The 141,747-nt window shown below is 40.8% G+C and overlaps 5 protein-coding genes across 10 annotated transcripts; 3 read left to right on the top strand and 2 right to left on the bottom strand.

The window, feature by feature from the left end:
- Positions 1-20,921: 20,921 nt before the first annotated feature.
- On the top strand, positions 20,922-54,383 carry dlgap5.S (discs large homolog associated protein 5 S homeolog). 3 transcript variants are annotated; one of them, XM_018232268.2, is made up of 19 exons: positions 20,922-21,078; positions 26,621-26,893; positions 27,748-27,947; positions 28,032-28,121; positions 28,734-28,824; positions 29,107-29,184; positions 30,396-30,451; positions 32,649-32,899; positions 34,079-34,344; positions 35,376-35,502; positions 35,709-35,794; positions 37,388-37,548; positions 37,952-38,044; positions 39,931-40,147; positions 40,547-40,715; positions 48,538-48,595; positions 50,375-50,621; positions 50,724-50,782; positions 54,056-54,383. In XM_018232268.2, the coding sequence occupies exons 2-19, from the start codon at positions 26,653-26,655 to the stop codon at positions 54,131-54,133; spliced, it is 2,568 nt and encodes an 855-aa protein (XP_018087757.1). In that variant the 5' UTR covers positions 20,922-21,078; positions 26,621-26,652; the 3' UTR covers positions 54,134-54,383. The 3 variants fall into 3 exon arrangements, with proteins under 3 accessions (XP_018087757.1, XP_018087756.1, XP_018087758.1); XM_018232267.2 differs by lacking the exon at positions 20,922-21,078 and adding an exon at positions 21,154-21,184; XM_018232269.2 differs by lacking the exons at positions 20,922-21,078; positions 29,107-29,184 and adding an exon at positions 21,154-21,184.
- A 4,182-nt stretch (positions 54,384-58,565) lies between these two features.
- Positions 58,566-73,691, bottom strand: lgals3.S (lectin, galactoside-binding, soluble, 3 S homeolog). 3 transcript variants are annotated; one of them, XM_041575042.1, is made up of 7 exons: positions 73,375-73,691; positions 67,766-67,783; positions 65,401-65,629; positions 65,096-65,340; positions 62,601-62,689; positions 60,515-60,680; positions 58,566-58,903 (listed from the first exon to the last, which is right to left on the bottom strand). In XM_041575042.1, exons 2-7 carry the CDS (start codon positions 67,778-67,780, stop codon positions 58,748-58,750), a joined length of 900 nt encoding a protein of 299 aa, XP_041430976.1. In that variant the 5' UTR covers positions 67,781-67,783; positions 73,375-73,691; the 3' UTR covers positions 58,566-58,747. The 3 variants fall into 3 exon arrangements, with proteins under 3 accessions (XP_041430976.1, XP_041430977.1, XP_041430975.1); XM_041575043.1 differs by having other exon boundaries at positions 65,096-65,355; positions 65,416-65,629; XM_041575041.1 differs by having other exon boundaries at positions 65,096-65,629; positions 73,375-73,690.
- Positions 73,692-75,295: 1,604 nt separating this feature from the next.
- On the bottom strand, positions 75,296-85,806 carry pnn.S (pinin, desmosome associated protein S homeolog). Of its 2 annotated transcripts, XM_041574119.1 has the most exons (10): positions 85,558-85,806; positions 83,948-84,025; positions 81,082-81,150; positions 79,390-79,462; positions 79,208-79,302; positions 79,036-79,111; positions 78,708-78,863; positions 77,624-77,762; positions 76,524-77,122; positions 75,296-76,481 (listed from the first exon to the last, which is right to left on the bottom strand). In XM_041574119.1, exons 1-10 carry the CDS (start codon positions 85,668-85,670, stop codon positions 75,765-75,767), a joined length of 2,115 nt encoding a protein of 704 aa, XP_041430053.1. In that variant the 5' UTR covers positions 85,671-85,806; the 3' UTR covers positions 75,296-75,764.
- Positions 85,807-85,878: 72 nt separating this feature from the next.
- Positions 85,879-96,652, top strand: LOC108699743 (trafficking protein particle complex subunit 6B). Its single transcript, XM_018232265.2, has 6 exons — positions 85,879-86,027; positions 88,372-88,439; positions 89,738-89,855; positions 91,025-91,108; positions 93,477-93,570; positions 95,600-96,652. Exons 1-6 carry the CDS (start codon positions 85,938-85,940, stop codon positions 95,629-95,631), a joined length of 486 nt encoding a protein of 161 aa, XP_018087754.1. The 5' UTR covers positions 85,879-85,937; the 3' UTR covers positions 95,632-96,652.
- Positions 96,653-103,075: 6,423 nt separating this feature from the next.
- On the top strand, positions 103,076-140,225 carry LOC108699742 (EH domain-containing protein 4). Its single transcript, XM_018232264.2, has 6 exons — positions 103,076-104,264; positions 110,588-110,764; positions 117,174-117,271; positions 125,222-125,634; positions 137,347-137,511; positions 139,675-140,225. Exons 1-6 carry the CDS (start codon positions 104,041-104,043, stop codon positions 140,209-140,211), a joined length of 1,614 nt encoding a protein of 537 aa, XP_018087753.1. The 5' UTR covers positions 103,076-104,040; the 3' UTR covers positions 140,212-140,225.
- Positions 140,226-141,747: the final 1,522 nt, after the last annotated feature.

Raw genomic sequence — 141,747 nt, 5'->3', positions numbered from 1 at the left:
CATCTCCCGACCCGCCACTAACCATTCAGATCAAAGTCTTACCATTCCGATGAAATAAAGTAGTTAAAGAACAGATCAGCCAATGTTCTGCCCCTGACAGCAATTGTACGATCGTTATGTCTGACAAGGCTAGTGACAGTCTCCCTCTAAAAATCGTACAATCCGCAATACACGCAGAGATATTATCAGCAGGCGACAGAAATTTTTTAACCTGTCCGATCGACCAAACGACCGATCTCCGCCGGACGAAAAATGTCGGGACTCTCCACACACGGTCCGAAAACCGCACAAATCCACGATTCGTACGATCGGATCGTTGCGTCTATGGCCAGCTTAAGTGATGTAACTAGTGGGATGCAGACCCCAGGCCAAGATCTGCAAATTCTGGCAAGTGCTAGCGAGCCTGCTGTAAGATGCCATAGACCAGGGGTCCCCAACCTTTTCTTACCTGTGAGTTAAATGTGAATGTAAAAAAAATTGCAGAGCAACACAAACATGCAAAAAGTTCCTGGACATGCGCAGCCTATAGAACTGCGCAGCCTATAGAAGGCTTGGTTGGCAGTACACATTGTTTTTTCTGCATCTAAAACTAGGAAAAAACTTGGGAGCCTAGTAAAGGCCTGGGCCCACAAACATAGTTCTGGACCACCTGTTTTCCTCTTTCATTCTGATATACCTGCACTGGATCCCTGCCTACCATGTTTACATCTTGCATATGGGGAGTTGACTGGCCTGCCGTGTGGGTGGCAACAGAGCCGCAGGTCCCTAGTTACCCCACTCAGGCTATGGCCTTGAAACTGTATGGTTTCCTGCACTGAGTGGGGGCGGAGGGGTAGATCAAAAAGTGACTGTTGCACAAAATGCGTAATGCATATCATGACTGTAGGTGGTTAACTTGGTTCTTTCTTGGGACAAGTATTTCCAGGAACATAAAGTAAATACCAGGGTCCTTCTCTATAATAAAATTGACAACTGCTGTTTGTAGTGGGTATGGCAGTACATGTACCTTTTAGAGGCAGCTGTTTGCCACCACTACAGTTGTGCAGCCTGCTCACCTTCTCTACAACATATTGCCAACCCATTTATAACCTATTCTTTTGTGTGTTAGAAAAACACCCCTGTTTACACTGTTGCAAAGGGATAATGTCTGAAAAGCTGGCTTGTGATACCTGGAACTGTTTTGCAGATGAGAGGTCAGGTTGATAAAAATAGAGGTGTGTGCCATTTAAAGAGATGGTATTTCAAGCCACAGAAAGAAAAACATTTACCAACGCAGTGTGAACAACATTATATAATTATATTTCAGCACCAGAAAGTTTATTGACATCTGCAACATAGATTTCATGTGTATGATATGGCTCAGCTGTTCTTTATAACTATGCTGGGTTGCATTTGCGCTGGCAAATATATCATCTACACCAGTCAACTTCAGTCAACTTCTCTGGAATGCCTCCCAACATTTGAACTGGACAATTCAGGGAAATGTCCCTGACCAGTTATGCCCAGACATGCCCATGCAAACTCCATTCAGTTTCTGGTTAGACCTACCCCATCTGGGGTCTTTTTCTTGGTAAAGGTTAAGGCTACCAGGACAAACCATTAAATAATATTTTTAGTATTCTAAGGATAGAACAAACCCTAGAAATGCTGCAAACAAATGTAAATTTTGAGTAGGGGATGCAACAAATCCTCTATTTTGGGATTAAAATGAATATGTTTTTTTGGCTGCCTCCTCCTAAATTTTTGCATGCATGCACAAAACATACAATTTATGGGCGACCTACTATGTTATGCATACATTATAAATGGATTCTAAAAATAAATGTTGGTATATTTGTTTATTAAGCAATGCACAGCCCCTTTGTTTGATCAGGAGCCAGATGTCTGACGTCTTGCATATTGACACGTAAGGTGGCCATAGACGTAACAATTACCATCCTTCTTGGAAAAGATTTTTCCAAGAAAGATTGTTAGTTACAATACATACGTGTAGAGCTGAATCGTCAGATTTGTTCAAATCACTGGAAGACAGGACATGAAATATTTTTGAATGCATCTCTCCATGCACACCATATGAACCAAAAGCTTTGGCTGTTCATAAACTACAGCTCATATATTTTGGGCTGGGGATACTTTGAATTGTAGGTCAACAGCTAAGTGGGCCACATGATGAGCATACATGATGCAAATTGGTATTCGTATCTATTAGTTATTACATAGTCAAGTAATTTGAACATTTGTCCACACAAACAACATTTTGGTCAAAAGGGGCCAAAGCAAATTATTACCCGTAACCAATGGTTTCGATACTCTCCCCTAAACCTTGGCGTTCTTGTGTTCCTTAAAGCAATGCTACTCTTTCATAGGAAAAGATTTTGCAATTTTGTTCAAAACAGTCAAAATTTGCCAAGGTCTGGAAGCTATTAGTAAACATATAACTGCAGTAAATGATATAACGTAACTGATTGTTTCAGGGCTGCCAACTTGGAGAACAGGGGGTACTGCAGTCAGGGGCCTGGTAGAAAAAAAGGAGCCCCAAGAAACACCAAAGTGCACTATATATGTTGCAATGAGGCTGGGGCTGGCAGGGAGTCAGTGGGGTTCGGGCAAATCATGGGCAGGAATTTGTAATAAATAATGGTGCTTGGGTGTTACAGTTTATTGGGTGTTACGATGCATATGTGGGGCCCAGGAACAGATCCTACAAACTTAAGGTGGCCATACAGGGATGATCAAAACTGCAGTTTCAGCAGCTTATTGGCCTATTTATGGGACCCTCTAATGGACTTCTCAGACTGATATCTGGCCTAAACTCAGCCAAATATCAATCGGACTGTTGATGTGGTCCTCACTCCAATGGCCTATATTGTTGTCATTGTGATCAAATTGTTGGGCCAATGATTGCATCAGCCAAAATCAGCACAATATGCCAACCTCATGGTGGATATATATCGGGGAAATATCTGCTTGTTTGGTGACCTCACCAAATGAGCGAATCTTCATGTGTATGGCCAGCTTTAGTTAAAAGAGCCCCAAATCTGCTTGGCCTGGGTTGCAAGAGCTGGGCAACTTGGGACTTGTATCTCAAGAGTGGGTGGAATTTTAAATTGTGAGACTATCTGCAAGGAGCTAGTCTGTTGATGTGTTGTCTTTGTCTAAGTAAGCATGCTGTGGAACTTGGTTTTAACAAGTCGTCTAATGCTATTAGAGTACCGATAAATGTTTGCAAGTTTGCCCTGGGGGATACATATGTATAGAGATATGTGCGCAACACTTCAGCTGAAGTAATCTTCCAAACAAAACATGTTTATTGGACTGAACAAGAGAGAAGAAATAGGTGTGATAATGTGAAAGAGCAAGGGGCGAGGTCGTTGGATTCCTCTCATTTACGTAACAACAGTATCTGAATCAGAGTGATTGTTTTCTAAGCTCTACTTATAAGATTGCATTTGTAAGTAGAGCTACGTCTCATGAGCACAACATAGTATTTTGGGACAAACCTTTATAATGCACATACAAGGTATGTACCTCATATACTGACTCTGAAAGAGCAGTTTTACTTGGGGCCTGACTTATTATGTATTTTCAGTACTTAAACTTACTACATTGGCGCACTCAGCCATTTTCCACTGGTGCGAATATGCGGTTTGTACAACTTCAAAAATGTCATTGTCCGTTTATTAATAGAAATGTATACTCACTAATAAAATGTTATTGACAATTAGCAGCTGCTGCGAAAATAAGGATGACATCCCAAAAAATACATTCTTGGCAATACCGTAGGAAATAATTGAAGTTCATTAGGCCTAAACTAACAAGCAAAAGTCAATAATATATTGATTAAGATGTTTATAAAAAGGGTGATGTGAGCAAGGCCGGACTTACAAAGCAGGTGCCCCTAGGCCTGCTGCAGCTTGTCACCCCCATTCCCTCCCATTCATTCATGCACATTTTTAGCATCGGTTCCGGAGCACTGCAGCACCCGGCGACAAATCTCCTCTTCTTCGGGGTGACGAATCTCCCCGAACTGCCTTCTCTGCCGGCTAGAATGTAAATGGCCTGCGGGATGGCATTCGGAGCGCTTCGTTTTCCAAAGTCGCCTGAAGTTGCCTCACAAGGAAATTACGGGCAACTTCGGAAAACAAAACGCTCCAAGTGCCATCCCGCCGGCGATTTACATTCTAGCCGGTGGGGAGGCAGTTCGGGGAGTTCCCCCGAAGAAAAGGAGATTTGATGCCGGGCCACTAATCTCCCCGAATCGTAGCATGTCTCTGCCCTTAGAGGACTGCCAGGCAGGCCTGGACTGGCAATCTGTGGGTTCTGGCAAATGCCAGAGTGGCTGCTGTACGACTCCATAGAAAGTTACCATATAGTGGGCTGTTAGGGGGCTGTATGGGCTGGTAGGGGGCTGTTTGGGCCTCTTTGTACTTGGAACGACAGGGCCTATTTTGACTCCCAGTCCAGGCCTGCTGCCAGGTATTCAAAAACAGTTTAAAGGCCTTTTCTGGCCAGTCCGACTTATATAAATAATGAGGTTTCACTATTTATTTTTGTTTATGACTCAGACCTGGCATTGCTTGCAGAATGCTTATGTTCCATATTACATCATATGCTTATTATGCTGAGCTTCCCAGTGAAGGCAAGTAGCTTAACAAGTTCTGTCTTGCCCAAGACCCCTGTAACACACACACACAAGGTTCACCAATTACACAGAGGCCAGATATTCATCAGGCAGGAAGCAAAAGTAAAGTCACTCGACTTCTACATTTCTGTTCTAAAACGTTTCCCTGCCTTGGAGCAAGCATATGTTGTTATTTAATGTTTTGGGATGTGCCTTTGTGATTCAAAGAAGAGGGGCTGGTTATATTGCAGTTGGTATTCCTTGCTAAAGTGTCTAACAAATAAACCGTTCTATTTCATATTAGAAAAGTTGTTTTAATCATTTTACAATGTTCTTCTCAAACCTTGTTCTCAACGAGAGGCAGTGTGTGAAAATATTGAATCAGCTTGTGTATATTACCATCAGCAGAATAAGAACAGGACACAGATTGCAATGCAATTGAACATATAATAAACGTCACCTTATAGAGATGCATAAGGACCATAAAAAGACTGTGTAATGAACCTGTAGTCAAGTGCAAAGATCCAGTGTACAAAGCAGTGTAAAAACGACGGTAAATTTGCACCCGTTTTTACACTGCTTTTAATCATGAATATCTTCTCTGCCTGAACTTTTTCCACTGACTTTAATGGATTAACCTTATGGGTGAGCGGCATTAAAAAGAAATGGCATTAATAAGTTGTGATTGGGTGTAATATGCTTTACATTTTGAAATCATTGAATTACAAATTCAGTTGTTTTAACACCTTTTTTTAAATACGTCCTTACAGGGGCGTAACTACAGAGGAAGCAGACTAGTGATGTGCGGGTCGGGTAAAACCCAAACCCATCCTCCCTCCACCCGCGGTCGGCTTCCATTGATAGACCCGCCCCCTTGAAGATGTCACAAAGGGGGCGGAGTGAGCAGGCGCGCACGGAAGCCGGAAGTGTGAGGGGAGAGCAGGAAGAAGAGCTCAACCCGGACCCACCTGCCACCTGCAAATAAGGGTGCGAGGTCGGCTTGAACCCGCCCAGCCCGCACATCACTAAGGGCTTTCACACACGGACGTTTTTTCCTGCGTTCCCCTGCATTGCGCTGTCTTCCGTTCAGTCGCAGGTAAACGCAGGAGTAAACACACTCAATTATTGTGAAGGGGGCTGTACTCATACAGACGCATGTATGCGCCGAACACAGGTGAAATGCAACATGCTGCGTCCCACCTGCCTTTGGCACTTACATGCGTCAGAGTGCAGCGCTTACCTGCGATTGAACAGAAAACCCAGTTAAAAAACCAATGATGCCCAGGGTCCTCCCATTAAAATAAAAAAATAATTGGTGGTCAGGGCACACACCCCCATAAAAGTTAAAAAAAAAAAAGACCATTGGTGTTCAGTGGAAACATATGTGTAAAATTTGACAGGCAGTCTTCTTCCAGCAGCTTTTTCTGTTTTCCTTTGCAGCTCACAGTTTTGGCTCCCTTTTGGCTGCTCACAACTTCAGCTCTCATTTGGTGGTTCCGGGATTCCCCAGATTTATTTAGCTACTAATGGAGCGGCCCACCAGGCAAATGCCCAAATTAACAGATTGCCAGTCCGGGCCTGCCTGTACACGAATCACCGTATTGGGCCCAGATTCGCTTATATGGCGACCTCAGTAAATTGGCAGTGTATGGCTTTTGTGAACCTGATGTACTTTTACCAACAATTTAATGCCAAATTCAATTCTTGCTCCTGTTTCACTTTACTCTACATTCATGAAATCGTCAATATTTTTTTTTTTTGTCGCAGCAAATTTTTGCTGCAGTTTCGCAAAAACATTTGTGGGCGGCGAAATTTGCAGCGAATTCGTTCCTGGTGAATAAATTTGCCCATCACTACCGGTTATCCCATAAGGCGTCTGGTTACAACCAATTATCCCACAATAACTCAGTTAACCTAAGCTGCACTAAAAAGGTCACCAGTAGATGTCCCCAGTATGTCCCCAGATTTTGGTGATAAAAGTCGTAAGTACAAAAAATCCTCTACATGGTGCATAGAGAATAGGAGTGAAGTTAGAGACCGCCACAGTCCTCTAGAGTGAAATTCAGCCACTCTCCATTCATTTCTATGGGATTTTTACAGGCAGATTTTTCCAAGAGTGAACTTTCACCCATTGATAAATACGCTTTTAAAAATCCCATAGAAATGAATGGAGAGTGGTGGAATTTCACTCTAGAGGACTGTGGCGATCTCTAACTTCACTTTTTGATAAATATACCCCCATTTTTCTGCACACAGACAGACACAGAAAATAGTAGATGTGAGTGAAGCACAGGCTGCAGAAACGGAACTAGAGGGGGGTGGGCCCTGGCGCAGGACGCGCAGCCAGGCCCCCCGCCCCCCTCCGTACACCCGGAACTAGCCGCAAATATGCGGCGTGGCCGTGAATATGCGCCGTGCGGACTGCCGGGGGGCCCTGAGGGGGTGCGGGCCCTGGCCCGCTCGCACCCCCTGCTCCCCCGGTAGTTCCGCCCCTGACAGGCTGAGAAACAGCCCAATGTGTAAGTCGCTTACAGCAGAGACAAGTATTCTATTTTCTGGAGTTCTCTAAATCCACATTCCAGAAAAAAAGAAATAAGGCTCTAATCTCTGCATGTTTATGTTACTTTCCATGCACCCCCTGCAGTTTGAAAATAGAATTACATTCTAAGAAGGCGTTTTTCCCCCTGACACTGCAGTGAGATGATGTGAGATAACAGATGTTCTGTTTAGGGATGCACCGAATCCAGGATTAGGCCAGGATTCTGCCTTTCTCAGCAGGATTCGGCCGAATCCTTCTGCCCGGCTGAATCCGAATCCTAGTTTGTATATGCAAATTAGGGGCGGGGAGGGAAATCGCGTGACTTTTTGTCACAAAACAAGGAAGTAAAAAAATGTTTTCCCCTTCCCACCATAATTTGCATATGCAAATTAGGATTTGGTTTGGTATTCAGATGAATCTTTCAAGAAGGATTCGGGAGTTCCACCAAATCTAAAATAGTGGATTCGGTGCATCCCTAGTTCTGTTTGTAACTAGTTTAGTTTTAGGATAAATGGTGCTTCATCTATAATGTCTCCTTTTAGATTGTAAGCTTTTTTGGACACCACAGAGCGATCCTCTTCTTCACTTCTTCACTTGCGCAGTAACAAAGCAAAGCATCTGCTTTTTAGTTAGGGTCAGGGCATATAGGCAGATTCGGGAAGATTAGTCGCCCGGCCCTGTGATTTCTGATGGCGGCCCTGTATGGGACTCTGAACCTTCAGCATAGGCTGTCCATGCTATAAGTCCTGCCTTGAGTCTGTCGTCAGTTCAAATTGCTTGTACTGTACTGGGGCTCATTTATCAACACTGGGCAAATTTGCCCGTGGGCAGTTAACTATAGCAACCAATCAGTGATTAGCTTTTTGAAGCAAGCTGCAAGTAGGACAATGAATGCAGCAATCTGATTGGTTGCCATGGGTTACTGCCCATGGGCAAATTTGCCCAGTGTTGATAAATGACCCTCAATGAGTTTTTTAGCATATTGAGTTTTTTTGCATATTGGTAACAGCACTACACAATAAGAAGAATGAAGAAGTGAACATAGCATGGGCTTGTCCTCATTGTCATAATCAGTAAAAACTAGATCATATTGATGCTTTTCTCTCTCTTCAGGAAATTCAGTGCAGACTATTCTTGTACATGTATACGTGCCTGTATTGCCTGTATCTGGGTGCTTTGGACAAATATTTTGGGGATTTAAAAGGGTCGTTCACATTCCAAACACTTTTTTCATTTCAGTTGTTTTCAGATTGTTCCCCAGAAATTCAGACTTTTTTTCAATGATTTTCCATTATTTATTATTTACTTTTTTTCCAAAATCTAAGTGTAAAGTTGAATGTTCGTGTCTCTGGTGTTTGAGTCTGACAGCTCAGTAATTCAGGTGCAAATCTGGGGGGTTAGTTATCAAAGTCCGAATTCATCTCAATATTTTCTGCTACAAACTCCGATCTAATGGGCTTGGGTTTTTTACGCTTAATTATTATTACATTTTCCTGAAAATTTGCTTTGTGGGAAAAAAATCCCATTTTCACGAATTTCGCGATTTTTTCAAAATTTTCACCCGAAAAATTCGGGGCATTGCCCGAAACCCATCGCACATCAAAAAATCATTGGGACTTCTCCCACTGACTTATATGCAACCTCGACAGGTTTGAGAAGCCGGATTTTCAGATTCTGAATTTTCCATCCTCTGGGTTTAATAAATTCCGAAAAATTAGTGAATCAGATTTTATAAAAAAAAAAAAAAAAATCACAAATTGTTTGTGATTTTTGCATTTAGAGCTTAGTAAATAACCCCCCTTAGTTGATCCATTTCTCAGCAGCATTTCTGGAGTATTAGCAACTATTGCATCAATTCTAACAGCTGCCTGTAATGAACCCAGAGATTCTGCTCAGCAGGGACAAACATAAGAAATGTATCAATTTATTTATCAACAGTTTCCAGGGTCCGCGACCCCACCTGTCCCAGAGCTGGTTAAGAAGGTGAAAAAATACACTTTTCACTTCAATATTAGAAAAACCGTGACACATGGGGGCAAATTTACCTAGGGTAGAATATCGAGGGTTAATTAACCCTCGATATTCGACTGCCGAATTGAAATCCTTCGACTTCGACTTCCCCATAGGCTAACATTGGCCTCGGTAGGTTTTAGGTGGCGAACTAGGGGGGTCGAAGTTTTTTTTTAAAGAGACAGTACTTCGACTATCAAATGGTCAAATAGTCGAACGATTTTTAGTTCGAATCGTTTGATTCGAAGGTCGAAGTCGAAGTAGCCCATTCAATGGTCGAAGTAGCCAAAAAAAACCATTCGAAATTCAAACTATTTTTCCTCTATTCCTTCACTCGAACTAAGTTAATGGGCCCCATGGAAAATCGAAAGTAATTGGAAAAAGTCATTATTGCTGGTGATCTATCTGAAAACAACTAGTTGTTTCAAGGTGAACAACCCCTTTAAATCCTGGTGTGTCATAGCCAGCAAAGAAAAACAGTTTTGTTATTGACACTCACCGGTGCTCTTTAGAAATGTTAGTGATCTGTCTTGACTTGGCTTTTGATAACTAAACAGAAAACCACTGCACTTAAGCCATCCACTTGTTCGGGCAATTAAAACAGGTCTGTGCTGCATGATGTCATTTCGCATGATATTTCTGACATATGGGAATTTTCTTTTTTACATGTGAGAAGTATATACACCTAAAATGATGTCAGTTTTCAAATACTTAAAGCATTCATTTAGCAGAAGATAATTAAAGTTACAAGTAGCTTGCTACTAATAAGAGGGTGTGAACTATGCCAGCCAAATACCATCATTTATTCTAAATGATTTTTCTCATGCTCTGGCTTGTCAGTATAACCTGTGGCACAATTATCACCCTGCTGTAAAAAGCCATGACTGTTTTAGATTTTAGGATAACGAAAATTAGACATAAAATGCTGCCTTTGAACTAAATAGATATTATTTGTTGACAGTGAACTTACAGTAAGGTGCTCATTCATGAAAATAACAATGATCCCCTACAAATATGGATACCCAGCATGCACAGAGAGTGTAAAGAGACCCACAAAATGTTCCAATATGGTTTTTAACCCTACTGCTTAACAATCTGGCCAATTGCTAGCTGGGGAGCAATTTTGTGAGACCCTCCTTTGCAGGGTTTATGTAGTAAAAGGCACTAAGTTTGCCCAGGAGCAGTAACTCATAGCAACCAATCAGCAGGTAGCATTTACTAGTCACCTGTTTAAAAGCAAACATGTTATTGGTTGCTATGGGTTACTGCTCATGGGCAAACTTAGGGCCTTTTATTACATTTGGGGGATTGTATCCAAAACAAAAATGCAGATGCTTCTTCTCTGCACATGGACGAGGCAGCAGCAAAAATAAGGATAAAACAAAACAGCAGCTCCCTCTCACTTCTAATCATATCTGTGCATTTGGCCCACTGGTCCAAATAGAAAAATATTGATTGGGTCGGCAAACCTCACAATAACTCTTTATTAGGCTCTGATCAGTCAAATAACTTTAAAGTTAGTCTGTGTATACCATTATAAGGCTCAGAAAAGGTACCAGTATTTGGAAAATATCATCATTATTTCTCCTGGCCTATGTTTGTTGGGAATTTGCCAATGATCTTGTCCCAAATGGTGTCACTGGGATAAAGTACAACATACTGTATTTTGCTAAGAAGGAAGTTATTAGGTGTTAGGGATGCACTGAATCTGGATTCAGCTGAATCTGAGCTTTAGCAAGATTCGGTTTTGGCTGCACCCAAGAGCCTGGCTGAACTGAATCTGAACTAATTAAACTATCTAATAAATTATCTTATAGCTAACTAAATCATATCAACGCACACATGAAGAGCCCACACTTTTAGGCGTGCGCTATACATCTGCATCAGGTTTTTCCACTTGCCCCTCTGTGTTTCTGGCACTGCAGAAGGGTTCTGATTTGGTTCGATATTTGGCCAAAACTCTGGCTTCGGTTGAACCCAAAAACGGATGGTTCATTGCATCCCTATTAGGCATCCTAACATCCAACTAGGATCAAACTAATAAACGCTACTCAGTACAGCTCATTAAAGGGAACATGATGCATGATAGAAAATGGGAGGTGCCATAAATAAAGAACATAGGGGCAAATTCACTAACCTCCGAAAATTCAACAACGACGGCTTCACTCACATCGCAACACTTCGCCAGGCATAGATTCACCAAGACAACGCTACTTCACCAAGACAATGCTACTTCATCCAGGGTGCCGAACGCTGGTGAAGTTGCGCTAGCATTACTTCGGCAAGCAAAGTGAAGTTGCGCTAGCGTTGCCTAATTTGCATACAGCGGGTACTTAAAGTTCAATGAAACGTATACTGTATGTTGCAGCAAATACATTACATTACACAAGCCCAAGAAACCTTAATAAAAGAAAATAGAGTTGGTATATTGGAAGCCTGTTACCCCAAAAAAAATTTACGCTCTTTTGCAGCCTATACCCTGAAAAAAGGAAAAGACACCAGTGTTTTTTGGGACTTAGAAAAATGTTCAACTATTTTTTGAGGAACTCTACTCTATTGCACTTCGCCTGGTCTGAGGTAACGAAGGCAAGTCTGGCACAAGAGCTAACGTTCAGTAAAATCTGCATCTTAGTGAATTTGCATAGTTACGTCCATTCGCCAGAGCGCAAATTCGCCTGATGCTAGTAAAGTTACGCCAGTAGGCGAAGTTCTGAAATGATGTCATCCTGGCGATTTTTCGCCAGCTTTAGTCCCTTCGCCCTTTAGTGAATTTGCCCCATAGTTTTTAAGTTCACCACTGTAAATCTTATTAAAAACTGCATCTCACAAAAAGAACAAATTATCTCTACTAAGGCCTTTATGATATGTAAATACACAAGGGGGGTTGTGGGAGCACCCGCATTGCTAAGTAAAAATATATATAAGTATAAGGGAAGTGCTACTGACATATCCAAATGGGTCAGTGCACATTCCCTGGGCCCCTGTCTAAGTAATTCAGTAATTCAGTAGATATGCAAATGCATGTGTTAACAAAGACAGGGGTTTTTAGTTGCAAAGTTATGATCATAAAGTTGAAAAGCCACCATACCACGTCAAGGTAAACCCCATATGGCGGTCCCTAACTTGTTTACCTACCAGTCATAGTATTGAGGATCCTGTGTCTCTCTGCATAATAGCAATAGTAAAGTAAAAAGTAAATGTCTGCTGAACCTTGGTTTCTGGAGGGCTATATCCTCCCCCGCTGCTGAATTGCAGCTTTTAAGAGAGAGTGATTGCCCAAAACATATTTGACAAAAATGTATAAATATGGTGCAGTTAAAAGCATAGGGCCACTATTAATTAATAGGGGTGGGTATGGGGGGTGCTACAAGCCACAAGAAGCTTAGCCAAAGCTACAGGCTGTAAAAGCAAATACACAAGGGGGGTTGTGGGAGCACCCGCATTGCTAAGTAAAAATATATATAAGTTTATGATATGTACCCATTCACACTCAAGCTATGCATTTACACCTACATATGCAAAATGATGGATTCTGGTTGATGTTTACAAGCTGAATTGGGAGGGTGATGAAGCAAATAAGTAAGGCAGCTAGCCAGTGGCTGCTCTGGAACTGTGTATTATAAGTTGATTAATTGGTCTAATTAATAATAATTAGACCAAGATGTTCAAATGGAGAGTGTACATGTCTATTATTGTATAACTTTTTGGTGACATAGAATTTAGAACGCAGTTCCTTCACCTTTAAGGCTAGGAATATTTATTTACTAGAACACGCAATAAACATTTTTTTCGGGCAGGTTCATGCACATCTGCACTGCCTCCAATGCCTCACACCCGATAGTAGAATGCCAAAAAAAAAAAAAGGATGGGTGCAGGTATTAGCAAAATTCATTAATTAAAACAGATCAGTAGAAAAGCAATAAAACCAATTAAATTAAGACATGCTACTGTAAATGTGTCTGATTGGCTTACATTGTGGGGAGGCGGCTACATTACAAAATGGGTTTTGTTATGCCAGTTAATCTACCCCTTGGAAATATCTAAGGGGCAGATTTACATAGGGTCGAATATCGAGGGTTAATTAGCCCTTGATATTTGACTGCCGAATGTAAATCCTTCGACTTCGAATATCGAAGTCGAAGGGTTTACCGCAAATAGTTTGATCGAACGAAAAATCGTTCAATCAAATGATTAGATCCTTCGAAACGTTCGATTCGAAGGATTTTAATCCATTGATCGAATGATTTTTCTTCGACCAAAAAAATCATTCGAAATTCGAAGTTTTTTTTCTTCTATTCCTTCACTCGAAATTCGAAGTAAATTAGTGTTACAAAACCAAAACAAAAGTAACATCACAAGAAATGCAGTCCTAAAGCTGGCCATCCAAATGTATAGTCTTACGAATTAAAGTTTTGTACGATTTTCAGACCATGTGGATCTTCCCAACATTTTTCAGACCATGGTGATCGGCTAAGGATGATTTCTCAGCATGTATGTACTGTATATATCAATGGGTGACTGTCGCTACTATTTGTCAGACATAACTCATGCGATTGTTGTCACGGGCAGAACATCGTCTGATTTATTCTTTTACTACTTTATTAATCTGATTGGTTAGTGACAGGTTGGAAGATTGGGATGTCAGATTGTCCAATACAGGGCTAAAATCTGCATGTCTATGGCCAGCTTTACTGTGTTTACTAAACTTCACCTTCAGAGTCATTATAATGGGTTTTTATTTTTAAGCAAGTGTTAAACAGGTGCTTATAGAGGTTCACAGTAGAGGTTAATCATTGCATAACATCAGTATAACACAAACAGTAAAAGTATATCTATTCATTTGAGAACTGTTTCTAACAAAGTTAAATTGGGTAAAGATCTGGCCAGGCAAGTCCAACCAAGAATTGAATTGGTTTACAAGTGCTTCTGGAAGGTTTTCTCCCCAAATTGCATCCGAATGGCCTTCATACTAGACCCAGCTTTGAAGCTTAAGGTTGGTTAAGGTTGGTTACCTAGTGCAAAAGCTTTCACCTCACTGCTTCATCCTACACAGTAAAGGAACTTTTAAAGGGCATGCCAACCCTAAATAAGATAATGTTTTAAAAGAGAAACCTACTTCTAATTCTAATGAAGCCAAAAAGTGCTTAAGGTTTTCTCAGCAAGGCACCATTCTGCCGCAGCATAGCCATCATCTTAAAAAAATTGGCAAGCTATATGATTTCACTTTCCCACAATTCCACATTCTGCAGAAAGACCAAGGGGTATATTCAGTGGCGTAACTACCAGGGGTGCAAGGGTGTGTTCGCACCCGGGCCCACACCCCCATAGGGGAGAGGGCCAAACAGGAGGGCCCAGGTGCCCATGCTGTACCAGGGCCGGCCGGTGAGTTGTTACGACACTGTGTATATTTATTAAAGAGTAAAGTTAGAGATCCCCACAGTCCTCTAGAGTGAAATTCCTCCACTCTCCATTCATTTCTATTGGATTTTTAAAAGAGTATTTATCCATGGGTGAAAGTTCATCCTATGATAAATACGCCTTTCAAAATCCCACCCACTGTGGTGATCTCTAACTTCACTTTTTGATAAATATACCCCCAAGAGTGCGAGCCTACGCACTAAACCCCAAATCAAGAATTAAGCATGCGCATCAAAGAGTGTCACAATTCCTTAACTGCCTAGCGGTATCGGGCAAAACAGTATTTGTGTGACTTCACCACATTGAATATGGCGGCCTCAATTTGAGGAGGTGCTCATAAGTGTTCGGCATTTGACTTCCAATAAAGTAAGAGCTTATGTTTAAAAAAAACCATAGTGATTCAGATGGGCAAAGGGGGAACAACTAATTGGTGCAGTCATGTTTAGGGGGCTTGCCTTGTTAAGGTAGAACTACGCAGGCGTTTTGAATCCAATACCTTCTGTTCCGAAGCAACGTGAGGAAGTGCAGGCATCACGTCGGATGCGCCAAATCTAAGGTAAGTAATAGGAATGTCGGACGTTGTCGCAGCATGCACGACTGTCGGATGAAGATGTAACTTGCAGCGTTTGCGTCCGACAGTCGTGTCGTATGCATGCTGCGACAACGTCCAACATTCCTATTACTTACCTTATATTCAGCGCATACGGCTTCCTCGCGATGCATTGGAACGGAAGGTATCGGATTCAAAACGCCCGTGTAGTTCTACCCTTAAGTGTAATTCAGGCCTGCAGCCTGCCCTTAGGTGCAAGTACTTGTAGGGTGTCCAGGTGTCCTGCTATAGGCTAAAAAGTAGCGATCCTAGAGGGGGGCGGGCCCTGGTGCGTGACGCACAGCCGGGCTCCACCCCCCTCCGTACGGCCGCATTTGGCCGTTTTTGTCAGTGGCGCACGGATTGCCGGGGGGCCCTGAGGGGGTGCGGGCCCTGGCCCGCTCGCACCCCCTGCTCCCCCAGTAGTTCCGCCACTGAGGCTAAACAGGCTAGGCTATTGAGCTTTTGAGCACTCTGTCCTCTGCCACCTCAACCTGGATGTTAGAGGCAGATTTATCAATGGTCGAGGTAAATTTTTGAATTCTTATTTTGAGCTATTTTTTGTGTACTTCGATTAGGGAATAGTCCAAATTCGATTTGAATTTGAAAAAAATTAGAAAATTAGAATATTGAAAATGATCATGTACTGTCTCTTTCGACCATTCTCCATCTAAAACCTGCCGATTTGCTGTTTTAGCCTATGGGGGGGCCTCTTAGAACTTATTTGGAGTCAATTGGTGGACTTTGAAAAATCAACGTTTTTTTTGGGAAAAACTTTAATTCGAATTCGATCAAATACGCTATTACTTCGATTCCTATGATTCTAATTCGGCCGAATACGGACCTATTCGGCCAAAAAAAACTTTGACTGAATTTCGGTTGGTCTTTTTGAATTCGAAATTTGAAGTTTTTCAAATTTGAAATTCGACCCTTGATAAATATGCCCCTTAATTTGTCCTTATTTTGGGGGCCTGTGTATAAAGATTTATTACCTTAATTATTCTAAAATAGCAGGAACTGAAAGCCACAGTAACCACTGACATATTTTGTTGGCAACACAGTGTGATATTTGACAATTAAATAATTAGCCTAAATACGGTATATTTTTTACAACTTTTTATATATTTCAACTTTTCATAAAACATGTTTGTTTCAGGTTAGATTTTCAGATTAAAGACTGGATGGACATCCTACACTGGGGCCTGGCTGACAGTAGTTACAACACTGTATATAACATAATGTCATGTAATGTCGGTACTCACTGACACCCACTGTATTTAATGCCAGTACCTCTCACTGTATTTAAAGGAAAAATTCAATGTAAAAATAAAAACTGTGTAAATAAATAGGCTGTGCAAAATAAAAAATGTTTCTAATATAGTTAGTTAGCCAATCATGTAATGTATAAAGGCTGGAGTGACTGGATGTGTAACATAACTTCCTTTTATAGGCCCGCACCGACCAGCCCTGCCGATGACTTCACAAAAGGGGCGTGGCAAGCAGGTGTGCAGCTATAAAGACGGAAGTTGAAGTTGGCGCTAAGAGGACCCACCCGCTAAGAGGAGTGCGGGGTCGGCCGGAACCCGCCCGACCTGCGGGTATCGGGCCAACCCACACATCACTAATGTGCCCCCCCAGCCCATATTTTGACCACACCATTTTACAAAATGTGGCAGGTTATTAAAGTTTGAACACATTTCTGTGGTTTTTATGTGTTATTACAGCTTTGCTAATGAAGGTAAATTGCCCTTTAACTTGTGCAAGTTCTTATCTTATTTAAAACAGTTACAAAAGTATGTTAAAGGAGAAATCAACCTGTGGGGGGAGAATAACTCTGTACCCCCGACCCCAGGTAGACCTCCCCCCAGGCTAATTACCACCCCATGGTCTATTATTTGGTATTTTAATTGTTGTACCCCATGACCCGCAACAAGGAAATGGTTTGCAACTACTCCGCTCCTTAGCACTTCTTGTGGTCTGTCCAACATAGGATAGCCCACACAGGCACTTAATCACATACACTACGAAAGTACTCTCACATATATAATATCCATTAATTTTAATTGCTGTTCCTTTCCTAGGGTGATACAAAATCTCTCCCTTTAAGCAATTAGAGCAACAATTGCAGCCAAGACATGGGTATGTCCCATTCTTTCTTGGCCGCAACAGTCGCTCCTGAGTTTGTGTCCCTCCCACATCTGATCTTATGGCTATTGATCCTATGGTTTTCGGTTTTTTATATGAGACCAATGGGGTATTTTTGAATATATCAATATCTGGTAAGCCTTCCCTCAATAATGGCCAATGTTTCTTAATTGCTTTTTCTACGTGTGTACTTATAGTACTATATCGGGACACAAATGGAATTCTCTGTGTTTGGTTGTTTGGGGGTTTCTTTATATTGTGTTTTACATCAGCCCGTTGTTTTTCAATAACTCTATGGGGTATCCTCTTTCCTCAGACTTTGTTTGCATTTGATCTAGTCGAAATTCCAATGCACTGCCGTCGGACACAATTCTTTTAACTCGGCTAAATTGTGATTTAGGTACTGACTTTTTAATCTGTATGGGATGAAATGATCTATAATGTAATAAGGTATTTTTGTCAGTTGGTTTTATATATAGGTCCGAGGACAGTGCATTCTCCTTTCGACTAATAAGGGTATCTAAGAATGAAACCTGATTTACATCACTATGTAGGGTAAACTTTAGTTTGGTTCTGGTATGATTGATCTGGCGATGGAATTCCTCCAGGGTCCCCTGTGGCCCCGACCATATTATAAAAATATCGTCAATAAATCTATACCAGCTCAAACAATGTGTTTTGTATAAATCATTGGTATAAACAAAAGCCTCCTCAAATGCATTCATATAAATATTTGCATATGATGGGGCCACATTGGATTTTATAATATGGTCGGGGCCACAGGGGACCCTGGAGGAATTCCATCGCCAGATCAATCATACCAGAACCAAACTAAAGTTTACCCTACATAGTGATGTAAATCAGGTTTCATTTTTAGATACCCTTATTAGTCGAAAGGAGAATGCACTGTCCTCAGACCTATATATAAAACCAACTGACAAAAATACCTTATTACATTATAGATCATTTCATCCCATACAGATTAAAAAGTCAGTACCTAAATCACAATTTAGCCGAGTTAAAAGAATTGTGTCCGACGGCAGTGCATTGGAATTTCGACTAGATCAAATGCAAACAAAGTCTGAGGAAAGAGGATACCCCACAGAGTTATTGAAAAAACAACGGGCTGATGTAAAACACAATATAAAGAGACCCCCAAACAACCAAACACAGAGAATTCCATTTGTGTCCCGATATAGTACTATAAGTACACACGTAGAAAAAGCAATTAAGAAACATTGGCCATTATTGAGGGAAGGCTTACCAGATATTGATATATTCAAAAATACACCATTGGTCTCATATAAAAAATCAAAAACCATAGGATCAATGGCCATAAAATCAGATGTGGGAGGGACACAAACTCAGGAGCGACTGTTGCGGCCAAGAAAGAATGGGACATACCCATGTCTTGGCTGCAATTGTTGCTCTAATTGCTTAAAGGGAGAGATTTTGTATCACCCTAGGAAAGGAACAGCAATTAAAATTAATGGATATTATACATGTGAGAGTACTTTCGTAGTGTATGTGATTAAGTGCCCGTGTGGGCTATCCTATGTTGGACAGACCACAAGAAGTGCTAAGGAGCGGATAAGAGAACACAAGTCCGCCATAAATACTAAGAAAAGCGATCAAGCAGTTGCAAACCATTTCCTTGTTGCGGGTCATGGAGTACAACAATTAAAATACCAAATAATAGACCATGTTCCGAGAATGCGGAGAGGTGGTGATAGAGTTAAAATGTTACTGAAAAAAGAAGCGAGATGGATTAAAAGGTTGGAAACGTTGGCTCCCCATGGCCTCAACAGGGAATATGATTTAAGTAAAATCTATCGGTGAACCCCTCCCCGGTTTACCCGTCGGGAGGGGAAGCAGGAACTCTAATGCGGAGAGCGCAATCGCATTAGTAAAGCCGAATTTCCGGTTTAAAAACTGGAAATTCGGCTCTTAAAGGGACCAGGAGCAACTTTTTGCCGCCCCTGGAAACCTCTCCGGTGGGCCATCTGAGGCAAGTTTCTCAACTTGTCTCATTGGCAGCGCGCCCCTGCCCATACTCTATACTTACTCCTCGGCGCAGATTCTTCCAGCGAAGTTCTACGCTTCCATCTTCCGGCTCCTCTGTAAGCTCACTGAGAGATCTGTATTTTCTGCGCAGTTGGAGCAGTTTGCCAGTTTGTGACTACTGCGCATGTGCGGAATTACACAGAAATTGCCTCTCTATCAGTCAGCTTACCGAGGAGCCGGAAGATGGACGCGTAGAACTTCGCTGGAAGAATCTGCACTGAGGGGTAAGTATGGAGTATAGGGCATTTCCCCGGGTGGTAGTTTGCCTGGGGGGAGGAAAAAAAGAGGTGTACCTGTAGTGGGGGGGGTAGAGGGTTTTTTCCCCACAGGTTGATTTCTCCTTTAAAGGAAAACTATACCTCACAAACAATGTAGGTCTCTATAAAAAGATATTGCATAAAACAGCTCATATGTAAAACCTTGCTTCATGTAAATAAACCATTTTCATAATAATATACTTTTCTAGTAGTATGTGCCATTGGGTAATCCTAAATAGAAAATTGCCATTTTAAAAAATTAGGGCCGCCCCCTGGGATCGTAGGATTCACTGTACTCACAAAGATACCAACAAACCATACATGTTAGGTCACATGAGCCAATTAAGAGACAGAGTTGTGTCTTTTGCTTCCACACTTCTTCCTGTTACAGTTAGAGCTGCAGTATTTCTGGTCAGGTGATCTCTGAGACAGCACACAGACCATCACGAAATGGTGGCTCAAGGCAAGAGATGTAAAAGGGCAATATTTACTCAAATATATATTCCAGTTTGGTGCGATTCTTTAATATGCCACTTAATATGATATGAACTATCTGTTGCTTAAGTGTTCATTTTGGGGGTATAGTTTTCCTTTAAGTATGTATTCTGGGCTCTCTGCCAAGAGCCAATAAAGTTAGAAACGTTGTATCTTTTTCTGGCAGTTCAGTGCAGCAGATGAAAGAGAGACATATCACTACATATGAGGGACTGCAGGACTGTCCCACTCAAAATGGGACGGTTGGGAGGTATGAGTTGCCTATAGCAACCAATCAGTGATTAGCTTTTTAAAGCCAGCTGCAAGTAGAACAATGAATGCAGCAATCTGATTGGTTGCTGTCCAGTGTTGATAAATGAGCCCCAGTGTATATAATGTATATGATATATATGCACCCTCTCCTTGAGATACTTTAGGTGCCAGTACATTGTACTTGGGGTCCCAGTAGCCACTACCTCTCACTATAGTAAGAGCTTGTTGGTTCCACAGCCAAAACAAGGAACCTGAATAGACCCAGATAGTTTTGCTATAGGCTGTCCTGTGATTGAAACAAAACGGAAAAGCTTTGTTCAGCCCAAGAGCCATCCATTACATTCACGAAAAACAAGGAATGGCGCCCTTTATCCCTTAAAAAAAAGTGACAGCATTTCCTCACACACTCATTTAACGTTACTACGCGCCAGCCAATGAAATGGCGCCTAACTGATCACGTGATCAGTGCCTCCGGCGCGGAGAGTACATCCCACAAATCAACAATTGGCTGAGACGAAGTAGCCAATGGGACGCCGGAATGCGGCTCTGCCAGTCTTAGAACGATATCGCGTCCAATCGGCAGGGATTTCCGGTGATTTGAATTTGCGCGACCGGAGTGTAAAGGCGTAGGAATATCAGAAACGTCACAGAGTTTGGTGATCGGGGTTTGTTTTTTGTGGGTACAGAGGTGAGTTCGTTTCCGCGTATATTTATCTGGTGTGGTGGTGTCTGTATTTCTGTCAGCTTCTCGGAAAGCCGTAGGAATCTTGTATCCGGCATGGCGGGAGAGCAGTGTATGAGTAGCGCTTGTTGCCTTTATTGTGTCTGGGGAAATGAATGTAGAGCAGTGACTACACATATAGGTCATTTCATGAGGTGCCTTCCACTTGTTCTATAGACTGGGCCACTGGTCTCCTATTGGGGGTGACATGGGGAATATGTCCAGTATTTTACTCTAAACAATGAAAGCTTCTGCTTTGGGACTTTTGCAGTTACTTTGCTTAAAGGAGACCTATAGAATAAATGAGAAACCCCTTATTGTTGGGCAAGTCTAAGTAATTAGTAATATATGATGTTGTTACACAGGGTTTAACCAAACAAATCCCCCTCCTGTCCCACATGTTACATCCAACAGCGGATTTATTTGCATCGGATCTGGTCCTGCCCACGAATTGTAAAGTTTTGGAGAAAGTGGTTAAATTCCTTAGTGATGATTTGGCTCTGCCTCAAGTAGGGTTGTCACCTTTTCTGGAAAAAAATACTAGCCTTCCTATATATTTATCTTTATTCCCTATTAATAACATTGGGATCACTGACCTTCCTATATATTTATCTTTATTCCCTATTAATAACATTGGGATCACTGACCTTCCTATATATTTATCTTTATTCCCTATTAATAACATTGGGATCACTGACCTTCCTATATATTTATCTTTATTCCTATTAATAACATTGGGATCACTGACCTTCCTATATATTTATCTTTATTCCCTATTAATAACATTGGGATCACTGGCCTTCCTAAATATTTATCTTTATTCCCTATTAATAACATTGGGATCACTGACCTTCCTATACATTTATCTTTATTCCCTATTAATAACATTGGGATTACTGACCTTCCTATATATTTATCTTTATTCCCTATTAATAACATTGGGATCACTGACCTTCCTATATATTTATCTTTATTCCTATTAATAACATTGGGATCACTGACCTTCCTATATATTTATCTTTATTCCCTATTAATAACATTGGGATCACTGACCTTCCTATATATTTATCTTTATTCCCTATTAATAACATTGGGATCACTGACCTTCCTATATATTTATCTTTATTCCCTATTAATAACATTCGGATCACTGACCTTCCTATATATTTATCTTTATTCCCTATTAATAACATTGGGATCACTGACCTTCCTATATATTTATCTTTATTCCCTATTAATAACATTGGGATCACTGACCTTCCTATATATTTATCTTTATTCCCTATTAATAACATTGGGATCACTGACCTTCCTATATATTTATCTTTATTCCCTATTAATAACATTGGGATCACTGACCTTCCTATATATTTATCTTTATTCCCTATTAATAACATTGGGATCATATCACTGACCTTCCTATATATTTATCTTTATTCCCTATTAATAACATTGGGATCACTGACCTTCCTATATATTTATCTTTATTCCCTATTAATAACATTGGGATCACTGACCTTCCTATATATTTATCTTTATTCCCTATTAATAACACATAGTATTGTAAATGTATGGTTAATATCATTTCTATGCTAATGGTACATGGATTAATGATAAGTGCTGAAAAAGAATATTATCTTTAAAAATAGCCCTTTATTAGAGCTCCCTATAGATGTTCTCTGGTCCCTGTCTTGTCAGAGTTGCCAGGTTTAATTTTCAAAACCAGCCAAAGTCGGCTACAAAACCAGCCCAAAACTAGCCAAGAGGCACTTTAAAAGTTGCCCAAAATAGCACAATTTGTGCAGTGAAAAGTTTAAAAAAATAAATGAAACATATGTGAAAATACACCTTTTTCAAATTTTCACTGTTTCACAAATTTTTCCATGAAGTAAAATGGGAAAGATTTGCCTATCACCAGCGGCGTAACTACAGAGGGGGGGGCTCAGGAAATAAGGCCCTAATACAGGGGTGCCCAAAATTTAGATCAGAATCTACCAGTAGAACATTAGCTGATGATCAGTAGATCTCAAGACACTGTCAACAAACAGCTTGTCTGAATCACCCTCCTGTTTCATTCTTTTCACTCCGATATTTATTACGTTACGGTTACATAAGAAATAGGTGTTTGTTAAATGTAGCAATATAAATTCTCTCACAAATCAAAATAATCTTTAAGTAATATTTTCCATGGAACAGAATGCTAACAGTCATATTATGGATGTTGATCATAATGGGACAACATCACTCCTGCTTTAATACATATACAATTTCAATAAATATTGGTGAAACCGGTCAACCTCTAGACATTTTAGTGACTAGCAGATTTTTGCCCCAAAATTGTTTGAAATTGACTAAAGTCACCAAAAGATGCAGAGCCCAAAATCTGGTAGAAGAGAGAAAGGCTTGGGAAATGGCAAGACCAGGCCCGAAACGTTGCCTGTTACTGACCGTTTGTAATAAATTCTCACATTTTGCAAACGAGGTGCTGCAGTTTTTCTCTCTTCTGCTGTATATTTGGCCCATGGCAAGGGCCTGTACGCTGCTTTGAACTCTGACCGAAAGGAACTTATATGAGGTGGTTGAAGCACACACATCTGTATACTTGAGCCCAAAATCTGGTAACTCTTGACTTCTACACAAATCAGTCCTATTCGTGCTGGGTATTGTAGTATTGCATTAAACTTGGCAAATTGTTAAGCAAAAACTGCATTACCCAACATGCATTGGGAGACGTAGGCTCGGCACATTAGGGCAAGAAAAAACTTTGGCTGGTTTTCAAAGTACAAACCAGCCAAAGGCCCAAAAAGCAGCCCAAATCCGTACCTTGGCTAGTTTGTACTTTCAAAATCCGTCTGCTTTAAATTTGTAGCCCAATTTGGCTGGAAAACCGCAAACCTGGCAACTCTGTAATAGGGACATTTGGGGGTGCAGCATGTGACTTATGGTTAATAATTGCTATGGGGAGACCTTTACTGGCCACTTTGTATTGCTGACATTCCCTTTCGCCTCCATCTCTTACATTCCACATCCACCTCAAGCTGTTTTGTTTTTAAATCAGATTTGCACTGACATTGGCCCATGCTCATTTGATTCCTTTTGATGTTCTTCATAAAGCAGCTATGTCAGACTGGTTTTTAGGGGGATGCGCGTGGCCACTTGCTCATACTTTTATGCTTCATACTCAATTATTCAATATGAGGACTGCATTACTGTTCTGTATTTTTTTCTGATTAGTTCCCAGATGACATTACAGCATATCTGTGCCTTTAAGCTTATGTTGCACTCTAAAAGTGGCATGGAACCTATCACTGGGTGCTTTATGGACTGTGGCACTCCATAAAGCAAATTCTATTTGTTTTTTTCAATAAAGCTTCTGAGCGAATTTTGAGGTGACCTGTGCTTGTGGTTTTAAAGGGAAACTTTTGAGAGTATGAATGTTGGTTACCTTCAAATTAAATTTCAGTATATTCTGAGACATTTTGCAATGGGTTTTAATTTTTTTTATTTAGAGTTTTTGAGTTATTTAATTTTTTATTCAGCAGCTCTCCTGTAATTTCAGCAGTCTGGTTGCAACCACGCGTTTGGTTTGAATAAGAGACTGGAATATGAATAGGCGAGGCCTGGCTAGATGGATAAGTAATAATAAGTAATACATGTGTAGCCTCACAGAGCATTTAGATGACCCCCGTCTGAAAGCTCAAAAGAAGGCAAATAATTCAATAACAATAATGTTTATACTAACTAAAAAAAAGAAATAATCATGGTCCATTGAAAAGTTGCTTAGAATTAACCATTCTATAACATACTAAAAGTTAAAGGTGAACCACCCATTTAATATAAGCATCATATTGTTCACCTTTTCAGTTGCATTCCATCTGTTATTTTTTTACAGTTTCCTCAAAATTGAAGCGTAAAGTTGAATGTTTCAGTCTGGCAGCTCAGTGATCCAGGAGCATCTGAACAATTTGCTTCATTTAGTTGATACAATTAGTTGCTGCATTTCTCAGCAGTAGCTGGGGAATATTAGCAATTTTTGTATCAATACTAACGGCTGCCTTTAATGAAACTCGGGGATTCTGCTCAGCAGGGACAAAGATAACAAACATATCAACTAAACGTAACAATTTAAAACAGTTAAAGAGTCGGCGACCCCCCCTTCCAGAGCTGCTTTAGAAGGTGAAAAATGAAACTTTACACTTCAATATTAGCAAAACAATCGCAAATAGAAAATCGAAAGTAATTGGGAAAAATAATTTATTTCAGCTGAACTATCTAAAACCAACTGAACTGTAAAAAGCATTTGGAGGTGAACAACCACTTTAAATGTTTCAGTTTTCAGATTGTTCCCCAGAAATAGACTTTTTATTGTTTTATTGTTCCACAGAAATAAATACTTTCCATTATTTATTTTTTTTGCTGTTTTTCCAAAATCTAAGTTTCAGTCTGGCAGCTCAGTAATTCAGGCAAGGCCAGAAATGGCATTTTTCAGCTGCGTTTTTAAAAAAGCTCCGCCAGGCGTAAATACACATAAACTGCACTACCACTGAAACTAATGGAAAACACACTATGGCAATTCACACAGGGCGCTTACAAGCCGAAATCCGCCACAGGACGCCAGTATTGGCGTTTTTCAGCAGAATAAGTTAAGAAACTACCAAATCAATAGACTCTATGGGATCTGCATGTTTGAAACCACACTTTGCGTAAACACTCAGCGTATTTTAAATATGGCGTCCAAATTCTTAATGAGTAGTGCATGTTGGTAAAAGAAACCTACGTGCTGAAAAACAATGAAAAATGCATGTTGATGGTCGCGTGTGGCTTCACTGGCGTATTTACACCGGGCGTTTCTCTTTTAAAAACGCCACGTCTGGCCTTGCCCTAAACTGTTACAATATTGCAATATTTTGTTGATACATTTCCCAGCAGCATCTCTGGAGTATTGGCAACTATTGTATCAATTCTAACAGCAGGGATTCTGCTCAGCAGGGACACAGATAAGAAATGTATCAACTAAATATCAATGAGGGTCGGCGCTTCCCCCCCATCACAGAGCTGCTTTAGAAGGTGAAAAATTACTCTTTACACTTTTAATATTATAAAAACGGTGACACATAGAAAATGGAAAGTAATTGGGGAAAAGTCATTATTTCTGGTGATCTATCTGAAAACAAAGGGGTTGTTCACCTTCAAACAACTAGTTAAGTCACCCAGCCTGAGAAGATGGCATTTTCAGCTGTATGCAGGAAAGAAGCCGGTTAGTAAGATTTTCCTAAACCCAACACACCTGATGTAAGTGGAAGATGCAAAAGGTGGTATGAGTAGAACAGGATGGATAGATCATGTGCTGTGTAACCTGCTGAATGAAGGGGTGTAGGCATAGGATGAAATGTCCATTGCACAGTCCTACGACTGCTCGCACTGTGAGCTCTGTTCTACCTGCTGCGTTGGAAATTGGAAAAGGGAGAAATTTGAATGTAACATTTTTTTTTTTGTCCTTGCATTTCAGGTTTTGGCGCGAGCCACATTGTTGCAGCAAAAATGGAAACCCAAACACAGTTTGTTGGTAGATATAAGAAGGATCTGAGCATTGAAAACTTAAGAGCAAAAGTTGCTCGTCGTAAATCCATAACCCAAAAAGAAAGCCGGCATAATGAGTTTAAAAAATGCAGGGGGCTGTCACTGGCAGATGCCAATGTTTCAGTGCTGAAGGAGTGTGAACTTCCGCCTCTGGAGGAGACCAATGAAAGCTCCATTCTTAAAGCACAGGAAACTACTTTGGGTAAGTTCGCTCAAACCTACTTCAATCAATGGCAATGTTATCCCTTTGCCCCGTCAAGCTGCTTCAGATGAATACATGTTAAACTAGGGGTTACATTTCCAGCACATATGTTTCTTAAATTGAAATGTTTGTGTGATAGTATTTATATAGCCACACCAATATACAACACGAGTATGGTTTAAGCAGAAAATAAATCTACCTGATTATTTTGTTTTCTCGGATACGAAGATATGGGGTATTGACATATTTTAGAAATATGACTAACTTTAATTCTAAGTTGGAAACATTGTTTTTTCCGTTTTCTGCAGCCTTCCTATTGGTATTAATAAACATCTACAATTAATCAACATGGTGCCTGCTGTGGTGGTGGTTTCATAGTCCTTGTTGATGCCTTTCCAAACATAGCATTTATGGTTGTTACCTTAAAGTTTAATTTTAGTCTTACCTCTACAAATTATCTTGTCCAATAAGGTTTGAAATTTAGACAGGGGTAAAATAGATTTCAACCTGAAATATCTAGAATTTTTGCAAAACCAGCCTATTGGGTTTATTTAATGTTTAGAGGATTTTCTAGTAGACTTAAGATATGAAGATCCAAATTACAGAAAGATCCATTATCTGGAAAACCCCAGGTCCCGAGCTTTCTGGATAACCGGTCCCATACTTGTATATAGATACATATAAACTTAGCATGCTGGCTGTCCCTAAAGAGGGAACTATACGGCAATCTTCAATCTAATGTCTGACAAAGCCTATTTATGAAATGTTGATTTGCAAACACATTGAGAATATTTTATGACATGAGCATAGAGAGGACTGAAAAAAATGAAGGTCTATTTTCTCTTTATACATAGTCGGCAAGTCCAAAGAGCACTTAAATCAACGTCGTGATATGCTGCAGCGATTTAAGGAGGAAAAGCAGCTGAGAAAACTAAAAGAGCAACGGGAAAAAGCAGCCAAAGGGGTTTTTAAATGTGGAACTTACAAATCCGATGGGACCATTCTTCCAGTGTGGGGCTCTCAGCCTACTGCCAAAATAAAACCAAAGGAGAAGGTATGGTGCCCTTTTTATCTGTGTGGCCATACAAAGAATTGGTTATGCTGTATTTCTTACAATAATAGTATTCTGCCTTTTCAGCAAGCTCCCCCTGCTGTTCCAAGAATTACAAGGTCTATGGCTAAAGCAGAGCCTGCAGGGAACAAAACCAACAAGACCCAGCATGTGACAGTATGTTCTTGATTTATGTGCTATTAAATTTTATATGTATATATGTAGATAATTATGAAGAGGACCAGCACTCCGTTTCCAAAACACAATAATTTATTGTAATGTCACAGTGTCTCCAACGTTTCGGCCCACTTTGGGGCCTTTATCAAAGATAAAGTGCTGTGTGTTACATCAAACATTTAAATACCCATAAACCCTCCAAAAATGACATCATTAACAATAAAATTATTCAATTAGTGTAAAACATTAAAACCATGTTGAAGATAGGTGAAAGACATATCAGCCATTAAAAGTATATAAATCCACCACTAGGTGTCACCTCAGTCTCGTGAGTGAAATATCCATGTGTCAAATCCATAAGAAATCACTTTAAAAGTAATGATGACTTTTTTGGCGCCTTTTTTGGAGGGTTTATGGGTATTTAAATGTTTGATGTAACACACAGCACTTTATCCTTGATTAAAGGCCCCAAAGTGGGCCGAAACGTTGGAGACACTGTGACATTACAATAAATTATTGTGTTTTGGAAACGGAGTGCTGGTCCTCTTCATAATTATCTGTGTGTATTTATTCTAGGATAGTCCATACACTTAGTGTTTTTTGTTTTTGCAGACTGTTCTTAACTCGAGCAAGATTTCTGTTGAACGGGGCATAACAAAAGGATGTGGACAGAACTCTGCCCTAAAGAAACCTGTAACTAAAGGTAATGTCTAAATTTTTTTTCTGTGCCTTTTCTCATTTTTCAGCTTTGAATGGCTGCCCCCATGGCTACACAGCAGCTCGTTTATATAAACCTTTTGTCATTCTCAGTATTTTATTGTTACTGTCCCAAGACTTTAAGCAAATCCTACAACAAATGCTGTAATTTGGTCTCTAACTGAGATGCTGATCAGGATGAATATTTTAAAATGGGACAATGGGCATGTAGTTGTGCCATGAGTAGCTTATTCTATGCAAGTCTTATTGTTTTTCTTCTTTTTCCCAGTTGCTCCTTCTCAAAGAGGTGTTAGAGCTGCAGTTACTACAACTTCTACTACAAAACCTGCTCTCAGAAATAATGTTGGTATGTACTAAGCTTACAGACCTGTTTTTTCAGTTTGAAAGGCTAATATCTCTTGGCTCACGGGGTCATAACATATGTTGGTAAATAAGAGATCTTGCACTCCGTCTAAATACAGTTGCTTTTACATTTGACATACTCAGGGGCGATCCTGGCCCCTCCGCCGCCTGAGGCGGCAGCAGTTGCTGCCGCCCCCCCTCCCCCATGCACTTACCTTTTTGGGTCTGGGGGGGTCCACCAGGGCAGCAGAGAGGGCCAGTGCACTAGCGCAGAGAGCCCAACTGCGCTCTCTGCGCTAGAAGAGCCGACTTGAGACTGTCGCCTCAGGCTGCAGTGCCCCACTAGGTACCAGGGGCGACAAAAATGCCGCTCCTGGTACTTTAAGAACCGGAAATTCGGCTCTTAAAGTACCAGGAGCGGCATTTTTGTCGCCCCTGGTACCTAGTGGGGCGCTGCAGCCTGAGGCGACAGTCTCAAGTCGCCTCATTGGCGAAGTGCCCCTGGACATACTAGATAACTGCAAGGCATACTGTACATAGTACAGGTATGGGACCTGTTATCCATAATGCTCGGGACCTGGGGTTTTCCAGTTAACTGATCTCTCTGTAATTTGGATTTTCATGCCTTAAAGAGATCCTGACACCAGAAAATAAACTTTTTTTAATATCTTAACGTTATCTTTGAATGCTATTTATAGTTTAGCCATAAAAGTATCTGCCTGGTGCTTTTACATTACTTTTTTTTTTTTTCCCTATGAGGAGGCTGCCATATTTGTGCAGCAGGAGTCCGTTGGCATTAGAAAATCTAAATGTCAGGTTGACAAAACAGGTTTAGGAACTTCAAGTAACAATTATTTTTAAAAGCAGAACTATCTGCAAAAAAAGATCAACATGACCTATAGGTAACTTGATCATGTATATTAATATTTTGAAAATAAAATTTTTAGTGTCCGTATCACTAAGTCTACTAGAAAATCATGTAAACATTAAATTAACACAATAAGCTTGTTTCACCAAAAAGGATTAATTATATCTTTGTTTTGGATCAAATACAATCTGCTGTTTTATTATTAGAGAAAAGGGAAATCATTTGGATTATTTAGATAAAATTGAGTCTGTGGGAGACTGCGTTTCCATAATTTGGAGCCTCCTGGATAACTGATCCCATACCTGTTTTGCAACTAAAATCTATTTGTTTGTTTTTTGTTTTTGCAGTCACCAAGTCCCAGAATAAGACTACCAAAGAAACAAAGACTATAGAAAATGCTAAGGTTAGAATCTTGTTTTATCTATTTTATGTTTCTGTGGTCTGATTTGAAAACCTCAACTGTCTACTGAATTTTTTTAAAGTTCCAGTTTAAAAGGGTTTCCCCTGCTTATGTAAAGGCACTTCTAGCAACTGCTAGCTATTTTCCCAAGCCTTTTAAAATCTGTTTACTATTTATATAAAGCTGCTTCCTTTACAAAGCACTCCTGTCCTTATAGAAACCTTAGTGGATTGGTGACAAGACCTGGCATTTTAAAGTAATCAGAACCAATAACTGTTGATGGCAGAAAGTGGGCATTGTAAAAGCACAAACACAGAATGCAGCATTTTCAAATCATATACCACCATAATGATTTATTGCTTTGTATACACGTTTTGTTTTACCAACAGTCCAAGTCCAAAAACTAATTACGGTACTTTAATTTTCCTTGTTTTAATGCTTTTCTGTAATTAAATCTTTAAATATTAAGCTAGAAACAAAAATCGGCTAAAAAGCCATTTTTCTTGCAGTGTGCTACTTTAGAAACATTTTGTAAAGGTTAACTGTTCAAAGCATATAAAGAAAACACAGAAATAAAATGAATTCATGTTTGAGGCCATATGGCTAATATTGTCTCCAATGTGAAAAGACAGCTAGTACCTTTCTATTAGGAAGTTCTAATCACCGTGCCTAAAAGAGTTTGTGTTCTTCCACATGTGTTTCTCTCTTGCACAAAGGTCTAAACTTGTATTATGGCTCTGCTTCCTGCCCTCTCCTGCATTGTTGGGGAAACCATTTCTATTAATTAGATTGACCACAATAGTGCAAGCTATAACACTATATTTATTCTAAAGATTGCATTATCATACCTTAGTAAACAGCTACAGAAGCTCTCTGTTTGTTTAGGATAGCAGCTGCCATATTAGCTTGGTGTGACATCACTTCCTGACTGAGTCTCTCCCTGCTCACTCATATCTCTGAGCTCAGATTACAGCAGGGAGGGGAGGAGGGAGAGAGAGGAGCAAACTGAGCATGCTCAAGCCCTAGCCCTGGAGGTTTATGCTGAAAACAGGAAGTCTGATACAGAAGCCCATGAGTACACAATAGAAGGAAAGAAATTCTGTGTTTCTTTTGACAGAGGACTCAGAGCAGCATTCAATTTGAGGGGTTATTAGTGTATCTATATAGACCTTTCTGATAAAGCTTACTTAATTTTAGCCTTTCTTTCTCCTTTAATTAAAAGGATACTGTCATGGGGAAAGAAAATGTTTTCAAAATGAATCAGTTAATAGTGCTGCTCCAGCAAAATTCTGCACTGAAATCCATTTCTCAAAAGAGCATACAGATTTTTTTATATTTAATTTTAAAATCTGACATGGGGCTAGACATATTGTCAATTTCCCAGCTGCCCCCAGTCATGTGACTTGTGCTCTGATAAACTTCACTCTTTACTGCTGTACTGCAAGTTGGAGTGATATTACCCCCTCCTTCCCCCCAGCAGCCAATCAACAGAACAATGGGAAGGTAACCAGATAACAGCTCCCTAACACAAGATAACAGCTGCCTGGTAGATCTAAGAACAACACTCGGTAGTAAAAACCCATGTCCCACTGAGACACATTCAGTTACATTGAGAATGAAAAACAGCAGCCTGCCAGAAAGCATTTCTCTCCTAAAGTGCAGGTGCAAGTCACATGACCAGGGGCAGCTGGGAAATTGACAAAATGTCTAGCCCCATGTCAGATTTCAAAATTAAATATAAAAAAAAACTGTTTGCTCTTTTGAGAAATGGATTTCAGTGCAGAATTCTGCTGGAGCAGCACTATTAACTGATGTGTTTTGAAAAAAAACATGTTTTCCGATGACAGGATCCCTTTAACTGCTGTTTGCCCAAGGTGCAATCCTAAGCCAACTGTCTTGATTTTACCATGCAGAGGCCTAAATTGGTTTCAGATTGGAGTGTGTGACCATTAGTAACATTTCAAGTTTTGGAAGTATACCATTCCCTAGCTTGTCATATATTGCTATGCAGACTACTGTAAATGAAAATGTATCAAACCGCAAACAGAGGATACACCCAAATATATGAATTCCTCCATAGAAGTGAAAAAGCAGATTTTTTTTTTTTTAGCAGTTTTTATAGGGAAAAGAAACTTTGTTACAAATCATTCTATAAGATACTAGTTTTGAGAATGAACGTTGTCATTTATTTTACTTTTAGAAGTCTCAGATTTCTGAGCAGCCAAAATTAAAAGAAGCGAAACCATTGCCGAAAGAAAATGCTGTAGAAATGGAGTCTTCCCTGGAATCTCATGAAGCACCACATGAAAGGAAACCCTCATTTGCTCCTCAGAACTTTGTGTTCAAGCCCATGGATGGTCTTTCACCTTACAAATTTAAGCCTATGACTCCTAGACGGGCTAATGCATTTCTTACTCCTTGTTTCATATGGAGCCCTTTGAAAGGGGAAAGGTAAGGAAGACTCGTTTGCAGCCAATGAAAGGACAATCTCATTGAATTTTAATGGAGTTAGAATACTAGAATACATTCAAGCCCAGGATACACAGTAGATAACAGATAAGTACTACTATAGTTTATATAAACAAACTGTGTAGCCATGGGGGCAGCCATGCAAGCACAGGATACACAGTAGATAACAGATAAGTACTACTATAGTTTATATAAACAAGCTGCTGTGTAGCCATGGGGGGCAGCCCTTCAAGCACAGGATACACAGTAGATAACAGATAAGTACTACTATAGTTTATATAAACAAGCTGCTGTGTAGCCATGGGGGCAGCCATTCAAGCACAGGATACACAGTAGATAACAGATAAGTACTACTATAGTTTATATAAACAAGCTGCTGTGTAGCCATGGGGGCAGCCATTCAAGCACAGGATACACAGTAGATAACAGATAAGTACTACTATAGTTTATATAAACAAGTCACTGTGTAGCCATGGGGGCAGCCATTCAAGCACAGGATACACAGTAGATAACAGATAAGTACTACTATAGTTTATATAAACAAGCTGCTGTGTAGCCAAGGGGGCAGCCATTCAAGCACAGAAAACGCAATAAAAAATATCCTTATCACAATTGTAAAATTGTGATATTTTATTTATGCATTTAATACAACTGCATTGATAAAAAATTGTGGTAATTTTTACTGTTATTTTGGAAAATACTTGAAGATGGTGCTAGTGCTTAAATACCAATTTGGCTGGCTTATACCCTTTGTGGTATAGTTCCCATAAAACCATTCTACCCTCACCTAGTTATTTCAGCTGGACTGTTGCTCACCTCCTGTAGCACTATCCTTTTTATAATTGTTTACCTGATGTCCCAGGCCAGTGTTCCTGTTAGCAGATCACTGCACCGGCCCGGGGTATTTGTTGGAGCTCGCTTGCTGCAATCTTTTTCCTCTTTTGACTTCTTCTGCAGTTCTGGGCAGGCAGATACACAGTAAAGCCAGCTTTTTACATCTAGGTTCAGCATTACACTCTCCTGCAAATGCACTTGTCCGTACTGGTATAAAAAGTCTGAATAATTGGACGATAGCAACAAGGAACTTCTACAGAAATACCCTGGGCCGGTGCAGTTGAGCTTTAGTTCATTTTTCTTCCTGATTTTTTTTTCTTCTTACAGGAATAATTTGCCAGTACCCCTAATGTGCAACAAAGAGCAAACAGCTGTGGAGCAAGTGCCAGAGAGTTCTCAAGTGGAGAAAGTGCTTGCTTTGGAGCACATGCCTGAGCCAGAGAGTTCTGAACTGGAAGTGGAACATAAGTCTGAGCCAGAGAGTTCCGAACTGGAAGTGGAGCATGGAGAGAAAGTGCTTCCTGTGGAGCAAATCCCTGAGCCAGAGAGTTCTGACTTAGAAATGGCCAATCATTCTGTTGAACAACAAAAAGGTTATTTTCTTTTCCCCTCCTTATAGACATCAATAGGCGTGCAATGTGGCACAGTTCCTATGCAGCAGGGAAATAAACCCACAAAAATATCAAAAGAACCGCCGTATGTTTAACTTTTATTTAAGTACTTTGAAGTGGCAAGAAATGGGGAGGCTGGACACTGGAACAATAAGAGACATGTACCGTATGTACTCGAGTATAAGCCGAGTTTTTCAGCATCCAAAATGTGCTGAAAAAGTCTACCTCAGCTTATACTCGAGTCAGTGGGCAGTAGCTGAGATTGCAGTCACTTTTAATCATTCCTATACCAACAGTTCGCTTGGGGAGAGACTGCAATATCACACAGCGCCCTCTGTTGGTTATATGAAAGAATAACAGTGATGGCAATATCACACAGCACCCTCTGTTGGTTATATGAAAGAATAACAGTGATGGCAATATCATTCTGCACATGGTAGTGGGACAATGCACACAGTAATCCGTTTGGCAATTCTCTGTCACCATCAACTTTGCAAAGAAGTCCGGTTGATCGCTGGGGGGGTCGCTTTGGCGGAATGTGCGCTGCTGGGAGACAGGGCTGTAGTTGTGTCTAGGCTTATACTCAAGTCAATAAATTCTCCCAGTTTCCGTAGGTAAAATTAGGTACCTCGGCTTATACATGCGTATATACGGTAGTCTTTTATTTTATTTTTTTTCCCCATTTCTGGTGGCCTTTAAATTCTAATGTGGGAGTAGATGCCTTGCATAGCATGTCTTTTTATTTACTCCACTTTAGCTATACATTGTACCAGTGCTAGCGGGTATATGCAGAGGATTTTGCTTCCATCCAAGGATTTTACTTTTGACATGTGGCTATCCATTTAAATTCTTTGCTTGGACAATGACGGCCTTTGTATTACAGACGCAATACATACAGAGAGATAGTTCCTTCCGTGTTCATAATTCCTATTCCTTCCTATTCACCACATCTCCACATTTATTTCCACATACTAGAAATAATAGCCTGATCTTTTTGGTTTCCTCCAATAAAGTTCCAGCGGATGTATTCCTGACTGCAGCTGATGCCCCAATACTCCCTTCCTCGCCCACACCAAATATACAGAAGGAAAATGAGCAGGAAGCACCTAAGGAGCCAGAGCATGGTGTGCCATATTTCAGGTCAGTGCAATTACCAAGGAACAACTTTGCCAATTGAGCATAATGAATTCTAGGAAAGCTACAAATCAGAAAATTTTTAATCACTTATGCTGGGAAAAAAAACTTTGACATACTTGTTCTAAAACTACAATGTAATATTTGTATTTTAAGACCATAGACCGTGTTTTCACTCACATGTAACATTGCCATGATTCTCTTTATTTTAGAGATATTCTGAAGTTCGAGATCGGCAGGCTGTCTCTTTTGTGCTGCGAGTGGGATAAAAGAATTGAGATGGATATCCCAGAGGATGGTAAGGCATTTGTGTAATTAAAGGAACAGTAACACCAAAAAATATAAGTGTTTTAAAGGAATGACAGTATAATGTACTGTTGCCCTGCATTGGTAAAACTGGTATTCACTTCAGAAACCCAAGCGTAGTTTATATAAACAAACTGCTGTGTAGCCATGGGGGCAGCCATTCAAGCACAGGATACACAGTAGATAACAGATAAGTACTACTATAGTTTATATAAACAAGCTGCTGTGTAGCAGTGGGGGCAGCCATTCAAGCACAGGATACACAGTAGATAACAGATAAGTACTACTATAGTTTATATAAACAAGCTGCTGTGTAGCCATGGGGCAGCCATTCAAGCACAGGATACACAGTAGATAACAGATAAGTACTACTATAATTTATATAAACAAGCTATTGTGTAGCCATGGGGGCAGTTTATACTATGCTAATATTGCTGCTCAAGCAGAATTCTGCACTCAAATAATTTTCTCAAAAGAGCAAATAGATTTTTTTTTTATATATATTTAATTTTGAAATCTGACATGGGGCTACACGTATTGTCGGTTTCCCAGGAGCCCCCCGTCATGTGACTTGTGCTCTGATAAACTTCAGTCACTCTTTGTTGCTGTACTGCAAGTTGGAGTCATATCACCCCTCCCTTTCCCCCTCAGCAGCCTAACAACAGAACAATGGGAAGGTAACCAGATAACAGCTCCCTAACACAAGATAACAGCTGCCTGGTAGATCTAAGAACATTACTCAATAGTAAAATCCAGGTCCCACTGAGACACTTTCAGTTACATTGAGTAGGAGAAACAACAGCCTGCCAGAAAGCAGTTCCATCCTAAAGTGCTGGCTTTTCTGAAATCACATGACCAGGCAAAATGACCTGAGATGCACCTACACACCAATATTACAACTAAATACACTTGCTGGTTCAGGAATTAAATTTTATATTGTAGAGTGAATTATTTACAGTTTAATTTAGAAACAAAAACTAAATCATGACAATCTATTTTAGGACAGGAAAAAGAAGCATTTCTGTATTCAAGACTTCTTTTTTTCAATTTTAATTCCCTCCCACAGACCAGTTTCAGATTAACTGGTTATTGGATTTGGTTCCACATGTGTGTGTCAAGATTTAACGCCTCTGTGCTTTAAGTAAATGACCAAATGAGTGGATTTTAAGGGGAATAGTTTTAAAGGAGATGAAAAGGCTTCATGCACATGGGGGTGCCAAATGTTAGGCACCCCAAGTGATTGTATTGACTTACCTGAAACCCCAGGCTGGTGCTCCTATCGGCTGAAAACTGCACCGGCCTGGGGTTATACCAGTGAGCACCATGGAGCGATCCACTTCAGTCTTCCTCTTTGCAAACTCTTGTGTCTAACATTTGGCACCCCCAAGTGCACAAAGCCTTTCCTTCTCCTTTAATACCAGCCCACACACAGAGTGCATTCTCTAATGTCATTGCCACTACTTGCTGTAGTTTAGGGGGAAGGCATGAGCAGTGATATAAATGTGGTTCTGTTACACTGACACTGCTTTGCTATTTACCAGGTGTTGGTACTACTGTGGAATTAATTTTTATTCTCCATTTACAGCCAAAGATTTGATCCGCACCACTGTTGGCCAGACTAGACTTCTGATGAATGAAAGGTTTAAGCAGTTTGAGGGCCTAGTGGATAACTGTGAGTTCAAACGTGGTGACAAGGAGACCACATGTACAGATCTGGAGGGATTCTGGGATATGATCTATTTTCAGGTATGTGTTTAGTTTCTTGGAAGAATTCTAAATCGGTCCATAGTTTTCAGTCTTTTTTTTTTTGTGCACTACCTAGGGACTGTGCCTGTGGAATGGTGTGTTAGAAATAAAATTGGGGCACTAGACATTTTTTTTTTTAAAAAGGACACACAGTAACATTCATAAGTCTACTTCTAAAATTCCTGTATCCATAGTACATCCTATACTGTTCTTTTACTGCTGGTGGCTGAGAGCTAATCCACTTCTATAAACAAAGGGAAGCACAGGGTATGGGACTACCCCCAGAAGATTAGAATGCATACTCTTTCATACATATAGTGACGGGCTCCTCATTATTTTGCCACTTTGAAGACCTTTCTACCTGCTGTCAGAACAGAAGTAATCCAAGCTTATTCCTTATTAGATAGAAGATGTAAAAGCAAAGTTTGTTAATCTTGGCAAGCTGGAGGAGAATTCTTGGCAACAAAACACAGCCCCAACCAAAAAAATCATAAAGGTAAGTACCTTCTAAGCTCATCGATACAGATAATAGGGATGCCTACCCAATTGTAATTTAAGGGTGGTGGCAGGCGAGGCTACTGGGGTAGATTAGTTGCTCATCGACAAATCGCCTCTTCTTTGTGCGACTAATCTCCCGTAAATGCCTTCCCGTCGGCTAGAATGTAAATTGCCGACGGGATGGCACTTGGAATGCTTTTTTGCCTCACAAGGAAACTTCAGCCGAGTTAGGAAAGCCGAAGCGATCCGAGTGCCATCCCACCGGCGATTTATATTCTAGCTGGCAGGAAGGCATTTACCGGAGATTAGTCGCCCAAAGAAGAGGCGGTTTGTCACCACCCTAAAGGGGTTATTAACTTTTAGTATGTTTTAGAATGGCTAATTCTAAGCATTTTTTTAATTTATCTTCATTATTTCATTATTTACCTTCTTCTGACTCTTTCCAGCTTTCAAATGGGGGTCATGGACCCATCTTATAATAAATGATCTTTTAGACTACAAATGTATTGTTATTGCTACTTTTTATTACTCCTTTTTCTGTTCTTCTATTCATTTTCCAGTATATTATTCATATTAAAGCATGGTTGCTAGGGTATTTTGGCCCCAGAAACCAGATTGATGAATTTGCAAACTGTAGAGCTAATAACTCAAAAAACACATAATAAAAAGGAAAAACCAGTTGCAAATTTTCTCAGAATATTGATCACTACATCATACTAAAAGTTAATTTAAAGGTGAACAACCCCTTTTAAATATAAGTGCACTTGAAAACAGTATTTGTTTCTGGGTGAATATGCACTTTAAAGGGAAGGTTCCCCCGTTAAGTTAACTTTTAGGGGCTTAGTAATCAATGGTCGAATTTGAGTTATGTGAAATTTTTTTTAACTTCAATTTGAATGTACTCTCAACTCAAATGGCAGATTATTTAAGAAAAAACTCAAAGGTCTAACATTCGATCGAATAGGAACGAACCTAAAATTAAAGTTGGTGGCTTTAAATTCAAAATTGTGAGTTCGAAATTGTGAGTTTTGACCAAAATAATTTGAATGTACCATTCAAATCTTTTTAAATCTGCCCTTTAGTGGGCCATTTCAAAGCGTCTTTTCAATTGGTTTTCATTATTTTTTATAGTTTTTGAATCGTTTGCCTTCTGAATTTTAATTTTAGAGGGTCACTGACCCCGTCTGAAAGACAAATGCACTGTAAGGCTACAAATTTGTTATTGCTACTTTTTATTACTCCTTTTTGGAATATGAACAGGAGAAGGCCTGGATAAGTATTTTATTCAAGTTATTAAATAATAATATAATTTTCCTTGGATAGTTTGTACCCTAGCAACTAGACTGCTGTAACTGCAACTTTAGAGCTGCTGAATAAAAAGCTAAATAACTACAAATGATAAAAAATGAAAACCAATTGCAATTTGTCTTAGAATATCCCTCTCTACATCCTACTAAACATTAATTTAAAGGTGAACAACCCCTTCAAAAGATATTGTCTAGAAATGCAGAAGTATATTAAGCTGCTGCTCTAGTATGTGAAGTTTTTGTTATTGTCATTTGTTGATGTTTTATTGGTCACCCTGTAATACATACAAGAATAAGTTCACTCTCACCCTTGCAATTCCGATTAAGCTGCCAGCCCATTGGGCACTTGGGCCTTCTTAGAGGGTGACGGCTCTACAGTTAGCGTGTACCCAACAGCATGAATAAATGTTGCTGCGCCCACAGTGTAAAAACTTTTTTTTTTTTTTTTTTACTGTAATCGTTTTAAAATAATAAATGTGGCATGGCCAGTGATAAGCCCATTACATGTAGAAATAACTTCCTGACCAGCTCTGCCTTAAATACTTGTTTAATCTGTCCTCCTTATTATTAACCATAGAAAAAGATTGCCCCTGCTGCAACATCAAAGTCAAGCCAAGGGGATAATGGCAGGGCTGCTGCTCGTAGTCGCCTCGCTGCTATTAAAGCTGCCTTGAAAAACAAAGGAAAGCAGGAGGAGCCCAATGTAGAGGCCCCAGCACTGCCTACCCAAGTTGAAGAAGTTGTGTTCGATGCAGGGTTTTTTCGAGTCGCAAGCCCTGCCAAAGTTGCTAACAGTAAGTGGGATTTGCTTTGTTTTTTGCATGCATAGGAGGGGGGGGGGGGTAGGACCAAACTGAGCATGCTCAAGCCCAAGCCCTGGAGGTTTAAGCTGAAAACAGGAAGTCTGATACAGAAGCCCATGAGTACACAATAGAAGGAAAGAAATGCTGTTTTTCTTTTGACAGAGGACTCAGAGCAGCATTACTTTGAGGGTTTACTGGTGTATTTATATAGACCTTTCTGATAAAGCTTCTTTAAATCACCGCTGGGTGAGCTCCGCCATCTCCACTCCACGATCTATTGGATCCTTTTATTCTCTCTCAATAAAGAGTATGGAAAATACATTTTTCACATCACTCTTATTGAAATGTAGATTTACATTTGTTTTCAGTCCACTCTTTTGTTTCTCTCAGGTTTTAGGGCAAAATGCAGTTCTTCTTGGTCATCCCCTACTCCCCAGCCAATCACAAGCTGTATTCAACAGTCAGAGAATTCCACAGGTGAACAAATGACAGAAGCCACTCCAGCCACTGTAACATCCCCCATCAGGAAATCACTGTTTGAGAACACAGAAGAAGAAAGGTATGATGAGCGTCCTGAGACTTTTTCTTTTGGCTTAATTAGTAAATTGGTTATTTTGAAAGACTGTTATAAATGCATTGTTTAGGCAGAGGGGTCATATGAGTTAAAGCTTGTGTTGAATTTTCATTTAGGTTATAGTTCCCCTTTAATATGCATAATACCTCATTTTCTGCGTGAATCCTATTCGAGATCCAAATATGAATTTTGCACCGAAAGGGTTTCCTTCTCCTTTAAGGTGTATATTTAAAGTCAAGCTGATTTTTATGGAGAATCACAAATCAGTATAAAGGACCTCTGTATTTAACAAAATACCTGTGGTGCTTTTGCTCTGTGCAGGTCTTCTCCTCTCTCTTAGCAAATTATCTTTGTACAGGTATGGGATCCGTTATCCGGAAACCAGTTATCGAGAATGCTCAGAATAACAGAAAGGCCATCTCCCCTAGACTCCAGGTTTCAGATTTTTAGAAATTACTTCTTTTTCCATGTAAAAATTAAACAATACCTTGTACTTGAACCCAAATAATATATCTATATCTCTATATCTATTGGGTTTATTTAATGTTTACATGTTGTTTTTTTTTCCGTAAACTTAAGGCATGTAGATCTAAAAAGACCCCTTATCTGGAAAACCCCCAGGTCCTGAGCATTCTGTTGTTCTATTGTCCTTGTCTGTTTTCTAATTTCAATTATTTGTATGATCTGGCAGGTTAATTGGGTGGGTGGGTGTGGCTTGTGTGGGGCAAAGCTGTGTTTTGTAAGCCAGCACCCTTATCTGACACGTTTATCAATACTCAGCAAATTTTGCAACCAATCAGTGGCTGGCTTTTCAGTCAGCTGCAGGACATTGAGTGCAATAACTTGATTGGTTGATTGCCTTTCTGTTGTTCTTATTGTTTAGACTGTTAGCTGTTGGAACGAACAGAACATCTGCAGCTCTTCTCTTCCACATCAGAGAGTATTTGGCTGGGATCAACAATTTTGGATTCTCTGCAGGCGGAGAATCCACTGCCCTGCTGCCCCCCTTTGTTATCTGAAGGCAGGGCGGATTTTGGAAATGCAAAAATGCGTTTCAGCAGACAAATCCAGAGCAGTAATGGAGGGCCTGACTCTAGACTTTGTAATGTTGTGGGTTGTGTGGGTTTAGTTTGTAATTTTGCAGGTAAGGATTGGGAAGTGCACTAATCCACTGCTCCCAGAGAGACCCCTGTCTTGGAACAGCAGATGCTCACTGAAGTAGCGCAAAGAGGCAGATTAAGCAGGTCCGGGTCCTACAATGGCAACATTTTATGGGTTGGGGTCTGAGGCAGGTTGAATTTTCCTGACCCACACATCACTAGTCAAAGTATCTTCTATTAGCCAATATGGTGCCCAGTTCACCAACTGACAGATATCCATATTACAGTGATCCCCAACCAGTAGCTTATGAGCAACATGTTGCTCTCCAACCCCTTGGATGTTGCTCCCAGTGGCCTCAAAGCAGGTGCTTATTTTTGAATTCCAGGCTTAGAAGCAAGTTTTAATTGTATAAAAACTAAGTACAGCGCCAAGTAGACCCTCTTGTAGACCACCTAGGGTCTACCATGTGTTGTTTTGCTCCCCAACTCTCGCTATTTCTCTTGCCTAGATTGGGGGACACAGGCACCATGGGGATGAAGATCCTGTTGCTTGGAGAAAGGACACTAAAAGGTTAAAGTGGCTCCTCCTCCTCCTGCTCTGGGCTTCATCCCCGCCTACCTCCTCAATCCTCAGTTTTCTTTTAGTGTCCTCAGAAGGAGGATGGACACTTCGTGGCTGGGAGCAATGGTACAGATTTATTCAGTATCATGCCACTACTGGGGGTCAGTGTTTCTCTTCCAGAACCCCTCCAGCCAAGGACTTCTGATCTGAAGATGCTCTATAGCCTTCCCGCTCTACGGAGGCTGCAGGCTGGGGAGCTCCCCCCCCACACTACCCTGGGCACTGGTTCCCGCTCTCCGGAGGCTGCACCAGTAGCCACGACGGAGGGTATGTCTTTTATTGAGCATTCCTGGCTGGCACGAGGAGGTAAGTTAATTCCCTCCTCCCTCCCCCCATTACATGCTGCCTGTCAGCTCTGCAGAAAGGCATTTAGTTTCACTTTCACTGCTACTCTCTCACACAGATTTTCCTAGGCATTTAGTTTCACTTTCACTGCTATTCTCTGACAAAGATTTCCCTAGGCCAGGGATGTCCAAAAGGTAGATGGAATCTACCAGTAGACCTTTAGCTGGTCATCAGTAGATATAAAGACACTGTCAACACACAGTTTGTCTAAATCACCCTCCTGTTTCATGCTTTTTATTTGATATTTATTGATATTTATGTTAAGGTTACAATATACATTTTCTCATGAATCAATATTAAGTAATATTTTCCATGGAACAGAATTCTAACAATGCTTTTATATATGTAGATCATAATGGGACAACAGCACTAAAAGTAGTCCCCGCATTGGTAACTCAGTGCCATTCCCAGCGATCTTTCGCGCCACCATCTGGCGCTGCGTCTATTTCATTGTGCACGAGTCGCTGCACACACGCCTCACGGGCGCCATCTTACTAAAGTACTATACCAAAGCCCGGGAAACCTCTCTGGCGGCCATTTTGGATCCGCATCTCTCTCTCCAGTACTGAGCGTTTCCAGCCTCGCTGTCTCTCACAGAGAAGAACAAGGCACCATTCCTTCCTACCTTGGTGAATAGGTAGTTACACTTCCCTTACTCTTTCTCTAGGGGATTAACACTTCCCTCTCTCTATGGGACCTACTGTGGGGTTTTTCACTACTTCCCTCTGTCTCCACAGATCGCACTCTAAGGGAGAAGTGGTTCACTCCTCTGGACTCCCCTAATATTCCCCAATATCTTACTTACTGGGTTGCACTACATAGTATAGCCATGACGGGCAGGGCAGATGACCAGTCCCTTCCCAAGCAGGCAACTGCATGTACCAACAATGCAATTTAGTATTTGGCATGGGCTACTTGCAGACCTAAATTTGCTAGTGTTTTGGCTGAGCCAATATGTGAAGCCTGTAAGACTGCAGCAGTCACTGCACAATTACAATCCCACACAGCCCTACCAGCCAGCTCTGCGACAGCTACGGCTAATCAAACGAGCTTGGATTCTGAATTGGTGTGCGCTCTATCTCTAGCGGGTCTACAAAACCTAGCCAGAATTCCAGAGACTCTAGATAATGTCCTACAGCATCTATCTACAGAGCCTCACAGACTGGTCACTCAGCAGTCGGCCACAAAGCGACCTCCCCTTTCCCCACCTGTTTTGCCTGATGAACAGGTAGAGGCATTGGGAAGAGGGACAGATCCTATCCGCAGATGAATAGGATCAGGATACCCCTAGATCACAATGAGAGGTCGAGAGCCTGATTCAGGCACACCCCACCTTTAGCAGAGCGAACCAATAACATTTTCAAGAGGCAAAAGAAGTCTTCTTGTGTCTTTCCAGCCTATGAACAGCTGGGTGACATTGTTAAAGCACAATGGAAAACGCCAGACCATAGAGTCCAATTTTCCATCGCTTTACTCAAACTTATCCTTTTACTTTACAGACCTTGGTCTTCACCCCCAGCAGTGGACCCACCGGTCTCTAAATTGTCAAAGACCACCACCATTCCAGTAGTCGATGCGGCTTCCTTTAACGATCCTATCGACAAACGTCTTGAGGGTTTCTGCAAGTCGATTTTTACAGCAGCAGGCAGAACTCTACGACCTATTATTGCCACCCCATGGGTATCCAGGTCAATGGAAGTTTGGGTGGAACAGGTGGCCCAACTCATGGCTCAGAAGACCCCTCCACAGACCTCTTTCTAGCTCCGATAGCGGACACAAATACATAAATTTGCGTAGCAGTCCTGGACGCTGCTAAGCTCGTCACAAGGGCTTCGGCATAATCCATTGCAGCCAGACGTTTCCTTTGGCTAAAAAAAAAAAAAAAAAAAAAAAAAAAAACTGGTCAACAGATCTTACCTTGAAGTGGTCTCTGCTTGGTCTCCCATTCTCGGGGAAAAAAAAAAAAAAAAAAGACTTTTTGGTGCTGAACAGAGAAGGAAAATTCTCAAGCTACAGAGCCAGAGGTCCCAACATGAAAAGCAACAAGCTCCGACCCGCCCCAGATTCCAGTCAAGGCAGAGCACTTCTTGGTCAGGAAGCAGAGCAGCACCTAAGCCCGCACGGGACAAACAGCCTCCGCATGAGGAGGTGCCCACCCCTGAAAGCTAAACCCTTTGGCGGACGCTTAAGTCACTTTCGGGAGGTGTGACGGCATAGAGTACTGGAACCCTGGGTCCTACAGATCATTTCTATCTCATAGAATTCGCTCAGCTACCTCCGAGGTGATTTTCCATCTCAAGGCTCCCTACCACAGAACCCAGGCACTCAGCTTTCCATGGGGTTCCACACGCCCTGACTACCTCCGCGGTAGTAATGGCGGTCCCTCAAGGGTAAAAGGGGCTTCGGTTTCTACTTAAACCTGTTTATAGTACCCAAAAAGGATGGATCTTTTCACCTGGTGCTAGACCTAAAGGCACTAAACGACCATGTAAAGAAGCACCACTTCAAGATGGAATCCATCCAGTCAGTCCTAATGTCCCTGGACATAGAGGATTTCAGGGCGGTGATCGACATCAAAGATGCATACCTGCATGTCCCCATACATCCCAACCACCACTGGGTCCTTCACTTTTCAGTGGCAGGAGAACATTGGCAATCCCTGGCACTCCCCTTCAGACTATCCTCCGCGCAAAGGCTATTCACAAAGGTCATGGCTGCGGCTCTAGAGGACCTGCGACTGCAGGGAGTGAGTGTCATACCATACCTGGACGACCAACTGGTAAAGGCCCTTTCCATGGCACTGGCCACAACTCATCTCCAGACACTAATGCTGTTACCGTGGCAGATAAACTTCCAAAAATCTCGATTCATACCTTCCCAGAGTACAGAATATTTAGGGCTTGATCTAAATTCTTCATTGGGAAGAGCCTTCCTTCCCCAATCCAAGATCACCTCCATGCAGGGGCTCCTGCCATCTCTGCAGAAAATGGATCAGGTACCTTTAAGGTTGCCATGAGAGTGCTAGGGACTATAGTGTCATCCTGCGATTCCATATGCGCAGCTCCACACCAGAGCCATGCAGAGCCTTACTCCAACACCAGAGGAGGAACTGAGCGAACCTAAACTGCAGGATTCCCCTATCAGATCTAGTTTGAACCTCTATCAGTTGGTGGCTTTGACCAACAACACTTCCGTCAGGAAAACCCTTCCCCAATCACCAGTGGACAGTCATCACAACAGTTGCCAGTCTACAAGGTTGGGGAGAAGTATTGGGAGACCTAACAGTACAGGGACGTTGGTCACAGAAAGAACTACTCCCCATCAACATCCTGGAATTAAGAGCAATCTACCTGTCATTGCTCCAATTGTCAGGCAGACTTCAAGATCTACCTGTAAGAATACAGTCAGGCAATGTGACAACGTTGGCTTACATCAACCACCAAGGAGGCACCAGGAGTCAAGCTGCCCTCGCAGAGGCACAGCAAATTCTTCTGTGGGTGTAAAACACAGTACCAGCTATCTCCGCAGTATCCCTGGAGTGGACAACTGGATAGCAGATTTTCTCAGCCGAGAGACCTTAGATCAGGGAGAGTGGAGCCTACACCCAGAGGTTTTTTCAACTGATTCTGGAAAGGCGGGGCACTCCGGAAGTAGACTTAATGGCATCCAGGTACAACAACAAGCTTACGAGGTTCTTCACAAGAAGCAATGACCCTCTGGCCCTAGCATGGACACACTGGTGGTTCCGTGGCAGTTTCACCTAGCATATGTCTTCCCACCACTGGCACTTCTGCCAAGGGTAATCAAGAAGGGTAGAAACAGTTGTAGTGGCACCCTACTGGCCACACCACACTTGGTTCGAAGAGCTCATAAGTTCATCAGTGGACGCACCATTCCACCTTCCAGACAGAATGGATCTGTTATCTCAGGGACTGATCCTTCACCTGAGTTCACCATGGCTGGATTTAACGGCATGACACTTGCAGCCATAATCCTAGCCCGATCAGGAGTTCCAAAAAAGGCCATACCGACCTTACTAAGGGCCAGAAAGCCCGTCTTCGCACGCATCTACCACAGGGTATGGAGGACATTCATATCCTGGTGTAAATCTAAAGCCAAAGACCCACAGTCCTGGGATGAAAGTAGCCTATTGTTATTCCTTCAGGAGGGTTTAGAAATAAGGGCTGGCACTCAGCTTACTGAATGTTCAGGTATCAGCCTTATCTATCCTTTTTCAGCAGCAGCAGCTTGCAATGCTGCCCAACATCAAGACCTTCCTACAGGGAGCATTGAGGATGATACCTCCATACCGTCATACAATCCCTCCCTGGGATCTCAATAGGGTACCTTCTGTATTGCAGGAGCAACCGTTCGAGCCATCGGCTCAATTCTATTAACTCTGCTGACTCTTCAGGTAGTTTTCTATTAGCCATCACTTTGGCTAGACTAGTTTCAAAACTAGCAGCTCTATCTTGTTGTCCACCATTTTTGATTTTTTACAAGGACAAGGCGGTGTTGAGACCTACCTTGGATTCTTCCTAAGGAGTTCCATCTTAACCAGGACCTGCTGGTTCCTTCATTTTGTCCTGAACAAAAAACAAATTTGGAACAGTTACATATGTAGATGTGGTTCGTTCTCTCAGAACATACACCAGGGCTACCAAGAGTAGAAGGAAGCTAGACAACCTCTTTGTCTTACCAGAAGGACCACGGAAAAGCCTTAAGGCATCTAAGGCCACCAATGCAAGATGGATTAGGTCAACAATCTTGAAGGCCTATGAGGTACGAGGTAAGGCCACACCCTTCCGGGTTCAGCTCATTCTACTTCTTCACTCAGCACTTCTTGGGTGGTTCCTCTCCAGGCTTCAGCAGAACAGGTCTGTAGGGCTGCATTGTGGTCATCCACACACACCTTTTCCAAATTCTACAAGCTGCATACATTCGCCTCAGCCGAAGCGAGCTTCGGCAGGAAAGTGTTGCAGGTGGTTATTCCCTGAACACTAGGGGTAAAAAGTCCCGCCCTCATGGGTAGCTTTGGGACGTCCCCATGGTGCCTGTGTCCCCCAATCTAGGCAAGAGAAAAATAGATTTTTGTACTTACCGTTAAATCCTTTTCTCTTGTCCTACATTGGGGGACACAGGCCTTCCCTCCCTGTATTAGTTCATGTTAATATTGATCAGGTAATATCTTATATAATTTTTGTTGTTCAAATACCAACAATTTCAAACAGCAGGTGGTTCATACCGTGCTTAGCTTGCATTGGGGAGGAGCTCCTTCTCTTCACATGGGCAATTGGTAGGGCTCGTCATCTCTTCTTCGGTCAGAAAACTGAGGATTGAGGAGGTAGGCGGGGATGAAGCCCAGAGCAGGAGGAGGAGGAGCCACTTTAACCTTTTAGTGTCCTTTCTCCAAGCAACAGGATCTTCATCCCCATGGTGCCTGTGTCCCCCAATGTAGGACAAGAGAAAAGGATTTAACGGTAAGTACAAAAATCTATTTATTTGAATGTGGCTCACGGATACAAAAAGGTTGGCGACCCCTGCCATATTACATGAATACTGGCGAGGAACAGCAGGCTGCCCTGTGCACACACAAAATCTGTTTTGTCTCTGTATGGAAGTTCTATCTATATATACACACGGGATGAATATTCTAATTGTGTCATTGCCTCCGACATGGCACACTTTTTAACTCCTTGGTGACTTTTACTCCCTAGAAATAAAATATTTGTATCTTTAGTTTACAGATTGATGAAATGCATTCCGTACCTGTTGCTGAGACGGACAAGGCTGCCTGTGTAAGTCTTTATTCCTTTTTATTTTGCGCTCACCATTCATGAATAGTATATTAATCATTAACTACAGTTGTGTTCAGAATAATAGCAGTCCAACATCACTAACCTGATCACTGTTTGTGGTAGAAATTATATTTCTACATGGCAAATAATTTACTAGTAGGTGTAGTAGAGTAATAGAAAACCAACAGACGCAACAGTCATGACCTACTGATGATTCTGTGTCATTGAATTGAGGCTTGTTCCAAATAATAGCAGTGTGGAGTTTGATTAGTCACGTCATTCATTCTGTGAAAAAAACAGGTGTCCGTTACGGCTCTTATTTAAGGAAGGAGCAACTGTTGTGCTGCTGGTTATAGTGTATTTCTCTCTGAATCTGAAAAGAAGTGCAGAAAATGATAGGCTGCTCAACCAAAATCTGAAAGACATGGAAGAAAATGGAAAACTACCATTGGAATGGATAGAAAGAATAGACAAAATGGCAAAGACTCAGCCAATGATCAGCTCCAGGAAGATGAAAGAAGGAGTAAAGTTCCCTGTGATACTGTTACAATTAGAAGACGTCTATGTGAAGCCAAACTATCGGTAAGAAGCCCCCGCAAATTCCCATTGTTTAAAAAAAGACCTGCTGAAGAGCTTACAATTTGCCAAAGAACACATTGACTGGCCTAAAGAGAAATGGCACAACATTTTGAGGACTGATGAAAGCAACATTGTTCTTTTTGGGTCTAGGGGCCGCAGACCGTTTGTCAGACGACCCCCAAACACTGAATTCAAGTCACAGTACAGAGTGAAGAGAGTGAAGCCGGGGGCACAAGCATCATGACATGGGGATGTTTCTCATACTATGGTGTTGGGCCTATTTATCACATACCAGGGATCATGGATCAGTTTCAATACATCAAATACTTGAAGAGATCATGTTGCCTTATGCTGAAGAGGAAATGCCCTTGAAATTGGGGTTTCAACAAGACAACGACCCCAAACACACCAGTAAATGAGCAACATCTTGGTTCCAGACCAACAAGATTGATGTTATGGAGTGACCAGCCCAATCCCCGGACCTTAATCCAATAGAAAACTTGTGGGGTGACATCAAAATGGTGTTTCAGGGCAAAAGCCAGAAATGCAGAAGAATTGTGGAATGTAACAGGTTGTTGGAAGTTGGTGGACTCCATGTAACACAGATGTGCCGCAGTTCTCAGAAACACTGATTATACAACTAAATATTAGTTCAGTCATTCAAAGGAAAGCAAAATCTTGAACCATTTTTCAGTTTATACAGTGAACTGCTATTTTTTTTGGAACAGCCTAACATTCCCTTTTCTTCACTTGCTGTAAAGGAATAACACACATTTGATCATTTTTTCTTCATGTTTTGATTTGGAATAGAATGTGCAGTGTTCCCAAAGCATTTGTGTGTATGGAAATAAGTTATAAGGCTTTTGAGCTTTATTTACTTTTTTTGCACCGAATCCACTATTTTGGATTCAGCTGAATCCTTCACGAAAGATTTGGCTGAATACCGAAGCAAATCCAAATCCTAATTTTCATATGCAAATAAGGAGTGGGAAGGGGAAAGCATTTTTTAACTTTCTTGTTTTGTGACAAAAGGTTACACGATTTCCCTCTCCACCCCTTCTCGGGTTCGGCCGAGCAGAAGGATTCACCCAAATCCTGTTAAGGGCCAAATCCTGGATTCAGTACATCCCTACTTTTTTTTTTTTTTTTTTTAAACACACTGTTATTATTCTAAACAAAACTGTCTTGTAACCCTCTCAGGCCTTTCAAGTAGCCGACCTTACAAAATACTTGGTTCCCACTGAGCATTCCAGTTTCCAGCTGTGTGAGTCTCCGGTACCAGAGGAAGTGGGAATGGCGCCTTCTAGATCGGTGTTTGTGGAGGAGACTGCCGGGATCTCTGTCTCATTTGTGGATGACGTTTTCACGTGTAGCCCACAGACAAATGGTCCTCCAGCACAACCCACATCTCCCCCTAGAGAATCTGATGGAGTTTGTGGCCCTCAAGGTTTGTTCAGTTTTACTAAAGATCATTGAGATCCGTATGACTGTGAGCGCAGTCCGTTTGCTTTAGGTCCTTATACTTCTTTTCTTGTTTTTTCACCCCCAGATGTAAATGCGCTGAATGATCATCTGGACTTCCTGGGAAGCTGTACGCCTTTCAATATGGTAGAGAAGTAACCCTTGTATTCCCAAATATTTTTGCATATACTGTATATACTTTGGTATCAGGATGAAACCACTTGATCTTAAACTGTTCATTTGTTAGAGGTATTACAGTAGCTGTCTCGCCACTTTTGCTGTATTAAACATTTTCTATACAAAGCTCTCCTGTTTGGTTTCTTTCCCTTAGCCACTTCCTAATAAAAAAAATTGTATTGGTAAGCAATGAGTCGTAATGCAGCTTCAAGTAGTTTGATTTAGGAAGCGATTTCATCAGAATGTGTGCTGGTTCATACAAACCTCTTAGCAACACAGAAAATATGTTCATGCCATACATGCTTTAACAGTGGTTCACCTGCCTTCTGTAAAGGAAAACTATACCCCTCAAACAATGTAGGTCTATATAAAAAGATATTGCATAAAACAGCTCATATGTAAAACCCTACTTCATGTAAATAAACCATTTTCATAATAATATACTTATGTGCCATTGGGTAATCATAAATAGAAAATTGCCATTTTAAAAAATAAGGGCCGCCCCCTGGGATTGTAGGATTCACGGTGCACACAAACCTACCAAACAAACTATACATTTTAGGTCACATGAGCCAATTAAAAGACAGTTGTGTCTTTTGCTTCCACACATCTTCCTGTTACAGTTAGAGCTGCAGTATTTCTGGTCAGGTGATCTCTTCCTGTTACAGTTAGAGCTGCAGTATTTCTGGTCAGGTGATCTCTTCCTGTTATAGTTAGAGCTGCAGTATTTCTGGTCAGGTGATCTCTTCCTGTTACAGTTAGAGCTGCAGTATTTCTGGTCAGGTGATCTCTTCCTGTTACAGTTAGAGCTGCAGTATTTCTGGTCAGGTGATCTCTTCCTGTTACAGTTAGAGCTGCAGTATTTCTGGTCAGGTGATCTCTTCCTGTTATAGTTAGAGCTGCAGTATTTCTGGTCAGGTGATCTCTCCCTGTTACAGTTAGTGCTGCAGTATTTCTGGTCAGGTGATCTCTTCCTGTTACAGTTAGAGCTGCGGTATTTCTGGTCAGGTGATCTCTTCCTGTTACAGTTAGAGCTGCGGTATTTCTGGTCAGGTGATCTCTTCCTGTTACAGTTAGAGCTGCGGTATTTCTGGTCAGGTGATCTTTCTGTTACAGTTAGAGCTGCAGTATTTCTGGTCAGGTGATCTCTTCCTGTTACAGTTAGAGCTGCAGTATTTCTGGTCAGGTGAGCACACAGACCTTAACAAAATGGCGGTTCAAGGCAAGAGATGTAAAAGGGCAATATTTACTTAAATACAGTATATATTCCAGTTTGATAAGATTCTTAAATATGCCACTTAAATTGATATAAACTATCTGTTGCTCAAGTATTCATTTTGGGGGTTTAGTTTTCCTTTAATTTCCTTGTATTTTACCATATCTGTTGATGTGTGTATAATGTATGCGAGAACAAGCTTATGTACACAAATAAGCAGCTAACAAACGCAGGCAAATGTCTACCAAATAAGTAGCCATATTTATCATGTCTACTGCCTATAGGTTAGTCCAGTCCTGTATGTTTAATATCACCTATGTTGGATCAGCACTGTGTTTGGAGTGGGCAATCTTGGACTGTGGCCGCTGTTTAGACAAGGAAAGTTTGACTCACTGGGGTTGATAATTTGTATGTGCTTCCCTCGTAATTCTAATTGCTAACCTGGGACCTTTTTATTTAAAAAAAAAAAAGCACCTGACGGATACTTTGTCTTGGCACAATGTTCCTTTAATTTCCAGGTGATATTTTATTCTGGCACCTGAGCAATATATATTAATGACTCACACACTGTATAGTAACATTTCTGACTTTCCTATACTGCAAGGGATCCCTGAGAGAATGAATGAACACAGAGCCGCACACACTCTCATTATGCGGTTGGGGAGCTCACCCCATTTACTGCTTCAGCAGAAGAATCAAAGTTTTTTTGAGGGGGGTTTACTAGACTACTGTAACTCTCTTTTAATTGGCCTTTCCCTCCAGAGACTGTCACCTCTCCAGTCCATAATGAACACTGCCACGAGGCTCATACACCTCAGCAACCGCTCCTCCTCTGCCTCGCCATTCTGTCAATCCCTACACTGGCTTCCGTTACCTTTCAGAATAAAATTCAAAGCACTTCATAACTCTGCTCATCCTACATCTCTGATCTCATCTCTCTATACTCACCCAACCGCTACGCTCCTCTACTGACCTGCTACTCAACTCTTCATTACCTCCTCACATGCTCACATTCAAGACTTTGCAAGGGCTGCACCCCTCCTCTGGAACGCTCTCCCACGGTCTGTCCAACTTTCTCCCAACTTTTCTGCTTTCATGAAATCTCTTAAAACACACTTCTTTCGAGAAGCCTCCCCTCACTCTGCTTAACTACCAAACGCAACACCACATACAGTACCACATTTCTCACCCACTTAATTCGATCCTGCCCACACCCACACCTTATGTCTTATTCTCTTCCCTTAAGAGTGTAAGCTCTTTTGCACAGGGCCTTCCTCACCTTTTGTACCTGTATTGGTTGTGATGTATGTAACTCCATATGTTCTATATATGTAATTCATGTGATTTAGTTGTATAAACACATTTACTTTACAGTGCTGTGCAATATGCTGGCGCTATATAAATAAATGTTGATGATAATAATACCTTTGGTGAAGCAATAAATGGGATAAGCTCCCCAACTGCATAATGTGAGTGTGTGCGGCTCTGTATCTACAAATGCTCAGGGACCGGGTCAGCGGACAGTCGGCACTAGTGATTGGCGAATTTGTCCTGTTTCGATTTGCCGCAAAATTAGCGAAATGGTATTTTTGACACAGATGACAATTCGTGCTGACTAGTGATGCCCAATGTATTCGGCAGGCACAAATTTGCGTGTCTCGCCGCTGGCAAATAAATTTTGCAAATTTGTCGGCGACAATTGATGCACATTAAAATCAAGGGCGTCCGTTTAATTGGCGTCGGAACTGTCACTGGCATCTGAAAATTCTGACACCGCTGAATTTTCACTGCAAATTTGCAAATGTATTCGCCGGCGGCGTAACGCGCAAATACACTGCGAAATCACGCCTGGCGAATAAATTCGGCCATCTCTAGTCGGCACCACCAGTGCAGTGTTTGAAACAACGAGGACTTTGTACATAAATACCTGAGAACAGCCCAGGGATCCAAGTTTATTAAAATCATAACATAAATACAAACTGTAGCTCTTGCTTTCCACTTTTTAATTCACATTTTCTCTTTTTCAGGTGAATCGCGCTACGTTTAAATGTGACGCAGTTACTACGGGCGACGATTTGATGGTGTTTTCACCGCTTCAGAAGTAAAAGAAGACGCAAAGGTCTTTAAAGCGGAAGTATTGGACTCCTGAGAATGGAAGAGTTTCACCAGATGAGCCTATTTATTCTGAGCTATTGAGTCTGTCAATGAATTGCTTGGGCGACTTTTAACTCTCTCTATAAACTGTATTATATTTTATTGCTACAGCAACATTTTACTTTGAAAACAGTATTTGTAATATTTTTGCATTTAGTGTGTGCGACTGGAATGAGACAATACACAATGTGTTGATCTAAATCACGAGCAAGACATCTTTCATGAGATTTTTATTTTGCAATAGGTTCTATTAAGATCCTCTGTATTTGTTGATGGAAGATGTGAATTTTTTAAAAAAAAATCTTTTTTTTCTTTTCTTTTTTTAACTTTTGTATTTGGAACTGACCAAAGTGTTGCTGAAAAACTGTTGTAAACACTGTTACTTACTTAACCGTTGTTTTTGCAACACTGAAAGTGACCAATGTCCAGCCCATCTGGTACTGACCAATCAGCTTGTGGGAGTCCAGGATTATCTGTCTGAGTGCCTCCCCCCACCCCACTGGTTGTACAATACTGATTACACAAGATCTCAGCTATGTATGGCTATAATTTATATAAATACTCTGCTGTGTAGCCATGGGGGCAGCCATTCAAGCACAGAATACACAGTAGATAACAGATAAGTACTACTATAGTTTATATAAACAAGCTGCTGTGTAGCCATGGGGGCAGCCATTCAAGCACAGAATACACAGTAGATAACAGATAAGTACTACTATAGTTTATATAAACAAGCTGCTGTGTAGCCATGGGGGCAGCCATTCAAGCACAGGATACACAGTAGATAACAGATAAGTACTACTATAGTTTATATAAACAAGCTGCTGTGTAGCCATGGGGGCAGTCATTCAAGCACAGGATACACAGTAGATAACAGATAAGTACTACTATAGTTTATATAAACAAGCTGCTGTGTAGCCATGGGGGCGGCCATTCAAGCACAGGATACACAGTAGATAACAGATAAGTACTACTATAGTTTATATAAACAAGCTGCTGTGTAGCCATGGGGGCAGCCATTCAAGCACAGGATACACAGTAGATAACAGATAAGTACTACTATAGTTTATATAAACACACTGCTGTGTAGCCATGGGGGCAGCCATTCAAGCACAGGATACACAGTAGATAACAGATAAGTACTACTATAGTTTATATAAACAAGCTGCTGTGTAGCCATGGGGGCAGCCATTCAAGCACAGGATACACAGTAGATAACAGATAAGTACTACTATAGTTTATATAAACAAGCTGCTGTGTAGCCATGGGGGCAGCCATTCAAGCACAGAATACACAGTAGATAACAGATAAGTACTACTATAGTTTATATAAACAAGCTGCTGTGTAGCCATGGGGCAGCCATTTAAGTACAGGATACACAGTAGATAACAGATAAGTACTACTATAGTTTATATAAACAAGCTGCTGTGTAGCCATGGGGGCAGCCATTCAAGCACAGGATACACAGTAGATAACAGATAAGTACTACTATAGTTTATATAAACAAGCTGCTGTGTAGCCATGGGGGCAGCCATTCAAGCACAGGATACACAGTAGATAACAGATAAGTACTACTATAGTTTATATAAACAAGCTGCTGTGTAGCCATGGGGGCAGCCATTCAAGCACAGGATACACAGTAGATAACAGATAAGTACTAATATAGTTTATATAAACAAACTGCTGTGTAGCCATGGGGGCAGCCATTCAAGCACAGGATACACAGTAGATAACAGATAATTACTAATATAGTTTATATAAACAAGCTGCTGTGTAGCCATGGGGGCAGCCAATCAAGCACAGGATACACAGTAGATAACAGATAAGTACTACTATAGTTTATATAAACAAGCTGCTGTGTAGCCATGGGGGCAGCCATTCAAGCACAGGATACACAGTAGATAACAGATAAGTACTAATATAGTTTATATAAACAAACTGCTGTGTAGCCATGGGGGCAGCCATTCAAGCACAGGATACACAGTAGATAACAGATAAGTACTAATATAGTTTATATAAACAAGCTGTTGCGTAGCCATGGGGGCAGCCATTCAAGAAGAATCTCATTGTATACTACAGAGCTTATGTTATCTGCTATGTATCCTGTGCCTTTTATCCTTTCAGCTTACTTATTTTATTGTATTGCAAGATGTCATATAGGGAAAATCTATGGGGGGGGGGGGTGAATAGCGTAGCTCAGCCCTTCTGTGGTTCATATGCCCACCATTGCGTTGGCCATACACACAGCTCATCTGGCCAATAATCAGTCTTATCTTGTGATTCTGCATCTATGTAGCACATCTGGGTTGAGCACCCTGTAATGACACTATATTGTAGTCTGCCAGGGCACATTCTTCTAGATAATGTTTATGAGGCTTGGAAGGCTCCAGTCCAGCTGAACTTGAATCTGATTATGTGGTGATAACCTAAACTTCTCTGCGGGGAAGATCACATTTAATTTAAGATTTTGCTGTGTCAGGTTCACACTTTCTAGCAACATTAAAGGGAAAACTATACCCCCAAAATGAACACTTGACAAACAGATAGTTTATATCATATTAAGTGGCATATTAAAGAATCTCACCTAACTAGAATATATATTTAAGTAAATATTGCCCTTTTACATCTTTTGTCTTGAACCACCATTTTGTGTTGGTTTGTGTGCTGCCTCAGAGATCACCTGACCAGAAATACTGCAGCTCTAACTGTAACAGGAAGAGATCACCTGACCAGAAATACTGCAGCTCTAACTGTAACAGAAAGAGATCACCTGACCAGAAATACTGCAGCTCTAACTGTAACAGGAAGAGATCACCTGACCAGAAATACTGCAGCTCTAACTGTAACAGGAAGAGATCACCTGACCAGAAATACTGCAGCTCTAACTGTAACAGGAAGAGATCACCTGACCAGAAATACTGCAGCTCTAACTGTAACAGGAAGAGATCACCTGACCAGAAATACTGCAGCTCTAACTGTAACAGGAAGAGGTCACCTGACCAGAAAAACTGCAGCTCTAACTGTAACAGGAGGAAGTGTGGAAGCAAAAGAAACAACTCTGGGGGTCATTTATAAAGTTCGCGCAGCGCATATTTTTCGCAAATGGTTGTATTGCGCATGTTTTTTCCTGAACGCTAATATATTGCACTGCTCTGCCCGTCTTTCCGGTTTTTGCGAATTCGCAGTGTGAATACATTTTTCGCAAATGAGAAGGGAGTTTGCGCGAGCGCACCCAATGTGCGTGGTTGTTGTGCGCGAAAATAGCGTTGACAGTAACTTAAATTCGCAGTTTGCAAAACTGTTTTGCGAATATTTTATCTGCCACCAAAGTTGTGGCGTAATTGAGTCACAGAGTGTGCGCATAAATATTCGCAATTTGCGAATTGTGTCATATTTAAAAAGCTCCTATAGACATTCGCATTGTGAAAACACAAATCGCAATTCTGTTTGCACCCTCTTATTCAGCTTTATAAATATAACCATGCACAAGGCAAATATATTCACTTTGCGAACCAATCTGCACTGAGCAAAGTTTATAAATGACCCCCTCTGTCTGTTAATTAGCTCATGTGACCTAAAATGTATGGTTTGTTTGTGTGAATTGTGAATCCTACTATCCTTGTTTCTGTCCCCACCCACTTTTGATGATGTCACTTCTGGTTTGCAGCAACACCACTTCCTGATGATGGTCGGCGGTTGGGTTGTGGATAAGGCAGTTGCGGGTCCGGGTCAGGTAGCAGATCAAAGTGTGTAAATATGCGGGTTGCAGTTCAGGTCACGGGGTTGGGTCCCGGTCTTAGAAACCGATTCCACTCAGAAAGCAGGGTTTTACATATGAGATGTTTTATGCAATATCTTTTTATAGAGACCTACATTGTTTGGGAGGGTATAGTTTTCCTTTAAGGGTCAGGGCACACAGGCAGATTCAGGGAGATTAGTCATCCCGCGACAAATCTCCTCTTCGGGGCAACTAATCTCACAGAACTGCCTTCCTGCCGGCTAAAATGTAAATCGCTGACGGGATGGCATTCTGAGCGATTCGTTTTCTGAAGTTTTGAACTTTGGAAAATGAAGCGCTCCGAGTGCCACCCCGCCGGCGATTTCGATTCTGGCCGGTGGGGAGGCAGTTCAGGGAGATTAGTCGCCCGAAGAAGAGGAGATTTGTCGGCGACTAACCTCCTTGAATTTGCCTGTGTGCCCTGACCCTAAGAAGCCTGGAACAAACAAGTGTTCATGGTACTTTCCTTAAAATTCATGTTCCTTCGAAAGAAGTGCAAGTATCCAACTGCTGGTTAGGCTAAAACTGTCATGTACTCAATGCAACCGAATTAGTTTAAAAACCCCTCAGGATATTAATGTCATTAATAATAACAACCAGATTTATCCTTGTATCACAATGCGTTTTTTTATTTTCCATTTAAGACCCACCCAGAAAAACATGTAATGACTTACTGTAACAAAAGTACAAGAGTTCATTGGTTGAATTAACAGTTTGACATAAAGGCTGAGCCAATTACTAAGGACTCTACAAAATCCCTAATCTGCATCTCCCACACCTTAAATCCTCAGCCCATGGTGTAGTTAACATCAGTTAAAGTGATATCACCATAGACATGCACATTCTTTATTTCATGTAGTTCTCTCACCCTGTGGGAATACTGGAAGAGGATTTCATTATTGACAGCCACTTTGTAATGGTCGGCTTCACAATGAACTTGGATCTGGTGGGGGGAAAAAAATATACGATACCGTGTTAGATACTGATATATGGGCAAGGGTATAGTGCAATGATATTCCAGTGGAAGCTTTGTGTTTAGCATCCAATTCATAAAGCGATAACATTTGCCAGTATAAAACTAGATCTGAATGGTCACATTGTGTGCAAGGGAGCTAAATCAGTGAACTTTTTTAAATTTAGGCTGATGTAAATAACACTTAAAGGGCATGTAAATGCAAAAAATGTACTTTCTTTAAAGAAAAAGATATCTATCTCTAATATACTTAAATTAAAAAATGTGTACTGTTTTTATAAGAAACCTTACTGCAGTTAAATTCTCCCTTCATTTACTGCTGTGGATAGGAATTGTCAGACGGTCCCTAACTGCTCTGCAGGGAAACAATCATACTTATGAACAGCAGGGGGAGCCCCCGCCTTACTTCCCAGCCATGCAGAACTCAAGCAGCTTTGTTTGTTTCCCTGTAGAGCGGTCGGCGACTGTGTAGAGATTTGTATTGGATTTTACTTTTGCCTTTACATTCCCTTTACTGTTTCCAACTCCAGCTGCAGGGACAAAGATCATGGAGCCAGATTTAAACAGATAAACTGGAATTCTATTTGGAGGATTATTTTGCTGCAGCCACTGGTTCTGCAGAGTTGGAGAAAGTTTGTATTAAACAATACAAAAACTATAAAATCCACATTAGATTACATGACAACACAGGACCCAGTGCAGTCTGTATATTCTGATTATTAATCAGTCTTGCTGTATCGGCTTCTGGCAGATATTATTTGACTTGTGCTGTTTTGATCATTTATGACGATCCCTAAGCAGCCCAGATCACACTGAGCATGTGCACAGTCTTGGTCTTGCAAAGATGTATAACAAAGTTACAAGATGGTGACCCCCTGTGGCCAACTTTGAAAGCATAAATTATTTGTTTGATTAGGCTTGTGGTGCAGTAAGTTTATGTTTAGTATACAAAATACAGCATTTCTGGATTTATTAGTGCTTCTGTAAATCCTGACAAAGCTAGTGAGCCAGATAAAAAAAGATGGGTTCCAAGCTACTTGAATCTAGACCACAAGTCAAATGATGGTTAAAGGAGAATTCAACCCTAACGTAAAAAAAACCCTACCCCCCTACCCTACATAGACCCCCCCTCCTCCCCCCAGCCTAAGTGTTACCCCAGGCAAATGCCCCTAAGTCTTTACTTACCCCTCGGTGAAGACTCAGGGCATCGGAGTTCACGGGCGAAAATTGCCGGTCTCATTCTGAAGATTACCAAAGCAGCTGAAGATGGCGCCCATGAATTCCGATGCCTGAATCTGCACTGAGGGGTAAGTAAAACGTTAGGGGCATTTGCCTGGGTAACACTTAGGCTGGAGGAAGGGGGTCTATGTAGGGTAGGGGTTTTTTAACGTTAGGGTTGAATTCTCCTTTAATTTTAGTTGGATAGGCACCAATGATTTGGAAAATATATAATGTATACATATATATGTACATGTAAATATAAATATACATACTAACATAAACACACACGTATAGAGAACGGTGAAACTGCCTTATACACAACGTAAGAACTTTTTTTTTTTTAAACCAATAAAAACTCACTTTAAAAGGCTGGCCTGCTGCAAATGGAAACTTTGGAGCTTGTCGCTCTTCTGGTCCCCATTTGGTATTGATCATTGAATTGCGCACAATAACATGGGGTCTTTCATGAAAACGTGGGTTGATGTGTAAGGCAATATCCTGGCCTTTTTTTAAGTCAACGACAAACCTATTGAGTGAAAGGAAAGGCTGAGCATTAGACGTCTTTGGATAGAGAATTTATCTCCAGCAGAAACATAGGACAGGCGCACAATGGTGAATGGTATATATGGAACTTTTCATATGTCAGGATGTTTGCACTGGCGTCCTTTTGTATTGACACTGCGTCCGTCGCGGGCATCGTGAAGCAAACCCAACGTGAAGCCAGAACCCAACGCTGCTGGCATAAAGGGAGCTATTTGTAGTGTTCTCAAGGTCAGGACTTTGCTCAGACATAGTCTTGGCGTTTTTCCAAACTCAACTGATCTGTTACTCAACTTTTGTATTGACTTGGATTTGCTTACCGACTACGCTCCTTGAACTTCCCTGAATTGTTACGACGCTTGGTACCTCCTGCTACTTTGCTTTTGACCCTGCCTGTCACCGACTACGCTTCTTGGATTCTCCCTGATTGTACCGCTCTTGGAACACCTATCTTACCGGTTTGACCCTTCCTTGATTATCGTTTTCCGCTGGTATGCCGCCCGTCCTGATCTCCGCCTGTCTGGCTTTCTTATTTCCTTACTGCAGAGAGTCAAGTTTGACAACTACCGTCCATTGGTTGCCCGGCTCCTACCAGTCATTCCTCTGTTCAGTTTGAGGATATACTGTGTGGGGTATTTTTTATTTTGCACAGCCTATCTATTTACGTAGTTTTTATTTTAACAGAACTCTGATCCCTAAATCTGCACTGAGGGGTAAGTAAAAGTTAGGGGCATTTTCCCGGGGTACCAGCTAGGCTGGGGGGAGGAGGGAGGGGGGTCTATGTGGGGTGGGGGGTAGGATTTTTTAATAAGGGGTTTGTTTCTCCTTTAAGAATCTGACAGGCCTAGATTGACATCAAAGTAGGTCTCTGACCTAGGATTGCCACCTTCCGAAACGATGGAGACAGGGTGGGGGACGGAGCCGTGACATCAGGGGCGGAGCCGTGACATACATGGGTGTGTCAGTGATGTCAGGGAGTGGGACTTTGACTCGGCGATTGGCCAATCGGCGTGTCAGTCAAGAGAATCCTTTCCAGTTTTCCTTATTTGGAAAACCGGGCAGGAAGTTTTGACCCCGGGCAGCCCTTCAAAATACCGGACAGGTGGCAACCCTACTCTGACCCGATATCTGGATTAAAGCTTGTGTATAACTGCATAGAACTACGTACTAGGCATGCAATGAAATCAGTCTTGTTTTGGATCCCTATTGTGAAATAAATTGCCACTTTATAAATGGCCTGCATTAAAGGAGAAGGAAAGGTTAAAACTAAGTAAGCCTTATCAGAAAGGTCCATCTAAATACACCAGTAAACCCCCAAAGTAATGTTGCTCTGAGTCCTCTGTCAAAAGAAATACCACATTTCTTTCCTTCTATTGTGTACTCATGGGCTTCTGTATCAGACTTCCTGCCTTCAGCTTAAACCTCATTGCCCTGGGCAAGAGCATGCTCAGTTTGCTCCTCTTCCCCACCCCCTCCCTTCTCTACTGTAATCTGAGCCCAGAGCAGGGAGAGACTCAGGCAGGAAGTGATGTCACACCACATTAATACTGCAGCTCCTATTCTAAACAAACAGAGAGTTTCTAGAGCTTTTTACTCAGATATGGTAAAACATTCTACAGAATAAATATAGCATTCTAGCTTGCACTATTGCAGCTAATCTATTGGCAATAAAATGCCTCCGTAGCTTTCCTTCTCCTTTAATGCAGTACGAATGCAGTGACGCAGAACAAAGATGAGCTGTTTTTTTTAAAAAAATATTCACTTCCTGAAAGGTTAATGATTAATGAGGATTTCCAAATATCCAAATCAGATTTATATTAAAAACAAAAAACATTTTCTTAGCAATCTCAGATGCGGTTTACAGACAATATAACTGCTGCCAGCTGCAAATGGTTTGCGTGTTTACCTCTTTGGATTTGGGTTAATTTTGCCATTAACTGTGATCTTAAGGCGGGGTACGACCCCAGAGGGCAGAGGAAGGTCAAATGGAACTTTCTGAAACACAAAAACATGATCCAGCAAATTAGACATTTTACTGCTAAAAATACTAGAAACAGACTGAGAATTGTACTAGATACTGTATATCATCAGGACCTGGATAAATCAGAATGTTCATAGATATTTCAACAATGGTTTTTCAGTTCAATATGATCATCACATGGAATGTTGCCAGAACAGAACTACAGATGTTCCAGTGAAAAGGGTTAAGAACAGATGTAGAGAGAAAATCACGTGCACATCCGGGCTCTTAAAATTAAATTTTCGACTGGTGCACAAACCTTAGGAAGACGGCACTTCCAAAGTAGCTACAAGAAAAGATATAGGTACCGGCTCGGGTTGACAACTTTTCAAAAAATGTTAACCGGCCAGTGGTGGGGGCAGGAACTAAAGGGGCGGGCCATGACACAAAAATGGGTGGAGCCATGGCGCAAAAGGGCTGGGCCCTGAATTAGGGGATATAGGGACAGATACTTTGTTCGCCCCTCTAGTAAATGGGAGTGAGTGTATGGAATCATCCCTCTGCTGGGTTTGAACCAGGAACCTTATGTATTGCAGCCTGTTGCCTCGCCTCTTCACTATTCAGGCAGATTAGAGTTATAGGATTAACCTGTTTTTGAGGTTCCTATGGTTAGCCCTGGTGCTTTTAATTATACTCAGCTGCTCCGATTAACTGTCAGATGCAGCCTATCCCTAATTAGCTCCCAGCAGAGGGTCCTTATTTAAACCATGAACTGACTTCCCTCCTGCCAGTTAATAGTTCTTCATACTTGCTGGACACCTGGTCTATGTTCCTATGTGCCTGATTTCCTAGTTCCAGTCTGACCCTGTTCCATGACTCTCTCCCATGCTGGTATTTCTGGTTCTTGTTTCCCTTTTTGGCTAATGTATGCCTATCCCTGGACTTTGTTTGCCTTGAGCTGCTAAGTCAGTAAGTTGTTCATTTCCTTATCCTGCCTGTTTCAATACTATGGAATTAATTTACTTTATGTTGGCTAAATAAACTCTCTTACTGCAAGCATCCTTCTACTCTCCTTGTCAGTCTACAAATCTTCTGTTCAATATGTTGCATATTTTGTGTCCTATGTAGGGGATCAGACAAATCCTTCCCCTGTTTTTCTGTCTGTGACATCATCCAGCCCAGTTACAGGTTGGAGAGCCGTCTGATTGGCTGTGCGCTCCATTGCATCCTTGTTAGAGTGGGAGTGCCTGGCTTTGGAGCCAAATGTACAGGGTTTCCCACAGAGCTTGTAAAGGGGAATCCCTGCTGCGTCAGCTAGAGAGACAATCAGAGCTGTGGAAAGTGACACGGCTGTTTAAAAAGTAGTTCCTGGAAGAAGGAGAAGAAAAGGCTGTGTTTTGCTCTGCTGGAGAAAGTATTTGAGCATTAGGGAGAGATAGTTTCTCCTGCCTGTGGAAACTTTGGCTACTGTGTGTTTCCCCAGGGTGAGGACAGGTCTTGCTTGTGTACCTGCCATGTGGGAGCAGCTACTTCTTTCAAAGGGAAATGTACCTTGGGGTAGGTAACGCTACCTGGGGACATAACAGCTCTTGGGGAAGGGACATTGAACTGACTGATTTTGCATCCACCCGGTGTGGGACTGCTGGTCATTCCAGTGTGGGGTTTGGGCTATTGGGCATGACAGTGAGTTACTGTGCAGAGATGTGCCAGAATGGGCTAGGAGTCGTGAGGTGGAAGCTTAGGATCAGTTATAATTCCTTTTCACTGAAACACGGACCTATACATGGGCAGCATGCAAACAATTATAGCTTGACTTCAGTGGAACATTGCATTGTTGACATCTTAAAGGAATAGTTCAGTGTGAAAATAAAAACTGGGTAAATAGATAGGCTGTGCAAAATAAAAAATGTTTCTAATATAGTTAGTTAGCCAAAAATGTAATATATAAAGGCTGGAGTGACTGGATGTCTAATAAAACAGCCAGAATCCAACTTCCTGCTTTTCAGCTCTATAACTCTGAGTTAGTCAGCGACTTGAAGGGGGGCCACATGGTACATTTCTGTTCAGTGAGTTTGTAATTGATCCTCAGCATTCAGCTCAGATTGAAAAGCAACAGATATGACCCATGTGGCCCCCCCTCAAGTCTCTGATTGGTTACTGCCTGGTAGCCAGGGTAACCAGTCAGTGTAAACCAAGAGAGCTGAAAAGCAAGAAATAGTGTCCTGACTGACTTGTTATACATCAAATCACTCCAGCCTTTATACATTACATTTTTGGCTAACTAACTATATTAGAAACATGTTTTATTTTGCACAGACTATCTATTTACCCAGTTTTTATTTTTACACTGAACAATTCCTTTAAAACAGAATGCAGCTTTATATAACATATACATCATTTACGTACTATGTTTAGCTATACTGGTCTTCATAATTACTTACTAGCTGAACTGGAGCGGATGGTTTAGGAGGTTCTGGCTGTCCTGGAAATCCAGGTTTATGTGGATCTTGTGCAGGGAATCCTGGGTGTCCATGGCCTGGTGCAGGGAATCCCGGGTGTCCATGGCCTGGTGCAGGGAATCCCGGGTGTCCTTGGCCTGGTGCAGGGAATCCCGGGTGTCCTTGGCCTGGTGCAGGGAATCCCGGGTGTCCTTGGCCTGGTGCAGGGAATCCCGGTTGTCCTTGGCCTGGTGCAGGGAATCCTGGGTGTCCTTGGCCTGGTGCAGGGAATCCCGGTTGTCCTTGGCCTGGTGCAGGGAAACCGGGATATTGCTGGCCAGGGAAGGACCCTGGATATTGTTGGCCCTGTGCACCAGGATAGCCTGGATACTGACCTGGTGGAGCACCTGGATAACCTGGATACTGGGCTGGTGGAGGGTTGCCCCAAGGCCAGGGCTGCTGTTGTGGTTGGCCTGGGTCCTGACCCTGGGATTGCTGGGCATTTCCAGAGTTCTGTTGAGCTATAGCATCATCCAACTGGAAGTGAGCGAAGAAAAAATATAGATTAGACGCAGGGTATCATTTTAAAATTGAAATAATTGAAATCTCATTTCTTGCAAAAGGATTATCAGATTAATGTGCTTAAGAAGATATAAATACATTTCTGTTAAATACAAAAAGAGCTCCGGGAGGTTCGTTGTCAGCAGGAAATCTGCTCTGCCCATGAGAGACAAGTTTCTTAAAAATACCTGAATTGCCATCAGTAAAATGCGTATCCACCTGAAACTGCCTTCTCCTTGGCTGCAATTCATATGTATTACTGCCAGCAGCTTAAAGGACCAGTAACATAATTTAAAAAAAAATAATAATAATTTGTTTGTACTTAATGAAAAAAAACACCAAGACACTTTTAACTTTAAATTCGTAAAGTCTTTATAGAGAAATAACTTACCGATTGCGCTCCTCTTCAGAAACGGCGACAGGGTGACGATCCACCATTTCCATCGATTTCTCCTCCCTGGCTATCTCCTATAGAAGGCAGGGAGGAGAAATCGAGCGCCGCACGATGGATTGTCGCCCTGTCGCCATTTCTGAAGAGGAGCGCAATCGGTAAGTTATTTCTTAATAAAGACTTTGCGAATTTAAAGTTAAATGTCTTAGTGGGGTTTTTTGTTATGTAGAAACTTTTTTTTTTAAACATTTTTTGTTACTGGTCTTTTAAAGGAACAGTAACACCAAAAAGTGAAATTGTTTTAAAGTAACAAAAACATAATGTACTGTTGTGCTGCACTGCTAAAACTGGTGTTTGCTTCAGAAACTCTACTATAGTTTATATAAAAAGACTGCTGTGTAGCCATGGGGGCAGCCATTTAAAGGAGAAAACGGAGAAAAGACCCAGGACACGCAAGAGATAATGGGAAAGATCTGTAATATACAATAGGATTCTTCAGAACTTATCTGTTATCTACTGTGTGTCCTGTGCTTGAATGGCTGCCCCCATGGCTACACAGCAGCTTGTTTATATAAACTATAGTAGTACTTATCTGTTATCTACTGTGTATCCTGTGCTTGAATGGCTGCCCCCATGGCTACACAGCAGCTTGTTTATATAAACTATAGTAGTACTTATCTGTTATCTACTGTGTATCCTGTGCTTGAATGGCTGCCCCCATGGCTACACAGCAGCTTGTTTATATAAACTATAGTAGTACTTATCTGTTATCTACTGTGTATCCTGTCCTTGAATGGATGCCCCCATAGCTACACAGTGACTTGTTTATATAAACTATAGTAGTACTTATCTGTAATCTACTGTGTATCCTGTGCTTGAATGGCTGCCCCCATGGCTACACAGCAGCTTGTTTATATAAACTATAGTAGTACTTATCTGTTATCTACTGTGTATCCTGTGCTTGAATGGCTGCCCCTATGGCTACACAGCAGCTTGTTTATATAAACTATAGTAGTACTTATCTGTTATCTACTGTGTATCCTGTCCTTGAATGGATGCCCCCATAGCTACACAGTGACTTGTTTATATAAACTATAGTAGTACTTATCTGTAATCTACTGTGTATCCTGTGCTTGAATGGCTGCCCCCATGGCTACACAGCAGCTTGTTTATATAAACTATAGTAGTACTTATCTGTTATCTACTGTGTATCCTGTGCTTGAATGGCTGCCCCTATGGCTACACAGCAGCTTGTTTATATAAACTATAGTAGTGTTTCTGAAGCAAACACATCCGTTTTAGCAGAGCAACAGTACATTGTATTTTCATTATTTTAAAACACTTTCATTTTTGGTATGTGTTTAGGGCTTGTGTTTAGTGATGGGCGAATTTGCAGTGTTTCGCCGAAAAATGCGAGAATTTTGCGCGAAATTCTCGAAACAGTGAAAAATTTGTGAAGCGGCGTATGTTTTTGACGCCGGCGGCCGTTTTCTGACGCCAGCGTCCGTTGTCGACGAAAGTTTTTTTCAGAACTGTTTTTGACGCCAGCGAATTTTCACAGGCGTTTCGCGAATTTTTTCGCCGAAGGCGAACCGCGCAAATTTGCCGCAAATTCATGACTGGCCAATAAATTCGCCTATCACTACCTGTGTTTATTGACCACCCTCAACTGCAGTAAAAGTGACGTGGGAACTCCATTGATTACACTGAAAAACACTTACCGAAAAGTCTTCCATGGTCTGCAAGAAAAGAAAAATAAGAAAGTTATAAATCAATGTTCTAAAAAACTTAGTATTAGTCCCCTGCCATAAATCTCATTTTATTTCTAGCACAATAGGGAGATGTCGCTGGAAAAGAATATAAATTAAAAACAAATGTCATTTATCTATAATCAACTATATATAATATACAGTGTATGTAAAACAATCTCCACAGGTTCCTGCCAAATGCATCAGACTTTGCAACAGGATCTTGACAAACTGGCAATCTGGGCAGCTAAGTGGCAAACGAGATTCAATGTTGATAAATGTAAAGTCCTGCACCTGGGATGTAACAATATCCACTTATACCCTTAATGGGATCCTGTCATCGGAAAACATGTTTTATTCAAAATGAATCAGTTAATAGTGCTGCTCCAGCAGAATTCTGCACTGAAATCCATTTCTCAAAAGAGCAAACTGATTTTTTTATATTCAATTTTTAAATCTGACTGGGGCTAGACATATTGTCAATTTCCCAGCTGCCCCTGGTCATGTGACTTGTGCCTGCACTTTAGGAGAGAAATGCTTTCTGGCAGGCTGCTGTTCTTCCTTCTCAATGTAACTGAATGTGTCTCAGTGGGACCTGGGTTTTTACTATTGAGTGTTGTTCTTAGATCTACCAGGCAGCTGTTATCTTGTGTTAGGGAACTGCTATCTGGTTACCTTCCCATTGTTCTTTTGTTTGGGTGCTGGGGGGGGGGGGGGGAAGGGTGGGGGTGATATCACTCCAACTTGCAGTACAGCAGTAAAGAGTGATCGAAGTTTATCAGAGCACAAGTCACATGACTTGGGGCAGCTGGGAAATTGACAAAATGTCTAGCCCCATGTCAGATTTCAAAATTAAATATAAAAAAATCTGTTTGCTCTTTTGAGAAATGGATTTCAGCACAAAATTCTGCTGGAGCAGCACTATTAACTGATTCATTTTGAAAAAAAAGTTTTTTCCCATGACAGTATCCCTTTAATCACACGCGGCAATTCGTTTTCCGAAGTTGTCTGAAGTTTAGGCAACTTCGAAAAACGAACCGCCGCGTGTGATTAGCGCCGGCGTTTTTTCACTTTAGCCGGCACAGGAACAGGGAAGGCGTTTGGGGAGATTTGTCGCCGCAAAAACGAGGCGGTTAGTCGTCAGGCGACCAAATCTTCCCCAAACACCCAGTGTGGACCCTAATGGGACTGCACTAGGCAAATCCATAATGGAGACGGAGCTTGGATTCCTTGTAGATAATAAACTTGTCTGTAGCAACAATGCCAGTCAGCAGCATCAAGGGCAAATAAGGTCTTGAGTTGTATTAAATGGGGCATTGATTAATATGGCACTTTAAAGGCCTATCAACGATTGGATCACTCCTCAAAGCTAGTACCTGCACAATATACAAATTTCCAGAAATTCAATCTAAATATGGACTCCCTAATAGCCATAATCTTTGCATACCTCCAAGTTAAAAGCCATGTGGAGAAGGTAATTCGGAGCATAAAGTCACAACTAACAAATAAGCCACTAGATATTCTAATAAAAGCAAACAAGGGACGACTTCTCACAGCATCTGGAATATACACCGTTATTAAACCCAAAGAAGACTACAACCTACACACAGAGGGAATATTGAGATGGTGAAGTATCATACCAAATATCACGCTAACACAGATTACAGCAGCATATGCAAAACGTTCAAAATATGTATCATCAGTGAACTTCCAGGACGTGGTTCGTAGACTCCAGACCAGTGATCCCCAACCAGTAGCTCGTGAGTAACATGTTCTCCAACCCTTTGGATGTTGCTCCCAGTGGCCTCAAAGTAGGAGCTTATTTTTGAATTCCAGTCTTGGAAACAAGTTTTGGTTCTATAAAAACCATACAGAGCCTCGATATAGGTTGACAATCCACATAGGGGCTACCAAATGACCAATCACAGTACTTATATGGCACCCCAAGAACATTTTTCATATTAGCGTTGCTCCCCAACTCCTTTTACTTCTGAATGTTGCTCATGGGTTCAAAAGGTTGGGGATCCCTGCTCCAGAGCATATGTGTCACCTAAAATAGCACACAAGACAGGCATAACCCAGACACCTAACTGCGTGAAGTGCAACCACCCAGACAGTGTCGGACTGGGGGTCCTGGTCCCACTGGGACTGTTACCTCAGGGGCCCCCACACAGTGTCGGACTGGGACACCAGGGGCCCACTCACAGTACTATTATTCTTCCTCTTACTATAATCTATTATTCCATCTATTTATCCTCTTTGTTCTCATAGAAATTGGTAATGACCATGAAACAGGCTAAATGGTTAGAAGCAGTAGGGCCGGGAGTTTTCCTGGTATCCCTGTGGGCCAGTCCGACACTAGAACATGGGCCCTGTGGGCACCCAGAGGCCACACTAGAACATGGTCAAATTTTCCGGGGCAGACACATGCACAGTAGAATGAAATAGTGACTTTTTAGTTTAAGTTCAGCTTTTCACTCTAATACGCATGTTCAGCTGCAAAAAGAAAGAGGAAGACGGAAGAAGATCTCTGCGTGGTGCTCACTGGTATAACCCGGGGCCGGTGCAGTTTTCTGCTGATAGGAGCACCAGCCCGGGGTTTCAGGTAAGTCAATACAATCACTTGAGGTGCCTAACATTTCCTTCTCCATTAACTTGGTTCTTTTACTGTATAAGTCTAAGCAGACATATAAAAGGGAGCAGGTTATGGTAATTGAGAGACAATTAAGGTTTTTCCAGTTGTTGACGCATTTTCGCTGTGTCTTGCATTCTTCTTATTATTTGAATCCAGACTGCCAGGACAAGAAGAGACTAGTCTAACCTCTGCAACTCATTATTGTACACACCTCATTGTACATCTGTGTCACACACCCACATAAGCTCCCCTTGAGGTGGCCAATATCAGGCTGAGACGATTGTTTGTTCCTTGGGGACAGGGCCGGGCCAAGGTAGTTTGGCCACTAGGCAAGGGCTTCAATCATCATCCCCCCCCGCCATCATTCTATATGACAATTTCCCTCCTAATCACATTTCTTTAATAAAGCAACCTTACAACACATTAATGAATCAAACTGTACCTGTGCCAGCCAGTAGCCCCTATATCGCCAAACGAGCAGATCTCCCTGTGTATGGCCACCTTAACTCACTCATATTCATTACTCTTTTAGTCTACATTAAAGGTAGAAGGTAACATCTAAATTCATGTTTTTGATTTCTCTTCTCACTGCTAAAAAATACAAATGCCCTGAGGAAGAACATCTATGCTCCAGATATGGATGGTTGGGTGGAGATCTATCTGAAAACTTGACAAAGCCCCACAAAACTGGACAAGATGGAATCCTGTGTTAGCTCCAGGTTCGTGTCCACGTAGTATGATAGTTGGTTTTAGTACTGCAGAAGGCTAATGCCTCCATTGGGGGAGTTGTAGCTCAACTGGAGTCATGTTGAGGTCAATTTTAGCATTTAGCAACGGGATGGTAGATAGGTAAAGCAAACAGCTCTATTCTAGCAATTTGCCATTGGATTGGAACCCACAGGCTGCAATCTATGATATAAAGTGGGATATAAGTGCTGCATAGAAGTTCATTTTATTTTTCCTCTTTGTAAAACTTTCATTCAAGGAAATACAAAAGATGCACAACTTTCAAAAAGACATGACATTTCACAACATCAGTAAAATTAGAAAGCCGCTCTCTACCAGTGTAGAACTAATAGGGAGGTGGCTATGGTGCTCATGTGGAGTTGGCCCAATCTCAAGAAATCTGGTGGAGAAGTCAAAGTGGGAATGGCTTGGCACTGCACCAGACTTTAATCCATCGTGTATTGTCAGTGCTATTAGAATACCCAGAAGACACTGCAGGTGTGCAATCACATTGACAGTTTTGTGGGTGGGGTGATACCCAGTGACTGAATGCAAAGCAGCCCAACAACCAGGGGTGTGGCCATTAGTCTATGAGTAAGTGTCCATTTGGCACGAAACAAGTTAGGATATATATATATATATATATATATATATATATATATGTTCTAATAATTTTTTTAAAATTTTTATAAATATTTTGGCTACTGCATTACTACTATTGGGTCTCTTATAATTTATATCATAACAGGCCAACAGCTCCCAGCATTTTGGCACTGAAAATAAGCACCACATGTAATGTGAAGCCCTGGTGGAGTAGCTTTGGACTCTGGAGAGTTGGCTCGTCTCTGCACCAATATCAACTTTATTGGCCTTAAACTTTTTTTTTTTTTTTTTTACAGTACAAACATATTTAAATAAAACAAAATATATTTTATTTCTTGTCTGAATGGGGTTGGGCTTAGCCAAATTGTGCAACTCTGCAGCACTGATATGATTAAGTAAAATGGAATATACCAACAATTAGATCTGGCTTTACTCGTGAGCAGTAGTTAAAGGGATACTGTCATGGGAAAACATGTTTTTTTCAAAACGCATCAGTTAATAGTGCTACTCAAGCAGAATTCTGCACTGAAATCCATTTCTCAAAAGAGCAAACAGATTTTTTTATCTTCAATTTTGAAATCTGACATGGGGCTAGTCATTTTGTCAATTTCCCAGCTGCCCCCTGGTCATGTGACTTGTGCCTGCACTTTAGGAGAGAAATGCTTTCTGGCAGGCTGCTGTTTTTCCTTCTCAATGTAACTGAATATGTCTCAGTGGGACCTGGATTTTACTATTGAGTGCTGTTCTTAGATCTACCAGGCAGCCGTTATCTTGTGTTAGGGAGCTGCTATCTGGTTACCTTCCCATTGTTCTGTTGTTAGGCTGCTGGGGGGGGGGGGGGGAAAGGGAGGGGGTGATATCACTCCAACTTGCAGTACAGCAGTAAAAAGTGACTGAAGTTTATCAGAGCACAAATCACATGACTGGGGACAGTTGGGAAACTGTCAATATGTCGAGCCCCATGTCAGATTTCAAAATTAAATATAAAAAAAATCTGTTCTTTTGAGAAAGAGATTTCAGTGCAGAATTCTGCTGGAGCAGCACTATTAACTGATGTGTTTTGAAAAAAAATTCAAAATTGCAAATATGGTATAGGCAAATAAGCTTTCCAACAAGGACCCACAGATCAAATTGTCCCTCAAATGAGGTTCACCCATTTGATCCTAGATTTATCATGGTGCCCTATGAAACCCATATCCCTACTAGAGATAGAGAGGAAAATAGATCACTCTGGCCATATAAAAGTGCACTTGGGACCATGTTACGTGTTTTACAAACTGTTAGTTGAGTTTACTAGTCAACCTGCCCCGACCAGGAATGCATGGAAAAGTCTGTGCGTAGCCCCTTTAAAACCAGACTTGTGCTGAATTCACTTTCTGCAGGCTGCGTTTAATCACTTTACTTTCAAATGATCTCTTAATTAGTCTTTAAGGACATGTCGTGTGACTATAAATAAAGGAGTGCAGCGGCAGCTATTAATTCTGGTATGTTAGTGAAAGGCAAAACGCATTACATTACCCCAAGTCCAGGTTATTGTGCATAGAAACTTTTCAAACTGAAACAAAGTGCTACAAGTTCGAGTCAGTGAGAAGCAGAAAGGCAGAGATGGGCTACTTACATTGGGTGAGCGTGAGGAGGTTCAGCAGGAAAATACCAGCAAACAGCAGTGCAGTCACTATGAAGAATACCCTGAGAATATGGAAGCGGCCGGACACGCCCACACGTGCCACACCCATCGCCCTGAAGAAAACCAGTTCGACAACCAGCACCCCTGCAACTCAGTCGTACGTGTCATAATAATTAGCTAAAATGCTGGGCAATAAAATACTGTTGCGAATACTGAATTAATAAAGGACATTAGCAATGGAAAATATACATGCACTTTTCCTAAGCTTTGGCAGGTGATTGGCTAATTAGTTCTTGTTATGTTTTGGTAGCCGAGGATGAGTAGAGTATAACAGTGCTTTATTAGCAGAGTCATGCAGCCATTACACAAGAAGCAATATATATATATATATATATGCTCATAAGTTTAAATACCCTGGCATTATGATTTCAACAATTTTTCAGAGAATATGAATGATAACTCAAACTTTTCTTTCACTTATTGAAATCATAATCACTACACACACTACCCAAATGACCCTGATCAAAAGTTTTCATACCCCAGTTATTAATACCATGCATTGCCCCGTTTCACATCAATAACAGCTTGAAGTCTTTTGTGGCAGTCTTCTGGGGAGACCTCAAACATGCAGTTCTTCCTCGCAAAAAGCCTGCAGTTCCCATGAATTCTTGGGCTGTCTTGCATCAACTGCATGCTTGAGGTCTCCCCAGAGTGGCTCAATGATATTGAGGTCAGGAGACTGAGATGGCCACTCCAGAACCTTCACTTTATTTTGCTGTAGCCAATGACAGGTCGACTTGGCCTTGTGTTTTTGATCATTGTCATGTTGGAATGTCCAAGTACATCCCATGCTCAGCTTCCGGGCTGACGAGTGCAAATTTTTCTCCAGTATTCTTTGTATTTCACCTGAAGTTATTTGTGGGGTTTTTTTTGGCAGTTGTGGAATTTTAGTTGCTCTACCTGACCGTGGTTTGGTTTCAACAGAACCCCTAATTTTCCACTTCTTAGAGTTTGAACTCTGCTGATTGGCATTCTAAATTCCTTTGATATCTTCTTATATCCCTTTCCGGTTTTATAGAGTTCAAATACCTTTTTCCCCCGCAGATCCTTTGACAATTCTTTTGCTTTCGTCATGACTTAAGCTGGACATAGACGCAAAGATTTTACCTCAACGATCGTACATCCTCATCTCCCGATCGGCAGCCGACAAATTTTCTAACCTGTCCGATTGATATGGCAAGATAGATGTCGGGACAGTCCACACACAATCCGAAAATCGTATGAATCAAGGATTCGTACGTTAAATCTGTGCCTCTATGGCCAGCTTTAGAATCCAAAAAACATCAGAGCAGCACTGGATGAAAGATGCAAGGGTCTGTCTGGAGTCCAGAAAGTCCATGACCTTTTATACACACCCACTATTTACAAGCAAACAGATCACAGGTGAAGATAGTTACTTTTAATAGCCATTCTAACCCTTTTGTGTCAAGTTGTGTCCATGTTATCAGGCCAAATCACCAGGGTATGGAAACTTTTGATCAGGGTCATTTGGGTAGTTTGTGTCGCGATTATGATTTAAAGAAGTAAACACTGTTTGACAATAAATGGCTTCAGCCAACCACTAACCATGAGTGAAAAAAGTTTGTCTTATTCATATTCTCTGAAAAATGGCTAAGAAATCATAAATTCTGCCAGGGTATGTAAACTTATGAGCAACACTGTATATCTCTCTATATATCTCTCTATCCATTGTCTTCCCCAGACAAAGCAGAGAACACAACTCAACCTTTGGCTAAATGTAGCACTACTGTATCTTCTATCTAGGATGCTGGGAGTTGTATGTATGCAATAGCAAAAGTGTAAACGAAAGACAACCCTACAAAATTCTGAAGAAAACAAAATTCACAAAAAATTTAAAGCAGATCAGATTTTATTACAATTGTGCTGCTTGCTGAACCAATGCAGAAAGCAAGTCTGTAAGAAGTTTCATTTTTTTCAAAACGATCATGTCTTTTTTTTATAAACAATATGGATCAAGTGTCAAAAATAGCATTTCCAACAATGGACTGGAAAATGATGTAAGTGAAAGGAATTGACCTAAATCCAAGCCAGCTCTTTCATACCAGTAAACTGCCCATCTTTTCAAAAACGTTACTAAAAATAAGGTTGTTTATAGCTGGATAAACAGAAGGAGGCAAAAATGGGTATACTTTTTTAGTTTTATTTTAATTGATCAGCTGACATGGACCTATTACAAAATTAAGCAAAAAAAGTAAAAGAAAAATAAGTCTGTGCTTCCCAAAATGGTTATCATGCAATTGCTAAGGCAGCACCATCTTCCCAGGGGATGATTTAAAATACGTAAGCACATGTTGAGTCTGTCAATGTCTTTTGTCCTTCCTGTCTGATTTACGGTCTCTTTCACTTCTTGAGGGTCGCTTGCCTGACCGACTACCTTCTGAAGTGGTCCTTTTTCTGTCAGACCTTTTATCTTTGGATCCCTTGGAATCTCTGCCACTGCCTTTTGAAGACTTGTGATTTTTCTCTACACCTGTTCCATCTCTCTTCTTGTGCTCCACACTCTTCCTGCGTTTGTCATCTCTGGCATGCCCACGACCTCTGCTGCGACTTCGACTTTCACTACTGCTGCTGCTGCTACTACTGCTGCTGTCTCGGCTGCTACTTCCACTGCTGCTACTGCTGCTTGAGCTGCTTTGGCTACTGCTACTACCAGAACTGCTCCCACTGCTGCTAGAGCTAGAACTACTGCTCGAACTACTGCTACTACTACTTCTGCTTTTACCCATTTTGTTTTTAGTTCTGCCCCTACTTCTTTTAGATTTATGGATGGAGGCTGGTTTTGGGGCATATTCTACTTGTGTCTCAGTCACAGGTACTGCAGCTATCTGTTCTTTTTCAGCGAAAGGCTCTTCACCCATATTAAAGTGGTATTCTGGCTGAGTCCATGACTCATAACTGGCTGGTGGCTGGAACCTTAAGTCTGGCTCCTTCTGTGGTCTCTCTGGGGATTCAGCCTCCCTCTCTGGGGATTCAGCCTCCCTCTCTGGGGATTCAGCCTCCCTCTCTGGGGATTCAGCCTCCCTCTCTGGGGATTCAGCCTCCCTCTCTGGGGATTCAGCCTCCCTCTCAGGTTCCTTTGTAGCTTCTGTCTCAGCTTCAAGCGTAACATTATTTTCTGTCTGAACCTCACTTGGCTCTTCATTGTCCTTTACATTCTCTACCAAGTCTAATACTTCTGATTGGCTAATTTCAAATGTTTGCTCATCCTTAGTAATAATCTCTTTTATTTCATCCTTTGTTTCCTCTTCCTTGACTTCATCTTCAACGATCTCTATATCCTTTTCTTCCCATTGACTATTCTGGGATTCTTCTAGCTCAGCTCTACACTCCTCTTCTATCTTTTCCTCCATCTGCTTAGAATCTTCTATTTCTTCAACTCCTCTAGTATCCTGTGCCATTTCTACATCTATAATGCTAATACCAACTACTTTATCTTCCTCTAGAGTGTCCTCCATATCTACATCATTTGTCTGATTACCTGTCTCAACCTCTCTATCATGCCGAGACACCTTACCATCTTCTCGATCCTCCATTTGTTCTTCATTCTGTTCCTCTGGCTTCTTCTCTTGCTCTCTGTCTTTAACGGACTGACGCCTAGGCCTAGCTTCCATTTTGTTTAATTGCTCAGCAAACTCAAGCCGCCTACTTTCAAATAATGCTAAATAAAAAAGGATAAATTAGAATGAGAATGAGTAAAAAAAAAAAAAGGTACACTCAAACATTCTTATTAATTTGTTACAAAAAAGGTACATTAAATTAGGCATTGTGCAAAAGTTCATTGGTCATTAGCAGCTTAGCAAGAGAGTATTTAGCAATATGCTTATACATTACTTACTTATTATTTTAGCATAAAATAATATTTTACAACTCATGCATACCTGCACTATAAGCCTACAATTTATAGCTCAAGATGCCCTTACAAGCACACTTATGGTTGCTTGCTAGTATTCAAAAAGCTGTCAAGATGTAATGAATACCCGACAGTGCACACCAGCTATAGTTCTTTAGGGCTGAAGCAGTTTTTCTTAATACTAGAAATGCCATGACTCCTATGCAGTATGAAGTTATAGACAATACTAGGCATAATTGTATAGGGAAAACAGTTTGTCTTGTGTGCAATGAAACATTTGTCCCTTAATAGTGTTATGTTCTTACTTACAATTCAGTTTTTTCTGAGACTCATCAAATAACTTTTGGCTCGGTGGACACATCCTGCCAGGTATGTAGAACAGATGCGGCTTTGTTTTTGTTCTTATATATTTTATAATTTTTTTGTTATGATCATTCCACTCTTCTTGCTGTAAGGACAAAAAAAAAAAAAAACAATGCATTTAAATAAGCATAGATATTTACAAAAAAAAAAAAAAAAAAAAAAAGATTTCAGAGTGGTAATTATGCTATTCGAAAACAAATCTTGCAGCTTCTTAAAGGCCCTTACTCAGTCATTTGTATAGTGTTCCTTCCAGGAAAGACATGGTTGGGCCCATTTGCAGCACTGGGGATGGCAGTTATACATATTTTTGCTCAATCAGCAGTGTTTTGTACTTGTGTGTATTCTGATATGTTTAATTTTTTTCATTTCATTAAGACTTTGCCTAAAGAACCAACATGCTTTTTTTGGAACAAATTCAGGATTCTGTAAGCAATTCAAAGAAATCTCAAGGTTCCCTAAAATCAGTTTTATTCGGCTGAACAATGTTAGGTAATTAAAGCAGTTTTTGATTGAGCTCAACTGTGAATGCACAAATTAGAGCTTATATTTAATTTGAAGAAAAAAAGTGGTCGCTATTAAATGCAACCAGAAGAAGAAAATGGACCCTCATAAAGGCCACCACAACTTCACGTTTGGCTCCCTTTTATATGGCTGTTTCGGCAATTGAGGGGCAGGGTTTGATTAGAAACAAGGCAAAGTAATATTTGCCATCTCCAGTACTTGAGGGGTAGGGTGTAAGAGAAACAAGGCAAAGTAATATTTGCCATCTCCAGTACTTGAGGGGTAGGGTGTAAGAGAAACAAGGTGAAGTAATATTTGCAAGTGATGTTAAAAACAAGAAGTAACCCATAAAGAATAGACCATTTTCAGTTTCATGATTTTCACCAATAAACATATGTCATACAAAAGTAGCCATGTACCTTAGGTTTGTGGCACACTGGGAGTTTTACTGCCTTAGGCACCGTCACTTATATGAAACAAAACAGCACATTAACTAATTTTTCTAATTGTAGTTAGAGCCAAAACCTACCAAGTGGGCAAGCTCGACCTTCTGTTCTAGCAGGCGTAGCTCCGTTTGTTTAGCTCGTCTCTCGTCAAAGAGCTCACGTCGCTCAGTCTCCACCTGTTTCTTTTCTTCTTCAGCCTGCACTTCAAGCTTTTGTTCTATTTCATGGCGCTTTTTTTGCTGCAGTTTGGAAAGGGAGAATTTTAAGTAAATTACCATCAGGCTCAAGAAATGCAAATACTTGCATGACACAAATGTCTCTAATAAAAATGTACCTGCTGCTCAGAGTATGTGGACTCAAGAATTCTCAGAACAGTTGAAAGGAAATTACAAATCACCAAGCACAAATTACCTGCTCTGTTGCCACATTTGACTCTTGCTTAAACCTCTGAAGAGTACCCATCAACAGGCCAAACATACGCCGATTCCTATCATTTAGAAGAAAAAATATCATTAATGGAGGTTTAATCAGGTTGACAAAATGTCATTTAAAATAAAAAGCGCCAAAAGTTTAATTACTCTACCTTTGTTTGCCTTTTTCATCCATGTTCTGATCTTGTATAAGATCCCGGCGTGTACGTTCTTTGGAGGTAGCAACAATGGAGGACTGCAACGCTGGCTACAAATTACAGAAAAACATAAGTAATTACCTTGACAAGTAGGATAACATTAGCAACCTTATTCTTGCATTAAAAGAACAACATACTTTTTTATCATCTTCATCCTCTGCGTCGCTTTCCTGGCGCGACTCTCTTCTCTGACGACGCTCCCCACCCAGCCTGGAAAAGTAAAGTTAGCTCGATTACAAAATTAAAGTTCCACAAGAATCAGACGATGTCTGTCTGAACTGTATTACTGCTATTTATTTATAAATAAAATGACTGCTACTTCAATCTGTTTAATCTTAGGATCAGGAATTGGTGAATTACTGCACCTTCAATTTATGTTGCCCCACAAAGACAAGACTTGCATTAAAGATAATTTTTGATACTGTAGGGAAGATTGGTTTTAGCCTTTTTGGCACAAAAAAAAAAAAAACAACAACACATCCTTACTGTAAAAACACTGTCTTACACAAAGAATGTTAAAGCACTGAAAAGAAAGAAGACATGGGTTACCCATGTCTCACTATATACTTCTTTGTAGGCAAGTGTTTCAAGTTACAAGTAAATGTCTCCATACCGGAGGGGAGTGCACTGAGGTATATATTATGTTGCTTAATTCACATTAAAGGGATACTGTCATGGGAAAAAAAAACATTTTTTCAAAATGAATCAGTTAATAGTGCTGCTCCAGCAGAATTCTGCACTGAAATCCATTTCTCAAAAGAGCAAACTGATTTTTTTTATATTCAATTTTGAAATCTGACATGGGGCTAGACATTTTGTCAATTTCCCAGCTGCCCCTGGTCATGTGACTTGTGCCTGCACTTTAGGAGAGAAATGCTTCCTGGCAGGCTGCTGTTTTTCCTTCTCAATGTAACTGAATGTGTCTCAGTGGGACATGGGTTTTTACTATTGAGTGTTGTTCTTAGATCTACCAGGCAGCTGTTATCTTGTGTTAGGGAGCTGCTATCTGGTTACCTTCCCATTGTTCTGTTGTTTGGCTGCTGGGGGGGAAAAGGGAGGGGGGTGATATCACTCCAACTTGCAGTACAGCAGTAAAGAGTGATTGAAGTTTATCAGAGCACAAGTCACATGACTTGGGGCAGCTGGGAAATTGACAATATGTCTAGCCCCATGTCAGATTTCAAAATTGAATATAAAAAATCTGTTTGCACTTTTGAGAAATGGATTTCAGAATTCTGCTGGAGCAGCACTATTAACGGATTCATTTTGAAATTTTTTTTTTTCCCATGACAGTATCCCTTTAATGTGATGTACTATTAAGGTACTGTTTCACTGCACTGGTACAAGTACAATGGGTGCATTTGCTTTAGAAACACTACTATAGGTTACATAAACCAGCAACTGTGCAGTCATGGGGGCAACCATTCAAAACAAAGGTTACATAGCCGATAAGAGATGCACTCTGTAGAATACCATTGTATTCTATCAGAGAGATGATCTGTTCTCTGCCAAGTAACCTGTGCATTTTCTCCTTTTTGTAGCTTGAATGGCTGCCCAGCAGCATATTTATATAAACTATTGTATTTCTAAAGGAAACACAACTTTTACCAAAGCAGGGCAACGGTACATCATATTTTACTTTAAAACACTTTTTTGTGTTAAGGTGTATCCCCAGAGCCACCAACCTTGTGTGACAGGAGAAAAAAAAAAAAGAATCTAAGGATAAAAGTCATACTGACTTTTCTATGGGGACAACAATGTCTATTAAATTAGTATCTCTCCTCCTCTCTCATTGGGTTACCAATTACTGTGGAAAAGGGAATTCTTACCGGTTGAGTGCACCTTCAAAGTCTCTCTGTTTGGCTGGGGGCCCTCCTCCACTATCAGAGAGTCCACGCCTTTAAGAATAAACAAAATTAAATAATTACAAAAATATATACTGTATACTTTTCTTACTTCTATTAACAGCATAAGATGTGCATCAGTGCAGTTTATTAGGTTATCCTATTTGGGCACATATGTAGAGACACTATTATGAGCTGAAGTTCATTAGTTTGCGTCTCTGCCCCTTTAAGTACCCACAATGACAGTTTATAATGTGTGTGCAATGATAGGGAGTACAGCACAATCCAGGAGCAAAGCGTAAAAAGCTTTACAATTGTCACATGTCTTTTGATCTGTGACAAGCAATGTGTCAGGTCCATACACTGCATTTTTTTCCAAGCTTGAAAAAGGCTGTTGGAATGGTTTTCTGCCTAATTTAATAATTTTCTTTATTCCTTTTATAAGGCACAAATTGATTATTGCAGTTTTAATTAGTACATGCCCCTCCTGTTCCCTGCAAAAAGGCTGATGCTTTATCCATAGTTGTCTGTTTAACATTCTTCTCCTGCCACAACCAAGAAATGTACATTAAAAATGAGCATGTAAAATAAAAGAGAACATAAAATCCAAGAGCTGCTCTGATGCCTAAGCCTGTACAAGACTTTCAGCACAAATAGGCACTTTAACACATGTTTTTCTTTATAAAGCACAAACATATTCCCAAATGCTTTACAGAGATTATAAATCATTTGCATCAGTCCCGGTCCCAGTAGATCTTATAACCTACGGTTCATATTACACTCGGCTCAATTTTATCAGGAGCCAATTAACTGGCCTGTATGTTTTAAAAGTATGGGATAAATCATATTAGCAGAGGGAGAACAGATCACACCCAGGCTGAAATTGAACCTAGATACTCAGCGTTGCGTAGCAGAACTACTGTGCACTGTACCCCAGCGCTAAAAAACAAGTGTGTGTTTTGCTGTATGTCCCATTATTGGCAAACTAGAGGCGGTGACTGAACACAAAGAAGATAATAAATGAGTGTAGGAACTATGCCAGGAGGAGAATGCAGGAGTTATGTTTTCTTCTGCACTTAAATGAGAAAGAAAGTTAAATTACCACAGTGATTTTAATAGCTTACTGGATACCCTGGGTATCATTATCCCTAGTGATTATAACATAGGGGATGCCTTATCAGTCAACAGCGATTCTAGTTGGTCATTTATTAGGGATGCACCGAATCCACTATTTTGGATTCCGCCAAACCCCCGAATCCTTTGTGAAAGATTCGGCCGAATACCGAACCCTAAGTTGCATATGCAAGTTGGGGATGGGAAGGGTAAAAAAATGTTTACTTCCTTGTTTTGTGACAAAAAGTCATGTGCTTTCCCTCTCTGCCCCTAATTTGCATATGCAAATTAGGATTCAGATTCGGTTTGGCCAGGCAGAAGGATTCGGCCGAATCCCGAACCGAATCCTGGATTCGGTGCATCCCTATCATTTATTACTGCAGTTTGGTGTTCTTCTTCAAACTATGCAGCAGCCCAGGCTACTGGGTGCGTGGCACCTTATTTCCAGCATCTTTCTTCTCCGGAGCACCCCTTTGGCAATTCCATAATGCACATGCACCATTCAGAAATCCTGGAAGAAAGTCGTGTACCTGCCCTAACTAAGAAGGAAGTCCAAAGAACAGGAAGATTGCAGCGCTGTACTCCAAAACATTATCACAGGCTGGTATGTGTGTGTTTTTTTTTTTTTAAAAAAAAAGAAGCGCCAGCCCAGGTTAACAGGTAAGCTACTGAACCACTGGGGGGGCCCATTTTGGCACCCATCTGTGATCTTCCCTTTCCCTGGAAGGATACATTTAAAGGGGACCCCGTTACCCTAAGTAATAATTCCGCATACTATTTTAGGTGTTTAGTCAAGCATAATAAACTTTACTCACACTATATAAATGATTTAAATCTTGTTTCTTTTAGTCTTGGAATTCACAATCACTTGAAACAGGCAGCAGCCATTTTGTGGACACTGTTATTAAGGCAAGCTTTAGCTTGTGCTTAAATCTTGTTTATGCAGCAGAATATGGCACCTGATGACCAGGCACTGGCTACACAATTAAATGGTGAGGAGGGAGGGGAATATGAGGAGAGCAGTGACATCAAGGAAGTGCTGAATGGAAAGTGAAAGTAATTGCCTGCCTTGGTTCTATGCCTAAACTGGCTATAGACACAAAGATCCGATCGTACGAATCATCGTCCGATCGGACTTTCCCATCTCCCGACCTGCCACTAACCATTCAGATCAAATAAAGTAGTAAAAGAACAGATCAGCCGATGTTCTGCCCCTGACAGCAATCGTACGAAAGTTATGTCCGACAAAAGCTGGTGAAAATCGTACGATCGGCAATACACACAGAGATATTATCGGCAACCGACAAATCTTTTAACCTGTCCGATCGACCAAACGACCGATCTTTGCCGGACAAAAAATGTCGGGACTCTCCACACACGGTCCGAAAATCATACGAATCCTCAATTCGTACGATCAGATCTTTGCGTCTATGGTCCGCTTAAGGCACAGTGGAGGGGCAGGCAATATATGATTGACAGCTGGGAGTTTAAACGAGTATATTACAGGTAGAGATGTTTTCATAAAACAAAGTATTTGAGATTCATGTTAAATTTTAAGAGGACTTTTATTCTAAAAGCTTTTTATGTTTGGGTGACAGGACACAGGGATGTGCAAATATTTACTGCAACCATTTAAGATGAAAAGCTGGAAGAAATGGGCATAAGAAAAGTAATTCACTTAATTTTAGAAGCAATGTATCCCCAAAGCTCATTTTAAATATGGTAATGAGATTCATACCTTAGTAATATCCCGCCACGGCCTCTACCTCCAACCACATTAGGACCTGTGAGGGACAGTCGCCTTGCTTGTGCAGGCCTGAAACAAACGAGGAAAACAAATTCAGCTTTCACAAAAAAAAAAAAAGAATACTCCTGTACACGTCAAAGGACTATTATTGTTATTGTGCAGTCAAAAAATCTTGATTTACAAACATGAAAGGTATTTCTACCAACAGCCATAAAAGTGAAACTAACTTGGCTTCTCACATACCAGAAGTAGTTGAAGGGATACTGTCAGTGGAAATTTTTTTTTTTTTTAAATGAATCGGTTAATAGTGCTGCTCCAGCAGAATTCTGCACTGAAATCCATTTCTCAAAAGAGCAAACAGATTTTTTTATATTCAATTTTGAAATCTGACATGGGGCTAGACATTTTGTCAATTTCCCAGCTGCCCCTGGTCATGTGACTTGTGCTCTGATAAACTTCAATCACTCTTTACTGCTGTACTGCAAGTTGGAGTGATATCACCCCCTCCCTTTCCCCCCCAGCAGCCAAACAAAAGAACAATGGGAAGGTAACCAGATAGCAGCTCCTTAACACAAGATAACAGCTGCCTGGTAGATCTAAGAACAACACTCAATAGTAAAATCCATGTCCCACTGAGACACATTCAGTTACATTGAGAAAGAAAAACATCAGCCTGCCAGAAAAAAAATTTCTCTCCTAAAGTGCAGGCACAAGTCACATGACCAGGGGCAGCTGGGAAACTGACAATACTGTATGTCTAGCCCCATGTCAGATTTCAAAATTGAATATAAAAAAATCTGTTTGCTCTTTTGAGAAATGGATTTCAGTGCAGAAGTCTGCTGGAGTAGCACTATTAACTAATGTGTTTTGGAAAAAAAACATGTTTCCGAAGACAGGATCCCTTTAAGGATATATTAGGTTAAGGTGAAGCCCTGCCGTTTTGTGATATGTCCGGCAAAGACTATGGCTACACAGCAGCTTGTTTATATAAACTATAGTAGTACTTATCTGTTATCTACTGTGTATCCTGTGCTTGAATGGCTGCCCCCATGGCTACACAGCAGCTTGTTTATATAAACTATAGTAGTACTTATCTGTTATCTACTGTGTATCCTGTGCTTGAATGGCTGCCCCCATGGCTACACAGCAGCTTGTTTATATAAACTATAGTAGTACTTATCTGTTATCTACTGTGTATCCTGTGCTTGAATGGCTGGGATGGGAATTGGAGCCATAGTTGTATAAAACAGATCTAAGAAGCTCCTGAGTACAGAGTGAATGTTACACGTAATTTATTGGAGTTCTAATATTTAACATCTAATCTCCTCATACAGATGATTTAATTGCGGCCCGGGTACGAGGCTAATGAGACCGAACAGATCTGGCTGCACAGAATGAGCAGAAATATTAATTAAAAGTAACGTTTCGGCCCGGGCGAATTACAAATACGATTTGGGCCTTATATAAGTGTCAGGGAGTTTGAATGAACACAGGGGCCTGTAATGAGCCGCATACACCACTCCTGCCATGAGGCGCGACGCAACCAGCAACAGACGCCGAACTGAGCAACTAAAAACCGCGCAATGATTATAAAAACGCACCTGGTCTCATTAGGATCCCGGCCGGTTAATTTCCGTATGTTTTCGTCGACATTTTTCAGGCTCTCCTTTGCTTTTTCCAATTCCTCTTGCAAGGTTCGCACAGCCACCGCCATTTTCTCCGCCTTAATCGCGTGCCTCAAGCACTTCCGGGTCGTCCAAGACACTTATCTCAGTCAGCATCTGACGCATAGATAATCCTTAAACGGAAGTGGAACGTGACCAAGTAAGGGGACGGGCCAATGCTACTAACCAATTACAGAGAAGCGTTGCACCAGGGGCGGTTACGTCAGAGCTTTGCCCTGGAACCAATAGCGATTTACTATTTTTTTTACCCCCACCCCATAATCTTTGTCCAATCAGAGGCAGAGGCTGCTGTAGCGATGAACAAGCAGGATATGGCTGATGAAGCTCTCTTCTTGCTCCTGCACAATGAGATTATATCGTGTGTTTATAAAGCCGAGGGAGATGCGGTAAGTGGGGGAGAACATTCACTGTTACTACAATTATTTCTAAATTATAGAAGAATATTGTGTAAGGGGCACTCTGTGGACTTGTTTGGACTACAACTCCCAGCGTCCACTGTGTTGTTAAAGGGGAACTCCACAAAAACATAACTTGAGCTTTTTGAAAAGTAAACACAATTTCAAGCAACTTTGCAATGTACATCAATTAAAAAATATGCAGACTTTTCATGATTTTAATGATTTCTGGCAATTCCCTAAGCCCAGTGCAATGCATTGTGGGTTATGTAGTTCCTGCATGCTGTCTGTAAGCTGTGGAGAAGTTGTTACAATTTGTAACATCAGTGTTTAGTCCCTCCTTCCCTGCCAGGATTTCAAATGATGCAGAAAGAGAAGAACTGTTAAACAGCTGGATTTCAGCATAGAAAATGCCATTTATTCATACTTTTTGAAGAAACCGGTAACTGTGATGTGTATATTAGGGTTTCTGTGTTATGTGGGACGCCTTACTTATCAAATTTTGGTTTGGAAGCAGTTCACCTCTAAAAACAACTTTTTAACTGATAATTGCAACTGGGGTGCTAGAGGATTAGCTAACCATCTTGATCAACGTAGTACCTACGTTCTTGACAAGTAAAAGGTTAAGCTCTTTGACGACCACAAATTGTATTACTGGGGTTGGTGCCAAATCACTTTAAATTGCCCACAACTCTCATTCTGGGTTCCCAGATGACCATGCTCTTGCCACTGGTATATGACACTGTTGAAACAATCTAGTGCCACCCTCCGAGCTACTAAAAAATAAAATAAATAATAAAAAGTAACCTGCAATTGTTAAACCCCATGTGTTCCATTGGTGGGACCTGGCAGGTGTGCAGCATGATATATTGCTCTGTAAAGCCGGCTATACATGGGCATATTAACAGAACAGTTTAAATATAATGCGCTGTTACCCTTCACTGGTTAAATTGTGTGTTTGCTTTAGAAACACATCTATAGCTTATATAAATAAGGCGCTGAGTAGCCATGGGGAAGCCATTCTTGCAGAACAGTTCATAAAGGCTCATATTTACCCAGCAGATAACAGGTAAATTGTATAGAATACAATGGGTTTAGTTCTTACACAGGTAGAAAACTGGGTTCCAGTACCATTTTTGGCTCTTTACAGAACTAAAAGCCTTTCTCATATAAAATGGAACATTTGTTGCCAAGAAATAATTTGTTGACATTATAAGAAACCTGACTGTATGCAGTGAAATTCTCCCTTCATTTACTTGCTCTGACTGCTGTGGATAGGAACTTTCAGACGGGCCCTAACTGCTCTGCAACCAATAAAATTAAAAAAAAAAACAGGCTCAGTTTTCCTTTTCTTAATGGGTGGAGGTCGGCCACAGCTTTATTAAACCATGTTTAATCAAACAGATAACCCATCCTTGCCATATTATATCAAAACATAAGTTACCCCAGATGCCAGCCACTACAGTGTGGAGGGTAAGTAAAGAGAAAAACCTTTATTAAAGGGGAAAAAAATAAAAATCCCATTTATACTTTTTTTAATGAAAAAGAAATCTATCTTTAATATAATTGAATTAATAAAAATTTGTACCATTTTTATAATAATCCTGACTGTATGCAGTTAAATCCCCTCTTTGTTTTACTTGCTCTGACTGCTGTGGATAGGAACTTTCAGACGGTCCCTAACTGCTCTGCAGGGAAACAATCATACTTATGAACAGCAGGGGGAGCCCCCGCCTTACTTCCTAGCCATGCAGAACTCAAACAGCTTTGTTTGTTTCCCTGTAGAGCAGTCAGCGACTGTGTAGAGATTTGTATTGGATTTTATTTAAGCCTTTACATCCCCTTTTAATTTTTCCAACTCCAGCTGCAGGGACAAAGATCATGGAGTCAGATTTAAACAGATAAACTGGGATTCTCATTGAAACATTTTGCTGCAGCCACTGGTTCTGCAGAGTTGGAGAAAGTTTGTATTAAACAATACAAAAACTATAAAATCCACATTAGATGACATGACAACACAGGACCCAGTGCAGTCTGTATAGTCTGATTATTAATCAGTCTTGCTGTATTGGCTGGCAGATATTATTTGACTTGTGCTGTTTTGATCATTTATGATGAGCCCTAAGGAGCCCAGACCACACAGTGCACAGTCTTGGTAAGATGTATAACAAAACCAAATCATTTGTTTAATTAGACTTCAGGTGTAGTAAGTTCATGTTTAGGTTTAATATACAAAATACAGCATTTCTCGCATTAGTCTATTTTAGACTTTAGTTCCCCTTTAACTGTCAAAAGAAAGTATCCATGTGGTGATGTTCAAAAATGTATCTTTTAGGACAATGGGAAGTGTATTACTAAACTGGAGAACATGGGATTTCGTGTTGGACAAGGTTTAACAGAGAGGTAAGTATAATATTCACCATTATCTGCACTTTGCTATCTCCCTATATGTGTCAGTTACACTATGATTTATGTATTCTCATCATTATTGGAGCTGATGTATTCAGATTGAATTATATTATTTGTGGTAAGGTCACTACCAGGATACCTGGGAAAGTCCTGGACGGAGTTTACTGTATTTATCTCCCAGGTTCCTAACAGTATGATTCTGGGACAGCTAGTCCGGGTATTTTGTGTCTATTTTGTGTCTACTTAAAGCACCTCAGGTGGATAATTAAAAAGGCAGCTCAAGCCAGAACAGGGGAGCTCCAGTCTAGGGGAAAGACGCAGGAAAGCTCACTGAGCAGCTTAAAATCACTTTTCTCTGTTTGCGGAATCTGGTGGTAGGCCTTCTTCTGGTTAGACAACTGACACGTGTTAATTAGAAGCCCATTAAGTGGCAAGAATTTTATTTTGAATTGTTTGTTTTGTTATATTTGTTACAAGCCAAATCAACTGCCTGAAAGAGATTACACTTTCATGAGTTCTGATTGTGCCATGGACTGCTTTACCCCCAGAAAACTGGTCCCAGCTACCTAACCCCTCACATATTCTACAAAGTGGCAAACAAGTGGAGCAGACAAGAGAAAAGGGATAGAGCAAGCGATGGATATTGAGGTGTATTTTGAAAGGCAAAGTGAGGAAAGTGGTGGATGAATTGCAATGAAAGGGGGTTATTCTATTACACGGAGAATGTAAAAGGGGAGGTTTGCATATAGTAAAATTAAATTAAAATTAAAACGTGTAGCCTGAAACAGAGAAAAAATAGCAGATGGAGGAAAGTCTGACTGTGGGCCAGATTGAAAACAAGTTACTGAGAGATTTGGGCTGCCTTGAGTACCCCTGGAACTAGGGACTGTTTTACCAATTCTCCTATTTGTCTGTAACCTAGTTTTAAAATTCAGGCTGAAGGATAATTAGGGTGAGATTTGTTGTAATTGCGTTTTCTCTGGTTTTATGGTTTTTAAGCTAAGGGGCAAATTAGCATGAGAATTGGAGTGACCACATGATGCCCTTAGACTCCGACCAGAATACATGTAGAGAATCTGCTGCCGGCTGCTCCTCTTCTCTTCTGTAGATAGGGCGGATTTCTGAGAGAAATGCAAAAGGTTGCATTTCAGAGCCAAAACCCGTTGCACTTATTAAATGATGTAATTGACTGTGTTGTGATTTTGGGATGAGTATACCTTAAAAAACAATCGCTTGTTATTTATATTCTCTAGTCTCCAGTACTGATTTCCATTTGCATGCCTTCTAACTAGATCTACCAAGGACACGGCAAGATTCAAAGATGAACTAGACATAATGAAATTTGTCTGCAAAGATTTTTGGACGACCGTGTTTAAGAAGCAGATTGACAATCTCCGGACCAATCATCAGGTGAGACATAAAGAAACGCATCCTCTGACTGGCAATGCTTGAGGGCACACGAAGTGGCGGTTCTGCTCTCAGCCTGTGTGCCAAAGTGCAGTTACAAAGAGCAGAGACTGGCCCGAAAAATGCAAAAGCAGGCATTTTGGGGCCAACATCCGCTCTATGTGATGGCACGCAAGTGTAAGCTGCACTTTTCAAAAGAGCTGGAGTAGGAAGAGAAACTGGTTCTCTCAGACCTGAGAGCAGCGGAGCCAACACTCTGTGTGCCCTCAGCCGAAGTGCTTGTAACACTTACAATAAAACTACTAACATGGCAATATTTTAAAAGGGAACTGCACCCTAACCCATTTTCACATCCTCCACTGACTCCTCCAAGCTTCCTCCATTCTGTTGAAAAGTTAGTGTATGCGACCTGCCATAAATCATCAGAGTTATGCAGCAGAAATGAAAGGTGCCATCTTCCCCTGTCTTTTGCTCATACTCTGTCATGTATCTGATACAGAGCTTGCATTGATCTAGCTATTGTATCTCTGTCTGAAGAATAAGCCCTTTTGAAATAAAGGCCTTTTAAGATACTTAAAACTTGTGGTGCTGTCTGCTTACTGATTGTATCTACAGATCTTGCACATTCTAAGCTGATTTAGATCTGTGTTGGTGAACTAAAAGAAGAAGATCAGAAGACAGGGAAGATGGCACCTTTGAATGCAGCTGTGCAACGTTGCAGATTTATGGCAGGTCAGCACAATAGGGAATAGAATAGATGTTGTGGGGAGGGAGCTTGGATAGGGGCAGTGAAGGGGCTGAGGATATGCTAGGGTTTAGTTCTCCTTTAATATGTGATTAAAAACGGTGTGGTTGTTTTATACAATCAGTTTTGGTATTTTTTTTTTCTAGAAGGTATTTTTACCAATCCACAAATCTGTCCCATTACCAGTTGATTAGACAGATTAGATTATGCTGCCAGCACCATAGGGCATTAAAGGGAAAACCAAGGTGTCTGAGGATTCACTCTGAGCATAGGGAGTCTGGCAAAATGACTAAAACTGTATTGGTCGGTCCTTAAGTGTAGGAACTTTGGCTGGAGAAACCCTGTGGGTGATCAACTTCTTTACTATCCAATGGATACTGGTCTTGTGGGCCTTTGATTAATTGTACATATCTTTCTTATTATAAAGGGTATTTATGTGCTTCAGGATAATAAATTCCGACTCATAACCCAGATGTCTGCAGGAAAACAGTATCTTGAACATGCGCCAAAGGTAAAAATAAACACTAACCTTTTGTAAATGAGGAATTGCGTTCTGATTGCAACATTAACAGATTCTCTATATGTGATCCTATTACCACTTTCCTACAATCAAATACGCACAGGGCTACATTAGTTTATTATTGTTTAGCATCACTAATTCAGTTGTGCAACGTATTTCTCTGGTATACATTCAAACAAAACGTTGTACAGAGCACTATTGACATCCTCTCCACCCCCATTCAGAAGTCAATGTCGGCAAATCAGACTACACCGAGAGAAATAAACCATGAGTGAATATATGCAACATCTTCATTTCTTTAGAAGCTCTGATATTCGCATAGACCAATCCTGTTCATTTTTCTAAATGTAGTTAGTCCATTATAAAATGCACCACATGTTCAGGGTTATATGTTATTAAAAATAAGTGTCTTAAAGGGGAAGGAAACCTAGTCGGTGCAAACCCCCCACCCCCCCTCCCGTTTGTTGCACACCCTCCCTCCTCCCCCCTGGCCTACCCGTCCCGCTGGGCAAATGCCCCTAACTTGTTACTTACCCTTCTGCGCAGGTCCAGTCCAGGGAGTTCACCGACGACATCTTCTTCCACGCGATTTTCTTCCTGCTTTGAACGGCGTTTTGGCGCATGCGCAGTAGGGTCATTTCGCCGGTACGGATCTACTGCGTATGCGCCAAAAGTCACGCGCATACGCAGTAGATCGTACCGGCGAAATGATCCTACTGCGCATGCGCCGTTCAAAGCAGGAAGAAGATCGCGTGGAAGAAGATGTCGTCGGTGAACTCCCTGGACTGGACCTGCGCAGAAGGGTAAGTAACAAGTTAGTGGCATTTGCCCAGCGGGACGGGTAGGCCAGGGGGGGAGGAGGGAGGGTGGGCAACAAACTGGTGGGGGGGTGGGGGGTTTGCGCCGACTAGGTTTCCTTCCCCTTTAAAAAGCTGCGTATGGCTGTACTCTCTGATCTTTAAATTCAAATCAGTGGAGTTGGGGTGTGGAACGGATCACTTCTCTCAGCCTGCAAAATATACACTGGCTGAGAGCAGTGGAGCCTAAGCTTTTTATGCCCTTGGCCTTAGATGCTCCTCTGAATTACTTCTTCCTGAAATATTGCTGGTGGGAGTGAGTGGAAGGGTTATTAACCATCTAAGCGTAAGAGCTTTGTGATCTATTCTGCATAGGGATGCACCGAATCCAGGATTCGGCCATGATTCTGCCTTTTTCAGCAGGATTTGGCTGAACCAAATCCGAATTTGCATATGCAAATTAGGGTCTGGGAGGGAAATTGCATGACTTTTTGTCAAAAAACAAGAAAGTAAAAAATGGTTTCCCCTTCCCAGCCCTAATTTGCATATTCAAATTAGGATTCGGTTCGGTATTTGCCTGAATCTTTCGCGAAGTTCTGCATGATCTATTTACTGGAACTATGCAACCCAGCAAGACTGAATTTATAAATGTGGAGATACAACCTCCATATTCACAGAATTTTGCCAAAATTCCAACGCCTCCGCCACTTTTCATCTTCTGGTGAAAAAAGACACGTTATTAAAACAACAAACAGAGAAGAAAACAACATTTTAAACTGGAGTAAAGCTCAGTGTAGCTTTCCCCCGTCCTCAGACCTTCATTTCTTCCTCCAGTCACTCCTATTTCAGCGGCAGTATGGGAGACTCATTAGCATAAACAGAATTGAATAACAATAGGTGTAAAATGGCTCAATAGCAATTTAATAAACAAGAAAATGTGTATGTTATGCCATTTTGCAATTTGAGTGAATACATTGAATCCATTGTTATTTAAAGTGGCCTTCCTGACATATTTAATTTTAGTACCAGTCCTGTACACGGCCCACTTCCCCGACATGTCACTGACACATCATTATTATGACAGCTTATCTGTGCCTCCATAGCATATACGAACTAAGGGTATTGTTTACTTAAAGATAACTTAGTATGATGTAGAGAGTGATATTCTGAGACAAGTTGCAATTGGTTTTCATTTTTTATTATTTGTGGTTTTTGAGTTATTTAGCTTTTTATTCAGCAGCTCTCCAGTTTGCATTTTAAGCTATCTGGTTGCTAGGATGCAAATTCCCCTAGCAACCATGCACTGATTTGAATAAGGGACTGGAATATGAATAGGAGAGGCCTGTATAGAAAGATCAGGAATATCAAGTAGCAATAACAATACATTTGTAGCCTTACAGAGCGTTTGTTTTTTAGAAGACGCCCATTTGAAAGCTGCAAAGAGTCAGAAGAAAAAGGGAAATCACTATAAAACTCATACTCATTCTTAATTGTGGGATAGCTTCTGTATGGTCTATTTAACTACTGACACTTCTTATTTATTTTCTTACTATTCCATGCAGTACCTGGCATTTAGCTGTGGTTTAATTAGAGGAGGCTTGTCTAACTTAGGAATAAAGAGCATCGTCACAGCAGAAGTCTCAGTAATGCCTGCATGTAAGTATAAACATTATACTACAAAAGGTATATTTTATAAAATACTCTACAACAGTCAACATATGTATTTCCAATATTTTTTCTCTTCCATGCTTTTGCAATGTTGCTGTTCACTATTGATTCATCTTATTACAGTACCTTTTCATTAATCAAGAGTTTAATTGCAGTGCAGAGCAAGCGTAAAACAAAAATGTTATGTACATTGTATAGCACTTGCCTCTGCGCCTTTAATATTAACGGGCAGCACCTACTGCCCATTGGAAACTGTAATGTACGTGTATGTTGTTCCAGACAGTGAGTGCTAAAGGGATTCTGTCATGATTTTTATGATGTTTTTATTTCTAAATTAAACTGTAAATAATTCTCTCTACAATATAAAATTTCATTCCTGAACCAGCAAGTGTATTTAGTTGTAATATTGGTGTGTAGGTGCATCTCAGGTCATTTTGCCTGGTCATGTGATTTCAGAAAGAGCCAGCGCTTTAGGATGGAACTGCTTTCTGGCAGGCTGTTGTTTCTCCTACTCAATATAACTGAATGTGTCTCAGTGGGACCTGGATTTTACTATTGAGTGTTGTTCTTATATCTACCAGGCAGCTGTTCTATTGTGTTAGGGAGCTGCTATCTGGTTACCTTCCTTTTGTTAGGCTGCTGGGGAGGGGGCAAAGGGAGGGGGGTGATATCACTACAACTTGCAGTAAAGAGTGACTGAAGTTTATCAGAGCACAAGTCACATGACTGGGGGCAACTGGGAAATTGACAGTATGTCTTGCCCCATGTCAGATTTCAAAATTAAATCTAAAAAGATCTGTTTGCTCTTTTGAGAAACGGATTTCAGTTCCGAATTCTGCTTTCCTTTCATTATATTATTTGGTTTAATAAATTAACATCAATACGAGCATCACTGTTTTTAGCATGTACATGTATTGCTCTTAAATGGCTTTCAGCTAGGGTTGCAACATTTTCTTAAATTTTTTACTGGCTGGTGGGGGGGTGGGAACAAAAGGGGTGCAGTGTGAATGTCAAAAGGGGCGGGCAATGTTGTAAAAGGGGGCGGGGCCACAGCGTGGAGATTTCAAGATGGAGAACTACAGTTAAGTTTCCAGGGGATTGAGGGCGGGCCGAGGGGTCTTTTTAAGGGTATTACAAATTTACCGGCGACTACATTGCCGGTAAATGTATAATACCGGCCTTGGCAGGTGTTTTACCGGCTAGGCCGGTAAAATGCCGGCTGGGGGGCAACCCTACTTTCAGCTGACCCTCCTATTGCTGCTGTGTGGAAAAACCTTCTGCTGGAGCATCGGACCCTGACATGCCTGGTATTCATACAAATGGGTATACTCAATAAATTTGACTAGGTTTGGCAAAGCTGGCTTGACTTCTTAGACCTGGAGGACATCCCATATTAAAGGAGATGGAAAGGCATGTTATTATTGGGGGTGCCAAATGTTAGTGAGCACCACAGAGCTCTTCTTCCGCTTCTTCTTTCTTCTCATGGGTGCGAATGTGCAGTAGTGGGAAAAGCCAAACTTTAAAGAAAAAGCTGACTGTTTCATTCTACTGTGCACGTGTCTGCCCCGAGAAATCGAAAGAAAGAAGACGGAGGAAGCCGATCGCTCCATGGTGCTCGCTGGAATAACCCTGGACCGTTGTGGAGCACCGGCCTGGGGTTTCAGGTAAGTAGATAAAATCACATAACTGTTGCCAATCCCAAGTAGAAAATGCCTTTCCTTCTCCTTTAAGTCCAACAATTTACCGTACTATTATGTACCACTGCGATGCTATTCTTCTATGTGCCATTTATTGATAAAAGCGTTTAAAAACAAAGAACCGTTTATACCCATCTATTCTTTTCTTTATGTATTTTGTTTTCTTTTATTTCTGTTACTGTTTGTATTAAAAGCAATAAAAAAAAGAGATGTATATGTCAAATCGATCCTTTAATGGGACATGATCTTCTTTTTGAGTTAAATTTCTGTTCTACACGTCTAGTTCTCCTTTAATTGGTCATTTTATTTCCCTTCTGCAGGCAAATTCCAGGTGATGATTCAGAAGCTGTAGAACAAGATGGCGTCTGATGAGCGGTGTTCAAAAACAAAACTTATTGTACGCATCGCCACGTGTCAAACATTAAGGAGCCAGTCTGTTGTTTTGTATTTATTTTTGATTTTCATTTTGAGGTTCACAAATTAACTGACATTCCCATTTGCTGTTGCTTTTATACTTTAGTTAGTGGTTTTATCATCAGAGCTGATTTTTCTCCGTTTTGCCCAGTAAGGTGCTGCTGTGGGAAAAAAAATGAAGCACACTAAAGTATTTTACAGGAAAACAGATTTATTAAAACTGACCTTATGTCACATGGGCAGATTATGGTCACGTGACCTGCTGCCAGCACAACTAGATCATGTGAGCAGTTTCACCATATATCTGTAGGGCCAGGTTTCATTGGGAGTGTACATAACTGGTTATCAGGGGGATAACTCTGACTGTTAGGAACAAATCTCTTTTAAACATTGTAAAATAGCTCAGAATATATTTATTAATTAAAACTTATGCAACTATTGGCTGCCATAAGGAAACACTATTTTGTAGTTTACAGATATAAATTTACTAATAGCTGTTGAGACTATTTCCACCCCGAATTTCATCTAGATTTCAAACCTTCTATTCCCATAATTCTCATTTCAAAATGAAAAACTGGGACAAATAAAGTCATGCCCAGTTATAGACATGCCCTAACCCATGAAAACCCTCTCCAACTTTCTGGTAAATTAAATCTCTGATACTTAGAGAGAAAGTCCCAATGTTAAAACCTTAAAAGGTTATTATCTTACCAGAAATGTGTGTGGCCCTGGGTACTCATGCCCCAGACCTACAGCTCAAGGTGGGGGTATCCAACCAAAGATGAAAACGACACGCACTCACAAATCCCACAAACAGGCTTGTAAAAGAACTGAGAAGTTTATTTAGGCCACAAAATAGATAAATACATATCCTTACATGTTGCGTGCCAATAGGCTGTACTAATTCAGAGATGTCCTTTCTAAATAGGAACAATTGCAATGAATGTTTTTTTTTATTATTGGTAATGGTCTGTCATGGGTTTTTGTGGAGTTTAGATAGTTTTACTAAAGGTGGCCATAGACGTAGAGATCCGCTCGTTTGGCTATGTCAACAAACAAGCGGATCTCTCCCCGATATGCCCACACTGAAGTGGCGATCTCTGGCTGATCCGATCGTGGGCCCTAGGGCTCAGTGAACGGATCATAATGGATCCGATACGGGCGGTCGGATGGCGGGAAACCCGTTGGAGGGCCCCACACGTGCCAATAAGCTGCCGACTTGGTCTGTCGGCAGCTTTTATCGGCCCGTGTATGGGGCCTTAAAGGAGAAGGAAACCTAGTCGGCGCAAAAACCCTCCCCCCCTCCCGTGTGTTGCCTACCCTCCCTCCTCCCCCCTGGCCTACCTGTCCCGCTGGGAAAATACCCCTAACTTGTTACTTACCCTTCTGCGCAGGTCCAGTCTACGGAGTTCATCTACGCCATCTTCTTCCTGCTTTGACCGGCGTTTTGGCGCATGTGCAGTAGGAGCATTTCGCCGGTACGATCTACTGCGCATGCGCCAAAAGTCTCTAAGTGAAATCGGAAAACTTCGTGACTTTTGGAGCATGTGCAGTAGATCCGTACCGGCGAAATGCTCCTACTGCGCATGCGCCAAAACGCCGGTCAAAGCAGGAAGAAGATCGCGTGGAAGAAGATGGCGTCTGTGAACTCCCTGGACTGGACCTGCGCAGAAGGGTAAGTAACAAGTTAGGGGCATTTGCCCAGCAGGACGGGTAGGCCAGGGGGGAGGAGGGAGGGTGGGCAACACACGGGAGGGGGGAGGGGTTTTGCGCCGACTAGGTTTCCTTCCCCTTTAAGAAGGGTAGCTTCAGTCTGGATTATTACCACTCATTAGGCACAAAGCAAATCTGGAGGAAGCCTGAAACTGCCAGTAACGGCAAGATGCTCTTTGTGGCTGGGTTGCCAAATTTTGCACATCTATTTTTTTTCAATTTGTTCAAAGGCTTTGAATAATGGGACAACTATAATGAAAAATAATCCTCATGTCTTTACGCTGCAGAGAAAAAGAACTCTTCATGAATGAAAGCTGAGCAAAGTGATTTGTCTCAATAAATGTTTCCAAGAGTGTGTCTTCCAATAAATATGGGTAACTAGTCAGTATCTGGCCAGGCCAGGAATTTGTCAGATATCACTATACCTTGTTGGTTTCCATTTTTTTTTCTCTGTACACCTCATTTTCTGAGCTTTGCTGTGCATAGGGCATATCAGTAGCGATGAATATCCAAAATGAATTTAAAGCAGGTTTGTCACCAAGTGGCTGCACTTTCTCTAAAACACCAGGCCATTTATTTCTGAAAGTTTGAGATCCTCCTGCTGGGTCTATGAACAGACTTCAGATTGTTTGTGATTTCATTACTTTTTTTTTTTTTCCCCCGAACGTTGAGTAGAATGTTAGTTTGAATAACCATGTTGATGCGTGAACTGTAATATGTTTTTATGTGAGTATTAAAAGAAAGAGGCCTGTGTCATGTGCCATTTATAAAATCAACCAGTCGGAATGGACAGTGGATGATTTGAGCTGAATACTGACTACAAAGGTAAATAATCACCCCCTTTAAAACCAAACACCCCGTTATGTCTAATCACGATGTACAGGATTTCTCTATTTGTAATCGTTGCAAACTAGATCTTTTGGTGTCGAATCACAGGCTGATCTTAACTAAAATATATATATATTCTATGGATATTTAATTATACATTGATATTTGTAACTTGAATGTAATACACTAATGCTGGAGACGAAAATCATGTGATCAGAATGTAAACTGTCATGTTTGATTGACAGCTACAAACATTTCAATGTAAGAGAGAGCTGTGAAAGATGTCTGCGTGGTTCTCTTTTTTTTTATTTTTTATTTTACATTCTAAAATATTGTGAATAAAGCCAAAATTGGTTCCTGTTTATTTCTGCTTCAACAATGCAAATGACCCAGCACAGAAACTGTCAGTGCTGGATGTTTTGGTTTCCCTGAGGATTTAAAGCGGTTGTTCACCTTCAAACGACTAGAGGGCCCATTCTCTGAAGGAATAGAGGAAAAAAAACTTAGATATTCGAATGTTTTTTTTGGCTACTTCGACCATCGAATTTGGCTACTTCGACCATCGAATTTGGCTACTTCGACTTTGAATCGAACGATTCAAACTAAAAATCGTTCGAATATTCGACCATTCGATAATCGAAGTACTGTCTCTTTAAAAAAAACGTTGTCCCCCTAGTTCGCCACCTAAAACCTACCGAGGCCAATGTTAGCCTATGGGGAAGGTCCCCATAGGCTTTCCAAGGTTTTTCTGATCGAAGGATAATCCTTCGATCGATGGATTAAAATCCTTCGAATCGTTCGATCCTTTAATCGAACGATTATTCGGTAGAACGAATAGCGCTAAATCCCTCGACTTCGATATTCGAAGTCGAAGGATTTCAATTCAGCAGTCGAATAGCGAGGGTTAATTAACCCTCGATATTTGACCCTAGGTAAATGTGCCCCTTGTTGTTTTCAGATAGATCACCATAAATAACTACTTTTTCCAATTACTTTCTATTTTCTATTTGTCACCGTTTTTCAAATATTGAAGTTTAAAGTGTCATTTTTCACCTTCTCAAGCAGCTCTGGGAGGGCGGGTCGCCGACCCTGTAAACTGTTCTAAATTGATACATTTAGGGGTACATTTACTAAGCTTGAGTGAAGCATTAGAATAAAAAATACTTAGAATTTCGAAGTTTTTTTTGGCTACTACAACTAAAAATCGTTCGACCATTCAATAGTTGAAGTACTGTCTCTTTAAAAAAAGCTTCGACCACCTACTTCGCCACCTAAAACCTACCGAGGTACAATGTTAGCCTATGGGGAAGATCCCCATAGGCTTTCCTAGCAATTTGGGATTGAAGGAAAATCGTTCGATCGATTGAATTAAAATCCTTCGAATCGTTCGATTCGAAGGATTTAATCGTTCGATTGAACGATTTTTCAATCGAACGAATTGCGGTAAATCCTTCGACTTCAATATTCGAAGTCGAAGGATTTTACTTCGACGGTTAAATATTGAGGGTTAATTAACCCTCGATATTCGACCAATAGTAAATGTGCCCCTAAATTGATCCATTTCTTATCTTTGTCCCTGCTGAGCAGAATCTCTGGGTTTCATTACAGGCAGCTGTTAGACTTGATACAATAGTTACTGATACTCCAGAGAGGCTGCTGAGAAATGGATCAACTAATGTTGCACAATTGTAACAGTTCAGAGTCTGCACCTGAATTACTGAGCTGCCAGACTCAAACACCAGAGACACCAACATTCAACTTTAAACTGTAAAAAAATAAACAATGGAAAGTAATTGGAAAAAGTCTTTATTTCTGGGGAACAATCTAAAAACAACTGAATTGATAAAATTTTTGGAAGGTGAACAACCCCTTTAAAGGAGAAGGAAAGGATAATTTTAAGTAAACTTTATCAGAAAGATCTATATAAATATACCAGTAAACCCTCAAAGTAATGCTGCTCTGAGTCCTCTGTCAAAAGAAACGCCACATTTCTTTCCTTCTATTGTGTACTCATGGGCTTCTGTATCAGACTTCCTGTTTTCTGCTTCAACCTCCAGGGCTAGGGCTTGAGCATGCTCAGTTTGCTCCTCTCCACTCACTGCTGTAATCTGAGCCCAGAGCTATGAGTGAGCAGGGAGAGACTCAGGCAGGAAGTGATGTCACACCAAGCTAATATGGCAGCTGCTATCCTAAACAAACAGAGAGCTTCTAAAGCTGTTTACTCAGATATGGTAATGCAGTCTTTAGAATAAATATAGTGCTATAGCTTGCACTGTTGTGGCTAATCTATTGGCAATGAACTGAGAGGGTAGCTTAAGCTTTCCTTCTCCTTTAAGCAATTTGGCAGAAAGGAAGCCAAATGATTGATTGTGGGTTGAAACATTCACATGTTGACTGGGAAACCCCAGAGTACTTTCAGATCTAGGAGGTTGTTTTATCAAAGTATGAATTTTAACGTTAAAATCCAAATTTTTAGAGGAAAAAAAAACCTCAAATTTTTCTAGATTTAGTATACCCCAAGCATGGAAATAGTCAAAATACTAAAATCTGGCATCTTAGACCTACTGAGGTTTTATATAAGTTAATGCATCCATGCATTGATATTAAAAAGAGACACAAATCCGAAAAAGAGGGTCGAATTTTGAAAATTCAATTCGAAATTCGAATTCAAAAAGACCAACTGAAATTAAGTTTGTTTTTTTTTTGATCGAATAGGTCTGTATTCGGCCAAATTCGAATCGCACGAATCGAAGGAATAGCGCGTTCGATCCAAAGTTTTTCCCCCAAAAAAACTTTGATTTTTCAGAGTCCACCAATTGACTCCAAATGGGTTCTAGGAAGTCCCCCATAGGCTAAAACAGCAATTTGGCAGGTTTTAGATAAAATTTTAATTTTTTGCAAATCCGTATCAAATTTGGACTTTTTCCTAGTTGAGGTACACAAAAAAACCTCAATATTTTAGTTTTTTTTAGATTCGAAAATTCACCTCGACATTTGATAAATCTGCCCCTGAATGTGTAGCCTTACAGAGCATTTAGAAGGGGTTAGTGACCCCCCCCCCCATTTGAAAGCAGGATAGAGCAAAAATGAAGGCCATTTGAAAGATTGTTATAATATACTAAACATTAGCATAAAGGTGATATTCTTTATATCAATGCATGGTTGCTAGGGACCTTAGCAACCAGATGCTGAAATTGCAGACTGGTGAGCTGATGAACAAAAAGCTAAATAACGCTAACACCTCTCGCTAGAAATGCCATGCTATCAAATACATATTGAAAAATAATCAAAGATAGAACGGTTGTTTTTTTTTTAATGTTTTTTTGTTTATTTGATATAATATGATTTATTTATAAAAATATAGATAATATAACATACAATAATAGGGGCATATTTATCAAGGGTCGAATTTCTAATTGAAAAAACGTTGAAATTCGAATTAAAAAAAAAACAACGAAATTAAGTCGCAGCTCTTTTTTGGTCGAATCGGTCCGTTTTAGATTGAATAGGTACAAATTGGAACGAATCGAAGGAATAACGCATTCGATTGAATCCGATTTGAAGTTTTTACAAAAAAAACTTTGATTTTTCAAAGTCCACCAACTAACTCTAAATAGGTTCTAGGAGGTCCCCCATAGGCTAAAACAGCAATTCGGCGAATTCTTAAAGAGACAGTACATGATAAATTTCGAAATTCTAATTTTCTAAATTTTTTTTAAATTCGAATCGAATTTGGACTATTCCCTAGTCGAAGTACACAAAAAATTGTGCGAAATTAGAATTTTTCATTTGAAAATTGATAAATTTGCCCCTTAATGTCATCAATGAATACTACGAGAATGACACTCTGCATGCGCCTATTGCAAAACCAATGTTTTCTGTGCACTTGATGTAACTTTTAGGGATAGGCGAATCTGAGCCGTTTCGTTTCGCTAAAAATTAGTCGCCGGCATTAAAGTCTATGGGTGTCAAAAAATTTTTGCCGCGCAACAAAATTTTTTTGACACCCATAGACTTTAATGCCGCGCGTCTTTTTTTTTTTTGACGCACACCGCCATACAAGTCTATGGGCGTCATTTTCGCGGCAAAACAAGGCGAAAAAATTCACCCATCCCTAGTAACTTTGAATTTATCCTAAAAAAAAAAAAAAGCAAAATAACAAAAACATAAGTAATACAAAACTGAAACCTATCACTAGCAATCATATGTCAATAGTAGTGATGGGCGAATTTGTCTCGTTTCGCAAATTTCCAGCGAAAGGGGGAAAAATTCAAAAAACGCTGTCGTTTTTGACACCGTCGTCTGTTTTTGGACGCCAGTGAAAATGCACCGGAGGATATAAAAAAAACCCAGACCCCGGCGAATTTTTGCTGCGGTTTATCGAATCGCGGGAATTCGCCGAAAATTCACGCCTGCCGAATAAATTCGCCCATCGCTAATCAATAGCATTAATCACCCATTTAAAGGAGAAGCAAATTTTGTAAAAAGGAAGTGGTATCTAAGGGGTGTGGCCTTAAAATGGGCGCGGCGAAAAAAATCTCGCCCGTTTTGTGCCTCTTCCTATTTTCTATACGTTGGGAAGTAAGAATAAGCGTTACCCCTCCCCCCACCGGAAAACCTGGTTGATGTCCGTCCCCTGTCACATCTTTATAACGGAATTTAGTGCGTGATTTCTAAATCAATGGGGTTTGCTCAGTAAAATCCCCCTTTCCTTCACGATGACGATGCACATTTGGCCACTAGAGGTCAGCGGCGCGCTTGGTTACTAAGCGCCTGAAGCTGCCCGGTTGCCACGGTCACGCCCAAGCTACTGTGATGACATCATTCATTGGGAAGATTTGCTTCCACGCTGGTGGTTGGCTTATACGCAGTGGGCGTGGCTGTTATAGACCTCGGCAGACGTATCTCTATAGGAGTTGGGCGGGGTCTTCGAGCAGTGAGCGTACAAGGAAGTGGTAGCTTTCCAGCCCAGCTCTGGAGAGACCTCTGTGACAGGAGTGACTTCACTGAATGAATGGTGCAGCCAAGTGACTGGACTGCTAGAGATCACCCAGTGAGGGAGAGGGTTGTTAGTGAGCTGCTTTCATTTTCAGCAATTCCAGTAATGTCATTGAGTCTAATGACTGGGCTGCTGCGTTTATGTAAATTCTGTTAATTTCATTGGCCAGGGGATCATTTCTGTGCAAACACTTTCATCTGCTTGGTGACACTCAGTTGGCAGTTAGTGTTGGTCAGAGCTGTCAGTCAGTTTGTTGGCAGTTAGTGTTGGTCAGAGCTGTCAGTCAGTTTGTTGGCAGTTAGTGTTGGTCAGAGCTGTCAGTCAGTTTGTTGGCAGTTAGTGTTGGTCATTGCTGTCACTCAGTCAGTTGGCAGTTAGTGTTGGTCATTGCTGTCAGTCAGTTTGTTGGCAGTTAGTGTTGGTCAGAGCTGTCACTCAGTCAGTTGGCAGTTAGTGTTGGTCATTGCTGTCAGTCAGTTTGTTGGCAGTTAGTGTTGGTCAGAGCTGTCACTCAGTCAGTTGGCAGTTAGTGTTGGTCATTGCTGGCACTCAGTCAGTTGGCAGTTAGTGTTGGTCATTGCTGTCAGTCAGTTTGTTGGCAGTTAGTGTTGGTCATTGCTGGCACTCAGTCAGTTGGCAGTTAGTGTTGGTCAGAGCTGTCAGTCAGTTTGTTGGCAGTTAGTGTTGGTCATTGCTGGCACTCAGTCAGTTGGCAGTTAGTGTTGGTCAGAGCTGTCACTCAGTCAGTTGGCAGTTAGTGTTGGTCAGTGTCTCTGACTGTCAGTGAATTGAGGGAGGCCAGTAACCATGTTCAGCTGGATGGGGAAAGAGAATGCCCAGGGGCAGCACGACGTCCTACAGACAGTGACAGGGGGTCTGCAGTCTCTTTACACCAGGAAACTGCTGCCATTAGAGGAACATTACCGCTTCCATGAATTCCACTCGCCGGCCCTGGAGGAGGCTGACTTCAAGAACTTACCCATGGTGCTACTTGTGGGGCAGTACAGCACAGGAAAGACCACCTTCATCAGGTGAGACCACTGCATTTATCATTAGACATACAGATGACATAACAGCTACAAATGTCCTCACTCTGCTCATGGCCACAGTCTCATAGAACTAAATGGCCATGTGAGTCCTCCTCAGACTTGTGTAATGGGCCACTAAGTGCCAGGGGTCCTACATATTCTCTTGATTGCCCAGAATGGGAGGGTATAATATTGCTATTAAAAAAAGTATATCATTGTTGTCCAGGCTTTATTGGTACTAAAATTAGTCCCATGGTAAACCCATCTACTGGACCCCCACAGTAAATGATGTTACACTAAATCGAATTTTAGAAAAACTTTTTTTAAAAAACTCGAATTTTGAGCTAGTTTTTGTGTACTTCAACTAGGGAATTTGAAAATTTAGAATTTCGAAATTTATCATGTACTGTCTCTTTAAAAATTTGACTTCAACGATTCACCTTCTAAAACCTGCCGAATTGCTGTTTTAACCTATGGGGGGCCTCCTAGATCCTATTTGTAGGCAATTGGGGGACTCTGAAAAATCTTTTTTTTTTTTGGGGGGGGGGGAAACTTCGAATCGAATGCACTACTACTTCGATTCGTACGATTCGAATTTGATCGAAAACGGACCTATTCGGCCAAAAAAAACCAAAAAGCTTAGATTAACTTTCGGTTGGTCTTTTTTAATTTGAATTTCGAAGTTTTTCAGATTCGAAATTCGACCCTTGATAAATATCTAGACACATACAGTTTGACAACTTGGGACAGAAAAGCTGAAATATTCTTGCCATTCAGTACAATTTTAGAAATAATAAAAGGAATGAACCGAATAGATACATCTCTGGGAAAGGTTAGTAAGACCGTGGGCTGGGTGAATACCAGTAGAACCCCTATGTTACGTTTTTCAGGGGACCAGACAAAAATGGTGTAAAATCCAGGAACATATAAAATCAGGGAAATGTATTATGCAGAATATATAGGTGGGACCACAAAACAACAATGGAAAACTTGAAATCAGGGGATGTAGAATTGAGGTTTCACTTTACAGGTTTGGGACCTGTTATTCAGAATGTTCTGGGCTTTTCTGGATAATGGATATTTCTGTCATTTGGATCTTCATAACTATTAGGAAACCATGTAAACATTAAATAAACCCATCAGGCTGGTATTGATTGAAATAAAGATTAATTATATCTCAGTTTGGGTCAAGTACAAGCTACTGTTTTATTACTATAAAGAAAAAGGAAATCATTTTTACAAAATTTGGATTATTTGGGTAAAATGGATAGGAGATGTCCTTTCCATAATTGGATCTTTCTGGATCATGGCTTTCCGGATATCGGATCCCATACCTGTATAAACAACCTCATTTTCTGCTGACGACCCCTAAGCTTAGCTTCTCAACAGCCAATCAGAGCCCACTGAGCATGTGAGTGTCACAGACACTTTCCAAGATGGTGACCCCCTGTGACAAGTCTGAAGTCCTGGATCATTGCTGCTATTGACAAGCTCAAACTTTAGCCTCGTGCAATAAGTTCACTATATAAAATAGGACATTTTTATCCCTATTCATTTTTAGGGTTTAGTTCTCCTTTAAGTGTGCACTTACAGGTTGTAATCTGCCCCTTGTGAGCAATGACGGGTGGATCCAGTTGGAATGAATATAATATTTTTATAGAATAAGAGGAAGAGGCACTTTCCCACAAAAATGTATAGTTAAATACGATGTTTCACGCCAGTCAGTTCGAATTCTCTATCGACAATGTCCAAAAATTATTTTCACTGCTCCAGTACTTCAGTTAGATATCTCTAAATCCAGCCGTAGGTACAGTACATAGGTACTGGACCTCAGGTTCTGGAGTTTCGGAGAATTTTAGACGGCCAAGCATTGTCTCGAATCCATCGAAATCCCCTATAGCGAACAGATTACAGGATCACCTTTTATCCCGCAAACTCTAGATTTCCGGTTAAGAAATTAAATAAGCTTCATTTATTTACAAAAACAAACAAAAAAAAACAAGGCTTATGCTATAAACACATAGGGGCAGATTTACTAAGCTCGAGTGAATTGTTAGAATCCATGAATATTCGAATTTCAAAGTAATTTTTTGGGTACTTCGACCATCGAATTGGTCAAATTTGATCGGTCAAAGTAAAAATCGCTCAACCATTCGATAATCGAAGTACTATCTCTTTAAAAAATCTTTCGACTCAATACTTCGCCAAATAAAAGATACCGAATTGAATGTTAGCCTATGGGGACATTGTAGATAGATTTTGGGCACTTTTTATGATCGAATAAAAATCATTCGATCGGTCGCTTAAAATCGTTCATTTTTTAACCCTCGAAATTCGACCCTTTATAAATCTGCCCCCAATGGTTATGTTCCCCTTGCCTTTCTGAAGTATGTAAGGATGTCATTCCCCTTTCTCTATCATCAGGATCAACTACAGCCCAAATCAGAACTATTTGGAAAAAAAACTAGATAGACTTGAAAATTAAAGGGGAACTATCGCAAAAATTTCAATTTAATATAAGCTTCAGCATAAAGAAATAAACTTTCCATATACAATCAATGAAATATTCTGCATCGTTTCTGAAATAATCAATTTATCATCACTATTCCTCTCTCAGCATCTGTTTCTCTTCATTCTCTCTTCATGCAGCAGTTGGGTGTCAGATATTCATTGACTGTTAGATCCAATATATCTTATAGGAGCTCACTATTAAAATCACCAGACATCTAGGGGCACATTTATCAAGGGTCGAATTTCGAAGTAATGGGAATTTTTTTGAACTCCCATAACTTTGAAATTCAAATTAAAAAAGACCAATCGAAATTTATCAAAAAATTTAAGTCTTTTTTTGGGTGAATAGGTCTGTTTTCGATCGAATTCGAATCGTACAAAAATCGAAATAACAGTGCATTCGAACTAATTATATATGAAAAAAGTCCACCAATTGACTCCAAATCGGTTCTAGGAGGTCCCCCATAGGCCAAAATGGCAATTCGGCAGGTTTTAGATGGCGAATGGTCGAAGTCGAATTTTTAAAGAGACGGTACATGATAAATTTCGAATTTTATTTCAAATCGAATTTGGACTATTTCCTAGTCGAATGACACTAAAATAAATTCGAATTTAGAAATTTGAATTTCCAATTCGACCCTTGATAAATTGGCCCCCATGTCTCTCTATATGCAGAATTTGTGCAAAAGGCAGTTATTTTGTTTGTACAGGAATCTGTTATTTGAGTGAGCTCTAATTTATCTGCTAGGAAAGGAAGCCCCGTTATAAGATATATTGAATCTAAGGGGCAGATATACATAGGGTCGAATATCGAGGGTTAGTTAACCCTCGATATCCGACTGCCGAATGTAAATCCTTCGACTTCGAATATCGAAGTTGAAGGATTTACCGCAAATAGTTCGATCGAACGAAATTAAATCCTTCGAATTGTTCGATTCTAAGGATTTTAATCCATCGATCGAACGATTTTTCTTCCCCATAGGCTAACATTGCACCTCGGTAGGTTTTAGGTGGCGAAGTAGGGGGTCAAAGTTTTTTTTAAAGAGACAGTACTTCGATTATCGAATGGTCGACTATTCGAACGATTTTTAGTTCGAATCGTTCGAATCGTAGTCGAAGGTCGAAGTAGCCAATTCGATGGTTGAAGTAGCCAAAAAAAACATTCGTAATTCAACGTTATTTTAATTCTATTCCTTCACTCAAGCTAAGTAAATGGGCCCCTAACTGTCAGTGAATATCTGACACCCAACTGCTGCAAGAAGACAGAATGAAGCAGTGCCGGGCCAAGCCGACCGAGCGCCCTAGCCGACCCGGCCACCGCGCTCCCCCTGGGAGCGAAAATAGCATACATGGACTAGGGGTAGACAGAATACAGGTACCTGCCCAGCGCCCCCCTTTTGTTGCCTCTTCTGCCTACCCCTAGTTCCGACCCTTGAACGAAGAGAAGCAGAAGCCGAGAGAGGGATTGTGAAGATAAACTTGATTATTTCAGAAACAATGCAGAATATTTAATTGATTGAATTTAGAAAGTTTTTATTCCATTATGATGAAGCTTATATTAAATTTTCATTTTCGATGCGATAGTTCCCCTTTAAGATCGACTGTCAAAGGATTCAGACTAACTCTCATCACTATCATTTTGAAGGGTCTGGTAAAGCTGTAAGGGCAGGGGCTGTAAGGAAAGGACAATATTTTAAGAAGCGAGGAAAGGAGCAGAGAGGAGCAAGAACATGGGCACTGCCAAATATAAGTTTCTATTGGTTAACAATCTATTTTTGCTTGGCATTTATGATTTATTTGTAAAGTACTCTGAGAATGATAAGTAAATCTGACCATCTTTGACCCATCACATCTATTATTACTTTGCCTGTGGTTTTCTATTTCTGTTTGCTTTTCTTGAAGGTCCTTACTCATTCAAACAGGAATAAGCTTTGTTCCTGTTTGACACGAAATCAAGGGCTCTATAAATAATCTATATTTATGACTGAACAGAGGAAAAGTTATGTATTCAGGCTGGGGTTCACATAACGGACAATAAGCCTACCCAAGTACAATGATATATTTCTTTTCTGGCCGGGAAAAATAAATGATTGCTTACATAGGCGTTTTCACAACAGTAAACTTCCCACAGTGCTGTTGGCTTCGATTTTGTTAGGTTTAAATATCAGTGCAAATATTATTATCACTAAAAGGTCAAAGAGGGTATTTTTAGTTTGTACAGGATGTGCCTTTGTCAGGCTTGTCAAACGAGTGACTATAAATGATAAAATATGTCTATATAAACCTGTACTAGGCTTTGTCTAATGTGTGTAGCACATGATAACGCTCACTGCTTACACAGTTATATTTTTATACATGTGTGTATGTAAATGTGCTTATTTCCATATAACAGCTGAATGGGAATACGCCTGTTTTTCAGTTTGAAAATGTTACTTCCTGTTATGTTTTGGTAGCCGAGGATGAGTAGAGTATAACAGTGCTTTATTAGCAGGTTCATGAAGCCATTACGCTTCAACAGTAGCTTCAACTCTAACCTTTTAAGCAGTATAGAAAGTACTATGTACACAGTATAACTCTTGTGCACAGTGACACCTAGGGCCATTTGTATAAACACCACATATACCCCCTATAGTAGGAAAGCATTTGGGCAAATGTAATAAACAACAACAATTAAACAGTATGCATCTTAAAGCAATATTATGCATTATTCACATCACATAGTCCTTGGTCCATGCAGGTAGTTTTCTGATTCTCTCAGTACGCCTTATAGGTTCACTTTCTTCAGGTCTATTGCAGTTGGCATCAGGAGTAAGAAAATTTTCTTCATCAAATAGAGCTTCTCCAAAGTCATATCTAACAGGAGCAAGACAACTTGCATTCCATATGCGTCCATCAAACAGTTCATATGTGTATGGTCCTCGCTGGGGTCTCACTTTAAGTGGTGTAGTAAATTTAGATTGTCCTTGTTTCAGTATTCCTGGTTTCTTAATTCAGACTAAAGATCCAGACTGAAAGTGCACTTCAGTTTTCTGTCAGTATAAGCCTTGCATTTGGCTTGGTGATGTTTGACGATATCAGCAGTAGATGATTTTGTAGGCACAGTATTTTGTGGAAGTTTGATATCTGCAACATGTAACTTAATGAGCATCTATCTGCCATGTAATAATTCAGCTAGAGATGATTGGGTTGTTGCATGGCACGTTGCTCTGTAGTTATGTAAGAACTCTGTTGTAAATACACCAAGATTTCCCAGTAAGATTTGCTGTCTGTAGTGCTTCTTTCAGACTTCTGTTGAATCGCTCGAATTCTCCATTTGCTTGTGGGTAATACACTGGAGATTTCCTATGCACAATATTCCTCTCTCTCAGAAAGGATTCAAACTCAGATGAGACAAACTGTCTGATATTAACTCCTTTGGATTACCTTCTCTGCTGAAGACTGTAGACAGAAGTATTATTACTGTAGCTGATGTTATATGAGAAACAAATGCAATTTCAGGCCATTTACTGTAATAGTCTATCAAGGTTATAGCAAATCTGCAGTCTATAGGAGCATCTGTAAAAGGACCCACAACATCAATAGCAAATTTTTCCCATGCTGAATCAGGGAATGGTTCTGGCTGAAGTGTGTGATAGCTGTTTTGTCATGATTCTGACAAGTAACACAAAAATGAATGGCAGTTACCACATCAGCATCCATTGCTGGCCACCAGTATATTTCTTTCAACTCCTTGGAGGGAGCTGAAGAAGAGACAAGCTTTGGTTTTATTATTCACTTATGTATGACTCCAAATATCTTTATCATCTGTTTATTAGGTACTTGTTGGAGCAGGATTTCCCAGGAATGCGTATTGGACCGGAACCCACAACGGATTCATTTATTGCTGTAATGTATGGTGAACAAGAAGGCAGCATCCCAGGAAATGCACTTGTTGTGGACCCCAAGAAGCCATTCCGTAAACTGAATAGCTTCGGAAATGCCTTTCTGAACAGGTATGTTCTCACTGACAGATACAGGTATGGGACCTGTTATCCAGAATGCTCCAGACCTGGGGTTTTCTGGATAATGGATCTTTCTGTAATTCGGATCTTCATACCTTAAGTCTACTAAAAAATCATGTAAATATTAAATGAACCTGATAGGTGGGTTTTGCCTCCAATGAGGATTAATTATATTAATTAATTAATTAATTAATTAAACCCAATAGGCTGGTTTTCCTTCTAATAAGGATTAATTATATCTTAGTTGAGATCAAGGACAAGGTACTGTTCTATTATTACAGAGAAAAAGGAAATCATTTTTTAAAATTTAGATTATTTGGATAAAAGGGAGTCTATGGGAGATGGGCATTCTGTAATTGGAAGCTTTCTGGATAAGGAATCCCATACTTGCACCTGAAACAGGCAAGAGGACCACTTAGCTCAGTTGGTTGTGCCATGTTTAAGTACCTTACGGGGAAGAAACACTTAGGGCTTAGGAGATGTATGTACATTTTTAACTTTGATTAATAAAAACTAATTTTTTAACAGATTTTTTGGCCCTGTGGATTCGGTGTGCAAGTTAAGTCATTGTTTGTGCAACAGTTTTATTCTCTAGCAGATTGGAATTTTGCAGCTTCTTGACCCATTTACCTAAATGATAGCACTTTCATGAAGTATGTTAATGGTTTATAAAAAACAAAAAAAGGATTAAAATTAGAGATGCACCGAATCCACTATTTGGGATTCGGCCGAATCCTTAGTGAAAGAATCTGCCAAACACTGAATCAAATCAGAATTCTAATTTGCATATGCAAATTAGTGGCAGGAAAGGAAAAAGTGACAAGAAATCATGTGAGTTCCCTTCCTGCCCCTAATTTACATATTCAAATTAGGATTCGGATTTGGTTTGGCCTGGCACAAGGATTCGGTCAAATCCTGCTGTAAGGGTAAGGTCACACTGGGAGATTGGGGGAGATTTAGTCACCTGGCGACTAATCGCCTCTTCTTCTGGGCGACAGAATTGCTTTCCCCAGTCTTCCCGCCGGCTATAATGAGATATCACCAGCGGGATGATTCCTCGTGAGGCAACTTTAGTGGGTGCTGGCGATTTTTTATTATAGCCGGCGGCAACGCTGGGGAAAGCAATTCGGGAGATTGTCACCCAGAAGAAGAGGCGATTAGTCGCCAGGCGACTAAATCTCCCCGAATCTCCCAGTGTGACCTTACCCTAAAAGGCTGAATCCTGGTCAAATACTGAACCGAATCCTGGATTCGGTGCATCCCCGATTAAAATAAATTTGGAATATAAGACAAGAGTGTGGAGAGCTGATTTATCCAACAGAAAAACCCCGAATGCGTAGAAACAGCAAAGCGTGACATTAGCCTAAGGCATATTCACAGACCAAGAAATGATTAAGTGCTGCATTCCTATGATATCAGCAGTTGAAAGATAACAAGTATTTACACATTCCAAAAAAACACACTCTGCAAACTATTTCAGATTCTCTAAAGCCCTTGGGGAAAAGCACACACACAGGAGACCCTCAGATTTATTTATTTTTTGCAGATCAGCTTTAACGTAACTTGTTTTTCTTGTCTAACACTGCATTGATTGCTCTTTCAGATCAGCAAAGCTTCCGTTTGTTTTGCCTGCCACGGATTTGATCCTAAAGAGCGAGTTCTAGTTATGGCACAGAGCGTATTTCATCTACTGCCTTTTGATTACGGCAAAGTGCCTTGCAATTCCATGCATGGGAGATGGGAAGGAACGCTGGCATGTTGTCTGTCAATAATCTCAAATTAGGGGCAACACAGAATACATTCTCGTGATGTTAGTGGGAAGTAATCAGTGGCATTTAACACCCTGAAAATTAACCCTTGGTTGCATTAGGTTTGCATGAGCTGCCTGTGGCAGATGCTGTTGCATTCAATAAAGTAGAGTCCGGCAGTGGGTCGGGTACCCGCGGGTTACTCTGGAAAAAAAAGCGGGTACCCTGCAGAACGAGGGTAGGCTTTTCAAGTGCGAGTATAGATGCGGGGTTCGCGGGTCTCTTCTTGCTGCAGCTTTCGCCCAGCAGTGCACTTCTGTCCCTCTCCCTCTTGGCTATCGGGCACTTTTGATGATGCCACTTCTGGTTGGCTGCAACATCACTTCCGGTTTCCAGCAACATCACTTCCGGGTTGATGGTAGTCGACGGGTTGCAGGTCGGGTTGCGGATAAGGCAGTTGCGGGTCCGGGTAGTGGATCAAAGTGGGTGAATATGCGGGTTGTGGTTCGGGTTGCAGGTCCGGGTCTTAGAAATTGGTTCCACGCAGTGACGCAGGACTCTAAAATAAAGCTAGTTTTGGTGATTATGAACGGTCCCTGCCTGACAGTGCTAGCACTTTCATAGGCAGCTCATAACCACTTTAAAACCATTAGTCCTGGCTGCAGGCTGTTCCTAAGAAAATTGCAGTGGTAATAAAGCACCATAATGCGCCTAAGAACCCCCCAGGCGGCAGTGTAATTAATAAATCCAATTCTGTTTTAGGAGACTATTACAGGTCTGTATATTGTAGTAGTGCCTGTTCTATCATCACAGAGCAAGTACACAGTATAAACTAATTTAAATAATGTTGCTTAGGGGCAGATTTACTAAGCTCGAGTGAATAGTTCGAATCCAAAAATATTCGAATTTCAAAGTAATTTTTTGGGTACTTCAACCATCGAATTGGTCAAATTTGATCGAATTCTATTCTATTCGAAGTAAAAATCGTTCGACCATTCGATAATCGAAGTACTGTCTCTTTAAAAAATCCTTCGACTCAATACGTCGCTAAATAAAAGCTACCAAATTGAATGTTAGCCTATAGGGACATTGTAGATAGGTTTTGGGCACTTTTTATGATCGAATAAAAATCATTTGATTGATTGCTTAAAATCGTTCAAAACCTTTTGCGGTAAAATCCTTCGAATTCAAAGGATTTTACTTCGAGGGTCGAATTGGAGGGTTTTTTAACCCTCGAAATTCGACCCTTGATAAATCTGCCCCTTAGTGTTTCCAGATATAAGGAAATTCTTTTCTGATGACAACATGCAGTTTGGAGATATTGTACCTTAAAAACCATCAACACTTTATTGGGTTAAATATTTGGATGCTGCAACAAAAGGGCCACAAGTCTTACCTAAATCCTATCTTCCTATTCTCCCAGCACCCAAGTGATAAAATCAGTTTACATAGAAAACAATCCCCCACATGTAATAAAATGCACCAAGTTTGCCCATAAACAGTAATCTATAACGAACAATAAGATGTTTGCTTTTAAACAGATGCGGCCTGCTGATTGGTTGTTCTAGGTTACTGCTCCTGGGCAAACTTAAGGATGTATTTATTAACTAGGGATGTTGCCCATAGCAACTGGTTTCTATGTGCAACATCACTGGTGATGTATGTCTTCAGTGTTCGTAAATATGCCCCTTAATATCTTTAATTATATAACCCATCCTTTAGACAAGTTACTTATTCCTGCACTGGTTATTTCACCTAACTCCTTTTCCATATAGGGTTACAAACAACTGTGCACTAACAGAAAATCATTATTGTTTAACATAATCTCTAACTTCAGTAGGATCATTTTATTGAGTTAAAGGAGAAGGAAAGGCTAAAATTAAGTAAGCTTTATCAGAAAGGTCTATATAAATACACGAGTAAACCCTCAAAGTAGTGCTGATCTGAGTCCTCTGTCAAAAGAAACACCACATTTCTTTCCTTCTATTGTGTACTCATGGGCTTCTGTATCAGACTTCCTGTTTTCAGCATAAACCTTTAGGGCAGGGCTTGAGCATGCTCAGTTTGCTCCTCTTCCCCTCCCTCCTCCCATCCCTGCTGTAATCTAAGCCCAGAGCTGTAAGTGAGCAGGGAGAGACTCAGGCAGGAAGTGATGTCACACCAAGCTTATATGGCAGCTGCTATCCTAAACAAACAGAGTTTCTAGAGCTTTTTACTCAGGTATGGTAAAGCATTCTGCAGAATAAATATAGCGTTCTAGCTTGCACTATTGTGGCTAATCTATTGGCAATAAACTGTCTTGGAGCTTTCTTTCTCCTTTAAAAGAGAAGAAAAGTATTTTCCTTGGGGGTGCCAGAAGTTAGGCACCCCCAAGTGATTGTATTTACTTACCTGTTAGTGATGTGCGGTGCGGCCCGATACCCGTGGTTTACCCGCAGGTCGGGCAGGTTCGGGCTGACCTCGGTCCCCCATTTGTGGGTTTGGGTTGAACTCTTCTGCCTGCTTTCCCTATTTGCAACCTTACACTGCTGGTTTACGACTTCCGGTTTATAGGTGCCCCTTTTATGACATCAGAGGTGCAGGTCAATGTGGGTCTATAAAAGGAATTCGGGTGCGTGTGGATCGTGGGCGCACGGATTAGGGTCGGGTGCAGGTCGAGTTTTTCTCCACACACACATTACCTGCTACCCTGGGCCGGTGCTCCTATCAGCAGAAAACTGCAGCCGCCCTGGTTATTCCAGTGAGCACCACGGAGCAATCGTCTTTCTGCCTCCTGCTCCCGAACGTTAATATAAAAGCCAGATATTTCATTCTACTGTGCATGCGTCTGCCCTCGGAAATTTTAAAGAATGAAGAAGACAATCGCTTGGTGGTGCTCACTGGCAGAACCCCGGTTCGGTGCAGTTTTCTGCTGATAGGAGCACCGGCCTGGGGTGTCAGGTAAGTAAATATTTCCAATCGGGGGTGACTAACTTTTGGTACCCCTAAGTTTAATAGACTTTCCTTTTCCTTTAAGAATAAGCTAACATATGATTCCAGACCTGCTCCATTAAATGTGTGCCAAAGCACTGTGCGTCACTGATATGATTAGTATGTTGCCATCTCCTGTCGGATAAATAACATCTGCGTGCATCAAGACCTTGTGTAGATAGTTACTGTAAAGATCCTGTTAAACTGCCAGCTTCTTAGAAACCATGTACATTCAATAAACACTGCAGCTGCCCCATGTCTTGTGAACACCTAATTGTAGACACAATAAAAGTATAGAAGAGTATGATTTTGTGCTGCCCAAGACACCAACCGCAACTTGGCAACAGGTGGCAAACTAGATTGTGTTTACTTCTATAAAGAACCTCTTAGTAAATAGCTATAATGAATATTTTAATGTTTGGCATTAACTAAACCTTGTTTATAAGCAGTGGTTATATTTTTACATTTGTGAAGTGAATAAAGGAACCCCTAATTGAATTTATATATGAGAGGGATCTGCTGTAGTGCGGGTAACAACGAAGTGGTTCTCATTTAGCAAAAGCTTGTTTCTTTATGACTGCTCAAGCTTCTGATTCTCCTGTCCTTAGAGAGATAATTCCACTGTACTGTGGATAAAGTCAACTATGTACAGGTATGGGACTTGTTATCCAGTATGCTCGAGATCTTTCTTTAATTTAGATCTTAAAGGGAAAAAAAAATTTTTCAATATGAATCCGTTAATAGTGCTGCTCCAGCAGAATTCTGCACTGAAATCCATTTCTCAAAAGAGCAAACAGACTTTTTTATATTCAATTTTGAAATCTGACATGGGGCTAGACATTTTGTCAATTTCCCAGCTGCCCCAAGTCATGTGACTTGTGCTCTGATAAACTTTAATCACTCTTTACTGCTGTACTGCAAGTTGGAGTGATATCACCCCCCTCCCTTTCCCCCCCAGCAGCCTAACAACAGAACAATGGGAAGGTAACCAGATAGCAGCTCCCTAACACAAGATAACAGCTGCCTGGTAGATCTAAGAACAACACTCAATAGAAAAAACCCATGTCCCACTGAGACACATTCAGTTACATTGAGAAGGAAAAACAGCAGCATGCCAGAAAGCATTTCTCTCCTAAAGTGCAGGCACAATCACATGACAGGGGCAGATGGGAAATTGACAAAATGTCTAGCCCCATGTCAGATTTCAAAATTGAATATAAAAAAAATCTGTTTGCTCTTTTGAGAAATGGATTTCAGTGCAGAAGTCTGCTGGAGTAGCACTATTAACTGATTCATTTAAAAAAAAAAAACATGTTTTCTGATGACAGGATCCCTTAAGTCTACTAGAAGATCATGTAAACATTACTAAAACCAAATAGGTTGGTTTAAATATATCTAAGTTTGGATCAAGTACAAGCTACTGTTTTATTATTACAGAGAAAAGGAAATCACTTTTAAAAAAATAGTTTATTTTATTATAATGGAGTCTACGGGAGACGGCCATTCCGTAATTCTGAGCTTTCTGGATAATGGGTTTCCAGATAACGGATCCCACACCATGTTCTATTCGTAAGGTGCCTATAGATGCCTGTGTATAATATCGATTACATATGTATTTTCACCAATTCAAAGTGAACATTTCTATTTGGTGTTGCATGATTGTAATGACTTTTATATTGCAGATTTATTTGTTCACAACTCCCTAATGAAGTTCTGAGAAGCATCAGTATAATTGATTCCCCTGGAATCCTTTCTGGAGAAAAGCAACGCATTAGCAGGGGTATGTAAATTCAATAAAAGGCTGTACGTTTCTTAGGATTGGTTGGTTTGGGGGCACAACTTGGCACAGAAAAGCTTGCAACAATCGCAGCACCTTTATTAAATCTGTGTTTTAGACACCACATTGTTTCATAGTGCTGCAAAGACTTTATAGGGAATTTTACCAGGAAGCAAAACTGTGGTTGACACTTTTGTGTATTTTTTATTACTCAACTGCATCTAGTGACAATAAAAGGGAAGTGTGCTGCTTCTTCCAAAATGTGTTTAATTTTCTATCTATGGGTTTTGTTACTTCTTTTACTAATCAAGGCTGAAATTGAAAGTTAACTCCCTTTCAAATTCCTGTTTCTTATAAAGTGATTAAAGTGGGTATTCTATCTTGGAGTTAACTGATTGTATCATGTAGATGTGAGATCCTGAGACAATTGTCATTAGCTTTAAATGTACTACCTATATTCATATTATTCAAACTGGAATTCAGTGGATGATGTGCGATATTTTTTTGGGATGTGCTTTGGAAGTCAGAATGGATTCAGTGGTGCTTAGAGCAACTATATGAAAGTGCACGGATCATATTTGCATATACTTTTAATGAATGGCATCAGGATTTAGATGGATTTTCTTGGAATTATCAATTATATTTGCCTGTGTAGGCATATCATTGTATACAGTTTGCGTTAAGTGATTTTAAGGTTACAGGGTTTTTATTTTTTTTTTATGTATGAATAAACACGCATCTAGGCCCTCAAAGCAGGCACCCTCTAAGCCACATACACATAGGGGTATATTTATCAATAAGTGAAGTTAGAGATCACCACAGTCCTCTAGAGTGAAACTCCGCCACTCTCCATTCATTTCTATGGGATTTTTATGTTTCAATAATTTTTATTGGAAATTTTTTCAATTATTAACAGCATTTGTCAAATCAATGACATATCAACATACATAACTGTTTACATAACATATTTAGTATTAAATTTTTAATAGGACCTTTATACATTCCATGGAATAATCTTTTGCAGCTTGTTATATTTTTCCTTTGCATTCTGTTATTAACATGTAACATGTAATCCTTAAAATGTAAGCGTAGCTCGTTTTTATTGTTTAAATACGTCTTATTTATTTTCTTGAAGACACATCATTTGTTGTTTAATGCATATTCCATTGTGAGCTTTACCGCGTGTTTTTACGCATATTTTTACGCGTTTATTTCAAACCCATGTGTAGTGACAAGTTTTACATCCAGTTTTTGATGCATACATTTATGAGACTATGCGTGAAATTATATGTGTAATGCTGCATTCTATATGCGTTTTTGAATGTTTATGGTTTAAGGATCATGCATAAAATAATGCAAATTGTAGGCATGCATATTTGAATGCGGAATTAAACTGTTGCAAAAACCCATAGGATAGTATGGTAACTTGATCCTATGGGATTTTTAAAAGAGTATTTATCAATGGGTGAAAGTGAAAGTTCATCCTTTGATAAATACCTTTCAAAATTCCATAGAAATGAATGGAGAGAGGTGGTATTTCACACTGCTGACTGTGGAGATCTCTAACTTCACTCTTTGATAAATATACCCCTAAATATCAATGGGTGAACGTGAAAGTTCATCCTTTGATAAATACACCTTTCAAAATCCCATAATAATGAATGTAGAGTGGTGGAATTGAACTCTCGACCAGTGATCCCCAACCAGTACCTTGCAAGTAACATGTTGCTCTACAACCCCTTGGATGTTGCTCTCAGTGTCTTCAAAGCAGGTGCTTATTTTTGAATTCCAGGCTTGGAAGCATGTTTTAATTGTATAAAAACTAAGTATGGTGCCAAGTAAAGCCTCTTGTAGACTTCCAGTCCACATAGGGGGCTACAAAAAAACCAATCTCAGCACTTATATGGCATCTTCAGACGCTTCGTTAATCTTTGGATCTTCTTCCACCCCAAGGGACTTGTTCATACTTGTGTTGCTCCCCAAATGTGGCTCACGAGTAAAAAACTTTGTGGACCCCTGCTCTAGAGGACTGTGGCGATCTTTAACTTCACTTTTTGATAAATATACCCCATACTCTTTATCATTACTCTTGTGTTTGTCAAGAGCACCTACAACATATGGCAAAACCTTTCCATATCAACATGTAAAATGAAAACTTAAAATAAGGATCCTCACTGCCATTAGCTATGACAATTATTGTTACCATAACAAATACAGAACAATCTTCTGTCTGGAACAGTAGTTGAGGAGAGAAAGAAAGTGAATTCTCAGTATCTGAGTGGAGACAAGGAAAGCAATGGGAGAGAAAGAAGAGAGAATGAAAGAACACAGAAGGCACTTTACCGATGTAGCCATTAATGATACATTAGCAGATAACCTACAATGTTTAGAATTTTTAGAAAAAAAATTAATGGTTGTTTAAAGAAGAAACAAACCCTTGCTACTAAAATCCCCTACCCCCCTACTAGACCCCCTCCCTGCTCCCCCCCCCAGCCTAGGTGGTACCTTTGCTAAATGCCCCTAACTCTTTACTTACCCCTCGGTAGAGTCCTGCGTGGAACCAATTTGTTAAACCCGAACACGACCCGAATTCTTACCCGCTTGGACCCGCTACCCGACCTGACACGCAAGTACCTTATCCGCAATCTGACCCGCTGACCATCAAGAAACAGGAAGTGACATCACTAGAAGTAGGCGTGGACAGAAAAAGGAGTAAAACTCGATATAGAGAAGACCCACGACCCTACCCGCGACCTGCAAACCCGCAGAAACACTGACCCGCGTCTATACCCGCACCCGAAACGTCTACCTGCAGGTTACCCACTTTTTTGCGGGTAACCCGCGGGTACCCCACACGCTGCAGGACTCTACCCCTCAGTGCAGATTCTGTCCAGCCGAGTTCACGGGTGCCATCTTCAGCTGCTTTGGTAATCTTCGGGTCTTTCTGGAAAAAAAAAGATTCCTTTTTTATCAAGCCATCCTTGATGGAAATATTAATTTTTATTAGATGAATTAAAAGTGAATTTAAAGCGCACCTGTCACCCAGACACAAAAGCTGTATAATAAAAGTCCTTTTCGAATTAAACATGAAATCTAATTTCTATTTTTTATTAAAGCATTCATAGCTGTTGTAAGCTCATTTAAAAATCTTCATTGTCAATCATCTTCATTGTCTGCCCCTCCTCTATGCCTTAAGGTGGCCATACACTGGCAGATAAAGCTGCCGATATCGGTCGTTTAGACCAATTTGACAGCTTATCTGCCCGTGTATGGGGGCTTCGATATCTGGCCACAATATCGATCAGGAAGGTTTGATTTTTACCCGACCGACCCGTCGGAGCCCCTTGGCGTATCGTAATCCGAACGTTCGACCGTACGCCCGAACGTTCGGATTACCCCCCGATATAGCCATGCCGTTAGTGGCATATCGGGGAAATATCCGCTCGTTTGGCGACATCGCCATGAGTCTATGGCCAGCTTTAGGCATAGATGCAGAGCAGACAATTACTTTGACTTTAAATTCAGCACTTCCTAGATGTCAGTGGTGGAACTACTGGGGGAGCTGGGGGTGCAATTGGGCCAGGGCCCGCACCCCCTCAGGGCCACCCGGCAGCTTGCGCCCGCATCTGCCAATTTCCGGCCAGATAATCTATGGACGGAGGGGGGGTGGGGGCCCGGCTGCACATCCCGCACCAGGGCCCGCCCCCTCCAGTTACTGCTAGATGTCACTGCTCTCATTACATTCCCCCGTTCTGTTAATCATTTAATTGTGTAACCAGGACATGGGGATGGACATCAGGTCCCCCATTCTGGTGCACAAACAAGATTCTGAGATGATACAAGACTTGCCTTTATAACAGTGTCCACATAATGGCTCCTGCCTGCTTGTTATAATTATGAATTCCTAGACTGAAGGAAACAAGATTCAAATAATTTATAAAGTGTAATTAAAGTTTATTTTGCTTGACTAACATGATAATATAGAATTTTGAATAATTTTGATTTGCGGTGAAGAATGCCGGCGGTTTGTCGTTGGCCAGATTTGGGTTGGGTTTGCACTCTACATCTGTTTTATATGTTACGCAAGAGCAAATTTTTCTTATAAAATAGAGTGTTCCCTCGCTTGTTATATTTGTCTTTCCTCCTGCATTTGTTTCCACATTCTGAGTCTGTTCAAGAAAGATAAGGGACATTTTTGTTCTGTGGCAAGTGAGAAGGAAGAGGAAGTTTATTTGTCATAATGGCATTTTATTTATTTCCAAGAAAGTGCTTGGGCTTTGCTATATTTTATGGGGGAAAAAAAAAACAACAAAAAGTTAACCTGGCTGATGCCAAACAAAATATGAATGCTGCACAAAATGGGCGTTTCAATTTAATTTTGCACACACTGTACTATTGTTCTTGCACTAACCATGCATGTCATGTTACCACGATTATAAAATGTGTTGTGAAGCACTCCGCTTTTTTCTTTTGTTTGTGAACACGCTGAGCTTATAGCCACCGCATGTGTCGTATGACTTTCTATAGTTATAACAGGCCTGTGTGTTTGTTTTGTACAGATGCTTATATTCCAGGACTTAATAAATTAAAGGGCTGAAAATAATGTTTCTAGAGATCTAGTATAATCCTGGGTGGGAGAAATATCAGTGGATGTATCTATAATACAGATGGAGCCGACTTTACATTTGGCTCAGGAAGCTTCCAGTGTCCCACCATGCCACTGCATTAAAAGTTCATCATGAAGTTTACATTTAGGGGCAGATTTATCAAGGGTCGAAGTGAAAAATTAAATTTTGAAATTCAATTTTTTTTTAGTAAAATTCGACTAAAGGTGGCCATACACAGAGAGATCCACTCGTTCTGCGATGTCGCCAAACGAGCGGATCTCTCCCCAATATGCCCACCTTGAGGTGGGCAATATCGGGCTGATCCGATCGTGGGCCCTAACGATGTGTAACGGGCGGTCGGATCGCGGGACCGCATCAACAAACAGATGCGGCCGCTATGTAACGGGATTTTTAGTCCCGTCCGATCAACATCTGGCAGACGCTCGGCCAGATATTGATTGGGGAAGCCCGTCGGTGGGCCCCATACACATGCCAATATGCTGCCGACTCGGTCTGTCAGCAGCTTTTATCGGCCCGTGTATGGCCACCTTAAGGAATAGTTAAAATTAGATTTTCGAAATTTATCATGTACTGGGCCTTTAAGAATTAGACTATTCGCCACCTTAAACCTGCCGAATTGCTGTTTTAGCCTATGGGGGATGTCCTGGGATCAATTTGGAGTTGTTTGCAGCCTTCCTGAAAAAGAAAAAAACTCAAATCGAATGCTATTCAACTCGAGTTTGCGATAGGGTTGCCACCTGTCCGGTTTTGACCCAGACAGCCCGGTATTTTGAGGGGCTGCCCGGGTCTATACTTCCTGCCCGGTTTTCCAAATAGGGAAAACCGGGCGGGATTCCCTTGATTGACACGGTGATCGCCCACTGAAGTCACGGGTCCACCCACTGACGTCATAGCCCACCCACTGACATCACGGGTCCACTCACTGATGTCACAGACACGCCCACTGACGTCACGGACCAGCCCCTCTGCCCGTTCTCAGCCAGACATAAAGGTGGCAACTCTAGTTTGCGATCCTGAGTTTGAAAAATTAGAATTTTTTGATAAACCGCAGTTGGTCAAAATTGGTTGAATTTTGAGTTTATGGGAACTCTAAAATTGACCCTTGATAAATCTGCCCCTTAGTATATCCTATGCTATTTTTCCTTTTTTATTATTTATTTTTTAAGTTCTCCTGCCTAATGTGTTTCAGGCTTTCCTTTATCTGGTTGTAACTGCCTGACAACTTCATGGGGCGAGTTGGAGCTTGAAAAGCAGATCTGCAGGCAAAGTGGCTTTCTATGACATCTCATGGCTATGACATCACATTGAAGTACTCCAGCCAGTTCTGGTAATGACTCAGACCTGCAGATGAAGCACTTTTCAGATCTGCTGCTCTAGCTCCAATAATCACCATGGATTGTGTAACAAAGCATGTGATCCGTCAGGTTGAATCCAACTTTACTGAAAGCATTCATTCAAAAATCTGCTAAAGGGACATGAATAAAATGGCCTTAGGTTTCTAGTGCAGAGGACATCAAGCTTGTTCTCTATATGAATTATTAAAAACGTCATCCCCTTTCTCTACAATCCTGTGACTGATCACAACAGTCTAATATTCCAGTGTTCCCGAACTTAGGGCTATTGTTTGTGGAATTGCTCAGTTGCTTTCTGATCTGATTATCCATTGGGCTTGTGTCTTGGGGCATTAATGTTCGGGAATCTTGCTCCCACCTCAATTTATAAAATGCAGCCAATCTCAGCTGTGCCAGTATTGACTCATAATCCAATCCCTTAATTTTGTACCACTAAAGGGAGATTGTATAGTTCTGCCAAGGAATCTTCAATTGTTCCCTGCTGGTTTATTGGTTTGTACAACATGGTGGGACATTCACTAAGATGTGTAATTGCGCTTCGCCACACTTTGCCAGGCGTATTTTCGCCAGCGATATGCAAAATTCACTAAAATCCGAAGTTGCGCTCAAGGGTAGCGTAAGGTTGCGAAGTTGTGCTAGCGTTAATTCGCCAAGCAAAGCTAAAGTTACGTTAGCGATGCTTAATTTGCATACGGCGCCAAATTGAAGTTACAATGGAGGTATATGTAGCATCACGTAGTTACGTCCGTTGCGCAAATTCGCCAGGCGTAAGGGTGCGAAGTAACACCAGCGTCAGAATTAACGAAAATGCCCAACGCTGGCGAATTCACGCTAGCGTTAGGCGCTTCGGCGTTTAGTGAATTTGCCCTATCATACTGATAGGTTTGATAAATTATTGGCTTTTAGGGTGAAGACTACTAGTAGCATCTACTTTTTGTGGCTATAAAGTACGCTTCCATAGACAACACTGAGAATTGCCTCTGCTTAAACACATTTTGTTTTTTTTTATCAGAATCCGTTTTTTCTGATTTTGTAAATAAAAAAAAAAGTCTGACCAAGCAAGAGTCCACAATTTAACCTTATTTATCATTGAAAAAACTCAATAAAAGTGTTTCTGGAAAAAACTAGTTGTAAAAAAAAAAAGAACATTTTATGCCGGAAACCCCTGAATTTTTTGTGAAATCACTCGAAACCCCCACTTTTTTCAGATTCTTGGCCATGATATCTTCAAATTTGAAATGGGATTTTTGCCATTGACTTTTACAGGACCCTTACAGCTTGGAGCAGAGACGTAACTATAGGGGGGCGGGCCCTGGTGCGGGACGTGCAGCCGGGCCCCGCCCCCCTCCGTGGCTCGTGAGCTGCCGGGGGGCCCTGAGGGGGTGTGGGCCCTGGCCCAATTGCACCCCCTGCTCCCCCGGTAGTTACGCCACTGGCTTGGAGATGGAGTGTTTTCGGAATCTTGACTTTTAGCAGCCTCGGGGGTTGAGGTTTTTTCTACTAAAAATAGAATTCTTCGAGTTTTTGGCATTCGGGCTTTAATAAATAAACCCCATAGTGTCTAAGTAAAGCCAGTTATCACTGTTTTCTATGTTATAGCCATGACAAGTAGTAGCAGCCACTAGTTGCTCTGTGTGTCTTCACCCAGCCCTGTTTTAATAAAAACAGAACATTACCAGCCATTATTTTCTTCTAGATTAAACTTTGCACAAAGCCTCTATCAGCGATTTTTTTTCTTTTAGGAAGACTTTATTTACGTTAGGATGTGCCATGTTTAAAGATGAAATATCCTAATGCCAATGTCATTGCTATTTGTGCAGCCGAGTTAAGAATGGAATCTCTTCCTGTAACTCGTGAAAGAATTAAAGCTGATGATTAGTGGCCATAAAGATAAGGGACTACATGTGCTCTGTTATGTTACATGTTCTCTAAGTTATTATTGTCATCATTTTATTTGTGTTTTTTAACTTTAGGCTATGACTTCTGCCAGGTCTTGCAGTGGTTTGCAGAACGCGTGGATCGCATTATTCTGCTGTTCGATGCTCACAAACTGGATATATCAGATGAGTTCTCGGAAGCAATTAAAGCCTTTCGCGGTCAGGATGACAAAATTCGGGTGGTGCTCAATAAGGCTGACCAGGTGGACACTCAGCAGCTAATGAGGGTCTACGGTGCCCTTATGTGGTCATTAGGGAAGGTGATAAATACTCCAGAGGTTGTTCGAGTTTATATTGGTTCTTTCTGGTCTAAACCACTGCAGAATACAGAAAATCGGAAGCTCTTTGAAATGGAAGCTCAGGACCTTTTCCGTGATATTCAGAGCCTCCCCCGAAACGCTGCCTTACGCAAGCTCAATGACTTGATCAAAAGAGCTCGTCTTGCTAAGGTAAGGACAACTGACTTTTGGCTAATGACAAACATATCTATCTATCTACTGTATCTATCTATCTGTCTATCTATTTCTTTAAAACATCCATACCTGTTATAAAGGTGTTTAAAAATCGGAGCTGTCAATCACATATTATCTGCCTCGCCTCTATTTTGGGATGATACACAATTTGTCTTAGTAACAGTTTATTAGGGTGACCCTTTAATATACAAATGATTAAATAATAATGAAAAAAAATACTGAGGCTGGATTTATCTGATCTTTCAAGGAGTTGTCTGTTTCTAAACTACTTGTTCATAGCCAGCCCAGATAATAGGCCCGATCACAACCCATGAGTTTATAGCCCTACTCCGCCCTCTGCTAGTCATATTCCAGTCTCTTTTTAAAATCAATGCATGGTTACTAGGGGAATTTGGACTCTAGCAACCCTACTGCTAAAATTGCAAACTGGAGAGCTGCTGAATAAAAAGCAAAATAACTCAAAAACCAAAAATAATAAAAAAAGAAAACCAATTGCAAATTGTCTCAGAATATCACTCTCTACATCATATGAAAAGTTAACTCAAAGGTGAACAACCCCTTAAAATAAAACTAGTTGTACACACAAATATGCTTGTCAACAACACACATAGGGGCACATTTACTATGGGGCGAATATGGAGGGTTAATTAACCCTCGATATTCGGCCATCGAAGTCGAAGGATTTACCGAAATCCGTTCAATCGAACGATCGAAGGAAAAATCAATTAAATCCTTCGAATCGAACGATTCGAAGGATTTTAATCCATCGATCGAACGATTTTCCTTCTATCAGAAATTGCTAGGAAAGCCTATGGGAACCTTCCCCATAGGCTAATATTGGTGCTCGGTAGGTTTTAGGTGGCGAAGTAGGTGGTCGAAGTTTTTTTTAAAGAGACAGTACTTCGACTATCGAATGGTCGAATAGTTGAACGATTTTTAGTTCGAAGTCGTAGTCGAAGTAGCCAAAAAAATACTTAGAAATTTGAAGTATTTTTCATTCTAATCCTTCACTCGAGCTAAGTAAATGTTCCCCATAGTATGTGAGCCAAGGAAAATCAGGAAATACAACTGACACTTTCCCAGCAGTTTAATATCAGCAGGATAACCGCTACTTTTATACTAAATCTGAGTTAAGGATAGGAAAAACAGTCTTTCAATCAATCGTCTACTGTAGTCAGGAGTCTGCCATGGAAACAGTCCAGACATTATTTTTTTTCTCAATATTTATGCTTCTATGTCAAAGCAGTCGTTTCCTGCTTCAGATGAACTTGGCCTCTGCAACCTGGAAAACCTGTTTTGCTGCAGTTGCACATTAATCTTGAAGCAGACATAACTGCCCGTGCCTGCCCTAAGTCTCTATTTTGCTTGCTCTTTGCTCATTCTACAGAGTCAACGTTGGTCTTGTAAACTACCATGTTGTCCTTGTGGAAGAATGAATGCGATGCATCACCTTCACAGAAATCATACATAAAAACGAGCTAGTCACCATATTTATGCTACAGATTTGCATAACATTACACATTTGTATAACTAGGTGTGATTCTACACAATGCTCTGTTTGCTAAAACGGTACACATTATTATTTCATGTATTATCTTAAACCTTTTTATATGTTGTACACATCTCTCCGGATACTCTTTGGGGCAGATTTACCAAAGGGCGAAGTGACTAACGCTGACGAAGATTCTCCAGCGTTACCGTTTTCACAGACTTCACCAATTTACTAACGAGCACAGGCGTAACTTCACTAGCGAAAGAAATAGACGCTAGTGGTGATTCGCACTCTATCGCCAGGCAAAATTTCGCTCTGGCAAATGGACGTTACTCGGCAAATTCACTAAGATGCGGATTTTACTGAGCGTTACCTCTTTCGCCAGACTTGCCTTCGCCAGCTCAGACCAGGAGAAGTGCATTGGAGTGAATAGATCTTCCTCATTCTTCTGTTACTTACATCATATTTTTTAGTTGAAAAAGTTCAAAGATCAAAAAATGCTGGCGTCTTATACTTTTTTCAGAGTGATAGGCTGCAAAAGTCCTTGAAAAATGTTGTGGGTAACCGGATTCCCCCATACAATTTCTAACATATGGAACATAAACTATACAGTGGGCTCATGTGTAGGGCATTATATCAACTCTATTGTCTTTATTAAGGTTCCCTGGGTTTGTGTAATGTAAAGTATTTGCTGCAACATATACGTCCATTCAACTTTAAATTCTCCGTCATATGCAAATTAGCCTGAGATAAGACCTCTAATGAAGTTGCGGTAGGCAGAATTGAACGCTAGCGCATCTTCACTTTGATTTGCTTGCATTGCTGAAGTAACGCTAGCGAAAATTAGAGGTAGAGGGGAAGGTGCACCGTGGGCCAAAAACATGGCAGTTTTGCTCTTTGCACCTGCTCCTTGCCCCTTTAAAGTAAATGCTTTTCTGTTTGAATATGGAAGTACATTTTCTGTTCCCTTTACTTACCATGTGCCTTTCAGTCATTAGCATTTGCCCTCTTAAACGAAAATGGCTAAAAACAGGCAGTTCCCCTTTATTTTTATACCACTGCAGAGCAATTTAGATACACAAGCATGAAAAAGCTAAACCAAATCAAGTGGAAATATTAAGGTGTCCGAATGATATTTATTCATTATTACTTTTTATTGTTTCCCCCCCCTTTTTTTTTTTTTACTGTGTTGATAACAAGAGTTAAACATTGTTAATGTTACACTATGGGGGGCATGTGCCTCTCTGTCAGTCACATACACAACCTAAAGCAATTGTGATTGGTGCAGGACTGTATAAGGGGCAGACTCATTGGAATTGACCAATTACAGGGAGAACCTTGGCACAATATACATCTGGTTAGTATTTCAAACATCTTTATTTCACAAAGAATAACATTCATAGAGGAAAAAAGCAGTTTTTGATAAGATCAGGACAACATTTTTATGTAAAACCAGGAAAACATTTCTTAAAATCAGGAAAATGCACCCATTGAAATGCATTATAAATTGGTGGGACCACAAATAAAAAATGTAAAATGCGGGATCAGGGTACTTAAAATCGAGATTTCGCTGTGTATAATATATTTGAAGAAAGTATCTTTTTAAGCGGAAGAGAGTTGTTAGAGATGATGGGTTAAATACGTCCATAAGATGGAGTTTTATTTTTTTTAAAAATGGCAGGTAATTAGTAAGAACTCAAATATGTGTGTGGAAGCAGGAAGGAAAGCAGTTGTTAACACAATGGCACAAATACCACATTTTCCTCCCAGTCAATCAGTGACTCATTAATCTCAAAAGCAGATTTATAGTATTACTTGTAGCAAACAGAAATGGCAGATCACAGAATTTGTTACATAGAAATGACCCTTCCTCCATATTAATCCATTCTATTCCAATACTTCCTTTTTGCTTATCTTCATGGAGCAGCTTCTAGTGGCCATTTTTCTGGTACCTTCAATGGGCCTGAAGCCTAATCACTTGTTTTCCAGTTGCTCATAACAAAGTTGCTAATTTACTAAAATGCGAAGTTTCATCCTGTCCAACGGACGATGGCGAATTTTCTCTATCGTTACTTCGGCAATGCGAGCAAATCAAAGCGAAGATGCGCTATTGTTCAATTCTGCTTATCGCAAATTCGTTAGAGGTCTCGAGGTTAATTTGCATACGGCGGGAAATTTAAAGTTGAACGGACGTCTTTATGTTACATGTTGCATCTAATACATGACATTGACACTGATAACTAGACATGTCCAGGGAACCTTAATAAAGTCAATAGAGTTGTTATAATGCCCTATACATGAGCCCCATGTTCCATATGTTAGAAAATGTACGGGGGAACCCGGTTACCCGAAAAAAAGTTTTAGGACTTTTGCAGTCCATCACCTTGAAAAAAGGAAAAGATGGCAGCTTTTTTGGAACTTAGAAGTTTTTCCACTCACAAAATATGATGTAAGTAACAGAAGAATGAGGAAGATCTATGCACTCCAATGCACTTCTCCTGGTCTGAGCTGGCGAGGGCAAGTCTGGCAAAAGAGGTAGATAGAGTAGATAGAGTGTGAATCACCGCTAGCGTCTATCTCCTTCACTAGCGAAGTGACGCCTGCGCGTTTGTAAATCGGCGAAGTCCCTGCCGACGTTAACGCTGGCGAATTGTCACTTTGCCCTTTAGTAAATCTGCCCCTTAGACTGTGGCAGTGGAAATGAGTCGAAGGCATAATGTAAAGCAGCAATGAGCAACATGTCGGCATTAATGCCGTGATCAGTAATTGGTATCCGTAATATCTGGATCATTTTTATAATGTTATATTGTTCTAAATAGCAGAAGGCGAGTTACAGTGTCTTCTCATAGTCCATAAGCTATAATGTAGTTGTTGAAAAGTGTTGCTTAAAACGCAATACAACTATAGTATGTGCCCTCACTATCAACACTGCACACTGATACTGTGTCCTGACAACAACCCGGGTCAACTTTTCAGGTTCTGCCTCATCCTCCAGTCTATTCATGGAAAGTTGCTAGGGTCACTTCAATTTAGCTAACAGATAGGAGGTGGAGTGCCTATTGGAGAACAACAACTCTGTGGATACCATGGCCTTCCCCTGCCTTTGGCATTGACCTTGCCGGCTGGTACCATTATAATGCAATGTAACAGGTGTATTAGTACACAAAGTGCGTATAATGTGTCCCTACTGCTTGCTTTGGAAATAAAGTACCATACCTAATGCTGGGCCCTCTTTATTCTCATTTACCCAGGGCCACTATAGGCATACCTTTAGCATCCAATCCTAAACTTTTGTTTATGATCATTTCTTGTGTGGGGCAGAACACTGCTTAGTCCTTGACCTATTAAACCTGATATTCCAGAAGAATAACCTTTGTAGTCATGAGAAGGAACAGGGCTCCTGGGTGTAGGCTCACTAGTTCAAATTTATATAGGATTTTCTTAAATAGCCACAAAGGGACAGGAAGTGTGTGTGTGTATTGCATTTCATATATTTCGGCTACTAATGGTGAGGAAGTGAGAAATGTGAGTCTGGCAGGAAGTCTTCTGCTTAGTAAACTCTTACCACTGCCTGTTGGCATGTAGGAATATATGTGGGCACCCACATGTGACCTCTCCCATTGCATTGGGTGCTCTTAGCACAGATTCCATTTGTACTTTGTCAGGGTGAACATGGTATAACTTTGTTGCTTTTGTTTTATTTCCTATTATTATTATTGAATAATAATATAATATAGGCAGTTGCTGCTCACCGTTGTTTTGATTACAGCCTCCAACTGCAAAATATATTAGAGGTTTATGGCTGCCTCATTTAGTAGTTTCATTGGTATTGATTCCTACGAGTCCTTTAACCTTGTAGGATTGAAATTCGTAGACGTAAAGAGGATTTATCATGTCCGTGAGTGTTTTAAGAAGTGTGTGTGTGTGTAGATATATATATATATAAATATATATATATATATATATCGAGTTAAAAAGGTGGTCAGTGATCGGAGTTAAAAAGTTAGGCCAAATTCGTTGTCAGCATTCATACATTTCATTCTATTAAAAGAAAAGCCGTGTCAGACTGGGTTTGTCCACAGTTAAAAAAAGAAGAGATGCCTTTAAGGTAAGACGTTATAAAATACAAACATAGTTAAGGTCAACCCAAGTTTTTCCTGGGGAGCACTTCATCTATAAAGCTGCATAGACCATATAGGGCTGGAGGGAAGGAAGTTTCTCATTGAGCAAAGGGATGGGCGTTTTCCAACCAGATGTTCTGTCTTTTACCTAGGGAAGTAATGTTCCCTTTAATCATACACCCTGTATGAGTGCTTGTATATATTTGATGTACAGGAGTTAATTCTATTTCTGGCTGACCTACAAAATGCGGAAATAAACACAGGCAAACAGGATATTAACTCAAATCCAGCCGTTATTAGCTGTCTGTTAAAGGGATCTTTACCTAAGAGTTGTTTGTGCAAAATACATTTTTTGTGTTCTCCTTTAAAGAGAAGGAAAGGTTAAAACTAAGTAAGCCTTATCAGAAAGGTCTATATAAATACACCAGTAAACCCTCAAAGTAATGCTGCTCTGAGTCCTCTGTCAAAAGAAACACCGCATTTCTTTCCTTATATTGTGTACTCATGGGCTTCTGTATCAGACTTCCTGTTTTCATCTTAAACCTCCTTGCCCTGGGCTTGAGCATGCTCAGTTTGCTCCTCTCCCCTTCCCTTCTCTGCTGTAATCTGAGGCCAGCGCTATAAGTGAGCAGGGAAAGACTCAGGCAGGAAGTGATGTCACACTAAGCTAATACTGCAGCTCCTATCCTGAACAAACAGAGAGTTTCTAGAGCTTTTTACTCAGGTATGGTAAAGCATTCTAGCTTGCACTATTGCAGCTAATCTATTGGCAATAAAATGCCTCTGTAGCTTTCGTTCTCCTTTAAAGAACTGGCTTAACTTGAATGCTACTCAACTAATTTTTATCATTTCAGAATGTACATCTTGGGTAGTCTCATACCTTTCTTTGGTGATGGGACCCCTCCTAAAATCCTCCCATTATAAAGTAGGTGACACTTAACTGCTTATATTTATACACATTACAGACACAGCCAGTGCATTTGAAGTTGTGCAGAGGGCAGGATGTTCCTGGTAATTTAGGTTTTCCTGGATTTTAAATAAATAAGTACTGCTAGCTTCCCTTTGGCATGCCTTTTAGATACAGGGATTTTTTATAGAACCAAGAATCTATGTGTGTTTTCCCTCAGGCCTCTTGTGAAGTCATGCCTACTTATTTAGTTGTACTTGAGTGAGTTCTGGTCAGTTTTTGAGCTCTGATAATACAGTGCACTGCCCGGTCATGTGCTTTCAGAAAGAGCCAGCACTTTAGGATGGAACTGCTTTCTGGCAGGCTGTTGTTTCTCCTACTCCTACAATGTAATTAAATGTGTCTCAGTGGGACCTGGATTTTACTATTGAGTGCTGTTCTTAGATCTACCAGGCAGCTGTTATCTTGTGTTAGGGAGCTGTTATCTGGTTACCTTCCCATTGTTCTGTTGTTAGGCTGCTTGGGGGGGGGCTGATATCACTCCAACTTGCAGAGCACAAGTCACATGACTGGGGGCAGCTGGGAAACTGACAATATGACAATGGCAATATGTCTAGCCCGATGTCAGATTTCAAAATTAAAAAAAATTTGTTTGCTCTTTTGAGAAATGGATTTCAGAAGTCTGCTGGAGCAGCACTATTAACTGATGATGCATTTTGAAAAAAACATTTTTTCCCATCATGAAAGTTTCCCTTTAAGAACACATGTACCCTGTGGTTGGTGATTTAAAGATCCACTGTTTTTTTTCAAGGCTAATCTTTCTTTAAAGCTCTGTGTTGGTGTAGTTTGACCTCATCATGGTGCCACTGTAGTGTTAAGGTAGCCATACTTTTACAGATCTACTTGTCTGGCAAAGTTGACCGTTACCCTATTTTGCCACCAACACACTGGCCCAATCAGCGTCGGATTTCATTGCCGGCCGCACGGTCCGACCAGGCGGCCGCGCGGTCCTAGTGCCTGCCTACACCTCCCCTTCCCAGCGCGCCGGCGAAAAAACACCGGCGCAGCTGGTGTAATTGAATGGGGACGCACACATCCCCATAATGCGGCTGGGCGGCATGCCGCCCCTATTTTTTGCGGCCCTAGGCCCGGGCCTATGCGGCCTTGCCGCAAATCCGGGCCTGGGCCCAATTGGCATGATGTAGGTGTTTGACCTGCCAGTATTGTTGTTGCCCTTCTATATTTTCTAACAAGCCAATGGATTTATGCCTGATTTTTGGCCAGATATCATTTCGACATGCTATCAGGAGGGCCAAAGAAATGGTCTGCAGGTTCTGAGTTGGCAATTTCTATAAGCCTGTGTATGCCTTTTAAATTCTATAACCGTAAACTTACCATGGCATGTTCTAACCATTCATACTAATGACTTCAGTCTTCAAACCTGTGGGGAAGCCCCTATCTTTTTGTAGTCTTTCAATGCTCCCATAACCATAAATACATAATTAGTGGTCACAGGGGCCCTGTACAACATTCAGCTTTTCCACTTACATTTCTTTAATGTACTTCATGTGAGGTTTTGCATTGGCCACTTCATGCTGCCCTGTATTTGGTTAAATCTCTGCTTCTTTGTGTTCCTGGGGCCTCCGAATCCATGTGATTATTAGAAATACTCATTGCCAAGTCTCCCTCTGTTAGCCATACTTAATGAAATGAGGTGATAAAAACACAAAAATCTCATTAATGTTTATCCCCTCTTGCCAAGACATTTGTGGAAGGGTGGGATGCAGGTTCTTCCTTTCAGATCAGGATTTCTCTAGCCCTTGCACAGTGGCATAGTGGCAAGTAATGGGCATTCTGCACTGCGCTCTGAGCCAAAAATAAATCCATAGTGTATTTCTGCCAGACTGTTCGTAGCTAATGAAAATAAATCAGCCTCACGCAGATACATTGATTTTTGTGTCCACTAAAAGAGAATGCGACTAAAAACAGACTGACTGTCTAGAAGGGCAAATACGCTACATGCCAAGGTAGCATCTGTACAGTATACATTAAATTAGCCTTGGACTGATAGTTAGGGTTGCCACCTTTTAGATCTGGCACTAACGGCCAGTGATGTAGAGAGGCGGATTGTGCTGTTTTGTCGGCAGGGTTATGACATTCCAGGGGCGGGATTATGATGGTTTTGGGGCAGTTTTTCGCCAAGATGGCACTGCAGCCCTTGGATTAGGTGAGATGGGGAGAGGGGCGGATCTGAGGTGGGCCAGGGACGGAACCATAGGGATTACAAATTTACCGGCTAATACATTGAAGGTAAATTTGTAATACCGGCATTGGCCAGTGAAATACTGGCCAAGTGGCAACCCTACTTATAGTGAAGGTATCCTCAAAGCTGCTAATGCACACAGGCATATTTATTCAACATATCTGTCCAGGTGCAGTCTGGGAATTCCCAAGGAGGATAGGTACTTGAGTTGTGGGGCTGGACCCCTATACGTGTGTTACTATAGTGGCCCATCCTGAAGACCAGCAATGGTGATGTCTGACAACCATATGTATGTGTGTGTGTGTTATAAGGTAGGGGGGGCCCTGCTGACAACTATACGGGGTTATTTATTAAACTCCGAATGCAAAAATCCCGAACAATTCGCAATTTTTTGCGATCTGACTTTTAAAAAATCACCAATTTTTCGGAATTTATTAAACCCAGAGGATGAAAAAGTCAGAATCTGAAAATCCGGCATCTCAGACCTGTCGAGGTGGCGTATAAGTCAATGGGAGAAGTCCCTATGATTTTTTGATGTGCGCTTAGGGTTGCCACCTTTTCTGGAAAAAAATATCAGCCTTCCTATATATTTATCTGCTTTCCCAATTAATAACATTGGGATCAGTCAAAATACTGGCCAGCTGCCAATCATATGTGCGCTTCGTACATGTGTGGTTTCGTGCAATATCCCGAAGTTTTTGGGCAAAAAAGCATAAGGATTTGGAGTTTTCGGATGAAAAATCCGGAAAAATCGTGAAAAACTGATTTTTTTTCCCGCAAAGCAAATTTTCAGGAAAATGTAGTGGAAAATGTTGAGATAAAATCTGACTTTGATAAATAACCCCCTCATGTATGTGTTATAAGGTATGGGGGGCCTTTCTGACAACTATACATGTATGTGTTGTAAGGTGGGGGGGGAGGCTGACCAAATTTGGAGCTACAAAAGTGGGCAAGAATACAAGAATTCAAATCTAGAAACCTCTGCTTTAGCAGAAAACGTGTTGATTACATTTCTAGTTATATTGCAGGTAAAATGTAGATTCACTGCAGGATTGTTTAGGCCTCTCACATAAGAAATCCTGTAGCAGGCACCATTGTAGAGAATAAGATCAGATTTGCTTGTTTGAGACAGAGAGGGCATTTGGGCACAGCCTATGGGGTAAATTTACTAAGCAGTGAAAATTCGCCAGTGGCGGCTTCGTAGCCATCGAAACAGTTTGCCAGTGAAAATTCGCTCAGACTATGCTAATTTACTAAAATGCAAAGTTGCTTCCAGGGCGCCGAACGCAGGCGAATTTTCTCTAGCGTTACTTCGGCAATCAAATCGAAGATGCACTTGCGTTCAATTATGACTAGCGCAACTTCGTTAAAGGTCTTCGCTCAGGCTAATTTGCAGACGCAGGAAATGATAAAGTTGAATGGACGTATATGTTGCAGCAAATACATTACATTACACAAGTCCAGGGAACCTTAATAAAGACAATAGAGTTGTTATATTGCCCTACACATGAGCCCACTGTATAGTTTATGTTCCATATGTTAGAAAATGTATGGGGGAACCCGGCTACCCAAAAAAAAATGTAAGGACTTTTACTATCACTCTGAAAATAGAAAAAGATGCCAGCATTTTTTTTTGGGAAAATATGATGTTAGTAACAGGAGATTAAGGAAGATCTATGCACTCCAATTAGGGATGCACCGAATCCACTATTTTGGATTTGGCCGAACCCCCGAAAATTTGCAAATGACCGCTAACATCTGTCTCTTTCGCTAGCGAATTAGGCAGTAGATTCCACTAATTATACATGGTGCTTGGGGTATATGAGGACGGCCCCTCCACAATTCAGTGAATGCAATTAACTCCAGCACATGTAGATTAGACAAGGGATTCTTTCCGTGTTTTATGTCATAAACACTTAATCATAGGCCTATGATTAAGTGTTTGTGACATGAAACGCGTAAGGCTGTGGACACAATAAACTCTTTTCACTTTGAATATATTGCCTGGTGGAAGTTTTGAGTGCCTGCTCCATAGATTTCTCGGACTATCACTATAGAGCACATTGAATGAGGAAATGTGCTTGGTTATTATAATCTCAATAGAAAAATCATACTTTGCAGGCGTATAGTGTTCATCTTAGTTCTTATGCTTCCAGATAGAGTCCTCTGCTGGTCACCACAGAGTAATGCTTGTCTATGAATGGCTGAATGTACTCAGCGACAATTGTAACTTTCTTATTACAAGGTCATTTACCAAATCAGCTGCACACAGGACAATTACTCATGAGATTGGATGTCATTCAGCAGTCTTATCATGCTTGAATGGCTTTTAGGGCTATTCCACACGGGGAGATAGCGACGCGTTTGCGGTCGCGGCGACAAAGCGCCGCGACAGTCGCCGCGACCGGCGCAGGCGACAGTTTTGTATGGGCGCCTATGTAAAAACGCCTGTGCTAACCACACGAGGCGATGCGCTTTTCAACAGTCGCCTGAAAATGCCTCGCCAGGCTTTTTCAGGCGACTGTTGAAAAGCGCATCGCCTCGTGTGGTTAGCACAGGCGTTTTTACATAGGCGCCCATACAAAACTGTCGCCTGCGCCGGTCGCGGCGACTGTCGCGGCGCTTTGTCGCCGCGACCGCAAACGCGTCGCTATCTCCCCGTGTGGACTAGCCCTTATACAAGGACTATGTAGCATGTTTCTAAAAAGCTTAAAGCAAAAACTAACTGAAAGAAAAAAACTTTCCCTTCTAGGTTTACTCATAAATTAGCTGCAATCTGAGTAAACATCTAAACAAGTTCAGTTTTAGCAACTGCAGGTGAATAGCTGCAACTGGCTTTCCATTCATTGGTGTATGCGGCTCTTAGATAAAAATAACACTTATTTTGACATTGTCGTGCTTGCAGGTACATGCTTATATAATTAGTTACTTGAAGAAAGAGATGCCAGCCGTGTTCGGAAAGGATACCAAGAAGAAGGAGCTGATTCAAAGGCTTCCAGAGATTTATATTCAGATTCAGAGGGAGCATCAGATTTCACCCGGAGATTTTCCTGATGTAAAGAAAATGCAGGTACTGTCTTTAAACTTCAGATTGTGTCTTACTTGCCTTTTATTTTCAGGGTACAGCAGTATGTTTTTACACTGACACAAATATGCCCTGGTTGCCTTTAGTTCCATATTGCAGTGCTGTCCAGCTTCTTAGAAAACTCTTAGATATGGATACAACTAACATGCCATGTTTCATCATTACAGCTGCAAGTCTTTTTAACACAAAATTTCTTCAATTCTCCTTTTTCTCTTTTGAATCATAGCAGTTTTTTTAATCCTCCCCCACATCTTTCTACTCTCCCCATTTGTCCATTGATCTACCCTATAGGACAGGACCATGGGCCACACAATTTGGATAGCCCCTTACTTAAAGTGGATTACCATAGGTGTACAGCAGGGTTCCCCAACCTTTTTTACCCATGAGCCACATTCAAATGCAAAAAGATTTGGGGAGCAACACAAGCATGAAAAAGTCCCTTAGTGGGCTGGCTCTTTTTGGCACTAAACTTTGGTTTTATGCAATTAAAACTTGTTTCCAAGACTAGAATTCAAAAATAATCACCTGCTTTGAGGATACTGGGAGCAACATCCAAGGGGTTGGAGAGCAACATGTTGCTCACGAGCTACTGGTTGGGGATCACTGGTGTACAGCATTTGACTCTCTAAATCAGTGATCCCCAACCAGTAGCTTGTGAGTAACATGTTGTTCTCCAACCCCTTGGATGTTGCTCCCAGTGGCAGGTGCTTATTTTTGAATTCCAGGATTTAAGGCAAGTTTTGGTTTCATAAAAACCAGGTGTCCTGCCAAACAGAGTCTCAATGTAGGTTGACAATACACATAGGGGCTCCCAAATGGGCAATCACAGACCTTATTTGGCACCCCAAGAAAATGTTTCATGCATGTGTTGCTCCCCAACTCTTTTAACTTCTGAATGTTGCTCACGGGTTCAAAAGGTTGAGGATCCCTGCTTTAAATATCGGTAAACTACACTCTCTCACCAACCTAAACAGCTGTAATTGATTAAAAAGAATGTACCAATTACAGGTATAGGATAGATTATTCAGAAACCCGTTATCCAGAAAGACTGTCTCCCATAGACTCCATTTTATCCAAATAATCCAGATTTTTAAAACTGATTTCCTTTTTCTCTGTAATAATAAAACAGTAGTTTATACTTGATCCCAACTAATATATAATTAATCCTTATTGGAAGCAAAACCAGCCTATTGGGTTTATTTAATGTTTACATGATTTTCTAGTAGACTTAAGGTATGAAGATCCAAATTATGGAAAGATCCATTATCCCGAGAGCCCCAGGTCCTGAGCATTCTGGATAACAGGTCCCATACCTGTACTCGATTTCATAAATAATTTCATTATAAACCATAAAATAATCCAGTGTTGACCAACTAAAGCCCTATCTAGTGATCAGGATTTCTATATGAGATGGCCCGTAAACATGAGATATAATCTGGCCACTATCCTGCAAATTGGACTTGTTGTTCATGTAATTGATATGTTGACATCTCCCTGAAATTTATATATTCTGGAGGAATGCAGATCTATAATTTATATGTAAGTACATCAGGGCATTATTAAATATGTATTAAATATGTAATTCGGCACTTTTGAACAATAGCAATTGGGTCTTTCTCCTTTCTGCAATAATTGTGAGGGATTAAGGGATAATTGTGATAATTAAGGGACCCTCAACCTTGTCACCAGCCTTCGTAATGTAGCTTTTCTGGCAGCCACTCTGGATCACAAAGAACATCACATATCAGAAGGACATCTGTCAACGTACTGTATGTCAGCAGTGTGTAATTCAGTGGTCGGTCGCCTTGTATTTTGTCTAGGATGTAGAGCTGCTAAAAGGGGCAGCTGCTAAAAGGGGCAGCTGCTTTGCCAAGTTAATTATGAGATTTCTGTTTATAGGAACAATATATTTGTGCTATATTTTGTATATTGCCCCCAACATTATTCTCTATTCTGTAAAGTCAAAATATGAGATTAGCTGTGATTATTTTAATTTCTACAGGGATGAGACTTTAAAATATTTGCGGGTCTAGGTTCAAGAAAATATTGTATTGTATAGTGTATAGTCCAATTTTATTCCCCCAACAGTTCCAGACAAGAGGGATCCACATGAACATTCTCATATTTTGTTTTCTTTTTTGTGTACAGCAACAGCTGGAGATGTATGACTTCTCCAAATTCTACGCAATGAAGCCAAAGCTGATCGAAGCTGTAGACAACATGTTGGCTAATAAGATCGCTCCTTTGATGAGCATGATCCGTGAAGAAGAAAGCAGCATGCCAACTCAAATGGTGCATGGAGGAGCATTTGAGGGTACCATGGAAGGTCCTTTTGGTCAAGGGTATGGTGAAGGTGCAGGCGAAGGTGCTGAAGATGAGGAATGGGTGGTGGCAAAAGACAAGCCTGTCTATGATGAGCTGTTCTACACACTGTCTCCAATCAATGGCAAAATCTCTGGAGTCAATGCCAAGAAAGAGATGGTAAATTCAAAGCTGCCAAACAGTGTTCTGGGAAAGATCTGGAAGCTGGCAGATAATGATAAAGATGGCATGCTGGATGATGAAGAGTTTGCTTTGGCAAAGCATCTCATTAAAATAAAGATAGATGGCTATGAGTTACCCAATGACCTCCCCCTACACCTTGTTCCTCCATCTCAAAGAAAACCCAGTCACAATGCTGAATAAACAGTTTAACAGAGGGCAAGGAATGGGCTATGTATTTCTTGTTGCCTTGTCAGAGCCCAGTCAATGTAAATTGTTCCTACAGTTTATAGTTGTAGTAGTATAGACTCAATACTAGCACAAAGCCTAAAAATATCATCTAATTGTGTTATATCAATGTATGTTTTGCCCACATGCTGTCATGTTCTGAATTCCTCTGCATCAAAACACACACATATATAGATATATATATATATATTTGAAAATTGAGATCTGTAATGTTATTTGTATCCAGTACTGTAAGTCCTGACTAGTTGATTGCCAAGGTCTTTATATCTAGTCTCGTCAAGACAGTGTGAATTGTGATACTTTTTGGCATCCACATCCAACAAGTCACTGTCATGTGTAAACAAGATATGTTGGCAACCAAAAATCAGACTGACTTATAAGGTGAGGTATCACAGCTCATGAAGTTTCGATCAGGCAAGCTTAAAATTCCTGTTGGATCGAGGATCTCATCGGTTTGTTGATGCGGTCCTCGATCCCATCACCTGCATTATTGGCCTTGTGATCTGATCGTTGAGACCTAGGGCCCGATATCACACACTGAAGGTGGACTGGCCATGCATAGTCACCTTAAAGGAGAAGGAAAGGCTTGCAGCACTTGGGGGTGCCAAATGTTAGGCATCCCAAGTGATTGTTTTGACTTACCTGAAACCCCGGGCCGGTGCTCCTATCAGCAGAAAACTGCACCGGCCCGGGGTTATACCAGTGAGCACCACGGAGCGATCCTCTTCCGTCTTCCTCCATCGTTGCGTGGCTTCACATGCGCAGTAGAACGAAAAACTGAACTTTAACTAAAAAGTCAACTATTTTGTTCAACTGCGCATGCGTCTGTCCCCGGAAATTTGGCGGAAGTGGATCGCTCCGTGATGCTCACTGGTATAACCCCAGGCCAGTGCAGTTTTCTGCTGATAGGAGCACCGGCCCAGGGTCTCATGTAAGTCAATACATTCACTTGAGGTGCCTAACATTTGGCACCCCCAAGTGCTGCAAGCCTTTCCTTCTCCTTTAAGGCATTCAGTTTTTTATATATTGTCTGACCATCTACAACATGACAGGCACTGCTTTTTCAAGCTATGCCAAACCAAAATACATGTTATCCATACCTATGATAACTGAGATTCAGTTCATGTGACTTCTGTGTATTCCAACAATCAGACATCTGTATGTGCCTTTAAAATTGTGTTTTTAGACATAAATGTAAATATATTACTTTTAGACCAATACCAATGCTTTTGGAAATTCAGAAGAAGGCAGAACTGTGGCCATATAGTACAAGAGCATTGCAGGTTATATTCCTTTGTTGTGGGCTTGAATACAAATGACAGCCATGTTTTAAAGGATTATGATCTTAAAGGGATCTAAAGGCAAAAAAGAATTGATTTTTGAGTTCAATTTACATGCTTTAAAAATGTTGCGCCGTTTTAGCAATATAAGTTTCTCCTGTTTTTCTCCTCTAACTTGACAGTCATCAGCTGTGCTGCTTACGAAAAATTT

This window comes from Xenopus laevis, chromosome 8S, assembly GCF_017654675.1.
Source record: "Xenopus laevis strain J_2021 chromosome 8S, Xenopus_laevis_v10.1, whole genome shotgun sequence".
Classification (NCBI taxonomy): Eukaryota; Metazoa; Chordata; class Amphibia; order Anura; family Pipidae; genus Xenopus; species Xenopus laevis.
This window is presented reverse-complemented; position numbering and strand designations above follow the sequence as displayed.

Excerpts from the sequence above, each read along its gene's own strand:
- lgals3.S (XM_041575041.1), bottom strand. Across the intron at positions 62,690-65,095 it reads CATCCGCTCCAGTTCAGCTA|AAAGTTCCATTTGACCTTCC; the intron begins GTAAGTAATTAT and ends TTTGTGTTTCAG. Across the intron at positions 60,681-62,600 it reads ATTAACCCAAATCCAAAGAG|GTTTGTCGTTGACTTAAAAA; the intron begins GTAAACACGCAA and ends TTCACTCAATAG.
- dlgap5.S (XM_018232267.2), top strand. Across the intron at positions 27,948-28,031 it reads AAATAAAACCAAAGGAGAAG|CAAGCTCCCCCTGCTGTTCC; the intron begins GTATGGTGCCCT and ends CTGCCTTTTCAG. Across the intron at positions 29,185-30,395 it reads TGCTCTCAGAAATAATGTTG|TCACCAAGTCCCAGAATAAG; the intron begins GTATGTACTAAG and ends TTGTTTTTGCAG.
- LOC108699743 (XM_018232265.2), top strand. The coding sequence starts at position 85,938 with ATGAACAAGCAGGATATGGCTGATGAAGCTCTCTTCTTGCTCCTGCAC. Across the intron at positions 86,028-88,371 it reads ATAAAGCCGAGGGAGATGCG|GACAATGGGAAGTGTATTAC; the intron begins GTAAGTGGGGGA and ends TGTATCTTTTAG. Across the intron at positions 88,440-89,737 it reads GGACAAGGTTTAACAGAGAG|ATCTACCAAGGACACGGCAA; the intron begins GTAAGTATAATA and ends CCTTCTAACTAG.
- pnn.S (XM_041574119.1), bottom strand. The coding sequence starts at position 85,670 with ATGGCGGTGGCTGTGCGAACCTTGCAAGAGGAATTGGAAAAAGCAAAG. Across the intron at positions 79,303-79,389 it reads AGGATGAAGATGATAAAAAA|CCAGCGTTGCAGTCCTCCAT; the intron begins GTATGTTGTTCT and ends TGTAATTTGTAG. Across the intron at positions 77,763-78,707 it reads AGGTCGAGCTTGCCCACTTG|CAAGAAGAGTGGAATGATCA; the intron begins GTAGGTTTTGGC and ends TTGTCCTTACAG.
- LOC108699742 (XM_018232264.2), top strand. The coding sequence starts at position 104,041 with ATGTTCAGCTGGATGGGGAAAGAGAATGCCCAGGGGCAGCACGACGTC. Across the intron at positions 110,765-117,173 it reads GGAAATGCCTTTCTGAACAG|ATTTATTTGTTCACAACTCC; the intron begins GTATGTTCTCAC and ends TTTATATTGCAG. Across the intron at positions 125,635-137,346 it reads AAAGAGCTCGTCTTGCTAAG|GTACATGCTTATATAATTAG; the intron begins GTAAGGACAACT and ends TCGTGCTTGCAG.